General features: G+C 39.3%; 9 protein-coding genes and 1 long non-coding RNA gene across 50 annotated transcripts; 6 read left to right on the forward strand and 4 right to left on the reverse strand.

The window, feature by feature from the left end:
* Positions 1 to 17672: 17672 nt before the first annotated feature.
* Positions 17673 to 21723, forward strand: LOC101168570 (kelch-like protein 38). The gene is made up of 5 exons (XM_004078040.5): positions 17673 to 17825; positions 18358 to 19578; positions 19662 to 19803; positions 19893 to 19998; positions 20955 to 21723. Exons 2-5 carry the CDS (start codon positions 18359 to 18361, stop codon positions 21245 to 21247), a joined length of 1761 nt encoding a protein of 586 aa, XP_004078088.1. The 5' UTR covers positions 17673 to 17825; position 18358; the 3' UTR covers positions 21248 to 21723.
* A 3751-nt stretch (positions 21724 to 25474) lies between these two features.
* fbxo32 (F-box protein 32) lies at positions 25475 to 31461 on the forward strand. The gene is made up of 9 exons (XM_004077769.5): positions 25475 to 25781; positions 26256 to 26377; positions 26573 to 26622; positions 26744 to 26836; positions 28424 to 28517; positions 28956 to 29140; positions 29233 to 29415; positions 30122 to 30265; positions 30386 to 31461. The coding sequence occupies exons 1-9, from the start codon at positions 25672 to 25674 to the stop codon at positions 30467 to 30469; spliced, it is 1065 nt and encodes a 354-aa protein (XP_004077817.1). The 5' UTR covers positions 25475 to 25671; the 3' UTR covers positions 30470 to 31461.
* A 695-nt stretch (positions 31462 to 32156) lies between these two features.
* On the reverse strand, positions 32157 to 35679 carry prelid3a (PRELI domain containing 3A). Its single transcript, XM_004078041.5, has 7 exons — positions 35295 to 35679; positions 34870 to 35038; positions 34692 to 34781; positions 34511 to 34581; positions 34262 to 34364; positions 33395 to 33469; positions 32157 to 33255 (listed from the first exon to the last, which is right to left on the reverse strand). Exons 1-6 carry the CDS (start codon positions 35327 to 35329, stop codon positions 33410 to 33412), a joined length of 528 nt encoding a protein of 175 aa, XP_004078089.2. The 5' UTR covers positions 35330 to 35679; the 3' UTR covers positions 32157 to 33255; positions 33395 to 33409.
* A 779-nt stretch (positions 35680 to 36458) lies between these two features.
* Positions 36459 to 43268, forward strand: elovl4a (ELOVL fatty acid elongase 4a). Of its 3 annotated transcripts, none has more exons than XM_023964399.2 (7): positions 36459 to 36528; positions 37338 to 37420; positions 38514 to 38701; positions 38826 to 38906; positions 39443 to 39614; positions 41174 to 41301; positions 41422 to 43268. In XM_023964399.2, exons 2-7 carry the CDS (start codon positions 37354 to 37356, stop codon positions 41746 to 41748), a joined length of 963 nt encoding a protein of 320 aa, XP_023820167.1. In that variant the 5' UTR covers positions 36459 to 36528; positions 37338 to 37353; the 3' UTR covers positions 41749 to 43268. The 3 variants fall into 3 exon arrangements, with proteins under 3 accessions (XP_023820167.1, XP_023820166.1, XP_023820168.1); XM_023964398.2 differs by having other exon boundaries at positions 36478 to 36703; XM_023964400.2 differs by having other exon boundaries at positions 36513 to 36579.
* A 3272-nt stretch (positions 43269 to 46540) lies between these two features.
* On the reverse strand, positions 46541 to 54381 carry LOC110016634 (uncharacterized). 2 transcript variants are annotated; one of them, XR_002291949.3, is made up of 5 exons: positions 54202 to 54361; positions 51536 to 51936; positions 51337 to 51460; positions 46786 to 46865; positions 46541 to 46680 (listed from the first exon to the last, which is right to left on the reverse strand). It is a non-coding gene; the product is annotated as an uncharacterized LOC110016634 (long non-coding RNA). The 2 variants fall into 2 exon arrangements; XR_002874895.2 differs by lacking the exons at positions 46541 to 46680; positions 46786 to 46865 and having other exon boundaries at positions 51110 to 51460; positions 54202 to 54381.
* Positions 46605 to 66638, forward strand: LOC111948921 (uncharacterized protein KIAA0408). 36 transcript variants are annotated; one of them, XM_078933073.1, is made up of 18 exons: positions 46605 to 46717; positions 47578 to 48341; positions 48471 to 48695; positions 48780 to 48938; positions 49971 to 50042; positions 50210 to 50529; positions 50660 to 50819; positions 50943 to 51009; positions 51185 to 51731; positions 51812 to 51938; positions 52225 to 52369; positions 55167 to 55369; positions 55560 to 55727; positions 59981 to 60283; positions 61318 to 61878; positions 62050 to 62129; positions 62291 to 64064; positions 65500 to 66638. In XM_078933073.1, the coding sequence occupies exons 2-18, from the start codon at positions 47619 to 47621 to the stop codon at positions 65749 to 65751; spliced, it is 5886 nt and encodes a 1961-aa protein (XP_078789199.1). In that variant the 5' UTR covers positions 46605 to 46717; positions 47578 to 47618; the 3' UTR covers positions 65752 to 66638. The 36 variants fall into 36 exon arrangements, 24 of the variants coding, with proteins under 24 accessions (XP_078789199.1, XP_078789198.1, XP_078789200.1 ...); XM_078933072.1 differs by having other exon boundaries at positions 46607 to 46717; positions 47534 to 48341; XM_078933074.1 differs by having other exon boundaries at positions 46620 to 46717; positions 47574 to 48341.
* Positions 66639 to 69065: 2427 nt separating this feature from the next.
* echdc1 (enoyl CoA hydratase domain containing 1) lies at positions 69066 to 73714 on the forward strand. Of its 2 annotated transcripts, none has more exons than XM_004077772.5 (7): positions 69066 to 69149; positions 69935 to 70000; positions 70294 to 70469; positions 70532 to 70674; positions 71006 to 71058; positions 71133 to 71213; positions 71294 to 73714. In XM_004077772.5, exons 2-7 carry the CDS (start codon positions 69936 to 69938, stop codon positions 71709 to 71711), a joined length of 936 nt encoding a protein of 311 aa, XP_004077820.1. In that variant the 5' UTR covers positions 69066 to 69149; position 69935; the 3' UTR covers positions 71712 to 73714. The 2 variants fall into 2 exon arrangements, with proteins under 2 accessions (XP_004077820.1, XP_020565709.1); XM_020710050.3 differs by having other exon boundaries at positions 69108 to 69149; positions 70298 to 70469.
* LOC101165757 (E3 ubiquitin-protein ligase rnf146-like) lies at positions 72566 to 77132 on the reverse strand. Of its 2 annotated transcripts, none has more exons than XM_011485061.3 (3): positions 76992 to 77132; positions 76335 to 76394; positions 72566 to 74878 (listed from the first exon to the last, which is right to left on the reverse strand). In XM_011485061.3, the coding sequence occupies exon 3, from the start codon at positions 74864 to 74866 to the stop codon at positions 73739 to 73741; it is 1128 nt and encodes a 375-aa protein (XP_011483363.1). In that variant the 5' UTR covers positions 74867 to 74878; positions 76335 to 76394; positions 76992 to 77132; the 3' UTR covers positions 72566 to 73738. The 2 variants fall into 2 exon arrangements, with proteins under 2 accessions (XP_011483363.1, XP_004077822.1); XM_004077774.5 differs by having other exon boundaries at positions 76946 to 77112.
* Positions 77067 to 78667, forward strand: mdh2 (malate dehydrogenase 2, NAD (mitochondrial)). Its single transcript, XM_004077775.5, has one exon. It carries the CDS (start codon positions 77264 to 77266, stop codon positions 78275 to 78277), a length of 1014 nt encoding a protein of 337 aa, XP_004077823.1. The 5' UTR covers positions 77067 to 77263; the 3' UTR covers positions 78278 to 78667.
* Positions 78668 to 79727: 1060 nt separating this feature from the next.
* rspo3 (R-spondin 3) lies at positions 79728 to 90703 on the reverse strand. Its single transcript, NM_001252249.1, has 6 exons — positions 90604 to 90703; positions 86916 to 87110; positions 86338 to 86481; positions 86081 to 86227; positions 85764 to 85946; positions 79728 to 79945 (listed from the first exon to the last, which is right to left on the reverse strand). The coding sequence occupies exons 1-6, from the start codon at positions 90701 to 90703 to the stop codon at positions 79728 to 79730; spliced, it is 987 nt and encodes a 328-aa protein (NP_001239178.1).
* Between the last annotated feature and the right edge of the window lie 51396 nt (positions 90704 to 142099).

Genomic DNA, 142099 nt, shown 5'->3' on the forward strand with positions numbered 1-142099 from the left:
AGTTATGCTCTTGATCTGTTGCAGCAAACCAGTGATAAGTGTGATGTGATAAATACTCCTCAGGAGGCTCTGAAGAGGGGAAGGAGGAGGAAGTGGGGGAGATAATGACACACTGTTTCTAAACAACTGCAGGACACATCTCCTGGTGGTTTCCTGTACAGAACATTCCCTCTGATAAACAGTCACTCAGATACATTAGGTTGTACATCGGTATCGCCAAAATTTAATGTTAGTTGTTCTCTTTTACGTTTCCAAAGTCGTTCTAGCTCAGTGAGTTTGTTCAATCATTAGCATACATGAACCAGAGGAACCAAGGTTATCTGCATGTTGAATCTGTGGAGTGGGTTTGGAGACTCAAAGTTGTGGCGAACCGTCTGAGGGACCAGGGTTTTCATCAGAGAGACACTGACAGTAATTTCCTTTTGGCAAAAGCGAGATAGAGCGTTGTTGCCCCACAAACCATCTGAATGCAGAGTGCAATAGCTAACACACATCCCTACCCACACTTTCGATGCTATCACGCCTTCTCCAACACAGTTATTCAAGTGAACAAATATTCAAATTTGTGTTTGGCATTTTCACCACAACTTCCAGATAAATAATTCAGAGGGTGGCGTGAACTAAACACAGTGGATCAGACAAAAGCCAGCTTCGGTCTGCCTGTGTTGAATGAGCAACCTGTGAGTGGTTTTCCTCTTTGGATAAACTCTCATTGACTTTAACAAATGTAGGTGTGATGTCTGAGCAGTAAATTAGTAATGTTGGGAGCTGACCAGTCAAAACCATGACCCGCAGCCCTATCTCTCCCCCCCGCGTCATATTCTGCCCCCGGTCTCCATCCTGTCATTAGTAACTACAGGCTTTAAATCCTTGATGATTCTTGGTGGAGTGTGAGAGCGCTCTCCAATCCCCACATTTCTCTTTACTCTGCCAGTGACGCTCATCCCCTTGGTGTCACATCCTGAAGCCCTTGTTAATCCCCTGGTGGCATTGCGCGAGGGGCCCCAGCTGTCTGATCCCATGCCACGCTGCTTCTTTGCCCGTGGAGTTTGTCGCCCTGCTTGGGATGCTATCAACATCACCCAGTCCCTCGAAGTCCAGCAACTTCTTAAATTCTTGTCCTCTTTCTCACAGACCCCCTTTCTTTCTCTCTGTGTCTCACTCTTGTTTTTGAGCTGTTACTAAGTAAAGACTTTTGTTTTCTGTGTTTTTTTAAGAGGTGATGTACTTTTCCCTCAATCTTTCACATAAAACAAGAAAAAACTGCCGTCTCCCCTCCTGTTCTCCACTAAAAGCTGAATAGAAGTGCTGCAGAGGAGATTGAGACAAATGCAGCCCAGAGAAATTTGGACTGAGAAGCTGAGGGCAACAGATTAGACATCAGAATGATTGCACATAAAGAAAACTCTGTTTCAATTAAAGATGCTCGACAATGCATCAGTATGCAGGGTAGCTTTTGCAGTCTTGTTCTGGCATGAAGAAAGGAGGCTGGAGGGAACAAAAAGAAGGGGCGTTTAGGGCTGGTGGTGTGAGGGAATGACTTGTGCTCTTTTCTTATTTTCTAAGCTCTATGGTGCAGTTCAACAAAGCAGTGGGCTGCAAAACAATTTTGGACACCTTGGTGATGGCCACCCACACTGCAACCACTCATTTTTCTGCCAGGAATGTGGACACAAAAACAATAAATGCATTTTTATTCACCTATCTGCTCATTTTAACCCTTGTGCTATCCCATGGGGTCAAGATGATCATTCACATGTTATCCTTACCGTGACAAAGGTGGATAAAGGTGGAGAAGATCCATGGAAACCAGTGACGATCACAAATCATTGAAGAAAAAAGGTTCAGAGCACTGTCTAGTGGGTCTAGATGACCCAACTCCCAACGTTAAAGTGCCTAGGATAGCACAAGGGTTACATGATGAAAAACAAGTTTTTCATAGTAAAAACAAAAAACTGTTTAAGAATAGATACAAATTTACTTCCAACATTACTGCATTGCATTAAAATGTATTTTTTTAAATCATAAACATAAAATACTCAGCTCATATTTACAGAGACTTCATTATTAATATTATTATTAATTATAACTATTATTGTTATTAATAATCTTCACGGGAAAAAAAAACCTGATGTAGTTACAAAGTTACATTAAATAAAAAGAAAAAGATTTGAAACACCAAATTCCCAAAACATCTTTTGAAATAAAACTAAAACCAATGTTTTCTCTAAAATTTATATTCCCTTACAGACAAAATTAAGTCAGCATGCCAAGGGTTTAAACAAAATAACTGATGTCATAAAAATTCTTTGAAAATTTGCAACACATTTACATCAGCCACTGTTGAACAAAAACATGTTTTCAAAGAATAAATTTGTTGTTATTTTTTTACACTCTGTGAATTTGTAATGTTAGTCTTTTCAACCTCTGTTGTGTTACGGGTTAGCACATCACTTGTCGTAAAAAGTGTTTGCATTGCATTTAGGAAACAAAAAGGGATTTACAAAGAGTGACTAATCTAACAGCAACCCAGAGGAACCAAAGCCTAAAAAATATTCAATTGAATGAAAAACAAGCAATTTGGAGTGGAATAAAAAAATATTCACTTGTTGCATCAGAAAGTTACACATCAAGGTCCATGTGACCTTTTTATTGAGACTAGACAACAATGCAATGTAAACTGGGATCTGTTTTGCAATGTTGATGTTCTGGGATGAGAACAATAAAAAATAAATCTTGAAAGTATTTGTGATGAAAATAAGCCATATCATCGTTACTAAATGTTGATCGATTGTTTTGTCTATATAACGTAAATACATTTTCAAAATGGTTTTGCACTAAGTTTAGTCGTTGATCATAATAAGTACGTGATTTATAGTTTTATTAATAATAAATTGCTGCACTCCAAAAGCTATTGTGCAGCACAAAAAGGATTGAAAAGGAGCTGCTTTCTACCTTGAATTGACTGCCTGTAAAAGCTTCTGCAAATTAAAATGTTTTCAAAGAATTTTTGAGAGCTTTCTCTCAGTCTGAGTGAAACAGTCAGAAGGGAGAGAATAGTTTAGAAAGAAAAGAGAGAGGGGGGGGGGGGGGATACCAAACAATAGCAGTGAAAACCAAAAGAAAAAGCTCCCAGCTAAGACACCAGGAGACGACATGTGGAGCTGACCCCATTCCCAACTTCTCTTTGCGTGGCATCATCGATGTGACATGTATTTCCATTGCAGCTTCAGATTCTGGCCCTGCCATTACTTCCCTTTACCATGCTCTCTGTTCTGCCAGTCACGATCACAGGCTGGTGCTAACGTTCAGAGCCAACACGCCACACTGCTCAATCCGTATCATCCCTTTTTTTTTTTTACTGCCATGAAGATAAAAAAGAAAGGGAAGTCAATGACAATTTTTCATCAATCACTCTTTCTTTGTAGATTTCTCTTCTTCGCTTGTGTGTGAGGGTCCAGGATTATCTCGCGCAGTTTATTGGAGGTCAGAACGAGTATTTACGAGTCTGCCACAGAGTGATGGAGATGATTTGAGGAAAAGTATCGACAGGACTGACACAAATGCAGTTTTTGAACTAGGAAAAGTGGATTTGAGATTCCACTCTGTTGACATGGAGCCCTTTTGAGCTATTTATAGCTGAAAAACACGTTTAGAGAAACAACTGTGAGGTCTTGTTTGCTTTTGTTCACACTGCTTGGTTGTGTGGAAACTCAATTTATTTTAGAATACGTGGAATTTTAATCATACCTTTGATCGTTTTTTTGTTTTCCTTCTTGTCACTTTGTTGGAGTGAGGTGCACTCTAACTTCCCTTGAGTGGAAAATGGGGAGCAAACTCAGTGTTTGCTAACAAGCGTTTGTAATTGGTTCCCAGCGGAGTGCTTCTGTTTTCCTTTGACAACTGAAATCAGCCCCCAGTCCCATCACTGGACTGAAGACAGAGATACTGGTGGGGCGGATGAACAGACAGGCGGGGAGACGAGAGGCCAACGCTGAGAGAATGTGAGCAAATGACCAGCATAGAAATGAGTCAAAAGCCTTTATATTCTCTGATGGTTTTTGTTATTTTCAGGTGCATCAAAAAACATGGAACATTATGAAAAAGTCCTACATTTTCTATCAGTCGTTTCACAGAGAAAAAAAAACAACAGTTTTTTTATATGGAATAATTGCTCATAGAGGAAATTATTTCCAGCCTTTATTTCTTTTAATTTACCAAAGATACCAAAAAAATTAGATTTGGTGTCTCTGAAAATTTGAAAATCAAGTCTAAACAATTAAAACCAATGTTTTCAGCATAAACGTCTATGGATTCCACTTAATAATCCTCTATAAAAAAAAAAGTTATCCCTGATGCTGGAGCACTTTATCCCACTAAACCTTTTCTTTTCTTTTTTGGCCAATAAATACAACCTTTATTTAACCAGGTAAATTAATTCAGAATCAGTCCACCTGTCGTGGACACAGCACTCTTCTGTGGCCCCTTGTGAAGGGCGTCGATGAGAGCAGACATGCCTATGATTGCCCACTGTCCCAGAGTGAGAAACCTTTAAAGGCTTCAGAAAAACTTTGCAGGGGTTTTGAGTTAACTACCTGATTTGAGGTGTCACACTACCGGGGGGTCCAGGACGCAGAGGTGGGAAGGTCAGCCTCTTGATCAGAGGGTTCCCTGGTTTGGTTCCCGCCTTGCCTGCCTATGCGTTGAAGACAGTTTCCATGCGGGAACCTCCCAAATGGATAAATAAAGTTGTCTATCTACCCCACATTGCTGTTGGTGGTCTGGTTAGTGCTTAGCATGGCAACTTTGCGATCATCAGTGTGCAAATGAGTCTGTGATCAGGTACATTTTTTTCTAAGACATTACATTTTGGGTTTTATATTCTGTAAGCCATAATCCCTCAACTACAATAAACAAAGACTTGAAATGTTTAAATCTAAGTGATGAGTTTATGTAGTGATTTAATTTTTGAGAGGTGCCTGTCAATATTTTAACCCCACCATTTTCGTTTTCAGCATTAAAAACTACGTTTTTTTTTAAAAGGAGAAGTCGTGTGCAATATATATTTGGATTTTGTCCTGTTCAAAACAAACTTGTGATTCAAAGTCATGACCATAACTGAAATGTACACAGTTTTGCCCACAAATTCTTTTTACAATTTATTTTGCATCCTCAGATAAAAAGCAGCTTTGAATAACGCAGAAGTTCTCACTGTGCTGAATTCAAGATTTATATTTTAGATTAACTCACTGTTCTACACCCTGCTTGAATATTGCACTGCAGTAGCCATCATGCATGGCTACAACCTTCCCAAATATTCAAACACTTCATCCATGGGCCCTGCCTTGTGCCGATGGATGGTGGTATTATGTGCGCTGGAGTTCACATGAATTTTGCAGGAGAGATTATGGAGGAGCCCGGGAGCTGCAGCGATGGAGACTGAGAGCTAATACCTCAACGGCAGTGAGACTGACATTGATGTGGGGAGGAAACTGGACAACACATTATGTTGGGCTTGCATCCCAACAGCACTTGATTACAAAATCAGAATGAGGGTGCAGAATAGGCAGATATGCATGCATTGCAAAGATTTAGTCTATCACAAAAGCTTACCACTTTTACACAAGGTGACAACCTCTATATCCTGCATTTTCTAGACTTTAGCTCTTAGCTCCTAGTACACAACAATACTGGTCCAAATAATGTGATTAAATGAAAAAAGTGTTTAACATTAAGACGATAAATTATGGTGTTGGCCTTGAAACTAAAACTATTCAATGTTATTTAGCTTTATGCCACACTCCCTGATCAACAAACATCTATAAACTCAATTTGTCGGCAAAAGTAAAGTAAGTGTAAGAATCAGTATAAATTATTCATGTGAATGACAAAGATCTTTCACCCATTAACTGCTAATAACACACAGAGGTGCTACACCATGTGCGAGAAGCACCCCAGGGTTGCTTTAAGCCTGGGATTTCTATGGGAGTCTCTGATGGTGATTTGCATCACCCCCTCTAGGCACTTTCATCCTGACCTGGCAGCACTCTGCACGTGGCAGCACAGTAGCCAGTGCCGTTGCCCGGACAACAGATCACTGGAATCCAGTTTGTGAGAAAGGAAAGAAAAAGAAAGACGGAGGTGAAGGCACAGAGGGGAGTCTGGGGCGTTTGGATCATTGCTGAGGGTTTTGGCCAAATGGTGATACACCTGGAATGCAAGGGGAATGTAATTAGTGGGTTGGCTGGGAATAAAACCCAATGCTCTGTGGTCAGGTGGTGTGAACTCACATATTGTAAATGTGTGGCATTGAGGATGTCGGCATGCTGAGCTTATAAAGGCAATTTGTGAAACCCCTAATTCTGGGGATGCTCTATTATTGGGTTATGGAACTAGAGACTGTGATTTATGATTTTTCCAATTTGGGGCTTCGGGATATATTTTTCATTTTTTTTAGATCTGTTGTCGTTAATGCAATTAAAAGACATTTCAACGATGTCTTACTGCCATTAATGGATGTATGTGTTGTTTCTCTTTGTAGTTAATTCCAAACAAGCACACTATGAAGAAATAAATAAATAATGAGGTTTTAAGCTACTTTCAGTTTCTTCTATACCCAGAACATACTAACAGGGCCACCTTTTTAAAAATCAAACATTTTTTTGTTTCTTGGGGGACAAAGTGAATTTTTTTTTTCTTTTTTCTGGCACCTCTCTTAAAATTTTGATGAACTTCTGTTCCTTTTGTGATTTTGTTTCACTGCCCACAGTAAAACATCAAACTGATGTGACATCAAAATTGAATCTCAATGCGTGTTAAGTGACACCAATTTGTTGTTGTTTTTCTGGAATTTTATCCATGCCTTGGCATTTTACTTTAGCTATAAAGGTCCAGTGTTACATTTACTTTTATTTAATTTTTTACTTTTTTCTTCTCTGTTACTTAACTTCCTGTTTTGATAAAATATTTCTGAAGCTTTCTGTCCCTGCATCATTTTCACTTATAGCATGGAATCGTGTTTAAATTTCTGGATTACTTATTTAACATTCTTCTAATGTTATTTATAAAAAAGCAGGCTTCTTGGTCATCTGAGACATTCATTTGATTTTAGGCTCTTTATGACCATGTGTCCATCTGTCCATCCAGTTTATACATTTACTGCATGCTTTGGAGAGTTTTTTTTTTTTAATCTTTTGAAACTGCAAGACTCCTCCTCTCATTCTGCATAAACCAGCCCAATGCTTGAAACCTCTGGGGAGATGAAGAGTTTCTTCTCCTGCTACATATTAAATCTAAGCCATTTTCTGTGACTGTTGCATGTTTTTATATATATATATATATATATATATATATATATATATATATATATATATATATATATATATATATATATATATATATATATATATATATATCTCAGGGATTCCACAGAGACCCATACGGGTTTGGGCTGGCAGCTGCGTGATGAGAGTGGGAGCTGCGGTCTGACTGATAGTTTCTAATAATGCTGAGTCGCTATACTCACATTTAACCATGGAGCATGGAGATATTGTAACAGTGGCGCTCTGTTTTCCTATTATCATCAAGCAAGGACACAGGTCATAATTTATGACAACAATATACGGTCTTCATTGTGTCTTTCTAAATGTCCTTTCAGTGTAACATGACTGCCTTTCGTGCTCATTTTACACAGATTGAAGCGGGTTCTTGACTGGCTGCATTTGGTTTACTTACGCTGGATTATTAAATGAAAACAATTTATTTATGTTTGCTGATATGGCTGCTTTCTCTTGATTAGGATTTTGGTTTCTTCTTAGAGGGTATGCACCAAAAACCTTCTTGATCTGCTCTCCTTGAATTAATCTTGCACCTCTTTAGGCAGTGCAAACTTAAAAAGATGTTTCCAAAAGTACTTCATGTTATCAAACCATGATAACGTAAACATGAACTTAAATATATTCTCCATGACATCAACATGTATTTAGCATTCGCTGATTGTCCAATATCTATAATGCAGATCCATCTGATTCCTGGAAGTCATCTGAGAGCTTTACCTTGAAGTGCATCTCATTCTGTACACATCATGAGCCCCCCCCCATTGATTCATGGATTAACATGCATTGCTCATAAACAGTCTCGCCCTGTGGATGTTTTAAAAAAACAGCTTATTTCGAGGAATCCATGGCTTGAGCTCTGCTTGTGCAAACCAAAAGCTCCCCAGCCTTAGCCTCTTTATCTGAATAGTTTGGTGCACCAAGGTGGTGATCCATTCTAAGCAGGTAAAATGGCAGTTTTTTTGCAGCACTTTCCCAGTGCATTGAGTGAAATAAAAAACAAGCTGCAGGCAAAAACTACATCCGCCTGAAATTATAGTGCCGTCAATCGTTTTCAAACAAATTTCACGTTTTTTTTTAATTATTTTGTCATAAACTTTTTTAATTGATAACTTAAAAGGTTTTGTCCAACAAAAACTGCATAATTTTTTATTTGGTCATTTAAAAACTTCTATTAGAATATCATAAACAAAAAAATGAAAATTTATACCCTCACAGCTCAAAAACTGCCATCAGTGGTGATTAAAAAAACTCAAGTTCACTCCCAATTTTATTTTTTGTTCAATCAAGTGAAGTGAATGTTTAGCAATTTCTTTTACATAAATAAATTTTCTCCCAAAACCAATACAGTCACTTTTTTGTATCAAACATTGATGACAGTGTGTCTAACACTCAGGTCACAGGTCATGAGATCATGTGAGTGTCAAGCCCCAATAAATCCTGCAAACCCTCTGAAAACTCTTGAACTTGAGCAGCACTCTGTTAACATCACCTGAGATTTAGTCCTGTCAAGCAGGGCTTGACTTACTGTCTGACTCTGTTTTTATCATATCTGAAATCCCTTTAAGGAATTATGCAGTACATTTGAATAATAATTGAAAAAACATTTTTTTTTTTTGCTGTGGTAACAGCCCAACCCTCCAGCTGCTAACTAAAGGTTAGCTCATCTGTGTGCATATATCCTAAAATGGAAATGATGTCACACCAATCTTAAATAGGTGTCTTTATCTCTGTAAGATCACAAAATTATCAAATGACAGAACGTGATCTTCTGGCTGCAAATGAAACTTACTTTAAAATTGTGGTCTTTTCTACTTTTTTTTAAGTTAATTTTAAGGGTTTGATCTACTTTAAGTACATTTTTTTCAACTTCACTCTTTCAGTATACTCTTCATAAACTCTTTGCTTTCTATCCTTTACTGCCAAGTGCTCACAAGTTCTTTTTTTCCCTATTCTTTATTAAAAATGTTTACTTTTTTTCTTTGGATTTATAGTTTTGTTTTATTAGAACAAAGTGAATCAGCTTTCACTGATTTGTACAGGTGGTTTGACAGAGATTTTCTTCGCGCTGAATCCCCTTCTTCCTCGGGCTGGGGACCAGCACAGTGGGACCCAGACTTGGGCTCCCTTGTAGCTGCATAGGTTGGCACGATCTTGTTCAAGGACCCACAATGGATGAAGCCCCCCCCCCTGGGAAATTAACCCTCCAGCTGCCAAATATTCCAAAATGAATCCAGTTTTAAACAAGAGACACACTTTACATTACTTATAGGCAAAAACCAAAACAAAAAAAAAGATTAACATGAGAGTTACACATTTAAATTGGTAATCCTTTAATAGCATAGCAACACAAGGAAATCTCATAGGTCATTTTTAAGGTCAATGGACACTGGCTGAACAGCAGTGTAAACATGAAGTGCAGATCAAAAAATTCTACTATAGTGTGACCTTGAACATGTGAAAAAAAAACAAAACATACATCATCTAACATTTAGTCTCAGCGTTCTTTTCTTAAAATTTCGAGAGACCTCTCTGTATGGACTTTGCATGCTGTCCCCGTGTATGCTGCAGCTCCCCCCCACAGTCCAAACACATGCTTCATAGGTTAATTGGTGATGCTACAATGCCCCTGGGTGTGCATGTGAGAGTGTGACTGTGGAGCACTGCAACAGACTGGAAACCTGTTCACACCCTGCCTTTACCCAACAGTAGCTGGGATAGGCTCCAGCAGCCCTGTGACCATGGAAGGATGGATGAATGGAGTGTTCCACAAAATTACTACATTGCTTTGATGAGCAATGTATCTCATCCCTGACTTACTAATGCAAAGTTTACAACCATTAATATAATATTTAAAAGTTCCAGATTTAAAAAAATAACACAAATTAGTCTGATCTGTCCATGACCTGTTCAAGATAGTCTATTTATCACATCTAAAGATGTAGTTTAGATTTTTAAATTGACTAGATGGTACTTTTTCAGATGGAAGCCTTTAATCCAAATGAGACTCTAGCTTTTTCTATTGACTTTTTGTCTCAGAAAGTTTAGTTTTGGGAGGACTAACTGCATACCCAATCATCGAATCAGCCTGGCTGGACAAAACACTGCCAACAGTGGACGTGCTTTGACCACCTATTGTCATAGCCCAGCCAAGTTACACAAAAGGACATTCCATTCATTTGGACGTTGTTTGGAAAAGTGAAATAACACATTGGTGCCCCCGATAAGGGGGAGGAAAGAATGAGGAGCGTGAGAAGAATGAGGGAGGTGGGGGAGGTGGAACAGGTTTCCAGGAAGAAACTGGGATGATGCCAGGGTGCAAGAATGATAAGAAATGAAACCAAGGAAAAACTTGAGGGAAGTGATGGATGGTCAGCGGAGAACGTCAGGAGAATGAGAATCTCATCAGACTTGATCTAAGAGTTTAGCAATTTGAGAAATTTAACCCTTGTGCTATCCTAGGCCCTTTACCATTGGGAGTTGGGTCATCTAGACCCACTAGACAGTGTGCTAAACCTTTTTTTCTTCAATGATTTGTGAACCTCACTGGCATCTAAGATAGCACAAGGGTTAAATAAAACACTGCAAACGTTGCTTTGTGCTTAAATGAGGACACAAACCCCAAAACTTTTATTTCATAAATAAATCAATATTATTATTATTTTTTTTTCTCTGGTCAGTAGATTATAACAAAATAAAGATATAAAGAGATTTTTGATAAGGAAGATTAGTATATTTATTTATCTTTTGTTTATTAATGACATTTATCATTTTCATTCACTACAAACACGAGACAAGCCTGCACTTCATACTTCAATTTATAAATCCATAGCTTAAATTTTTCTCTCTTCTAACTTTTAGGACAAACACCATCCAAACTATTAACTTCCTATTTGTGGTTGTCAAAGTAATAACCCAAAAAACACAAGGCTTTTATTATTCATTCTTAAAACAATCCCATTCTTGGATTATTAATGTTGGGAAATGGGTTTGGGTTACATTTTGAAACAATTCAAATTGCTTGGGGTTATAGTTGTTTCATTTTAACCCAATTTATGTTGCTTTTTTTGACTTTTTAACTTTTTCCTGAGTCAAAATAACCCAGAAAAAAATGTTAGTCCCCTTCTAACCTAAGAGTTGGGTTAAAAACAACTTAACTAGGCTTCTTTTTAACTATGGCGTTTTAAGTGTGCACCTTTTTATTTAAAAAAACAAAAAATAAAAAGATTAGAAAAAACATTCTGTGAAAAATGAGCCAGATCGCAGACACGTGTTTTTTTAGTGATTGAAAACATAATTTTAGATTTTACAATTTATTTATTGAGGCTTACGAGCTGAGCAGAATCTGTTGCAAATTCAGCTCTGACGTTTGTATGATTTTCAAAGCAGTTATGATGTGAAGTCTTTCAGCAGAGAGCTGAAGTGGAACCAACGGAAGAGGTTGGGTGCTTTTCAGTCACAACAGTCCTCTGCGTCTCTGCTAGTCTTCCCGTTTAGAAGTAAGTCTTTGGCCAGTGTAAAAAAAATGCAAGACTCTATTTTCACCGGTGAGAGAATATCCAAATTATTTGTTATAGCTTCTGTTTCCCCCTTGTATTGAGAGCCAGCCTGAGCGGCAGGTCTGTGTTTGGCAGCTGTTCCTTTCTAAGCAAACCCTTCCTCATCACACACACTGCTACATCTCAAAAAAGACAATCTTCTTTTACTTTAGCCTTGATTTTACTTTTGCTGTTTGATTTGTGGACTTCTTTATATTTTGTTCTCAAATCTTCATCATCAGGTTCATTATACTTTTTCATCTTCTTACTGTGGCTTAATGTTAGTTTACTGTTGGGTATCAAACATGAGTTTCACTTTCTTTGCACGTAAACACTATTTCACTGGGTAGGCTTTTGTTGTGGCATCTAAACTGTTCCCTTCTCCTAAATTATGTAGATTTAGGTGTTTTTAAGGGGAAACATTTTAACTACTGAGGTGGCTTATTTTTCCATTTTGAAAGCATGGGATTTTATGACTTAAAAACAAGCGAAAAACAACAAAATCTAGCTCTGGTTCCCCCAAACACAAACCAGTGTGTGATATCACACAGCCTCTGTTCATCTAAAACAACTATCTTGTTCCTGTCACCTGCAAACTCAAAATCGAATGAATGCATGTCAGTGGATCTCTCATGATCCGGGAGCTGGAAATCCATCCATCCATCCCCTTGATGTGCTATAGCCATATTGGGGTCAAAGGGATGCTGGCAGGGTAAACCCCATGACAACAGTCTATCACAGGGCCTCACAATCATTCCAACACATACACATACATGCACAACTGTAGGACACTTTAGAACAGAGGTGTCATACTCCAGACCTCGAGGGCCGGCTTCCTGCTGGTTTTTCAGAAATCCTGCCTTATCTGCTGCTGATCATCTGAAGCAGGTGTGTTGGAGCTTCAGTGGCCGGTTGGTTGGAGAACATATTGAACCGTCGAGGCCTGGATTCTGACATCCCTGCTTTGGAGTAACCCATTTACCTTGGAAGCATGTTTTTGGAAGGATGGGAGCAAACCCAGGCATGCATGGGGAGAAAATGAAAAGTCCATAAAGGAAGGCCCCAGCTGGGACCCGAACCTTCTCGCTATGAGGTGGTAGTCCTAAGCAGGGCGCCACCTTGCAGTATAAATGCAGGTTGTTGGGACAGAAGTGTGAATATTTGATTTAAAAGTCTATATCAGGGAAGGCATTCAATGTTTTATTGTGTACCATGTTTGTGAGGCTTTAGTTTATGTTTTAAACAGTTAGAATTTAAAAAAAATTCTAAAGTCCCACTCAGTCCCGCTTTTTAAATCTGCATTTTTCATCTGCTCCCGATTCACAATGATTTGAATATAGAAATACTCAGAAACATAATGTTGAGCCTAAAATTCCACAAGAACATTTTAAATACACCAAAAACACAATTGTCATTGGAGTGGGTCTTTAATGATTTCAGGAACCTGTTTGGACCCCTGCAGACATGTGTGATATTCTCTTGTTGTCTTTTGTTTATATTTAAAAACAGCCCATTGGAGGAAGACCTGATTGGAAACAGAGTTGCTGTTTGAACCGTCTGCACACCTCAGGAGAACAAATAATGTACCATAGGAAATATAACAACACTTTGAAAATCAGAATAGTCCCGAAGAAAGCCATACAAAAAATGCTGACGTGCCAAACTGGCTTTAAAGGTAAGCAGTGCTTTTTTTTTTTGCGTGTTTGTGCATTTCTTTCCTGTACGTCTGTGAACTCACTGACCTTCTCAGCACCACACAAGTGCGCTTCTGCTTTGTTTTTGAAACCTGACAATTTCAGCGCATGTCCCTGCAGCTACCACTCCCTCTGCGACCGTCTGTTTCTCTGTTTGTCAGAATACAAAGGGAGAAGAGACACAGAGGTCTTCAAAGACATCTGAGTACTGTAATTTCACCTCCGGCAAACCTGCCAAAATGTCCCTTTCCTCCCTCCAGTCTCCATGTTTTTTCCTCTCTGTGTCTCCTCACCTCCTCTGTCTTTGTTTTTCTGCTTTCTCTCATGGCTTCACTCTTTCTCCCATCGACCCCCCCCCCCCCAAAAAAAAATAAAATAAATAAAAAACCATACCTCAGGTACACCTGGCTGGCTGCTTAGGGCTGACACTTTAAAGACACTGGCTTCAGCTTCTGCTGCAAGCGGAATATCAATATCTGCCTCGTGCACATACTTACATTCACTCCATGTTCCAGAGAAACATGAAGTCACCAAATCTGCCAGCCCCCTCACTTTATATCCCCTCCACCACAAACCCACCTGGCGCAGGAAACTCAGTCAGAGCAGACATTAATGAAGGCCACACCTGCCATTTTCCCAGCTGAGCCGATGGAGGGTCCTTCCAACATACGAGCAAAAAAAAAAAAAAAAACCTCTTTCCACGTTTCTTAGCGGTACAATGGATTCTTTTTTTTCCTTTCCAAATAATGTGTCTTGAGTGTGTTGGGTACATCAGAAGAATGTTAAGCAGCTAACTGTAAGCCCCTTAAGACCACAGTGCTGCTTGTGCAACAGTTTATATACAGAAACCCAAACACACTCGATTTTAAACAGCCCCCCCACACAGAAACACACACCCTCCTCATCCCCGGGCACCTCACCTGATCGCTGTTTTTTCTTCCATGTATCCCTGATTTTTATGTTTAGTTTGTTTGTTTTTCACTGAACACTCCTCTGTAGAAACCTTTTTCATTTTCTTGACGCAGTGCGCTAATAACTAAACTTTTCTGTTGTTTATAAAAGCCTCATGAGCAGGGTCCAAACAAAGCAGAAAGTGAAATACAGTGATGGTGGTTCATGTGGTTATTGCAATGATAACCGTGCGTTGCAGACAAAGTGGAGGAACAAAGTCGGTCTGCTACTTGGCAATTTGCATAACGTTGGCCTGACACCTAGTGGATGGAAAGATTTCATATGAAATCTGACGTGAAGATGAAATAAACCTTCATTTCAAGCTCTGTTCTCCTTTAATGAACCAAAGGAATCTCCATTTAGGAACATTGACCACTTTGCTACAATAACATCAGGGAAAGTGTAAAAGCTCCCCAAATATGTTATGATTATTATTACTTACCTCATGCTGCAAAAGTAATTCAGAAGTTTTGTTCAGTTTTATAACTGTCACTAACCAGTGGGGTCTTCAAATGGAAAAATCCACTTAGAAGGCTGGATTTTTCTCAATAAAACCTGCCCACGTCAAGTGTTGATGCTTCTGGTTTAAGTGGCTGTAAGGATTTCAGTGCAGCCTAAATACTACCGCATCTTTCAAAGCAATGACTCATTCAATGAAAAACTCAAGGACACAAATCAAAGTGCAGTGGCCACACTCGTGTGGAAGCAAAGCGAGCTGGGGCTGGAAACCTCAGCGAGCTCAGTCAAGCGCGGAATCGGCACCCAAGCAAAGCTATCTAAGCAGACATGACAGAGTGTCAGTGGCGTGCACTTCAGCCTGAAAATTTACAAATCAACAACAAGAGAGACATTTTTCTGAGAAGCTTCCAGTTGAAAGGAAAACAAGTCAAACCAAATCCATGGCAAGGCTGTTTGAAAAGGTGCTGGTGGCCAATAAGATCCCTAAGAAGCAGGATTTACAAGCAGGGTTCCTTTTTAGTTCACATTGATTTAATAAAAAAGGCCTTAACTAAGCACACAAAAGTAAAAAGTGATCATTATATCTGCTTAGATGGAAATAAGATTTCCAATCTCCAACTTTAGGCCAAACCAGCCTTTTTTTTTCATTTCAAAGCAATTCACCCTTAATAGCTGTATTATAAAACACAGCAGAAGGCATAACAAATGTTTGACAGAAATGTTATATTTGTCCTAAACTGAAGAGAAGCAGCAAATACAGTTTGGACTTGATGTCCACTTTGCTGTTAATTAGTATTTAAGTCTATTACATTTTGACAATGATAAAGATTAGCAGTTTCTGGTAATGCTGTGCTGCAAAGTTTGCAAAAAGGCTCCTGTTTGAAATAGAAATTATTAACTACAATTGACTTCTTCTTTATGAGGTGACTATAGCCTGTTTAAAAAATGGAGGGTTTTACGCCAATGATCTGTACGTAGTTTGATGTTAAAGGGTAAACTTGATTTAGTCAAGTCATTCTCAGTGTTAACACAATGACCCCCCCCCCCCACACACACACACAAATCATTGTTGATGATGTGTTTTTAACGATATTGTAACTTGTTTTTGTGACAACACACAAAAATGCCAAATTGCTATCTTGTTTGCTGGAGCAGTAGACTGAGGGTTGCAGACTCAAACAGACTGAATGAACTGATCTGAAAGGTGCTGTATGTGGTGGGAGTGAAGGACAGGACTCCTAAGAGACAGTGGAGCATCCTGGATAACTCCAACCATCTATTCCGTCTGCTCCTGGACCAATGCAGGACCACATTAACAGCTAGACTAAGCTTTACCTTGACAAGAACTTAGTGCCACAGAAGGTCTTTTCTTCTTGTGGCAAAACAATTGTGCAACCCTTTTAAATGTACAAACTTCTTTAACCCCCTGACAGCATAGTATGTATCATTTTATACACTGCTAATTTGCTCTGCACTGTTTTTTTTAAACCACTTTTTGTTTTTTTCACCCATGTTAAAATTTGATGATAGGTATTTTGCGTAAAAATCCAATTTCCTCCTACAATAAATATAGGATTCTGACTCAGATCAGTATCGCCACTAGATGGTGCTGTTCGGTTATTGCTGCCGTGTTAAAAAGTATAGCTATGGATGTACTTACTTCACAACAGCTGTGCAGCTGATTAGACACCCTCACATGTTTTTGTATCATTCATTACCCCATAAACTGAAGCAGCAAGAATTTAAACTGACGAATGGGTTGCGCAACATTTATTCAGCTGCACTCAAGCAGTCATGGCGACTGAATCCTCTGTTTGTGTCTGATTTGTAGAGCTCAGTAAACAAGCTTGAGTACAAGGAGAAACATGCCTCGTCGGTGACTGCGATAAGTGTTTTGCTTTTATTGTTTCTTTTTGCCCACATATGAGAAACACACTTTCATTTTGCTCCAGCTTTAAGGCCCAGGCAGTCAATAACATTGCCACCTTGTGGGATGTTCTCCACATAAGCTGCTGCAAATAAGAATGTTTGTGTCTATAGAAGCATGACACAAATAATATGTAAATGAGCAGGAATGCCGATATGCAAGCATCAGTTGTGGACACAGTTAAATTAGGATGAATCGTTGCTAAAACAAAATGGATACGTTTTCATTTTTTCCAAGGCCCGTGTTAAACTCTTCTCATCTATTTCCATTTACTTTCATTTGAATATTGCTACACTTGGTATGCTTGGAGGCCCAGCCAGAAACATTTTACTTGGTCTTGTTCCCTTCAATTGAACGCTGATCTCCTCAAACCTCTGTGTTTATGTTGCTGCTGCAGTAACACGATCCAGCTTTTCCATCTCTGCGTGTTCCAGCATCAAGCCAGCACCTGACAGATTTAGTGTCATCAAGTGTCACTGCTGTATTATCATCAAAAACATGTCCCAGATAGAGAAAAAGATGACTGGGGGATTGAAAAAAAGAAAGAAAGCTTGACTGTCTATGTGAGAAAGAATGAAAGGAAGATGGGTGGAAAAGTAAAAGTCAGAAAAACAACAGAAAAGAGAGTCATTAGGTTCTGAGATCAGACAGATACTGGGAAACCTTTCTGACATGTCACATGTGAGTCTGCAGTGGTCCTGCCAAGAGAGGCTCTATTTTTAGGGGAGGAATGTACACAGGCCTCGTGGAAAGAGACCACGACAACAAACAGCATGCAACCCGTGCCCTACAAAGAGGGAGGCACATAGAGTTGCAGAGCATCACCAACAGGAAAACATCAAGAAATTGAGATTTGTTCTGAGAATTTGCCCTAAAGAAAGCATAATCCAAGGAGTACTATCTGAGAAAAGAAAGGATACAGGTAAGAGCTACTTTGTAGTGAAGCATCTCAATATGCAAAGAGCAACTGCCTGTCTACTGAAGCTATGCGAAAATCACTGTATTATTTGGCGCCACAATACTTTTAAAACTCAACTTTTCTTTTTGAAGACTTCAAACTCAAATGTTGCATGAAATGGATTCAGAAAAGATTCAACCAACTCTTGAAGGGTGCTGATACCCAGATGCAGCAAAACGAATGCATGACGGCTGCACAGAAGAGAAAATGTGCATTTGTAAAATGTGCATTTGTTTTTGCAACAATTGTGTTGTCACATGTGCTCTGTTCATGAAGATATAACATGCAGAATAAAGCCCAAGTAACAGTTAATGTTCTAAAGCCATGCATTAAGGAACTAGCAGTTGAAAGTTGAGCTAACAAAACAGACTGATGCTTTGGTTTCAAGTTCTCCACATAGAATTTTGTTCCAGATAGGCTTTTAAAGAACATGAAAATCCAACACTGTTTCAATGTGATTGACACCTAAATGGTTTTACACTTTGTTGCCTTCCAGCATGGAGACACCTCAGACTGAGGTCCACCACTACAGAGACAAGGAGCAGTCTTCCAGTCTGCTTTTGCAGCTCAACAGACTGAGACAGGAGAACATCCTGACTGATGTGTTGCTGTGTTCGGGCACCACTCAAATCCCCTGCCACCGGGCTGTCCTGGTGTCCAGCAGTCCGTACTTCAGAGCCATGTTCTGCCACGACTTTGCGGAGAAACAGAAGACCAAGATTGACCTAAAGGGCATCTCACCAACCATTCTGAGCAGCATCGTCGACTATGTGTACACCGGCCTCGTTAGTCTCAGAATGGATGTTGTGCTCCCTCTGATGCAGGTGGCGTCCATGTTGCAGTACATCCGTCTTTTTGAGATCTGCTCAAGTTTCCTTCAGGAGCACCTAATTCCAGACAACTGTTTAAGCATGATAAGACTTTCTGAAATCATGAACTGTAGCAGTTTGAGAGTAAAAGCAAAAGAAATGGCCATGAAGAGCTTCTCTGAAGTGTCAGCATGTGAAGACCTGTGTGAGCTCTCCCTGTCAGAGCTGATGGGGTACCTGGATGATGACAATCTTTGCGCAGAGGAAGAGCAGGTCTTTGAGACGCTTGTTGCTTGGATCCACCATGACCCCATGTCCAGGCGTAGGACCATCAGTGACCTTTTCAAAAAGGTTCGCCTTCGACACATCCACCCAACCTACCTCTTCCAGTTTATAGCAAATGACCCTCTAATCCAGTCCTCCACCCTCTGCACTGAGCTCATAGACTCTGTGAGACGCCTCATGTTTTGCGTCGACTTAAAATGCATCCAAAACTTTGCTGTTGACTTTTCACCTCTCTGGCACGCCCCCCGCCGATGCACCTACCAAGAAATGTTGGTGGTGATTGGAGGGAGGAAGAATAGCGAGCAGACTTCAAGGGAGGCTTTAGCCTTCGATGAGAGTAGCCAGAGATGGAAATTGCTCGCTAAAGTGCCCGTTCGTCTTCACAAACCATCCTACGTCGCGCTTCACAGCGTCCTGTATGTAATCGGAGGCTTGACCACAAACACAAAGCACAGCCAAGTCAGCAAAAGCGTCTACACGCTGTCTCTCAAGAGCAACCAGTGGCGAACTGCAGAGTCAATGCTGGAGCCACGCTTTGCCCACCAAAGCGTATCATACCTGCACTTTATTTTTGTCCTGGGGGGTCTCGGACCAGACAGACGATTAACAAGCAGTGTTCAAAGGTACGATTTTCCTTCAGCACCTCTATAAGTATAAGAAAATGCACTATTGAAAGTTGACAACATTATTATAATGACCTTTAAAGGTACAACAGTATGTTCAATCAATGGGAGTGGATAGCGCCCATGCCGGAAGCCGTCCTACACCCTGCAGTTGCAGCAACAAACCAGAGGATCTACGTATTTGGAGGAGAGGATGTTTTGAAGAACCCTGTCAGATTGATACAGGTAGGGGTTGCTTGGACTGTCATGTTTCTTTTAGGGAAAAATGTATTATGCTTCTTTGCTTAACCTGTGCCTCCTGACCGCCACTGCAGGTGTATCACATAGGCCGGAACATGTGGTCTAAGATGGAAAACAGAACAGTGAAAAATGTGTCCGCTCCAGCTGTTGTTCTGAAGGAATTAATCTACATCGTTGGAGGTGGGTGGTGGAGCTGTGATTGATAACACATAAGGACATTATTTCTAAAAACATGAAAATCTAATGTGATAAATCATTAATAATCTAAATCGAGTCAAAGAAAAATTAAACTAAAATAGTTTCATACTACACGTTAATAAAAACAGAATAGCAAGGCCATAAGGCAGCGTCACACAGCCAACTCTTACATTTTACACAAATGAAATTTGGTCTTTCGTAAAACATTCGTGATATCGATAATTCATGAGTGTTCCTTATGTTCGTCATTCATTGATGTGTGCAGATATCCATATAGGGTTTTGGCCAACAGGGATTTACGTGAATTCGGTTTGAAGCTGTTCAAAAAAAAATTTTGAGGTGAGAATTATACAGTTTCTGCATATTTTACGTATAGTTGAATTATTATATTACGCAATTATGCATGATTTTTGTGAAATGCATAGCCAAATATGTGACTTTAATGACCCTTCCATGTATATCTAACAGACTTTTCACGCATGTACCACCGATGTATAAGTCCTATATCATCTATACAGCGCACATATCATGTTCAAATTATATCATTTATGCACAAATCTTTGGGCCAGATTTGGCTTTTACGTTGATTCATGTGTTCTTTGTGTGGATTATTTGTAATTCCTAGTTTTAATGTAGGTTTTTTTGTTATACATCTGTGAAAATTTCACATGAAGACCCCAACTTTTCTCATTTATTTCATGTATTTTCACGTCTGACCAATTTTCCTCCATGCAATATGCACAAAATGTACTTATGGCTGTGTGACATTGCCTTTAAAAACACAATTACAAAGCATACATTTCTAAAACACAACAATAGGGCAACAACTTTATTAAAAGCTGATCCTTTTATTAAGATTATGAAACAGGTTTTACATAATAAAGACTGCATCATTGCAAAAGCCTATCCCTCTAACATTAATTTCTCCACTGACGCAGGATACACTAGGAGAATGCTAGCATACGACGCCAAGACCAACCGCTTCACCGTGTGTGCCAACCTGAAAGAGAGGAAGATGCACCACTCAGCCATTGTTCTCAACAACAAACTCTATATCACGGGCGGACGCTACCTCACAGGACAAGATGATGTGGAGGACTCTAACTCCTTTGAGGTCTACGACTCACTGACAGACTCTTGGACGTCAGCAGGGAGCTTGCCACACAAACTGTTTGACCACGGCTCTGTGACTTTGACGTGTGTCTCAGAGACTCGAGCGAAACAGAACTAACAGAGGCCAATTGTGTAACAAGATGCTTGTTTTTTATTTATTTAAAAGGGACTTCACTTTCTGATTTTGAGACAATACATAACTAATGTCTATGTAAAACAATGTTGACTTCTGAAAAGGTGATTTTCTTATTTAAACTATTTTCTATGTTTTTATCCATATTTCTTTCACCTCAGGTTTAAACCTGCTTAACTTTGGAAAAGGTAAAAATGTAATTTTAATTTTTTGACAGTTTTCACTGGAAAAGTGTCAAGTTGTCAATCTCCCGGTTGAATGGTGTTTGGTTTGGTCCACGGTGTGAGGCCTGAAGTCTGATAACACAGTTTCTCCAGTGAATACTTACTGAACTGAATGTGATAAGTCTGCAGAACAATCTGTTGGAACATGTAGCCCATGTCCACTAATGCTTTTGTATTTTTGTTTTCGGGTTTATACGTTTGTTTTTGTACGTAATAAACACATTTCTTTCCAACATATAGACCTTCTCCGTTTCTCTAATTATAGTATGTAACAGCAGTGCTTAGTCAGCTGAGGGGATATTTGAGCAGCACACGTGTTGCTTATGTCTCACTTTATGACTGTTTGATCCCCCTCCTAGTGTGTCCATCAAGGACATAAATGTGTCCAGACAGGTTTCTGCACTAAACACAGGGGACACAAGAAAACACAGAAAGAACATTTGATCAAGAGATGGAAAACATCATTAGACAAATAGATGTTTCACGCATACAATGATCCTATGGATGCAATCAGATACTTGTCTCTCATTTGATGTGAATGAATGAGTTTATAAGAAGTACAAAGCAGTTGATCGGATGTTTTTGTTTCTGCCAGCGAATGGCATACAGGGGTGAGAGGGTGAGAGAGGTGATGGGAGGGGCTGGAAAAACTACAGGTGATCTGATGTTATTTCGAGTAACAAACAAGGGAACAAGCATTACATGTGGGGCGTAGGGCTCTGTTTGCCAGAGCGAGAACTGGCAGATCTGAGGGAAGACTAGAAACCTAAGTGCCCCATTTCACAACAGAGAACCTGCGAGAGTGATGAAAGTCATGCAGGAGGAGCAGCAACAGGTGGAGGAGGTGGTTGAGAGGGTGCAGGAACGTGTTTGTTTGTGCGTCTGCTTCCGTGTAGTTTGGAGAGTTCGAGCAGGACTGGCCAGCTGTCATCTCTCTTTACCACATCAGCTGTGGCGATGGAGAAATCTGTGGGAGGAGGACACAAGTATCGACATTCAAAACCTGTTCTAGTTAGATAACAAGTCTGTATTTCCCAGACATAAATAAATAGATGCATACTACTGACACAAAAAAAAGAATTTAGACAACAGCAATCTAATGCTGATCTGAACTAAACATGCCAAAACTTTCTGAATCTCTGTAGAATATACTGAGAAATCTTTCTCATTTTGTCTATTGTGTGACATTATTGTTCCTCCTATTGTTGTTAGGCCACATTGTTTACAATCATCAAGCAATTTTGGGGGTTTAAAGTCCCACTCCAATCATTCCTTTGATCTAAAAGCGGTCCCAGTGGTCTTTTAATTACGGTTATTCAGAATTACGATTAGGATTGCGATTATTTGTCATGTTTTCTAGGACATAGTTTCTGCGAAGTGGCAGTAGTTTATCAGAAATTTCCCTCTGACTTGTGGCAGGACTGTTGGCCCGGATTTAGTCCGACCCCACTTCCTTTCACCCATTTGTTTACATGCTCTCTCGCTAATGGCCCACTGACTGTAGCTTCTACATTACAACTAAAACTACAGCCTTTTTCCAAATCATTTTTTGTCTTATCCTGATTCACAGCAAATTGAATATAGAAAAAGTCACGATTTTCAGCTTCATTTTCTTTACATTTGTCCAGACAAAAATGAGAAAAACGCCACAAGAACTTGTTAAAAACACAATTTTCATCAAATTATGTCTTTAAAAAAATATTTAAAATTTAACCAGAACTTGTAAAAGTAACTTTTGAGCATGTTTGATAATTTTATTGGAATATTTGGTGTAAGACATAAAATATGGCATTATTATTCACTATAGAATAGTGCGTAAACACCTTGTTTGAAAAAAAAAAATACACACAAGATGAGGTACATACGTTTTACCATGTTTTTTTTATCTTTTAAATCAAATTCAGGAATTTTTATTTCAACTAATATGGTTTTCTAAATATGACCTATTTAAAATTTATGAACAGTGTTGACTTTTGCTTTCTGAGAATAAAAGGTGAACTAACAAAATGCATGACTCTATTTGTTTTTCATTCTGCAGAGTAGAAATTTCTACTAAAAATAAGGGGTGCATTTAAATGCAATATCTGATTTAACTGAAAGGTTGTAGACTTTTCTTGGTATGAAAGATTATGCTTTATATTTCTATTTAATAAAAAGAAGGATGCATTTTTCTTTAGATAGTGGGTTGGGCGGCACGAGATTTTCACACAAAGATTAGCCATCAAAAATCCTACCCAGTGAAAAAATACCTGAAAGGAATTTGTCATGTCCCTAAATCAAATCATTGAGTTTGTTTTAGTATCAAAACAAAATATCAGAACAGTGTAAGCTGGAAAAGGATGTTACTCATTTTTTAAAAAAACATCTAAAAAGGCAAACATCTATATGTACATTACTCCAGTGTTTAAGACTAAAATCTAACAGACATGAAAGGTCTTCATACAAAGGGTGTTGTTAGAGGAGCAGCATAAACTGCATTACCTTAATGGTGATTCATGTGACTCTGATTAAAGGCAACTATCTAATTCACTGATGCTCATCATTCACTGATTAAACAGAACTAAAAATATCTGTTTGTTAGGTCATTGCACAGTTGTCAACTGACCAGGCACTTGCTGGGACTTTCCATGTCATCCTGTGATTCAACCTGCCCTTTAAATAGTCTTTAAATAGTCTCTCGGGACTCAAAACGCCATCAACAATACCTCAGCAGTTCACACAGCATTAGCCATTTATTCTTAAAGTTCCACCATAGACTGTAAAAAGTCTTCCACTTTCTACCACATGCCTCAACTCTGCTACCCACTAGAGAAACAATTTCAGCTCTTCTGCGACACATATGATCAGTCAGAGCTCTGTCGGCTTATATATCCCTGTCATACACAGTTTTTTTTTTGTCAGATGTCAAATTCTGCACAGCTCATAAACAGATAGTATGACTCTTTGAAATAGAGTGCAATCAAACTCAAAACACAGCCTTGCTGTGCTGAAAGGGGACGGTTCTTGGAAAAAAGACCCCACTCGTTGTCCACAGCATACAGCCACCATGCTTTGTCCCACACACAAGACAGACATTTGTGCACAGCTTCTATAATGAAATTCACAGTAATAAGCCTTTCGAGGACTTTCAGGAAATGTTTTTTAATTATTTTATTATTTTATTGAATTTTATTGTGCTTGTCCTTTATATGACAGATGTGACATTTCTTATTGTCATCAGACTGTCGATGACCAGTCTCACTAACACATCCACTGCGGATGATCTGGAGCTAATATGATCAATGATATGCTGCAAAATCAGTGAGTTGAATAAATTAATATTTTAAAAAGTATTTTCCAATGTAAAAATATTTTTTCCAATACAACCAAAGGGTCTAACTGCTTGACAGAACTTTCATTGCACAAGTCAAAATCAAATCAACTTGGTCAAGGCTCTTTCTGTCTTGGTGGATCAATTACAAATTTAAATACAGTGGTAAACTTCCAGAGATTAGTTTTACAGTCCAAAGTGCATTTTCAAGAAGTTATAATCTATAGGTCAAGCTGTTAGTAAATCAGGGGGACTTTATTGCCATTTTCAAAGTTCAGAGGTCATGACAGAACTCCTCAATGCATGATGTAACGATGCTCATTCTGCAGACAGCTGTGGGAGATGCTAATCAGCCTCATTATTTAAAACACCCGTGATACATCCATACACAACCACAGGCTGGTAATGTTTGAAACTGGTTTGAATGGGAGGCTCATGTTAAACTCAAGCATACTTGAGTAATCCTGCTACAGAACCCTTACATAACAGCTTTCAAAGTTTGTTTTCCTTCAAGTCTATCTCCCCGTTTGATCATTTTTTAAATCCGACTTCCTTGTTGTCTTCTGTGTCCCATCCTCCGTGACATTAAAACGCTCAGATTCCCGATGCCATTTCTCCCCCCTTCCCAGAGGTTTTGCAATGCTTGAGATGGTAAACAAAGCCACGTGTTGCAGCTAAGTTTCCAAAGGGGGCGGGGCCAATGAGCTTCCGGGTTCAGACTCGGAGGATAAAAGCGGAGCTGCGCAGCGTCAACAGTAGGATACAAACCGAGGATAAAACTGCGCGGCCCCAGAACACTTTTACTCTCTGACGCTTTCTACATAAGTTTCAGAATTTTATTTTACTTTTTTTATTTTTATTTTTAAAGATTCGGGATGCCTTTTCTGGGACAGGACTGGAGGTCACCGGGTCAAAACTGGGTCAAAACCGAAGATGGTTGGAAGAAGACAACTTTAGAGGAGAACAATAAAGTCTCGATGGAGAGGTTTGTGCTGAAGCAATGCATTTAGCTGCAGAAGGAGATGTTTTAGCAGACAAAGATTGTGATGGAAGAACTGGCCTGAGTGACACGCTTGTTTTGCTCCTGGTTGCCAGGCTCCCTTTTTCCAAACTGAGCTATTAATAACTTCAAAATAAGAGAGGGGCTTAAAACTTTTGTGCCTGTCTCTTCCAAACCATGGCTCTTATTTTCTCACGCTACATTGCAAAAAACAGGAACCCTAAACAGCTCTTCAAATGTGTGTGTGTGTGTGGGGGATCTTATTAAAAAAAATTTGTGGATGTGGAAAAGTTTTTCTTAAACTATAAGGGTATTTTGGTATTTTTCTTGCAAGACATAAAATGAGACAATTTTTCCTGAAACAAGTCACTTTTTTCAGTGTAAAGGCTTAAATATAGACCTTAACTTTCTGTATCAAGCTACATATTTTCAATTAATCTGTTTGTTTTTCACCTTAAGCTTCTGTAAAGTCAAAGAGGAGGAGTGTTTCAACAAGGAGAACCTGCTGATCTCTCTTGGTTATGAAATGTCTGCAAAGAAGAGGAGAAAAGACTTGATGAACAATAACACCAAAGCACCTTGTGAGTCCCTGCAGTATCCAAAACATACACAAACATCATAATAAAATACAAGATTTCACCTCCAGAAGTATTTTAAGGGGTGTATTGATTATTTATGATCACTCTGCCCACACTTCATGAAGTTGGTCATGAGTCTGAAACTGTATCATGTGTGTGTGTCGGCCTTCTATTTAAACCCATTTTCCCTTCTCCCAGATTTCCACAGGGAAAAGTGGATTTATGTTCACAAGGGAAGCACCAAAGAGGTAAACCATCTCAATTAGTTTCATATTAGCTTTTTCCAATCTCATTTGCCAAACCTGCCAAAGAAAACTATACTCGTGCAGAGAATTGCAATCTAATGCCCCAATAATTAAATTCTCTAAGCGCCATGGATATTGTACGCTGGGAGAGGCCTTCAACCGCTTGGATTTCTGCAGCGCCATCAAGGACACCAGAAGATTTAATTACGTTGTCAGGGTGAGTTCTGGCCTCTTCTCCTGCTATTTTTTTTTCTTGTCTATGTGTTTCTTTCTATGGTTAATGTGTATAGTTGGAGTGGCTGGGAGCCTAAAGGGTGTGTGAGGCACTGCGAGACTTATCACGGCTGAGCAGATAGGCCTCTCAGTGTTGATGATAATGACCCACAGAGTCTGTGTGTGGGTTTTTAAAAAGCCAAAAACACTTTGGCATCTGTTTACTACACAATCCGTTCCAGGAGTCGTTTGTCTTTGTACAGACCTGTCTCTTTCTTTATTCATTTTTTGTGGGTAATTAAAAGTTTCAAATATGATAGTAAGGATTTTTTAATTTAAAATGTTCCTATTTCGACTTTCAGAACATAACTGTTATTTTTAGAGTTTTGTGACATGATCAAAAACAAAGATCCACTTTTCTCCAAGCAATTGTAACGACATGCTGCATTTGCTGCACACTGGAAATGGGGGAAAGATGTGTTTTGTGGTCTCCTATGTTGCTCAAGAGGCTTTTGCAACTCTGGAGGTTTAAAAACTCCCCCTGATGGTTACCTGGTGACTTCAGACTCATTTTCAACAAGCCTTTGGGAAGGATTTCACTAACCTTTGCAGTGTTGTGTGGCTAAGCCTAAGAGAACAATATGGCAGTGTAACTCTAGTGTCCGGCCTGGACACAGTGTGCTAGGTCACTGCTCTTCACTGCCGCACCATTTCCAGGTTCGTTTAACTTGGTCTCAGTTACACAGATCATGTTCTTTCAGATGGACACGTGGTTGTCTCTGATCTTGGGGAGCTTATGAATGAAGGGTATTTCAAGGAAAGTGATCAGCGAAGCACGTTTCTCTGTATAAAAGGGAAAAACTTTGAAATGCTGAGGTGCAGCTGCATCCAAAAGGACGGGAGATAAGGGTTTAAGGAATATTCATGAAAGTAGCAGACAGGAGGGAATGTGGAAGCTTGGCAAAGCTGGTTTAGGAGAAAAATTCATCACTATGAAGCTTTATTGGACTTTATAAAAGCCTCCACATTTATTTTGGTTCTACTTGGGATATTTCTTGATACTTATCTCCAGCAGGAAACTTTTAATGCTTCTCTTTTGGGGCTATAAGTAAGCTGTGTTTGAGCTGGAGTTTCTCCATACCACAGCATCTGTGACATGCTGAGATGTTGTCCTGGAAGTCTCCGTTTGTTCACTCCCCAGTGGCATCTACCAGACAAGTGCGCAGACGCGCATGCACATTCTGTCAGGTGATTTGACTAACCATGACAGGATGATCAGGAGGCCGCTGTGCAGGCTGTCTGGGCCGCCATCAAACACCTTTCCAGTAGCTTCGACTCCCCCTTGAAATGAGTCCAGCCGGAGCCAGGATTTGACTTTTGGGCTTTGTTGAATGCAGCTCCATCTCAAACTAACAACCACGTGGAGCATTCCCATATTTGTCCATGGCAGTGGTTATTGTCAGGAGTGCAAATGCCTTTGTAAGAATGCAGGCTAACGCACGCAGAGCATCCAGGCTGTGGAACAGGGAGTCTCTGCTCCAGACGGGCTGAAATTTATGTTGTTTTTCCCTCTTCTTCTTTTCTGCTGCAGCTTCTGGAGCTTATCGCCAAGTCCCAGCTCCCCTCGCTCAGTGGAGTGGCACAGAAAAACTACATGAATATTCTGGAGAGGGTTGTTCAAAAAGGTGAGCCCTGTCACTCTTTATTTGTTCTTTTAACAGCAGGCAGGTGCCTCAAAGTTTCAGGCTTTCAAACACATGTAAAGCTAATTTAATTGATGTTATAAACTGAAATAATGGGGTTAGAGAGAGGTATAAGACGTAGAATTGGGTTGTTTGCTTTAGCAGGTGAGCAAATGAGTCCAGGCGTCTCTGAAGAGAGATGTAGATTCATGCAGGAGAAAAAACAGACCCTCTTTGCACGCCACAGTGTAAACTGAATGTTCCCTCTGCTAAACACAGTTTTGTGTTTTGTTGGTTTTGGGAAAACCTGCCAAGGATTACAATGACAGACATATTTTTTTTTTAATTGACTCTGCAAATATTAGGTGTTTGCATTGGAACATGTAGAGTTTGAAACTTCTATAAATTTTCATAATAATTGATGTAGAAAACCCTCCACAGTCCTGGATGACCAGCAGAACGTCCGTCCCATCAAAGAGCTGCTGCAGACGCTCTATGTCTCGCTGTGTGGTCTGGTTCAGGACATGGGCAAGTCTGTCCTGGTGGGAAACATCAACATGTGGGTGTACCGCATGGAGAACATCCTGCAATGGCAGCAGCAGCTGGACAACATCCAGATAAACAGGGTTGGTGTCACTAGACTGTCCTACAGAAATGTTTTTTTGAATTTTTTTGGTGTGTGAATTTCCATGGTAACTGTTTCTAATGTCCTCCTCAGCCCACATGCACAGGCATGACTCTGACTGACCTGCCTGCCAGTCTGCAGCTCAGCATTATGGATCGTCTGTCAGATGGCAGAGACCTGGTGAGCCTGGGCCAAGTGTGTCCAGAACTGGGAGTCCTCACAGAAGACCGGCTGCTGTGGAAGAAACTCTGCCATTACCACTTCACAGATCGGCAGGCATGTCATCTTTTTACACATCTGAATAAATCATGAAAGGAGGCAAAGGAACATGCACACTGACGGAGCTCTTAAAGACCCACTCCGATGAAAATCAGGCTTTTAGTATGTTGTTGTGGCATTTTCTCATGACGGAGGACATTTAGAAGGAAAATAAAGCTTAAAATTGCATTTCTGCGTATTTCTTAGTTCTGATCTTTGTGAATCAGGAGCAGACAAAAAAATGCAGTTGGAAAAAGCTAGTAGGTTGCAGAAAAATGGATCCATGTACGTTTTTGTTCTCCACATCCGAGCTGGTGTCTAGCTTAAAACTATACAGCTGTATAGCTCCACTATTGTTTGCCAATTTTGTTGCACCAGTAATGTTAGGTTGGGTTATGAGGAGCTTTAAGATCACGAGAATGGATAAAACAGACGGATGATGGGAAGTGAATAGTCCCGCCACAGCTAAGAGGCAAATTTTTAATGAACCAGCCGCTCTGCATAATCTATGTCCTAGAAAATGACGCAAGCCTTTTGAAACGAGCATAAGACCACTGGAAATGCTTTTACAATAGATCAAAAGATGATTGGAGTGGGACTTTAATGAGAGATGGTTTAAGTCTACCACTTGGGTGTCAATGAATGTTTTTGAATCAATTTTAGGGTTTCTCCTTTGGTCAACTTTTAGCATTTCCTTAAAGTCTGCCTTGTTTTTTTTCTTTAGATTCGCAGACGTTTGATGGTGTCGGATAAAGGCCACCTGGAGTGGAAAAAAATGTACTTCAAGCTGAGCCGCTGCTATCCTCACAGAGAGCAGTACAGCGACACCCTGCACTTCTGCACACACTGCCACATCCTTTTCTGGAAGGTATTTGATTGCTTCTGTCACTTGACTCTACAGCAAAGGTTCAGAGTTTATACATTTGTGTTTTTTATTCATTAACTTTTAACTCGACAAATGATCAAATAAACGTCACCTTGTTTTCAGGATCATCCCTGCACAGCCAACAACCCAGAAAACTGCACCATGTCCCTCTCCCCTCAAGATTTCATCAATCTGTTCAACTTCTGATCCCATCAATCCCTTCTCAACCCAAACAAACCCCAAATGAACTGACACGTTGTACATAGTGTACAGGATTTGTTTTGTATCAGAATGGTATTTAATTGTGATGGGACACAGGCGGCAGGACAACGTTGCAATTTATTATTATTATTATAATTTTATTTGGGGGGAGAGAACAGAAGCTTCTGTGAAGGTTCATTGTTGAATGTGAGTGTGATGAAGAACCATATTATGTTTTTGGGAGAAAAAGGGAGAGCAGCAGAAAGTGAATTCTCAGTATTTGGAGTTCAGTCTTGAATTAATGTAGTTTCTGAAGTTGTTTGTTTAGATTCCCTATTAACAATTTTTTATTTTATTTCAAACCTTAGTTTTAAGTAGGAAAAAGGGGACATTTATTATCTTTTTCTTTTATTGAAATTAGTAGTTAATAGTTCTAATATGAGGCCTACAAATACAGGGCGGTGCAATTTATTTAATGTTTATATATTGTCAGCAGTTGGAATACAGAATAGAAGTTCAGAGTAGCAAATGAGAAATTAATAAGAGTATTTTGTCTGTTTTCACACATTTGTTTTTCACTTTTTTTAAAAAATGGAATTGATATTGCTTTTTGTGTTGTTTTTGTTTGGGTGTTACAGCAGCAGCACTGCAGTAAAACATTACCAAAGATTATTTGTCATAATGTATGGAACTATGCACACTTTTTCAGATCCTGATGCCTTTTTTAAAATTTTTTATTTTACTTGTGACAGGTTACCTTTGGAAGCCTTCCTCTCTCGTTTCGTGCAACCAGCCAGCTAAATGTTTTTACTTATTTATCGAGCCTTTGCACTCTAGGTTTTGAGGAAGTGCACTTTTATTTGTATTCTTTTTAAAGATCCAGTTTACAGCCAAACCTGCCTTAGACACTGCTCAGACACCCAGGAATGGTCTACATGCTATGCAGTACAGTTTCTTTCTGTTGAATAAATAAAATTAAACCTTGATGTTGTCTTTAAGCATCCTGTATTGTCATTTGTTGCGTAAACTTGCTTGAAGGCTTGTGTAACCCTTGTGCTATCTTAGATGACTCCACCCTTACATTGACGTGTTATTCCTACCATTATAAAGGTGGAAAGATTTCATGTAATCCATGGACACCAGTGAGGTTCACAAATCATTGAAGAAAAAAGGTTCAGAGCACTGTCTAGTAGTGGGTCTAGATGACCCAACCCCCAACGTTAAAGTGCCTAGGATAGCACAAGGGTTAAGGGGAAGCAAAACAAGTGGAAGCAGTCCTGCAGGCTTTTGTAGCAAGCTTGCCATCTACTTGTCATGTTGGGAAATGCAACCCAATTGGCATTAACTCATTACAAACTGAGAGGAAACAAAAACAATGTGTTGTAAATACTAAGATTTTTTTGGGGGGGGATTAAATACACATAATAAATTACGTTTAGCACCTTGACTGCTCCAGAGTATTCCATTATATTCAAGTTTTTTCTGTTTTGCTTTAACAATGTGTAAGACCTAAGCATTAAGTTTCAACATAAATTGCAATTTCAAAGAGAACCACTTTTTACTTAACAATTAAAATGCTATAACACTTTGTCTCATTAACTCTAAACTACTTAATTTTTCAAATAGCCTTTTTCAAAAATGTTCCTTCAAAGTTTTGACAACTTTAAAATACCAGCTAATTGAAAACATTACATCAGGTTCAAAACTTCATTTATTCTTTCATAGTGACAGAACAACAACCAAAAAAGTAAAAAAGTAAACTACAGTTTTGGACAGAACAAATGTTAAAAGCAATGTGTTAAGTAAAATGCAATGTTTAAATAAAAAAAGTAAACAATACAAATACTTAATTTTTAAATCTAGAAAATATTTTTAGCACATAAATCTTATGCACACAGCGGTGCAGCATTGCACTTAGTTACTTTTAGCATCTACATGTATTTTGTAAGAGTTAGCACTCGATTTAGAGGCATGATGTGTAGCACTGACAGAAGGCATGAGAGTGCTTTCAAAGCAATAATACACTGGTATTATTTCAAGGCCATAAGAAAGGGAAAGGTCGATTTTGTCCATCCAGTCATCCTGCCACTTTCAACAATATATGTCACAAACAAGCTGGTGGAAGGAAAAGCAATCCCTTCTTTTTTCTTTGAAAGAAATCAGTGTATTTGTACCTTGAAATGAAGAATTCCCCTTGAAATGAATATCTGCTGATGATTTAATCTAAAGTTCTTTGACAAAAACCTCAAAGAAATATCCTTTCCCCTAATACCTCACCGTGATCCTTTAGTTTTTTCTTCTTCTATCATGCAAACATTTTACAGTTCGTGCTCAGCTTATTACATCTATAAGTACATCTTGATGATTTGAACAGATTTCTAGTTTGAAGTATACTAAAAGATTTTATAAATGACAAATAAAACTATGATTTCTGTTGCATAATCAACATTGTACCATCCCTTTTTTTTCAAACGGCGTCTTCAGTGGCAGTTTATTTCCACTGAAGATAATGCAGACGGTAAATTAAACGTAAATGGAGGGAAGCGATTGCAAGCTTGACATATTTTCAGGAGTTCTGCTCAGTTTTTTTTCTTCTTAAATAGTAAATTAGTTGATGAATGCTTCATGAGCAGTTAATTACACACTTGTCCTGTTTGCTTGTTAATGTTCTGTAACCATTCAGCTTTGGCCAAAGATTTCCTTCCTTCCACCCGTAACAGGTCCAGGAGAATGCTGGGGGTGCCAGTCTTTTACACGCCGCAGCCTAGTAGTCTTCACGGTAAACCTTGACCCTTAAATATGCACATAAAGAAACACCAAGAGTCATATTAACTCATAAAACATGCAAATGTTATGCATGTTGGCAAAAAATATATATTTGTAATTTGTAACATTGTATTTAAAACAAAAACTGAGAAAATCCAAGCTTACCAGGGTTGGTAAACATCAAAGAGGTACATTTTCTCTTTCAGAGTTTTGAATAATCCATTCAATTGCATCCCAGCCCTGAAAGTATACACAGAGGGAAACTATTAAAGGGGACACTATGCATTTCCATAGGAAAAATCATGAAAATAATTGCAATAACAATAACTAACAATATGTGCATCCATTTGCCAGAGGAAAGCACGCAGCATAAACAGTGTTTCAACATGTGTGTCTGAGATTACTATTGGGCCACAGTTGCATGCAGAATATAGGAAAATAATCAAAAGAGGAAATGATTTCTTAGGTTGGAAAAAGGCTTAGGCTCAAGTAAAAAAAAATCTTTAACATGTGTTTCCATTATAGATAGAAACGACATAAAAACAGCACAAAGCAAACATTCGACCATTATTTTTGACAGATATTACACCATCTCTCAGTTTTTCAAATGTCTTATTCATGTTACCTGGAAAAGATGTTTTTAGGGTCATTTAAGACTATAATGTTGTTCTTGAGTTATTGTTTTATGTATCCTGGAAGAGTATTTTCACCTGCCAACACAAGCCCAAATCAGGATGGATCCTCTCCCATGCTTTTGAGTTGGAAAGGTTATGCATTATGCATCCTTTAATTGTCAAGTCTACTTTTTAAATAAGAATCAAATGCGCATTTTTAATTTTTTTTAATTGAAATTTTTCTTGAAAAAGGTACAACTTGAGGAATAACAATATAATTTCTAACATATATATTTTTTAAGCAGCATGCCTTATAGCAATATAGTATGTTTCCAGTTTTTAGACCTAAAAAGCATTCCTACATATGACATGTTTGACCACTGACAATAAAATAAACATGAAGTCATCTACTTATTACCTTTCGGGCGTTGGCAGACATACTCCTGACCATCATCCCCTCTAAATAGCTGCTTAGACTGACTCCTTTGACAGTGATGATTGCTTCCTGTGTCAGAACAGTACTAAGGAGAAGGCGAGGGACAAGCACAGGCAGATGGTATGCGATAAAAAGTGTTATCACTGTGACATTTTCCAGGTCTTTTTTCTTTGGATTCCCAAACAACAAAAAAGACAAGATCTAGAAAATGGGCAAAAGAGGAGGACTTACACCCCAGGGTTTTCTGGGTGTGGTCTGTAAAGAAGCCTCTCATCCACTGATATAAGGTTGGTAAGAGTAATCTGTAAAAAACGTCACAACATGAAAGCTATTGAGTCAGAATGCATTAGACTTTGTGGCATGAACTGGGAGAGGAGATGCGACCAAAGCAGTACATTCTGTGGGATCTCACGTTTGTCGAGCACAACTCCATCTTCTTCTCGTCTGGATCAACTATAGAGTGTTCCTTCACATAGGTCTGCGTCTGGTTTGTTCCAAGTATCTACAGACAGGCAAAGTCAAATGAGAGAATGTTTTCCAAAAGCGGTTTGGAAAACAGATTTTCTGTCTGGTTAGTGTGTGAGACTGACCGCACGCACAATACCCGGCAGCCCCCACTCAGTGCTGAGGAGCCTGTGGCTGTGAAGGCGTCCCTCCGCATCCAAAGTACGGTCCAGCACGTCAACCCCTACCACATTGGGGTTCATGGGGTTGGGGTATTTCCTCATGGCAGCCTTAATGACAGTCTCCCAGGGGTAACTAACACAAAAAAACAACAATAAAGACAAATATTTGGACTGGAATAAACAGCAAATTCGATTTTATTGTAACAAACTGACATTTTAGTGGCTGTGCTATTAAGTGTTTATAAAAGGAACTGCAGATATGACACAACAGGAAGAAGTTTACCATGAATCGGTTAGATCCTATTTATAGAAGCAAGCATGCAGTTAGTTGGTAAAGGTGTGAATGAGTCTCCGCCCACATTTATTGAAATAGCGCCTGTAAGACCAACCTGAAAACATGTTCCGTGCTCCAAATCTTCATCATTCAGAAAGCTCTTCTGTCCAAATCAATAAAAAATAAAACCAAACCAGGCTTAAAAACTCCCAAAACTACATTTTACCGGACCACTATCATATAAGGAAATGGGACCGGTAGCAGAACTGGGCCTGATGCGATGAGGCTCGCAATCGTCAGAGAGCCAAAATGCATTTCAACTCCTGTTCTCGTGTGACTGTCGAGTTATCGAGGTAAGGGCCCAAAAAGAAAACACCAGACGATAATTTACGCGTCACGACAACAACGCCCGGAAAACACGAACGGGATAAATAAAGGGGAGACCAGAGAGTAGCCGGTGCATCGGCGGAATGACAAGAATCAAGCACAGGGAATTAAGATACAGGAAGTTGGTCCTGACAGAAAAAATAAAACTCCTGCTGACTTCTCAAGGTTCACCCATACAATTAAATACTATTTGCGAAACGTTTAATGAACATTTTTAAGTTCAACACAGCACAAATCACGGATTTGAATAGTAACCAATTCCAAACAGGACCACTTTCCACACTTTTCCCACATAAACATGTTCACGATACTTTTATTTTGGTACGTAAACAGAGACCAGTCCTCGGGACCATCTTTTCCGGTCTAAGTGCTATCTCCGCGAGACTTCACTTCTGCTGCTGTCCGCTTTCCCATGTGCGCATGCGCAAAGCATCCTTCTATCATCCGCCCCGCGGACAAGTGGAATAAAAGACCAGACGTCAAGCCGCTCAATAACACATTGGAACAGACCGGAAATAATGTAATAATACTTTCCACCAAATGTTTGAAATGGGATAATGATTTTTGTGGCCTGCTTATATAATTTGGAACAAATAGGGACTTACTTTTTACTTACTTACTTTCATGGCACCTTTCTATTTCAGTTCTTTGATGTAAAGTAGTTGGTTTTTGATAAGGGATTCGAATTTTGAGAAGCATAAACATTTCATAAGAAATGTATTTCAGTTTTCAATTTTGCAAAAAGACTATATATATTTTAGGTAAAAGGAAAAAAATATATATTTGAAAATTTAGCTGTATGTTTAATACAAATTTAAGACAATTCTTTGTTTTGTCTGCTTGAACGTCTCTCTGGTCTATTATTTTGAAAGTATTACCGGATGCGGCATTTTTTCTCCGCCGTTTGGGCAGACGCTCGTGTTTCGGGGATCTGGGGTGCCATTCGCTGAAGCAAATCTGCGGTCAGTATGGTCCCTTAACGAGAAATTCGTGATTCCGTCGTTACTTAAACGGTGCGTTCTGTGGAGAAATTGATCTATTTCTTTTAAATAAATAATAATCATAATAATAATTAAAAAAACCGATAGATGCTAAAGTAACACAGCCTCGATGACCTTCTAATAACATACGGAAACGGTAAGGCGAAAAGCATCCTTATCTTCTCGATTCAGCAAAAAGGAAAAGCGATGGCGAGAGATGCTGTAATCTCTTTTCTAGATCCTGCAGCAGACACGATCTGGAAATCACGAGCCATCGGTTCAGTGTATGAAATGAACTAAAGATAATAACAGATTAGGATTTTCTCCTCTCTCCTTCTAAAGCTGATTATTATTAGGCCTAACTGTGGCGGATCGTCCCGTGGAAGGCCAGATTTCATGGTGCAGAAGGCAAATTCAAAAGCTGTCATTTATATTTTGGGGGAAAATAACTAAAAAGGGTTCTATGCAAGGGATGTGGGCTCAAGTGAATATTCAGGGATGGTTGTGTCTTTGTCAGGTACTGCAGGGGAGCGCGCAAAATGTGCCAAATCCTGCAGTGGCGCTCCATCCACGCTTAGCTGCATGAGGAGAAGGGGAGGGGTGGTGATGTTTGATCTGTAGGATTGGTGGTTTAAAAACGCAATAAAAATGTTGTTAATATTTTTTTTTCATGTGAATGTGTCTAAAATTGTATGTTCCCATTTATGTGCCGCACATGTGCTGTTTTAACCCGGGTCTGTTTGTGTAATGCTTTTCTAGCCCACTATTAAGAGTTGTCTGTTTGATTCCAGGTTGACCCTCACAGTCATGGAGATTGTTACACATTTAATCAATGACACCATTGAGCTCTACAAATGGTCCCTGACTATTGCAGGTAATGAAAAAAACTAGATAATGAAGCTTCACCTGTATCCACTCTACTTTTTTTGTAGTTGCATTCAAAAAATAAAACATTTGCAACTTAATTGTTTAGAGTTGATATTTTACTGTCTGTGAGAAAAAGTTACAAAGCCACAATGTCTTTATTAAAATTGCTATAATAGTCTATTTTACCTAAACAGTACTTTAATTATAATGTAAAATAAAGAATTTACAATTTAAATGATTTTTTTTTGTATTTACCGAGTTATTCATTATATAATTCTAAATTATCTTGTGTGTGTTTGCTTCATCTTAACTTAACAAGATCTGTTAATAAACCTTATTTTATCTAAAAAATTTTTTTATTGTGTAATAAGCTTGTTGTTCCACTTCGAAACACTTAAAGGGGACTTGGGTTTATATGACCCAGTAAAGTATTAAACATGATACTTTTGTTCTATTCTTTCTGCAAACAACAGTGTTAGACAATACTAGCATGCATCTTGCAGGTTCTAAAACCCTCTGTGGATTTTCTTCCTTACTGGAGATCTAAGTATTGCAGACAGTCCAGTACCCTCTATTATTGCTTTTATAAAAAGAATTTCATATTTATTGGTAAATCACATGGGCTGTACTGTCATGTTGTACTCTTGGACATTTTATTCTTTGGTTTTCCCTGTACAGTTCTTGTAACAAATGTTGGTATGCATTTCTAATAAATTAGGTTGTATTCTACCAAAACACTAAAGGTTTGTTTTGTTTTTACAGAAAATAAATATGATTTACATCTAATTTGATTCAACAAAATTGTAAAAAAAAAGTATATATATATTTTATTTTTATATATATATATAAAAAAAAATTTTTCCCTGTTTTTTTTTACCAGCTTTTCTAAATATCCAGTTTTGTCGCATTTTGAGGAAAAGTGTGGAATAAAATCAAATTTATTATTAAAAGCTTTCTAAAGACATAAATCTAGAACACAATAGCATTAAATCAAAGTGACAGCCCATCACAGGAAAATAGAACTTCTCCTTGACTTCACCTTCCAGTGATGTAACACTGAACCTACATTTTGTGTTAAAATATGTCAACGTATCTTGCAGACAAACGGGTGGAGAAATGGCCTCTGATGGACGGCCCTCTTCCCACTCTGGCCATCAGCACCTCTTACCTGCTTTTCCTCTGGCTCGGACCCAAATACATGAAGAACAGAGAACCTTTTCAGCTCCGCAAAACTCTGGTCATCTACAACTTCAGCATGGTTTTTCTTAACCTGTTCATCTTTAAGGAGGTACTTATTTGCCCCTCTGGTGTGTGAGTCTCCTCAATAATCCCATCGCATATAACTGTTCCTCGGAGCTTTGCTTTCGCCTCTCTCAGTGTTTCAGCAAAGACCTTTTTTTTTTATTTTTTAGCTGTTTATGGCGGCACGAGCAGCACAGTACAGCTACATTTGTCAGCCTGTGGACTATTCGGAGGACCCTAATGAAGTCAGGGTGAGTCTTTCGTCTCTCTGGGACACAGAAATTTAAAATTTAACACAGTGATGGGCTAATTTACAGGCCCTGGTATGTACCTTGATCCTTCTAGTTCTTTTGTACTTTCCAATGAGTTTTTCTAGAAGAAACTAAATACCTCGCAATACTTTTACTGACAAATTAGCATTGGAAGCTCCTCTGTTTATATATCATCAGGAAAATCCACACACTCTTTTTAGAAACCTGATCAGCTGGCATTCACCTGAACTGGGATCCAGTTTTCAGAAAGGTGGGAGCTGATGGGTGTTCAGTTTCACCTTCTTCTTTTGCTCCATGACGTATACCTGCCTAGAGAACAGGGAGTGTTTTGGTCTCAGGTGACTTTGGGGTGCAGAGTCACCAGATTTAAATACAAAACACACCTGTCCTTTCATTCAGTTCCTGTGTTAAAACCTCAAGTATGAATTGAAAAATTGCTTTCCTCATTTTTCTCACTTTCTGTCGCCATGGCCTCGTGCCCCGCCCACCCATTCAACGGCCGGTCTTGGAAACAGATGGCTGGAGCTTTGTGGTGGTATTTCATCTCAAAGGGCATCGAGTATTTGGACACAGTGTTTTTCATCCTGAGGAAAAAATTCAGCCAGGTTACCTTCCTGCACGTTTACCACCACTGCACCATGTTCACACTCTGGTGGATCGGCATCAAGTGGGTGGCAGGAGGACAGTGTAAGTTGCTCACATTACAGTAAATCCCTTTGCTACTCATCTTCACAATGCAATGGATCAGAATTACACAAAACATATACATAGACATTTTTTCAATGATTATACTACTTGTTTAAGTAATAAACATACAAACCAAGTAGGGCTGCACGATATGAGGAAAACTCGTGATTTGTGATATCAGTGATCAACTTTGCGATGACGATATAACTAGCGATACGTGAACAAAAAGCAAAACAACTAAATACATTTCACTGCAACGGTTAAATTTAAAGAAGAGTCAACATAACTCAAAAATACTCCAAATGACCCACATCTACAAAAGAGGCGAGCATCTAACATAAAAGGGCTCCATTCGATTGGTCAAATGCATGAAGGGATTTACTTGATTCAGTTAAATACTTCAAACTGCCATAAGATTGCTTTAGCACATTTAAGGTAACTATTTATCGCAATTTTCGACGACTATTGCGATATGTGTATTGCACAGCTTAATATGCACAGCTTAATATGGAGATATCAATAAATGTGTAATTCATTGTGCAGGCCTAAAACCAACAAACCAGTTTAATGTTTGAAAATGGACAAAGACTTTTACCTTTTCTCTTTTTGGATTTTCTCTTTGCGTTAAATGTTAATGCAGTTATCTTTCTGAGATATTCGAGCTTGAACCACAAGATATTTGTCTGCACTCACGTGCACAGCTTCCTGTAAAGTGTGCAGAGAAGACAAAAAATGTGCCAAACATACTGGTTTAATTTATTTAAACATTTTCATGTCATTCTGTAATTAAATTACTTATATGATTATATAAATGATTTATATAACACAACAATTTAAAAAAAAGAAAAAAAGTTTGCATGTGATGTCATATACTGTAGTACAACCAAAGGTCGACTTTATTTTTTAGCGTATTCTACCAACAAAATGTTTTTAAAGTGCTGCATAAATACATTTTGTATCAATAGGCAGAAGAAAGGAATATAAAAAGAACAAAGAAGACTGCATAAAAATAAAAATATCAAAAATAAATTACATTTAAAAAAAATAACAAAGGCAAAGATGAATTTTAAAAGTGAGCTTAAAGTCCCATTCTGATCATCTTTTTACCTATTGTAAAGGCTTTACCAGTGGAACAACCACACCCCCTCACCTCGTTGGTGAGAGCTTTTTATTTAAATGCTCCCCCACTAGCTTACTGCCTCTCAAACCCCCTACCTGGCATTACTGGTGCAACAACATTGGCGAGCAATATTAGAGCTGTACGGTTTTGAGTCAAATTCCAGCTCAGACGAGGAAAAATAAAAAAACATTTTATGCTTTTTTTTAATGCTTTTTTTGTATTATATTCGTTGATCTTCTTCTGATTTACACAGATCTAATTTAAGAAATATTCAGAAATGCAAATTTAAGTTTAATATTCTTAATATTTGTCCTCCATCATCAGAAAAATGCCACAAAAGCACGTTAAAATTTTTTTTTATTAGAGCGGATCTTTAAGATGAGATTCCAGATCGGGAGGCTCAGAGAAAATGATTTTGCTTTTATTTCCTTTTTTGCAGCTTTCTTTGGGGCTCACATGAACGCACTGATCCACGTCTTGATGTACCTGTACTATGGCTTGGCCTCCTGTGGACCCAAGATCCAAAAATATCTTTGGTGGAAAAAGTATTTGACCATCATTCAGATGGTAAGGAAGCATGACCCTGGTGAAATCCAGTTTCCATTTGAAAGTATATATGTCTGAACACAACTAGAACAAAATCTGAGCAGAAAACAGCTGAAATGTTTCTCCCTTTTTGTCTGTCAGGTTCAGTTCCACTTCACCATCGGGCACACGGCTTTGTCTCTCTACGTCAACTGCGACTTCCCCCACTGGATGCACTACTCCCTCATCTGCTATGCCATCACTTTCATCATCCTGTTTGGCAATTTCTACTACCAGACCTACCGCCGCCAGCAGCCCACGCGCCGTGAAACCGCCTCGTCCTCCAAAGCAGGCAGGGCTTTCTCTAATGGCACCCTGAACGGGCCCAGCAAAGCAGCCGGTGGACCGGCGCTGATGGGCAGCAAAGAGGAGAAGACCCAGGAGAACTCTGGGAGGAGAAAGAGGAAAGGACGTGCTAAAAGGGATTAGGAAAACAAAAAAGATATGAGGTAGGGCCATGCTTTTTGGTTGCTTTTTCTGAAACATGAAAGACTAAATGTAAAGATGTTTCTCATGAGTGTGAGGTACTTTTTAAAGCCATGATCTGAGTTTTAGAGGAAGAGCGAGCCAGGATTGCTCAGAGGAGAGGGTTGATCTGTCTATGAGAGGTGTCAATGGTCATGAATGAGGTGACCACCATTCTTAAAAAAACAAAACAAAAAAAACAGTGGGGTGTGGGAGAGCCTTTCTCCTCTTCATTGCGGTGCCAAGTTACATAGATCTGGTTCAAAGGGTGATGGACAGCAAACATTTGAAACAGAAATAACGCCTTACAGGCTTTTTGAACGCGCTTGGAAACTTACCTGTAAAAGCACCTGGTTGTATTTTTTAAAAACGTAGTTGTAAAAATGCTGCTGTATTAAGACAGGACTACAAATAAGAACATTCAAACAACAATTCCTGTTTGAATGCATCTGACTGCATTAAGATCCTTGGTATATATACATATATCTAAAAGTGATAATCATGTGCACTAACACCCTTCCATCTTGTTTAAGAGACTATTAAGTTTACACAATCTCATACATCAAAAGTTTTGAAATGTAGACACTTATTTTTAGAATTCTGTCCATTTTTGTGTAGATAAAATAGCATTACTGAGAGGTTAGATTAAGTTAAAAGCAGAAAAAGGAGGTTGACATTGTTTCAGCATCTATTTAAGATTCAAAACTTGTCAAAAGGTGTATCTCAGAATTTTACGGTTTATTTGTACAACCATCATCCATTCCACTTGTGTGTCTTGTGAACTGTAATGAGTAGTATCCAGATGGAACTGATGATATCCCGTGTTTTCTCCTGGACAAAAACACAGCGGGAGTTTTGTCCTTGGAGGTGTTTATCTGTCTTTTTGTATTCTATCCTCTCTGAACTTGTTGTTTGTCTTAGACGCGCCGGTCCAAACCAGGCCTCTGTGGTGTTTCGCGCTCTTTTGTAGTTTACATCCAGTCCTGACCATGTTCACTTCCTTTAGCACTGTTTTCTTAAAGTCTGTGTATATTTAAACCCTTTTTTGCAGCTCAGATCAGAGCTGGCTTGAATGTACATTTATCAAGGAATATATTTGTATGAAAATAGGTTTCTATACAGCAAGAGCTGTTGCCGCTCTGTATAGACGCTTTATGTAACACCACTATAATGAATACTTTTGCTCTTTCTTTAATGACCAGAGCAAAAATCTGCATTCAGCTTTTTTGCTTTATATTAAATTTTGATGTTATTTATTGTTTTTTTCATTGTTGTCTGCAGATTTCCATCTAGCTGAGATAGACTGCTTGTTTACTTCTGTTTTATGTGCATATCATGTGGTGAAATGTTGTATACGACACACTGACTGGACAACTATTTGTCCAAGATTCTTCTGCTTTGATTAAATTGTTTATAATTTTCCTTTTTTTTTGTATCACAACTTTGAATTTTCTTCAGTCAATATTAAACTGATTGCCTGTAAACATGTCTTTGCCTCTCCTTTTCGCATATATACTTTTTCATTTTTTGCCAATTTCTTATCAGATTTTTCAGTTTTTCTTGGACTGGTATTTTGTTTCTACCACTAGAGGACGCTGTGTTCTAATTAGATGGAAGATCGTCATAAGCCTTCAGGAGTTAACATTTCCTGTCACGTTTTGAAATGAAAAACACAAAATATATGATTTTCCTAATTACCCTACAGTTAAAATTTTTATATTATATTATATTATATTATATTATATTATATTATATTATATTATATTATATTATATTATATTATATTGTATTACAACACATTACATTATATTATATTATATTATATTATTTTACATTATATTTTATGATATTATATTATATTATATTATATTATATTATATTATATTATGTTACATTACATTACATTATATTATATTAAATTATATTATATCACATTATATTATATTATAGTATATTATATTACATTATATTATATTATATTATATTATATTATATTATATTATATTATATTATATTATATTATATTGTATTATATTGTATTATATTATATTATACTGAGTCACCTATTTCTACAGCAACTATACACTGAATTATGTTTAAAATGGGTTGACACAGGCTGATGGAAGTTTACAACACCTGACTGATTAAATATACTTTAACTTTTTATTGTCCAACATTATTGTTTTTGCTCTTCTGTAGGACTTTTCTTTTACCCCAAACAATAAATATATTAAATTGTATTTTACCACATACACATTTCTAATACCTCTAAAATAAAGCATGTTGAGAAAGGATAAACAAAAAATAAGTGTCTTATGGCATAATCGTTCACTTGGGATTTTATCATTTTAATGACCTTGGACAAAGGTTTCCATGGAAACGAGACACAGTAGCTGGTTGACCCCCATCCCTTGTCTCCTCCACCCCACACACTCCCTTCTCCAGGTAATTCTTGAATCAAATGAGGACTGTACAGGCAACATCATATCAAACTATTGCCTAGGGTTTAATTGAATGTGTGTGAGTGTGGTTTTTACATGTTTGTGTGTGATTGTGAATGCCTCCACTGTTTGGAAGTGGGAGACTGACAAGAGCAAACCTAACGCTTTTAGGTTTGTACAAAAAATATGTTTTCATCAGCAAACTCCTCTTTCTCCTCTTGTACTCATTTTAACAGAAAAGTAGTTTTTATTTTATTTTTAAACTTAGGTTTTCTTTAATTAATGTTATTTAATGGAAATACTTTAAACTTAAAACAATGCTACCAGCTTGAATAAAACCAACATTACGTTTTGCTCTGATTCAATCTGTATTGCATATTTATTTCAATGCCCAAATCCTTCAAACTGACAAAATGCAAGATTTTAAATCATTTTGGATCTTCTTTAGTTAAACAAAGCAACAAAACCGTGAGAGGAGAAGAAAGCCCCACATGATTTAGACATAGACCCTGTCTAATAGAAGTAAATGATTGAATAGTTGAGTGACAGAAGGAGGTTGGGGGAAGTGCTTATTATGTCCGCCTGACCCCGAACATCTGTCACTGTATTCATAGAAAATGGATCATCATGGACGCCTGATTGGTGCTAAAATGATTTTTCTGTCAATAAACCCATTAAAAAAGGAATTGTCTTTTAACAAAACAAGGTGTTATGAACAAATTGTGAGACAAAAACATTGGGAAAACTCTGATGAAAGCTAAATCTGTGCTGTGCATTTTTAGAGCAGAGCAACGCTCTGTTAATATCTGCTGCATAATCGTTTGTCTGAGCCACTAAGGTGTGATACAAACTACACCCATCCACTTCCTCTGTTGTAAATCTTTTAACAGCCTCCTATACAATGAAAAAAACTCTCTTCCTATGAGGCAAATAAAACAGTGTGGGAGTGGAATTATATTTGGAAAAGTGCAGTAAAAAGCTGTCAAACTTTCTAACGCTGGTCTGTTTCCACTGCTCACAGCGACAAAACCTTATGCACACTTTTTTCAATTTCTAATAGGAAGAACAGAACATTTTAGTGGATTAAACAACAATGTAAACATCCACTCGAATCAAAAGCTTGTTTTTGGTGTTTTGAACATGTTGTTGGTATTTTATCTGATGAAGGAGGACATATGTTAAGCGCATTAAGCTTAAAGTTGAAGTCTTTATTCAAATCCTAGTGAATCAGGTACAGACAAAAAAAGTTGTTGAAAAAGTTTGTAGTAGAAACTACAAGCGACAAGCCACAAGCTCCCTGCTCCGCTCCATTCTGATGCATCCACTTGCAGACAAATAGATCCATGTACGTCTTTGTTTTCCTCGTCTGAGCTGGCATCTGGATCAAAACTGTACGGCTGCATATAGGTCAGATATTGCTAACCTTTTTTTTTTGCACCGGTAATGTTAGGTGCTGTGAGGGACTGTGGGAGATGGTGTAAACAAAGGGATGATGGGAAATGAGGACAGGCTTACTCCACAACAAAAGTCCCGCCAACAACTTGGGGGGGAACTATTGCCGCTCTGCAGAAACTATGTCCTAGAAACAATTCAGAAAACAATTTTGATTATGATTTTGCCTAAAAACTACATAATCACAATTAAAAGACCAGTAGAAACAATTTTAAGTAAATAAATGATTGGAGTGGGACTTCAAAAATTAGTTTTTAAAATTACATATTTTAGAATATTTATGCAAAAGAAAAAAGCCTTGTCATGCTAAACTACAATGCAATAGTTAAAAAATAAATAAATAACAACCTTAAGAACAAAACACATACTTAACAACATATTGATAAACCTTGGAGTTAATTTGTGTGTCCTGAAGCTTTTTCACTTTACTCTTAAAAAAATAAAAATAAAATAATGTATCGGAATATATTGGTTGCCTAAATATTCAAGAACCCCTTGACCCTTAACCCTCTTAATTTCCTCTCCTCCATCTATGCTGGGAGACCACTCTAACTAAGGGAAACATTTTATTTTATTTTTCCAATTAATAACTTTTGTTGTATTAAAAGTCGTTTGTACTCACAATGTTTGAGATTAATGTGGGTGTATCAAATCTTGATTATACTCTCACACTGAAAGTGTGATGGGAAATCAACCATTTATTCATAAAACTTCCTGTTTGGGTCACATTGTCCGCATGTCAATCCCATATCAAGGTCAGTTCCCTCTGAAGAAAGTGAGTTTGTAACAGCAGGTGACTGTGTCCAATCACACCTCAGAGAGGGCAGACCAGGAGACAGCAGGAGCGCATGTTCACTGTGGTCCTCCAATGGGAGAAAAGCTCTCAGCTTCCATCCAGAGCTTCCCGGCCCAGTGGTGATGTAATGTCATGAATATTGCAGCAGGCTGCCTGCTGTCGGGGAGGCGCTCTACTCAGCATCTCCTCTTCTTCTCCATCACAACCCTTCAGCATTTGACAGAAGAAAAAAAACATAAAATAGGTAAGGAAATCATTTTTATCCTCATCTTTTCAATATTTGATGCAAATGTAACAAAAAGAGCAGATTACCGATAAGGTTTGGATGATCTACTTCAGGCCACCAGGGTAGGTTGATTTATTCCTGTTCTCAGTTCTTTATAGGTAGAAATCTGAGTGAAATACAGTTGTGGAGTTGAGCCAGTTTCTTTCTAATTTACAGTTTCTCCATCAGTCAAGGTGAATATGATATTGTCACAGATTATCAGGGGCTCAGTTGTTTGCACTTTTACAGCCATGGCAAAAACCCCAAAAAACCCTAACTTACACAGCTGTCCAACTGTGAAATAGCTCCGTTTGATCCTCAGCTTTTAGCAGTTGTGTGGGTCATCATATCTTTGACTCTCTGAGTCATCCTCCATGAGAAAGATAATGGCTGACAGGAAGCAGCAACATTCGCCATGTCTTTGTTGTGGTTCTTATTGTTTTTGGAGATTTTTTTAAATATAATTTCTGGTTGATATTTATAAATTGTAGTTTAAAATGTGTGACTAGGCAAGCTTGACTTGCTGCTGCTGCAGTTCACAGACGGCTTTGTCACCCACTCAATGCCATCTGCGCGCATTTTACGCAAACCTGAATGGTCTAATTAGTTGAGCAGCAGCTGATCTCACACAAAGCCACGTCGCCTGCTCAAAGAGGGTGGAGAGGATGGGAGAGGAGGGAGGGGGTACTTTGCTTAACCACCTGCTGTCAGCTTTGCACTTTGGAACCATTTTTGCATGCCTTGTTCCTGCAGGAAACTCTTTGATTTAGGCTTAATTTTACAACTGTTTTAGAGCTCCCGTGTTTAAATGGTGACTGATTGTTATTACTGCAAGACAGAATGGATGTTTTTGAGAAGGAGCTGAGTCTCTGACACCGTGATGAACCCGGCATCTTCCGACTCGCTCCGGCAGCCAGACAATAGCAGCCGGAAGCAACAGCGTTCTTCATCTCCAGCCGGTCTAAAGGAGAGTGGATGTAAAGGTGGACAGAAAGGCAACAATACAGCAAAGCCCATCACATTGAAGCAAGGGGGAGGTGGAGGAGGAACAAGAGGCAGTCGAGGTCATTCTCCCGTTTCTGCGGGCAGGGAGCGGCAGGCCGGGGGCGCTCCTGCCACTGCCAGCAGAGGCGCGGCCGCTGTCCACGCCGCTGGTGCTGAAAGCCCCACGCAAAGCAGGCCCGCCGCGGCCGCGCAGGAAACCGGGGAGACACCCCGCCCTGCTGCCGACGCCCCACTTACCCCGAGAGCAGATCCGAGCTGCGTTGTCTCAGACCAGCCCTGCGCGTCCAAATCCCCTAAACTGAAGAACAAAACCCCGAAAGGAGGAGAGGCCAGCGGGGCAAAGAAGAGCAGCAAGAGCGCAGTGGGCTGCGGACCCGGTTTCTGGAAGGAAGGATGCTTGCAAACCGAGCTGATACAGTTCCACTTGAATAAGAGCTTGGGGAAGAAGGGGACAAAGATGCAGGCGAAGTTTGCATCCCCACCGGCTTCAGAGCCGGAGCTGTCACCGGAACCAGACAGCCCGCAGCGGGCGCCTCAACCGGACCAGAACTTACAGGACGAGATCGAAAGGCTGGAGGATGAAAACGAAGACCTGAAGGTAAAAAATTAAAATTAACCTGAATATCTGTTTATAAAAGGGATGCACCTGATGTATTTCTGTAAATCTGACTGGTCTGAATCCAATGATGATAATAGAGGACACTTTCACATGTAATATTTTCGCCAGACTGAAATAGAGGAGATGCGGGCTGAGATGGATGAGATGAGGGACACTTTCTATGAGGAGGACGCCTGTCAGCTGCAAGACATGCGCAGAGAGCTTGAGAGAGCCAATAAGAACTGTCGGATCCTTCAATACCGGCTAAAGAAGGCCGAGAGAAAGAGGCTCCGGTTCACAGAAAGCGGCCAAGTGGATGGAGAACTTCTCAGAAGTTTTGAGCAGGACCTGAAGGTGATTCTAAGAGAACGTCCTGTCATACATTAAGATCACTCTTTTGACTTTTCTTCATAACTTGGCCTTATCTTGTGTTCCAAGGTGGCGAAGGATGTGTCCGTGCGCTTGCACCATGAGCTGGAGAATGTGGAGGAGAAAAGGACAAAGACAGAGGAGCAGAATGAGAAACTAAGGCAGCAGCTGATAGAGGTGGAAGTCACCAAGCAGGCTCTGCAAAATGAACTTGACAAGACCAAAGAGGTGAGAACGTCTGAACACATGAAGAGGCCTTCAAATAAAACTGAAAAAAACATTTTAGGAAAACAGATAACAAGAGTGTAACAAATCATTTTAAAGATTCAAATCATATCATAATTTGTGATTGAGGATTCCATTCACTTTCTGTGTTGATTCATTTTGAACGATTCGATTCACTGGCCTAAAATCAATCCACAACATCTTTAACCAAAACTTCAACTATTGTGACTGCAAAAATATATACCTGGGTACTGAACAGGGCTGCCGAATTTTTCCAGATTCTTTGTGTTTCTTGCAAGACAATCAAGAGTAAATTAAAAATATGTACAAACAAACAAGTAAAAAAGAATTAATGGCAAATCCAATTTATTTTTGTTTCATAAAGTTCAGCCCACTGTTGTTTTCCATAGCAAAATAATACAAAAGGGACATTATTAGAACATTCGACCACGTTGATGGTGAGATGTCTTTGCAAAATTCCAAGTTTCCACACACTGGACTGGAATGATAGCTTGATTAATTTTTTGCTGTCATCACATGTGTTTCCAGCTGTGATTCACTTGGTTATTTTTATGTTACAGTAAAATAAACCTACTGTACCTCAATCCAAATGGTATATTCCAATATTAGTTATGTTTGTTTGATTTTTAAACTATTTTATAATGGTTTAGGTCAATACAAATAACAACTTGCCTTAAATTGGGTTAAATTGAAACCACTCTAAACCCCCATAAATGAGTATTGCTCCAAAAAGTAACCCAAAAATATGTCCCATCATGAATAACCCAAGAAATGGGTTGAAAAAATAAATCGTTATACTCCTAATAACAAATATGATGTGAAACAATGATGCCCCTTTAAACATTTAACTATTTTTACTATTATTCACTGTATTTACACATTTAGAAAAAGGAAATAGCACTCAAGAGCAGACTCTTTTTTTCATGAATGAGCTTCATTGTTAGATGTCACTTCCTCAGTAAGAATCAGATAGCTTACAGTAATGGTGGTTTCATGACTTCTGTTGTCCTGTAGCTCTCACTAAAAAGGAAAGGAAGTAAGGATGGACAGAGAGCAGAAAGAAAGATGCCACAGACTCCTGTGGAGGTAAGTTACAACAATGGTACTATCAGAGATGAAAACACAACGTAGAAAACGCAGTATGAACCTCTGAGCTTAAAGTTACAATAAAAAATCATTACTCTTCCCTATTCTCTGAAAGCATGCAGACATTTGAATTCGCTATGCAAATAAACAATTACTTTCCTTTATAGGAGGAAAATGAGGATCTGAAATGCCAGCTAGCCTTCATCAAAGAGGAAGCCATTCTCATGAGGAAGAAAATGGCAAAGATCGACAAAGAGAAGGATCGGCTGGAGCAGGAGCTGCAGAAGTACAGGTCTTTCTATGGGGATGTGGACAGCCCTCTGCCTAAAGGGGAAGCTGGAGGGCCCCCCACCACCCGCGAATCTGAGCTAAAGCTTCGCTTACGCCTCGTTGAGGAGGAGGCAAACATCCTGGGGAGAAAAATTGTGGAGTTGGAGGTGGAGAACAGGGGACTGAAGGCTGAACTAGATGACATGAGAGAGGAAAGGTAATGCAAGACTCCATTTAAAAATGTAAAGCAGTCCAATTGTGGATAGTTCCACAACTTTTTACCAAATAATTGAATCATCAATTTTCCCATTTGGGTCACTGATAAGTCCCACTCTTGTTTCCTATAGTCTGGCAGCAGCAGGTGTGGATGGTTCCAGCAGCGGCGGTCATCAGAGTAGGGAGCAAAGTGAGGCCCTGTCTGAGCTGAGGCAACAGCTGCAGCTGGTGGAAGATGAGGCAGAACTTCTTCGCAGGAACTTAGCAGATATAGAGGAGGAAAACAAAAAGGTGGGGTGTGGGATTCATTGGAGAAGCTCTCTGTATGTCTGCTGCAGGAATTGTGAAACAAATCGAGACATCATTAAAAATACCTGAATGCAGCCTAGCAGTGACATCCAGTTTACTCTGTAGGTGACAAGTGAGCTCAATAAACTCAAGTACAAGGCTGGGTCCCACGAGGCCGGGTCAAGACACGGAGGTTTGCAATTTGCTTATTTTTTATCAATCAGGGAAATACACAAAAAGTAACTAGATGACAATCTATTTTTAGAATCTCATGTGCAAAATAATTTAAAGGGTTTTATGTGAAAACATTCAATGATTTAATGTGTAATTTTCTGTTCTGCTTTAATTGGTGTCTCTTGCAAACCCAGGAGGAGCCGATCCAGCTAAAGTGGAGGCCCTCCAGGAGGAGCTGAAGGCAGCACGTCTGCAGATCAATGAGCTGAGTGGAAAAGTCATGCAGCTCCAGTATGAGAACCGGGTGCTGCTCTCCAACATGCAGCGCTACGACTTAGCCTCCCACCTGGGGATCCGCGGCAGTCCTCGAGATAGTGACGCAGAGAGTGATGGGGGGCGGGAAGATGACACTCCCTTGGCCTCAGCATCCTCTCCTCGCCTCCTTCCCCCTCACCGAAAACGCGAGGGCCCTGTTGGGGGAGAGAGTGATTCGGATGAGGTGAGGAACATCCGCTGCCTCACCCCAACGCGTTCCCTTTACTCACCTGTAGACAGCCGTTTTTTATCCAGAAGCCTGAAGGACCGGCAAAACTTGATAGACATCCGAATTGAGGCAGAGAGGCTGGGCCGGACCATTGACAGGCTCATCGCTGACACCACCACCATTATCGCTGAAGCACGAGTGTATGTCACTAACGGGGAGCTCTTTGCCAGGCTGGATGAGGATGAAGAGGGTGGCAGGTATGACAGCAAATACAACCCTCATGGTTTTAGAACAATTGTGTCAAGAATTAGGTGAGATTTCTGCTTTGGCTCCACAGGATCAGGGAGCATGAGCTGCTGTATCGCATCAATGCTCAGATGAAAGCCTTCAGGAAGGAGCTGCAGAACTTTATAGACCGCTTGGATGTCCCTAAGCAGGAGGATAAACAAGAGGAGCCTCTATCTGTAAGACACATCAAAACCGTTTAACATCAGGGACATTCAAAATGATCTATTTTTGACTGCCTGTCAATCTGCTCTTCATCCCTGCCTCATTTAACTGTCAACCCTCCAGATGTTTCAGCCCATTATTTTACTGATCCTCATTTTGGTTCTGTTTTCCTCCCTGTCTTATGCAACCATTTTTAAATTAGTTTTTCTTTTCACCCTGTTCTTTGTTCTGTAAAGCACTCCCTCCATATTATAAAACATTGTTTCTTTTTCAAATCTTTTGTTTTTTCATTCATTTCAGTTCTGTTGTAGAAAACATATTTCGCATCAAGTCACTCAAGGAACTGGACATTTATATTCCATATATGACTCAAGTAACCCAGCTGCTTGGATGCTTTCAACAATTATTTTACTCGGCATCATCTGGGGCAACAGCGAAGTGTCAGGTGAGTTTGACGATCATTTATCATGTAATTTCTCCATAAAGCTTTTGTTTCTGTGAAACATAAACCTCACCAAGGCTTGCAAGCCTGGAAAAAGTCAGATACTATCTTCAGTTCTTCTAGTCCATTGGTCTAGCTTTAATCCTTGTGCTATCCTATGGGGTCCAGATGACCCTACCCTTACATCAACGTGTTCTCCCTACCATGACAAAAGGTGGATAAAGGTGAAGAGGATTTCATGTAATCCATAGATAGCAGTGAAGATCACAAATCGTTGAAGAAAAAAGGTTCAGCGCACTGTCTAGTGGGTCTGGATGACCCAACTCCCAATGTTAAAGTGCCTAGGATAGCACAAGGGTTAACACTATATGAGCAATTTGGTCCAGTTTCTTACTGACCAAAACCCAGCAAGTTATCATTTAGAAAAATAAACGCTATTAATGTTTATGTAGCCATTAAGACACTCATTTATAAAATGCTGCTTAAACAACATTGGTGTATGCAGTTTTAATAATAATCCCTGCATATAAATGCAATTAAAGGTCATTAAAGGCAGCAACTAGACACTGGACCAGCAGATGATAAGAACATGTGCTATATATTTATTTATATTTATTCTAATACCAGTAGAGTAAATCTTTTCAGTAACATGACGAAATTCAATGAACTAAAACTACAAACCCATTGTTTATTCAAATCTTCAGCATTTTTTAAAACCCAAACAGCCACAGTGGATGGATAGATAGAAGAAGTGCATGTGGCTCTCAAGCCCCAGGTTGTAGACTCCCCTGTTTTTTTTCCTCTTTGAGAGTCATGATGCTGCTTTTGAAAATTTCATTACCGGTATAATGCTCATTGTTTTTCCATCTGTTTGCAGTTTTCTAAATATCTTTGGTTTTGTTGCACAATAACCATGCAACCTTTGTTTAGTCTGACAGTTATGGAATCTTTCCCATGCTTGGAATGCCTGGCATGCTTGCATTTTTCAATAGACATGATGCATGAAAGTGGTCAAGTGCATCTCTTTGTTTGGGTAACCCTCTTTTTTTTTTAACAAGTAATTTTTTACCCTTTTTTTTCTTCAAAAAAAAAACATGTACAAAGATCCATCCTGGGCTGCACTGGCATTTCACCCACATTTTGTGTTTTTTCTTGTGTAACATTCACATGTCCTTAAGAAGAGTGTGTTAAATCAGGACCAAAATAAAATAATAATCTATGTACACATGGTTCTGTTTAACCAAAGGACCTGACCACCGCGAGGGAGGCGGAACCGGTCCATTTCTTTCATCCCACCGGTGGGATATTTCACGTCACGCCGTGTATGAAGGCCAGCTGTGGAGGAAAGAGGAGGAGGAGAGGCGGGGTATAGAAGAGGGGAAAAAGGGGAATTTTATCACAGTTAATGAAAGTATCAGCTCGGTTGTTGGTTGTCGCTGTGCGGTTGTTGATTTTAACAGTGTGGTTACATTCCTGTAGCTTAAGTTTCAGCTCGAGTGTTTGAGTGTGTGTTTTGGGGCTTTATTGTAGATTGTTTTGACTGCGGACCTTCGCTGTAACACGGTAAGAGTTGAGTCATGTGGCACGTGCTTCGTAGTTTAGTGTACTTGAACTTGAACGCATCATGAGCAGAAAACTGAACTAACATTTTACTCAGTCGTTTTACGTGATAAGGGACTCGCAAGTCAGAAGTCCATGCATTTATTTATAAAGAACGCTGCTGGTCTTATGGTGTCATTGCTTTGTAGATTAATGAAATCCCACCCTCTTTGCATTCCTCGTGATAGTCACCCCCTTAAAACCAAGGCAGGCAGAAGATGGGAAGTTGTACTTACTATAGTGACGTAGACAAACTTGTTTTGTCCGGTAAAACACATAAACATAATTAAACTATTCGCCTCTACTCCCGGACCGTAATAAACTGGTAGACTTGTTTTAACATAGGTGAAAGTTAGCAAGAAGCGCAGCACGTGAATAATTAGTTGCCATGGTGATGGCGGCTACGTAATGAGAGCGGTCAAGTGTTGATTAACGGTTCCTTTCTGCGCAGACTCCTCCTTAGCTATTCCGACTTTAGGAAAACAAACTCCTGGTAACAGGAGGTAAAAATACTCAGCTTCTCTTACATCAGTGCACTCCGCGATATTTTTGGGAACTTCTCCCTTTTGCCTCGGACACGTTACCCACTTCAGGCGTCTGTCTTCGACTTTTCGGACTAAAGCGGGAGAACAAATTTCCCAAAAAAAGGAAGGCGATACGGTGAAATTGAAGTGTTTTAAAGGACTAAAAAAAAAAAAAAAAAAAAAAAATTTGCACCAGAATGACGACTTGACCGTTTCTTTGTGTAGTCATGGAGGACAGCGGAGTGTCCGGTGCGCGTCCGTGCGCCGGCGCAGTCGGGGTGACGCTTCCCGTCAGTGCTGCTGTGTGGCCGACGGGGGATTTGGCTGAGTTTGGATAATTTCTCCTTTTTTGTGGCTGCAGAAGAAAAGCCTGCCGAACTGTACAGAGCAGAAATGGAGGCTAACCCGGAAAATTTTTGAACAAGTTATCATTTTATGGATTTTTAATATACATTTTTTTGCATATGAAACAATGTGGAGTGCGTTTATAAACGGCTCAGGACTCCAAGGTGGCAGCAGTGCAGGCGGGGGGTATGTGCCCTCCCAGGGATGGGAGTTTGTGCCCTGCCCCAGGCTCGACAGAGGCAGGGGCAAAAACCTCAACCCTCTGAGAAGGATCTCCTCTCCACCTACTGTCTTCAGTCAGACTAATGATGCCCAGTTTGGTGCCTCACCAGGTGGAGGAGAGGTTGGAGCAGGGAGCCCTGTAGAGATCCTCAGGGGACAAATGCGGCAGGGCCCGGAGCCCCAGCAGCAGCAGAAAGCACAACACTCCCGGCTTAAAAGGAAGTTTGAGGACTTGAAAAAGCAACATGTACTAGACAAGGAAGAATGGACGCGTGAGAAGGAGTCATTGTTGAGAGAAGTGGCTAACATTCAAGTAATGGGAATATTGAACAAATTCAATTTGTGAATTAAATTATTGAAATAGTTTAAAATGTTCATAATTTTCATCAAAATGTTAGCTTTTGTTTTTAGTTGAGCGACTGAAAACCGTTGTTCTATTGTGGCTGTAGCTGCAGAGCATTGCTACTGTTTAATCATTAGGCAGCTTCTGTGTCCCCATATAGGGAGGGGAAAACAGGAGAATCCTACTGGACCTAAAGACTGTGTTGGAGGAAGTGCAGGTAGAGGTGAAGAAAGAGGAGGAGAAGAGGAGTGAGCTCCAGCTGCAGTACACCCGAGACAGATGTGCCTGGGAGCTAGAGAAAGCGGAACTTAAATGCAGGATTGCACAGGTAGGATATGTGATGCTGAGGAGGACTCAGAGAAAACTGTCGGATTGCATTTTCATGTTGCTATCCTCTGGATATTTACAGTTAACTATCTAAAAACACTGCACATATAAAAGGATTCAGTTTCAGTCTGCAATGTTTTTTTCTGTGCATATTCTCATACATAATGGGTGCAAATTAGACTGTGAGAAAATGACTTTTGAAGGTAAGTGTAAGAATTGCCTCATCTAAAGACCAACTCTGATGAAAATTATGTTCTTGTTGCATTTGTCTAATGATGGAGGACATGTATGAAAAAAAATATTTCTGAGTAATCCTTTATTCAAATTGCTGTGACTACAAAAGATGAATGAATGAATGAATGAATGATCAGAGTCAATCTTGTAGACATTTGCACTAAATAAACACTTCATGGTTTACAGCTGTCTAAACACTGAAACCTATATTGACCTCTTGTCAGTTAATGAAGTGTGGGCTTGTTTTACCATAACAGCTACTTTAAAGAGTGAATATGGTTTAAAGAAAAAAAGACACGATTAAGTTTGCATGCCAGTGCTGTGCCAGACGGCTTTTTAAAGCGACATAGCCCTTCAGATTTAGCATTATTTCCTGTTGAATCTTTCAGCAAAGCAGAGATCAACACCTCACAAGACCTGTTTAATCTAGATTAAATGAAGGGGAAAAAAACACAATAAATCTTTTGATTTAGTGAAATTCTGATCATATTTTACTTCCCCATATTCAGAAAATCTTTTTCCAGAGGAACAACAGGTTCTTTATCTTCCAGTAAAGCCACATTTGATTCTTATGACAGATTTAAAATGGATTTAGCCTTCACACAGAGCTTCCCTTTGAATTATTGGGTTATTAAATTGCAGCATAAAATCTGTGAAAGTCTCTGAAGCACAGAGCTGGAAATTAACAATTCATTGTGCAGAGACTACAGATCCCAAAGATTTAGTACAGTAACAGTTTAAATATTTTACAGGATTAACTAGAGAAAACTACAGTTAGCCACTTGTTTTTTTCTATTCTTCTTGACCTATCCTCAGTATTTGAGGACACATGTGGACAGACATGGTTAGACTCAGCATATACTCCTCCTGGCTAATAGCACAAACAGAGCAGGGGAAATTTGTCTTGGAATGCGAGCATACTGGCCAGAGTTTGCTCTATTGTTAGAATTGTTTTGTCTGTATGCCACATCCTGCCATACCCCGTTGGGCAAATGTTTACCAAGTAATAATCTGAGGCTTCTCGTGTGGTTTAGAATGCAGCAAAATGTTTTAAAAGTCCTGTTCAGTTGCTGACCAATGAACTATTTTGACACATAGACTTTTCTGCAAGTATGTTTTAGTGCAGCAGCAGTAGGGTGGTAACCTGTTTTTGTTTTCCGTTCATGCGCTGATCACGTAAGTAGGGCACTGTAACGTGGGCTTATAAAGACCTAAAAATGCTTGGTGAGTCCAGATGATCTCGTCTGCACACTTTTTTTTTTTTTTAATGACCCTCTCTGTATCTGAGCCATCTCTGATTATTTTTGTTCACAGAAGAACAAAGGAGGAAGTGGTTAATGCTCAAAGACCTTTATGGTTCTGCAGCAAGAAGGAATTTTAATTCAGTTGTTTTTCTTTATCAGCAAGAACTGCAACAGCAATTGGAGGCTTTAGCCTGAGTCTGATAATGATCGTCTACTGTTCCTGTTAGATATGGTTCCTGCTAGACACTAAGTATAAAGACGGCCCAAGTTAATCTGAACTAATATGAATGCTTTTTAAGATCACAAAAATGAGAATACTTTGTCATGTTTGGCTCAAATGTTCTGGAGTACTTCTGTCGCCAAATACCAACAGTCTCTAAGGCCCCATTGGAGGTCGGGGCCTAGTGTTTTCAGGTATACAGTACTTCTAGGCATCAGGCTGATTTATGAATGCAGTTGGCAGCTTGAAGACATCTTACTCTTTCTCAGCAGCCACCTCCCCCTTCTTTCCCTTTACCTCGGATACCACCCTCCCCTTGGAATGCTGCATTGTACGAGGCTGCATATCCACTATTTATAGTGGGTCACCCGGGTGACACAGTTACCTTTATATATCCTAAGCTACAAAAGTGGCACTCTAGCTATCAGTATATTGCATTTTCTTTTAATTTAGGTATGGATGTTATCCTTTGCTGGGAAACTTTTTTTTTCTGCCATAGAAAACAGTTTTTGGCTCCTTAAATCCAAGTTTACTTCCCTCTTTTTACTGTGTGTTTATGTACTGTGGCGTTCCATGCATGGCTGACCTAGTACAAGTCCTAAGGAGACAGAGTGGCTTGTTTTTCTGCAGTGCAGCTTCTTGACCCCCAGGCCACATGCAGAAATAGCACCATGACCGAGGCTTGAATGAAGGCCTTGGTTGATGCCTGTGGTTGAACTATGAAATAAAACATTCCACAGCGCTGTTCTGCAAACAAAACAAAAACAGTCACAAAGGGAGGGCCAGGAAAATGCATTCATACGGAGGCGGTGTCTTGGAATTTTTGTACAACACCAAAGCCAACACCTCTCCCTTTTTTTTGTAACCAATTACAACACTTCAATTTTATCACAGGGTGTAAAGATTTAATTGTTTAAACTGTTTTTTTTCCTATCCAAATTTTAGAAGAGATGTAGCCTATCTTTACAATTTCCACGAGTAAACCTTTTATTTATTTTTTTTTTTCGTCATTTCCAGCATAAATGAAAGAATCTGTAGCTCTATTGTTTAGTTCTTCACCATTTGGCATATCCTTTTAGGAGTCACAACAGCAAATCAACTTTCAATGATTCACACAGGTGGTTTAGCAAAGATTTTTACACCAGATTCCCTTCCTGACACAACCCTGTATTTTATCCTGGCGGCACAGGGGAACCCAGTCTTGGGCCCCGTTGCAGCTACATAGTTGGGCAGCGCAAAGGGTCTCGCCCAAGGACCCACACTAGGTGAAGTTTATTGGGAATCAAACCCTGATTTCCCATGAGCCAGTCCTGCGATTAACAAACTGAGCTATCCAGCTGCTATCTGCAGCCCCATTTAATCTTTGATTTGACTTTAATTGTATTGTCTTCTTCCCAGAAAAATAAATTAACTTGATACAACAGATTCCATAAATTCACTGGAATTCAATACCAATGCATATTTAAGAAAGGGAGCTGTCTCATAAACACTACCTGTATATGAGGACTGGACCAAGTGAGTGTGATGTCATCCATAGAAAATGGCTTAATTCTTGCTCCAACAAAATTAAGTCAATTGAGTCTTTTTTCGGATGATGCCGTCATGTTGGAGCCTGATGACATCAGTAAGGAGTGATTGGTCTGGGTTAATCTGAACCATCGTTTCTATGGCATCCACTCTCGCCAATCAGTTGGGAGCTTGTTGGAAGTCCACACCCCATCACTATAAAACGGGCTTGGGAGAATCTGTCAAACGTTTTGAACGTTCAACGTGAGACTACATACATTTATTGAGGCACCCGATTGGTCAGTTTATAACTGGAATAACCTGGGATGAAAAGAATATAATGAAAAAATATTGAATTACCAAGAACATGTTAAAAGCAGGCAGTAAAACAAGAAGGCTTATTCTGTCATATATAATGTAATTGCTGTTTTGGGATTTGGGGTTCTTGGAGTCTGGTGCTTCCTATTTGGAGCGCGAGGGGGGAGGGGTTACTCTTTCCAGTTCCCTTAAACAGTCAATGCTCATAACTAAACCAAAAGTCAATTTAATCATGGCTAATAGATTCAAACATTTTATTTTTTACAGAAAGGGATGTCTGAGTTTTTCTGTGAAGTTGTATTACTGCAGTCTGAAAGGAGCCACATCTGCAGAGACAATTTGCTCTGCGAGAATCTGCTGCATCCTGCAGTGCATCCTGTGTTAGAGAAGTACCACGGAACAGATACTTGAACCCTGAACTTGTGATGCACCTCATGGTATTTGACAGGATATTTGTACTGCTGAATCTGCCTTACTCTTCCTTTATATGAACCCAATCACACACACATCCCTCTGGTGCATTATTCCCCCACTTCCTCCAGCTTCTCTTCCTGCCACTCCTTCATTTTTTGATTCCACATTTGACATTTTCTCCCACGTCTGCCTGTAAAATCATGTCATCTGTTTTTTTAAATGTCTCCTTAACTTCAGTCTAATGTTTATGTCATTGTTTTTCTCCACTTTGTTCTCCAAATCATCTTTTTCTCCGCCTCTGTCATCTGATTTTCTCAGTTGGAGGCAAGAGAAGCGTCGAGGTTGGTGAGTGGAGGCCACCAGTCGGCAGCAGGTCTCGAATCGGTGGTGTCACGGAGTCCTCGAGAATTGCACGGTGAAACCCCAACGCTCTGCAGAGAAAGGGAAGAACAGCGGAGGATCCTGGCAGACACCCAGTCGGCAGCCATGGACCTGCGCACTCGTCTGGAGCACAGCGAGAAGGACTGGATGAAGGAGAAGGCTGAGTTGCTGGAAAGATTTGATATGGAGAGGCAAGAGTGGGAGAGCCAGCTGAGAGACATGCAGAAGAAAATAGAAGACGTAAGGATGCTGCCATAGATTTAGAAGCATTGTTTTTATGCTAAGTTAAAACAAATTAATAATACTCCAGTTTCTGAAGGAAAATAGTTTAATACAAGAACACAACTCAAGTCCATTGAGGTGTTTTTCTTAATTTAGGTAAGTCTGTTAGTAAAATTTCTAAAACAAAAATTGGGTTTAGTGATTTAATTCTTAAAGAATTCTTGAAGAAAATTTGATAAATAAAAAAGAATAAAGAGAAAAAAATGTATCGACAAAATTTTTTGCTCTTTTTATTTTATATTCTAACAAATATGAAGCTCCCTTTTTTTTTATTTCTTGGCAGAATGTATGGTAAAAAAGTAATCTTTTCTGATATTTGTAAAAGTAAGTGTACTTTGAAACAGCCAAATATATTTTCCTGTTTAACAATGTATGGATTTAAACATTCATTTATATAGATGTCAAATGATAATAAGCAAATAACCCTTCAATACAGTTGAGTTTTAAAAAGGTGAAAAAAATTATAATTCTAAAATTACAAAACTAGTTTGGCCTAAAAAGATAATTCTGAGAAAATGTAAATCCCACTTGGCTTACTGCACTTGAGAAAAAGCTGATTAGTCCTTTAACATGTTGTTTTTTTCCTTTTTTTTAAATATAAAATAATCTATTTTTACATCTTTGAAAAGAATGCTAAGAAACTGAAGCAATTTGCCATGAAGCAGCCATGTGGTTTTCATTTATTCCTTTCAGACCAGAAAATCAGAAAGCAGCAGCTGTGGATGAAAGCACAGTAAAAGGCAGCAGTTCCAGCTAGATAATGGTTGATGAGAAAGACGCCCAGTCAAAATGAATTATGAGAATTCCACAGTTTGAGGTCAAAGTTTATTAGAAAGAATTCATTGAATCATCACTGTGCCAGAAACTTCCTGAATAGGTTTGGAATTTTTTTTACTGGTTTTGTTTAGATTACTTTTCCTTAACCATTATGATTTGTTCTTTTTATTATTTCTTGTTTTATATTAATAACATCTCTTTGTTTAAATTTATAGTTGTGTTCTGAGGTCAGAACCAAGCGAGGAGGAGCGGGACTGACTGGGAAGAAGCAGGATGAAGATATGCATCGACTCAGCATACGTTCAAGCAGCACTGGCTCCAGTTTACTCAGTGACAACTCCCGCTCTGATCTATTCAGCAGCAGCACTCAGTCCGAACCAACCAGAAATGCACCTTCACCCGGTTTTGGTCCTGACAGGATCGTTGCCGACAGCAATGTTTTTGGTAACGCAGAGGATCAGTCTCACTGCTTCCAGTCAGACAGGCTCTCTGGATTAAACCTCAGTGAGCTGAGAAATAACGACAACTTAAAACTGGAGCTTCAGGAGCAGCTGAGATGCAGAAGCCCATGGCAGCAAGATTCTGGGACTGGAAATAAGGGTGCTGTGGATACAACTGAGCGGGATGCTTTTTGTCATGGAGTTCCTGGCTGTAATGGACCACATGATCCTAAAAGCAGTGCAAAAGGTGTTGATGATGGTTTTCATGGAAATGCTGCTGGCGGAGGACTAATTTACCACAATGACAAGAAGCAGAACGCCACTGCACTCAATGCTGTGAGTGATTTGAGCAGTTTTCTGATGGCACTTTTTTCCCTTCTTGTTTTACTAATTAAATGATTACCTATTATTAACTATGCCCTCATCCTTTGGCTGCTTTAAGTGAATGCTGAACTACCTTACAGTTTAAGATCCAGCTTTTATTTGTGAAACTTATCTTTCTTTCAGGCTTTGAATGAAATAGCACGCGTTAGTGAGGAGCTTTGCAGCTACCAGGAGGAGATCAGAAAGAAGAGCGGTAATAGAAGGTACGTTTTCTTTTGCACCAATGGAAAGTTGTAAGAACTAGCATCATTTGACGATTATTATGCATTAAATATTTAATTATTGTTTTGGAGAAGAAAAAGACTTTGTGTATATTTTGAGAATGTATTTGAATCTTAACACTCCAATTCTTTACTGGTTACAGCAATCACTCTGAACCTGTCTGCACGTCTCATTTAATTGGCCCCAGCAATAGCTGTCTGCAGGAAGATGAAGCTCCATTTGACTTCAGTCAGATCTACAATGAACTCCGGGCCCTAGAGAAGGAAAACTGGCTCACTCTGTCACCAGAAAACACCTGGAAGTCCAGCAGAGGGTTAAGCAAATCCCAGGGGACCAACATTGCCGATCTAGACAGTTACAGGAAAATGCAAACGTGTCCTGTAGTCCACTCTGAGGTTGATATGGTAGCCCCACCAGTCCCACCCCGCTCTTCTTCCTGGAATCTGACCACTGTTGATGCAGATTTGGAACTCTATATCCCAGAATCCCCACAGGCCACATTACAGAAGTGCCACAGCCCTTGTGTTCTAATTGACAGAAAGTGTAGCAGCCCCTCTATTGTCAGGAAGTTTGAGGCTATGCTGCAAGAAAACGAAGGAAAGGTTTTCAAAGATGGCGTGGTGGTTTCCTGCCCCGTCCCTGGTAACTCCAACTGTAACGTTGGTTGTTGCCACAACCGCTGGTCCTGTGATCCAAGCAAGTTCACCCGCAGTAACTTATCTGCATATGATTCAGTCCAGAAGAGCTTCTCAGAAATCAACATACTGAGTGCCGGCAAAAGTTTTCATCTAGACTGTAGCTCCAGTGATACAAAGCTGCAGATGCCTCCAGCTGTCAGAGAGTTACCTGTAGATTTGCTTCTGACCTCTCTGCAAATGCCCCCTGTCCACCCCGACCTTCATGGCTCCAGAAGAAACATAATGTTGGAGAAAAAAACAGCTGAGTTCAACAGAACTTTGTTCCAGGCTGAGATGGGTCATGGAGCAGATGCTAGTGACAGCGTAGATATCACAGACACCAGCCCTTTGGCTCGCCAACCAGTCCCTACCACACCTGATGGTATTTTACATCCAAAGGAGACTCTGTTTGAGCCAAATTCTGCATATGGCAACTCAAGCGTAGCAGAAGTAAAAAAAGAGTCCTTACCTCCACCCAAACTGGAGTCCAGCATGGAAAACCCAGAATTCCAGTCAAGAAAGGAGATTTTTGCTGCTGAAGTTCAAGAGGCAAGCATAGATCAAGAAAGTGTCCTCTCAACTGAACAGGAAGCTGGATTGAGTGAAACTCCGACACCCCCAAAGAGCTCTGCACACCATTGTGAGATCGGGCACAAAGTTCAAAGGGCAAACAGTCCTTCCAGAAAGTCACAACACAGAGTAGGAAAGGAGGACTTTTCTTCCCCTGTAAATAAGAAGCCAGAATATCTGATGGAGGAGGGCAGGAACGAAGATCCTAACCAAGACAAGTCTCAGTCTATCAGAGCTGCTGACCCACACCAGCAGTCACCTGCTAAGAGCAAACAAAAACACAGGACACAACAAAGACACTTGTCTCGTCCTCCTTACCAGTCGGACTCCATCAGGTTGGTACCCAGAATGATGAGTGATCACCCCTGGAAGCCCCTGACTCTTGCTGCATACCCACGACCAGAAGGCTCCAGGTCAAACTATGGGGCTGTGGAAAGGATTCTGAAAAATTATGAGAGTGCAGCTCGGGCACAACAGAATGAGAGCCACCAAAGTGAAATGGGCCCGTGCCCTAGCTTCCTCTTTAGACAGGAGGAGATCATCTCAGAACAGGACCTGCAGGACCCTCCACCTTCGCCTCCTGCTGTGGGACAACTGCAGACATCCCATACACTGCAGACACAGCTCAGCATTCACAGCACCACAGGGGTGAGGGAGCTCACTGAGAGGGTGAGGAAAACTTGCTTTAACTTATGTTTTGACACCAGCTGAGCAAACTGTTCTCCCATGCAGACATGCAGCTTTCATTTGAAACAAAATGTGAGACAATTGTCATTTTGCTAAAATGATTTGGGTCCAGTTTTGTTTCAAGGTCTGTTCTTCCAGAGGACCTGGATGAACCTAATTTCCTTCGGCTCTTAAACATTAAGCAGCTGCTCTTGAGTTTGCACAGCTCTATTGGGAATGTTGTTTACTTCTGGTAGGAGCTAAGAGACAAAAGAAGGCCAAAGCTTCCATTACGATCTATGCATCTGGGCCATTCTGTTGCTTAAAGGCTCCTATAGACCTGACAGTGTGGTGGAAACTTGGCAGGGGGTGTATTGCCCTCACTGGCTGGTCTTTTATCTTTTGGGCTTCCATAATGTCTCACAGTGGAAGCTTTTCTGGCCTTCGTGTTGTAACTACAAAATTATCTACAAGAAAGCCAGCAGAATGACTGCTCTTGGCCCAAGTAATTACATCACTCTAAAGTTCCACTCCAATCATCTTTTGATCTGTTGTTAAAGCATTCCCAGTGGTCTTTGAATTCTGATTACCTATGTTGTTTTTAGCCAACATCCTGTATTGTTTCCTAGGACATAGTTTCTGCAGAGCGGCAGGAGGTCATCAGAAATTCACTTCTGAGTTGTGGTCCCCCCCCCCCTTCCTGTCACTCATAACTGAGCTCTCTGTTTACATGCTCTCCCGCTAGCATACAGCCCCTCACACCCCTGCACCAAATATAGTGCGCAGTAATGGAGCTATCCAGCTGGAAAGATCTGAACCAGACACCACTTTAGACGAGGAAAACGAAGGTGTACGTGGATCTGTCTGTCTACACGTGGATGCATCAGAATGGAGCCCAGCAGAGAGTTTGAGGCCCACTCATTGTATTTTCTATGTAACAAATAAATCTTTTTCAAACATCTACTTCATATTTACAATGACTTGAATAAAGAGACACTCAGAAATGCAATGTTGAGCTTAATTTTCTTCATAAATGTCCTCCATCAGGAAAGTGCCACAAGAACATGTTCAAAAACACCAATTTCTATTGTAGTGGGTCTTTAAAGTCATTGGAGTCTGCTGTAGTATATCTGGCCCCAGTTTAACTCAACTTCCTGAAACAAACGCTAAAGTAAAGTGCTGCATTAGCTGAATTGTCAGTTAAATTGTTGATGATTCTGGCAAAGTGAAAGACCTGTCGGAACTGTGTTTTTACCTTTTCACATGCACACACGGACACTTTCTGGGTAAAATCTGCCTGTTCTCCCTCGTAGGATCAGGAGGGTTAGCCGATATATCAGTCGGAGCCTGTGACAAAATTTCAAGTATGTGAGTGTGTGACTTATGTACGCAGAACGGTGAGATTGTTCTAAACATTAATTCCCTTCTTTCTTTCCAGGAAGATGATGAGACTTTGGTTGCTTCTCCCTTTTCCCAGAAGAACTTTTCAAGGCCTGCCTGCCCAGCTAATCGAAGGCTTCCTTCTCGATGGGCCATCCGCCTCCCTACTTCATCCTCCTCCAACACTTCCTCCCCATCTACCACCCCGGTCGCGCCACCAGCCTATCCCCTCCAGAAGAACCCTTCCTCTTTTACTTATACGCATGCCTTTCACATAGATACCGTCATCATTCGACCTCCATGTCACTGAAACTTACTTTGTTTCTCTTTTTTGCGGTGCATACTAAACACAGATCTTTACTGCTATGGACTCAAGAAGTGCTTTAGTTTCCAACTCACTCACAGTTTTTGTCATTTGGTGGAGCCTAACTGGGAAAATAAAGCAAGTTCAGTTAGTTCACTGTTGGAATGACGCTGATCTCTAATGCCATCCATCTTCATAAACATCCTGTACTCAGGTCTAGATTCTAGCTTTGAATATTTTAATCTTGCTAGCATACCAACTATATCCTGTTTTATAGACTGTATTTTCACATTTAATAGAACACTATCAGATGATAACACTCATCTTCTGCATTAACATTGGTAGGATTTCCTTTTTTAATCAACACATGTTTTGTTAATAGTACATGTAGCTGAATCATGTTAAACTCATTACAGTGAAGCATTTCCACCTAAACGACTTGATGTGCTGAATAAAGCTTTGTCTATTGCTTTTTTGCCTTGGCTTTGTGATACTTTGATTATGACTCATGTGTGACTTTAAAAATATTTGCTTTTATTTTAAAGAATCTCTTTTGTGTCAACAGAAATATTGAATGTGTTTTTTACTGCATTCTGCAAAAGACCTGTTCTCAAGATAAAATAACACCAAGGACTTTGTTTTTTTTGTTTATTTTCTTATTACATTTTCAGACATGCCTAATGTCACTTTTTTCCCAAATATGCATGCTTCTTAATTCACTTTACTTATTATTACTGTTTTGACATCATGAAGATGGACACCTGCTTTTATGTACAACAACTTCTATTGTCTGATTTATCACAATCTACTGCAGTTGAAATGTGTTTTTTATTTACTGAATTTGCTCAACAAATTACATTTTTGAGTAAATATTTGACCAATTTACTACTTCAGCTGCAATATTCTTTTTTTGTCTCTTTGGATCTTGCAGTAACTGAAAATCTGTCAAGCTTTTGACAGATTTATGTAACTGACTCAAGAGGACTGTTGCATGTCCAACCAGCACAGCAGCAAAACCAAATGACTGTGTGTCTGAGGTTTGTTTGTTGTCAGTGCTGCTTTGTTGAAGCTTTTCCACTGAGGCTCATGACATTTAAGAATAATCTGTGAATTCCTACAGATGTTTCCCAAAAAAAATGTGCATCTTACATTTTTATGTCCCTGAAAAAGTGGTAAAAAAAACATTTACCCTTTTTGCAACTGTACATCAGTGCTGCTTCCATTCACTCCCCTTCTGAACGTGACACCACCACACACATACATGCACCCACTCACACCCGTGACCCTGAGGGGTGGACACCCAGCCCCTCACCCTGAAACCTGGCACCCCTGGCTGACGGGATTAACAGGTGCAACAATGTTGTGGTGCCAGAAATCCTACCCCATGACTGATATATATACATACAAAAATATTTTCATTCTTTTCTGATTCCCAGCCAAGCTCTGTGTTGGCTGTCTCATCCTGCCTTCGGTTGTCAAGGTTGAGAAAGGAAGCAGATTCCCACCACTGTGCTGTTCGCTGCACCTCTGGAAGTGCACAGGGGCTGAAACCATTATGTGAGCTGTTTGAGACCCAGACTAGCTCAAATTCAAACATTTCTGCAGTGACCTGAGCTTCATCCTGTAGGCACAGATTGCAGTTTCCCAAAATAATCAGCTAAAGAGGAGACAGACATTTGTGTCAGCATGTTTGCTCTTGTTTGTGCTCAGTGTTTTCTTTTTGATTTCCGTTCTTCACAAGGTTCTGAACAAACCTCGGTTTGCATTAGTCTGGTTTCAGCATAGTGTTTGTGTGACAAAATATACAACCAAAAAAGGATTTAATGGATACACTTAGTTTTTGATTGAATGACTCTCCTCATCAATGCTTAGAGAAAATCTCAGGGACTGACTGCCTACTTGCCATTCTTATTGCTATAAAAATAAAATATGTTGATTTGATTTTTTATAAGGGTGCTTTTTTTTTTTTTTGCCAACCTGCTGTGTTGCTTTAAAGCTGTGCTGAATGCAGCACATTCCCTCACTTCCTGTGGAGCCCCAGACAGCTGCGTATTGATCGGTGCTCTGATGGATCCGTTTAAAGGCCATGTTTGGAACACACACACCTACACACAGTTGTTTGTGCAGCATTTGAGCATTCGAAAGAAATTTGCATCCCCCACTAGCCTAGAGTGTAATTTCAGACAGCTCTGCACAATAAGCTGCTTTTTCACTTTCAGTGCTGAATCTCTAAAATCCAGAGACACCGTCCGTTTTCTGGTTGATCACATTCTCAGTTGTGTGACAAACGCAGACTCTTCTCCAGGTGCTTGACTTCACAGACAGAAATGTAGGTTGTGGACTGGATGACCAGGCTTAATGTTCTGGGGCAATCAGAAAGGAGAGACAGCATGTCTGGGATGCCTGTCTGTAAAGAGAGCCACCAACCTTTCTGAATTCCTTCCTTACTTTTAAATAGACCAAAGAGTTAAGGACTTAAACAGAGTTGACTCAGCTGCACTCTTGGACACAGTGCAGAACATCTTTGCTTATGTCTGTCCTTAAGTTATCCAATAGTTCGATCGGGGAAAATCACACAAAGTTCTTTATTGATTACAATTCTCTGTAATACTTAAATTTATTAAAAAGGATAAAGCTAAGTAACCTAAAGAGCTTCAAGCAAGAGACAATTTTAGACTCAGAGTTGGGCAGTGAAAAGCTGCAGTTTACGTACAGGAGCAGGATTTAAGTTCACAGAAGACAGAAGTCGAGCCAAAACCCAGGAACTAATCAATTTTTGTAACACATTTCCCTTCCTTTCCTTCTTTTCTGCTGCTTTTTTATGAATCCTATGATTCGTGTCTTGTTCTTGTGGGTATTTCTGGCCTAGTTTTCACCTCTAAGAATCCTACTTCATTAATGGTTGCTTGTCTGCCTCTAATCAATTTTTTTCCTGCATTTTTCTTTGTCATTTAGCCCAAACTTTCAGCCTAAGTATAAATGGATTGTATGGGGTTGTATATTAATTGGTCTTGTGATGTTTTAGCATTTCACATTTTATATCTCTTTCAAAAAAGTTTTTTTTTTGTTTTGATATTTCATATTTTTGCAAGTTGTTTGAGGAAATGGACCCAAACAAGAAGATCAGGGATTTTACCTTAGATAATTAATTCTATAACTTTAGTTAATAAAAAAAAAAAACTCTAGATGGTATTATAAAAGTTTTATCTGTGTAACTATTGTCTCACTCTATCGTTTTGTGAAATTTAGATTAAATCAAATTTATAATGAATCTCACCACTCCGCTTAGCGCCTCCTTGTGGTGGAGTTTGCACATTTCTCCCGGAACCTAACAATTCCTCAGTGGTTCTTGTTTCTAGTAATGCAGATTTTAGTGTAACACCACACAAGTGTCACCAAACAAGGTTGGTGTTGATCATTTTTACGATTATTGTTTTGTATAAATTATTATGCCACAGACAAATGATGATTTTTTTAAACTATAAATGGCGTTGGCTCATATTTACATCCTAAATTGTTAAAGATGAGGGACGAAACTTTTGGATTTTATTGCTATCTAGGTTATTACAGACAAAAATATTCTGTTATAATTATAAGTTATAATGTATAAACATGTGTAGTGTCATTGTTTATATATGTCATGATATATTTATTGTATTGATATTTGTTAATAAAAGGTTATTGTTGTCAGAAACAATAACTGAACATTTTAAATGCCTCTAGTTTGTTCACATTGTAATTATAACGAATAAATGATATTACCGTCTCCCAATTTTTCGTTTTTTCATTGCCTAAAATTATGATTAATAATGCATACTACATTCAGTCAGTGCAACGTTTTTTAATCACAACAGGAACAGCCCAGCTCCATCAGATTTCCGAGGGGTACTTTAACGCCACATCTGTGAATTGCAACAGAAGTGGAAAAAATTTGATGCAAGAATAAAATTCAAACATCCAAATAACACTTTTTTAAAAATATTGACAGAGTCCAAGTTTGGTTTAATTAGCAAACAAAAACAATGCGTATTTTTTTTACTTATGCATTCACCTAAGTCATTTTTAACTAATGTTTGCACAACAAATGACATGATAATCTGAGTAACCTGTTGAATGAAGAAGACTTGTGACATCCAGAGGTGGGGAGGTCATGTTTTTGCTTTGCTAAGGAAAATAAAATGACTTGCAGGATGGTTCTCAGGGCACCAAGGCCACGTTTCCTGAGGAGTATCTGCTGCTTTGGGTCCTGGGCAAGGTAATGATAATAGTGTCCCATAACGTTTCTGGTGAAAAACAAGTCTTCTTATCATGAAATCTCACCAGGCAGAGAAAAAAACACATTTATGCTTCTGTTTCTACAAGCAGTCCCATCCTTTTCTGGTGCTTTCAAAGCCTCATTTACATTTTTTGCTCAAATTCTGTTAAAATCTTACGGTTTTTGCTTTTTTTTTTGTAAACTGCTCTATTATTTTGCTGCCTAAATTGTGTTTTGAAGCTTCATTGTCTGCAGTTAAGGATGTAAGTTATGTTTCACTGTTCTTTGTCAAGGCAGCTGCAGCGGCAGAGCAGTGGCTCTGTTTATTCCAGCATCCACGGCTTCAGCCAGGAGGAGATCAAAGAGAAGCTGCAGGCCTTTCCTGGGGGCTCCATTGATCTCCTGAAACAGGACTCTGGCATAGCTGTGCTGACCATCAACAATCCTCCTCGCATGAACGCCTTCTCCGGTAAAAAGACGGATTTGATCTCATACTGCAGTATGTGTAGCGTTTTAAATTTGTGTTTTCAGGTGCCATGATGGTGGATCTGGAGGAGAAGGTAACCCAGCTGGAGAACTGGACAGACGGGAAAGGTGTCATTGTTCAGGGTGCTGCTCAGACGTTCTGCTCTGGATCTGACTTAAATGCTGTCAGAGCGATGTCTAACTCACAGGTAGCAAAGGAAGTGTTTTCTCTTTGTTTTTTTGCCACACACTAAAAAATACAATCTCAGAGAGACACATATCTGTTCGATTGTTCTCACATCAGGAAGTGGAGCTTAAATGAATGAAAGCTTCAGCTGTCGCTCAGGTGACCTTAATGTGACTTTTTTGAGCTCATTTTCAAATGTGCTCCTCCATCACCATGCTTGACACTTGGTACTTGTTTGACATGTTTATATGATGTGTGTTTTATGGCGGTGTTGGTCTGCATCTTTGCTATTCTCTCTAGCAGCATCTTGTGGGCTTACTTGGTATGTCTGAACATTTTCTTTTCTCTTCAAGGATGGGATGAAAATGTGTATGTTCATGCAGAATACTCTCACAAGGCTGCTCAGGTAAGCGTTACTTTTGTTCTCTTTAGTAAAATGTTGCTGGGAAAAGGGAAAGACTGTAGTTTTTCTTTATGCAGGTTGCCTCTCATCTCTGTTGCCCTGGTGGAAGGTAACGCTCTTGGAGGAGGAGCAGAGCTTACAACCGCCTGCGATTTTAGGTCAACAGACATAAAGACTCCTGTATCCATTCAATCATTGATCTGATGTCTAATATGTGGCATGTTTCCTTATCTTTCAGGTTAATGGCCTCAGGAAGTGTGATCCAGTTCGTGCACAAACACATGGGTTTGGTCCCAGGCTGGGGTGGAGCTGCCCGACTTGTCACCCTGGTTGGAAGCCGAAACGCATTGAAGCTACTCGGAGGCGCTGTAAAGGTGGACTCTGACCTCGGCGTGCACATCGGCCTAGCCGATGGAGTTCTAAAGGTCGACCTGGACGCTGCACGCGCTGAGACTGGCCTGCAGCAGGCGGAGAGCTGGCTCAGCCAATACACCAAAGGACCTGCCCCAGTAATCAAGGCTGTGAAGAAAGTCGTCTTGTCTGGGAGAGAGCTCTCGCTCTCAGATGCTCTGAGGACAGAGAAGGATATATTTGGGACTGTCTGGGGAGGCCCAGCTAACTTGCAGGCACTGGCCAGCAAGTCCAAACACAAGTAACCCTATCTTAGTGCCTTTAGTCAACATTCTTATAAGCCCCATCCTGTCCAGAAGTGTAGGGAAATGTTTGATTTAATTTGAGTTGATAGAATTTTGGACTTTCAACACAGGACATTCCTGTGATGAAACAATATAATAAACATGTCTAAAGACTAGGCTTCTGTAAAGAGTAACATCACTAAGCAGAGGAACTTCTGCTCTGAAACAAACAAGCAGTCTTCTTTGTTTGTCCTCTGACTGCACCATTGTGACACTGATTAGATCAGTCCAGCTGAACTGAAGGAGCAGGAAGCACTCTGTCTTCAGGAGAATAATGCTGCTGCAGGCCTTTGTTATCTGGATTTGTGGATCATCAGCTGATCCGTCATATACCTTAGCAGCCATGCAGTTCCAGCCTCTGTGACCTTCCCCTTGCTCTCATTGCATTTCTCTGCTGGATTAATTTTCATTAACCAGGGTTTCAGATTTAAAAAAAGAGCTGAAATGGCATCAATATGAGGCTCAGCTTGTAGTATAAATGAATCTGCACAGCAGAAAAAACAGATGCTTTAAGGGACATGAAATGGCTCAGGGATGCAGACAGACCCTTATCTATTGTTTTCCCTTCCAGAGGGTCTGCTCCCAGACTGAACCTGCACCTGGAGTGGGACTGCTAGAGTCCAAAACCTCCAAGACGTGTTCAAAAATGAGTCAAAACTACCAACAAAAGAGAAAGAAAAAAAAAATCTAAATGACAAAAATGTTCTCCAACTACGAAACAGAAGAAATGTGAACAAAAAATCATTGTAAATAACATTTTAGAACAATGAAATGTTTAGATTTCTTCTTGAAAATGTAAGAAAAAGAGGAAGCTGAACCGTTACACAAACTTTATTCTTCAGAATGGAAAATCTAAAACTGAGCAGATGATTTCAAATTACAAAAATAACCACTTGATTTTTTTTTTGCAAAATGGCCGAGACCAATGGCATATCACTGTTGGTCACCTCCTTCAGACATCAGCCATGACAGGACGTAAAACCAATTTGCAAATGAAATACAAATATTTAGTCAAACTAAACCCGAAGGACATGAAAGCCGAAAGTCCTGCCAGCTAGCAGTTGTTAAATAACTCTCTCTTCAAACACGCACAAATCACAAAACTCCAAAAGCTCTTCCAAAGATTCACCGAAGCTACAGGCGATTCAGCGTTGAAAGGAAAAAACAAGAATGAATCACATTAAAAGGCAAATTTTAAAGGTTGGATTTTAAAGGTTGGATTAGTAGTACCAGTGTGAACAATTAAACATGATTCTCAACCTTTTCTAAATGTTTACTTAAATTCCAATTAAAGAGGGTCCACACAGTGTGTTTCCTTCTGAGTTCAATCTAAAAACACCCACATGTCATTTTTTCTCCATCTGTGCTAAACCACTTAAACATTTCCATCAAAACACAACCAGCTCCAAAATAAAACATGTTCAAAGATTGACAGTTTCAGATTTTTTTTAAAGAAAGGTTTGAAGTTTTCAAGGATGAAATCATTAGTAAGAGTGGTGAGATGACTTAAGCTGGGATGAGTCTGTTTCTGCGTGCTATGTTAGCTGAGAGAGTTAAATTGTACACGTTTACAATGCAGCCATTCATTCAAATGACTCTGTTCCATTTCCAGAAATAAACTTCCCATCATGCCTTCTGTTGTGTCAAGTCACAGATGTGACCAAGAGAACTAAAAGCTCTCAGTTTTGTTTTCTTTAAATAATAAATATCAATATAACAGCTTGCTGTGACACAAGAGAATGAATGTTTTAATATTTTAAATCACTTTCCTCAGCTTTACCTTCATTTCAGTGATGCTAAAATAGATTTAGAATGAAACTCACAGTCCAGAGGTTCACAGACTATGAAAAAAAACAAAACCCTTTATCTCAATTCTTCTGTACCAAACCATTCATCCCTGTTAGATTTGTAACCAAGGACAAGCGGCATGAAGTGGGAAATAAACTAATGGAACAGGAACATAACCATTTAGCATTGGGTGGTATTATTTACAATTTTGTACACTGGCCATCAGGCATTCTTGACCTTTCGCTGTTACTGGATGAAGAAGAGGCAGACTCTGATCGAGGAGCTTCTCCATCCTCTGGAGAAAGTCTTTGTCTCCAAGGCTGGTCGCCCCGGGGCCCCACACTCTCACCATATTCCTCTTCCTCTTCGTCATTACTCAAATCTCCGGAGCCAGACTGATCCACAAAGTTGGGAGGACCAGAAGACCTGGACGTTGTCGTTTCCTCCTCCTCTTCTTCTTCTCCTTCCCCGGCTTCAGATCGCTCATGAGAGGGGGTTGGCCTGGGACTGATGTGCAACTGGGAAAGTGTCTCTTCCAAAGCAGAGCTAATACTGGGGTCAGCCTGAGCCCCGAGGGAGGTGGGAGGCCGGGCAGGAGCTGAGGGGGCTGTGGCAATAAAAGGGATTCCTGTAATCGGCTGCTGTAAGCCTGTTATTGTGATGTCGGCTCCATCAGCAGAGTTCTCTCGATTTGCCACCCCCATGGCTCCACTTACCCCCTCTGTGTCCAATCGCAGCCCAGCCACTCCCTTTTTAGGGATATCTAAAACATCCCTCTTCATTTTGCGTCTCCGGCCGTGCTCATTGCGCCTGTATTGCACCATGTTCTCCAAGTCAGCTACATACAGAAAGCCGGCGATCAACATCTCTGCCGTCTTCTTGCCTTTAGAGAAAGCGTCCTCCAGCTCACGGCTGGTGCGCTCATCATATTGCCACCAACCATTACGGCCCTCATAATACCAAGCATGATCGCTCGATGCCCCACCCCGACCGCCAGCCGACGCTTTCAGCTCCTCTGGAGAGAGAAGTGTAGGCCTTTCCAGGAAGTCTTCTGGTACTTCCTGTCTGCAGAGAGCACAGCGTTTGCTCTGCCAAGATGCACCCTTTGCGCACAGGAAACAGAAGATGTGTTGGCATGGTAGCTGGACAGGGTGGACACAGCTCTGCAGACAAATGGCACACTCTGGGACGGAAAGCGCCGGGGACGGGTTGGTGGAGCCAGAACACGATGATTCTGCACTGCTGCCACTTCCACCACCACTGCTGCTGCCCTTCTTACTGGATGGAAGTGAGTTAACAGAGTGGTCAACCTCTCCACAACTAGCCATCCTTATGAAGTGCTGTAGGAAAGAGACAGGTGTATCAATGAACACATGAAGAATATGAGTTTTACCTCTGTAAAGGTAAGAACATCACTATTATGTACATTGTCTCAAAAAATTTGGAAGCAGCTAGCTTATTTGACAAAATGTAGTTAACAACTACATTTAGATTGGATTTACTAAGAAGCTTCATTTTTGTTTTAAATCCAACTAATGACCTTTACCAGATTTTTTAAGACCCACCGATGAAAACCATGTTTTAGTATCTTTTACTTCCTCTAGTAGCATTTTTATCATGATAGAGGACATACGTAAAGAAAATTAAGCTCAAAATTGTTGAGTATCGAGTATTTCTGTATTCAATCAAATGTGACAAAAAACAAAAAAAAGAGAGCACGTTTGTGACAGAAAATATGCCAGGTGGGCCACAAGCTCTCTGCTCCGCTCCATTTTGATCTACTTGCAGACAAATAGATCCATGTACGTCTTTGTTTTCCCTATCCGGCATCTGGATCAAAGTAGGGGTAGGATTATATAAACTCGCCTCTTCCCACTCCTTTTCAAGCAATAAATTAAGATCTATTTGACTTGATCAATGATCACTATATTTAATTAAGCAAATGTGATTGAAGTGTCTTTTTTTGTTGTATTTTCTGTTTTTTAAACAATGCATTTCAGCATTTCTGTAATGAGTTTGATCAATCTGTGTAAATTCTTTATTTCATTGACTACAATGCTTGAAATAAATCAATAAATCAAACAAATAAACACTGTACGACTGGATAGTTCAAATATTTCTTGCCACCGGTAATGATAGATTGGGGATGTGAGGGGCTGTAAGCTGGTGGGAGAGAGTGCAAACAGATGGGTGGCGGGAAATGTGGGCAGGCTTACTCCAACGGTCCCGCCCACAACTCGGGGGCAAATTTCTAATGAACTCCTGATGCTCTGCAGAAACTATGTCCTAGAAAATGACAGGTTTTTTGATTTGGCAAAAAAATAAAAAAGGCGTAATCCTAATTCAAATAACAACGGGAACACTTTTGGAATAGATCAAAAGATGATCAAAGTGAGTCTTTAAGTACTTTTATCCCACTTGCAGTTATACTAAAATATAAATGCAACAATAAAGCTGTTAATTAAACCAATAATGCCAATCTCAGTTTGCATTTATAAGGAATAATTGATGGTAAATAAAAAAAATAAGTGAGAAAAATAACAATATATAAATGTAACATTACAGAGTGAAAACTAAATTGACCAAAAATAAATAATATAAACCATGGCACACATGTTTTATTATTTATTTATGGAATAAAGCTATCAATGCTTTGGGGACATTTAACACAATCTAACTATAAAGAATGAAATCCACTTTTGCAGTTAATTAAACTTAAACGACTAATAGTGAATTTCAAACTGTAAAAGCTCATTGATATAATAAACCACTGATGATGTGCAGTTTGATACTCACTCAAAGATGCTTCAATATTGATGAATCATGAGTAGAGCTTTAAGATCGTCCAATTTTTCACTATTGAGACAAAAAAAAAAGTAAATTTAAAGGTCAGAACAGTTCAGCTGGTTGCAGGTTCAATGCAAGACATTTCTATGAGAGAGAGAAAAGACAAAGGCAATTCTATTAATCGACAACAATCAACGAGTTGTGTCGGTAAGTACGAACAGACAGCCCATTCTTATCCAGCACCGAGTCATATTCAAAGGTAATTTATTAAAAACACCAAAAAAATGTATCGTATTACTGACAGTCATAGGTTGTTTTTTTTAAGATGCAAAGAAGACAAACAAAAACTTGCTAGCAAAAATCACCAAATAAACCAAAGAAAAACCATAAGGCCTCGCAACGTATTTGCCGTTCTTTTATGGTAAACGATAATTGTGTGTACAAACAACAAAGTGAATACCAATAAAACTGAGCTATGAGGGCTAAGTGAAGTCCGCGAGCTCCAGTAAATAGACGGAGTTCATTTGACGGTGCTAGCTTCTTTTCTTAGCAGGAAAACAAAAACAGGAGAACTATGTTCTCTTGCGACACAGATCGAAACAACTACAAACTTACCGTACCTCTAAAAATGGCTTATCTTATGTCGTTTAATATTGTAAATCGTACCGTCGTAGAGATTTCCAATGCTAGTACATCGAATTCCAATGTTAACTGGCTTTGTTTTCTTCCGACAGAGGATCTGGGATAAACTGGGCGACGTAACTGTACGCGCTTACGTCAGTGGTACGTCAGTCGGTCCGTGCCTACGACCTTTTCTGTTTCGCGCATGCTCATCTCTTCCTGTTAGCTTGTGGCTAGAGGACGTTGGTGTCACAGAGGAAAGGGGCTCCCAAGTAACTTTTATTTCTCAACAAATTGCGTGAAGTGACAGAAGGAAGATGTTTTCCCGTGCCGTGAGACCAACCGTTAGCTTTGCGCGGTGCTTGTCCACCTCTTCACAGAACAACGCCAAAGTTGCGGTGCTCGGAGCTTCGGGCGGCATAGGCCAGCCTCTCTCCCTGCTGCTCAAGAATAGCCCCTTGGTGAGTCATCTCTCCCTGTATGATATTGCCCACACACCTGGGGTCGCCGCCGACCTTAGCCACATTGAGACAAGAGCCCAGGTGACCGGCTACATGGGGCCCGACCAGCTCGACGCGGCATTGCAGGGCTGCGAAGTCGTGGTGATTCCTGCCGGCGTGCCGAGGAAACCCGGCATGACCCGCGACGACCTGTTCAATACCAACGCAACCATTGTGGCCACCTTGGCTGACGCCTGCGCTCGCAACTGCCCAGAGGCTATGATCTGCATCATCGCAAACCCTGTGAACTCCACCATCCCCATTACATCAGAGGTCATGAAGAAGCATGGCGTGTACAACCCCAACAGAGTGTTTGGTGTCACAACCTTGGACATTGTCAGAGCCAACACCTTCGTGGCTGAGCTCAAAGGCTTGGATCCAGCTCGGGTCAATGTTCCAGTTATCGGTGGTCACGCAGGGAAGACCATCATCCCCCTTATTTCGCAGTGCACACCCAAAGTGGAGTTCCCTGCTGATCAGCTGTCTGCCTTGACCGGCAGAATCCAGGAAGCTGGTACAGAGGTGGTCAAGGCCAAGGCAGGAGCTGGCTCTGCTACCCTCTCCATGGCCTACGCCGGCGCCCGCTTCACCTTCTCCGTCCTGGATGCCATGAATGGAAAGGAAGGCGTGGTGGAGTGCGCATTTGTCAGGTCTGAGGAGACTGAGTGCAAGTACTTCTCCACACCTCTCCTCTTGGGGAAGAGCGGCATTGAGAAGAACCTGGGGCTGGGCAAGCTGTCTGCCTTTGAGGAGAAGCTGGTGGCTGATGCCATCGGCGAGCTGAAGGCCTCCATCAAGAAGGGCGAGGATTTTGCCGCTAATATGAAGTAAACCCTGGAGTCATTCAATATTTTCAAAACCCAGCCACAGTTTTGATGGATCATTTGTTCTGTCTTAAAATGCATCAGAGTAACTGAAGTTCTGTCAGTGTTTCCTCTTTATTAATTCTTGGCAGAGTTGTCATTTTAGTACATTTACCTTTTCCTTTCCAGACATGGCTTTTTCTTTGTGATTAGATTCTGAAATACTGTACTGTGAATGTTTAAAATGTTGTTTTGTTTTGTGAATGTCAGAAAAAAAAAAATCAAAAAATTAAATTTTTGTGTACCTGTTCCCTGCTGAATAATACAGGAGGAAATACTGTCATGTCTGCTGATGCACATACTGTAGTTGTTACTGATGCAAAATATTCACTCCAAAAATAAACAGCTGCGCTTTAAACAGGGTTTTTCCTCATCTTCTTTCCTGTCGGCTTGATAGAGCACCCGAAAAAAACAACAAAGAATTTCTCTACATTTTCTTATTGCACTCAACTTTAAATGTATCTGTAGTTTACCCATATGCATCTTACTGGTCTATTAATTTGAATACATTCATTTTCTTAGAACTTAATTAATGTGTAACTAATTTTATTAGAAAGTTTACATTTTGATAAGGAAAGCAAATGACAAAGGTCAATGTATTTCTAAAACACCAAACAAGTTAATAGACTCTATAAAACTTAATACACAGCAGTTCAGTAGGGTTTTTTGGGGGTTGACATGAAACAAGACAACAGACATGGGTACAATCTCAGTTTATTTGACAAACAGAAGATTTTGGGGTTTAGCCAATTAGCACAAAATCCACTTACACACTAAATAACTTGTAGATTTGATTTACTTCTCTGGGAAAACGTAGCTTTTCTGCAAAATTTACAATATACTTTTTGGACTTGTCAAAGTCACAGGATGCAAGCTGCCTCACATCTGTCATTTCAAAAAAATAAAGAGAGGGCAAAACCAAATGTTTATTTCTCTAGCAATCATGAACAAGATGGGAAGCTCTAAAGAACAGGTACAACAATAATAATAGTTCTACATAATGCTGTAAAATCTACATTCAAAAAAACCAAGATGTACAATTATGTACCAGAGTCCCTTTAAATAACTATATCAACAACAGCGCGTGTCTCTCAGTACATCCATCTGAAATTATTCTCAATGTTTCTCAGTCTCGTGGTTTTCAGAGGAGACGCTCTGGAAGAGGTGAAGGTCAGACTACTGGATAGGAAAATAGAAGACTTTACATAGTCTGTAGTGGCTAAAGCCTTGTGGCTGAACGTGCCCCATCACACTGGTGCATTAAATAGTCTGTTCAAATCATACAGGTAGCAGCATAACCCTGGAAATGGAGGGGTTAAAGAGGAGAATAGTGGGTGAGGATGGGGATGCTGTGGAGCTGGAAGGATGGGAAGCTAACAGGAGGGCTGGGAGCCTTTAAACGTGGTCAGTTCACGGCACTACTGCACAAGGCTGTGCTCGGGGGAGGCAGTCTCTGTGTTGTGGCCTCTGCGGTGTCTGTGCTCCGTTTTGTTCCTGTTCTCAGAGTTTTCCCGTTCGCCTGTGCCTCTGTCCCGCTCCCGTCCTCTTTTCTTCTCTCTTCTCCCCTCATCGCTTTCCTTGTCTTTGCGATTTTTGCGATTCCGTCGCTCTTTTCGCTCTGGATTTCTCCTCCCTCCTAAAAAAAAAAATGAAAAGAAACAAAAAAGGTTTTGATCAGTTGAGATACAAAAAAATTGGACTTTTAAATAAGACATTACTGAGCATAGCATCAGTAAATGGTTAAAACGGAAGTCAGTATGGACGTTTCCGTAGACAGGCCCATTTATGTTCAAATCTAAGATATGTCAACAGTTTGGACATTATTTAACAAATTAAACAGTATGTTGCTTCAATCTAACTTGTTTCTTTGGATTTCAGAGTCCAATACTTGTTTTTTATATCCAGTGTTTGAATTTATTCCAGGCTAGAATTCATTCATGCAGCAACATAAACATGGAAAAAATGAAAAACGAACTCAACGTCAGTGGTCATAGGGTGCAGTTCTCCATTTCTACCACTAGATATCAGTAGCTAATCGCAGATTCTGACAAACCCATACGTCCATCAGCTGCTGTCTCTCTCAGTGATGAGCAGACCTTTGTCCAAAATAGAAAGCCCCTTAAATAAACTCCCAATTTATCTGTTCTTGCTGCGCCATCGCATAAACAGAACCGACCATTTTGGAATGCTGGAGGTTTATCTCTGCTCGAGCCACGATTATTAATGATAATAACAAGATCTATCCTCAGGGAGGCTGGAGACAGGACCTGCGAGTGAAAGCAGTGGAGGCCCTTTCCTGTTGTTGTACCACTGCCGCTCATGTGTGAGTGGAACGGAGCTGGACAACCTGCTAGCTGTTGGCTGGCCGATGGGGGATTGTGAAACTGCTGAAGTAGGCAACAGGCACAGACACAGGCAGAGAGAAAAGAGACAGATATCTGTCTCTTTCTCCTGTCTGCTTTATGTTTCCTCCCCAATAACACTCATCGGTGTATTAATCAATGGAAGCTTCCGCAGGAACAAAATGAAGGTATGACTCATACATTTTGGGACACAAAGGTGTCCTCGCACTCTCTGTTTCATCTCTTGGATACCCCAAAACGAAAAGGAGTGGGAATGCTGAGGCGTTTTCTTAACTGTATTACAGGGAATCATTTGACAGTCCTATCAGTGACAGTAAGGGGAGATGGTTTTATGGATGGATGGTCCACTGACTCATTTATGCCCCCCGTCCTCTATAAACACAGGAAGTTCCCTTGGCTCTCATTGTTTTCTTTGTCCTAACACTGTAACTATTTACAAGTTCAGTGGATTAGTCATAGTGTAGCCCCAGTGCTTTTATTTTAGTTATTTTTTGTAGAACTAGAGGAGAAACCTAATCCATGCCAGCGTTGAGATAATTAGGAGACTGTTTATCAAACCAACCTGCATTTAGTTAGCTGGAACAGTTTCCGATGGGCTTGCTGTAAACTATGCATTGACGTGTGTATAACGGTCCCGATTTGAGACACCTTTGGAGGGTTTGGACCGAGTTCAAAATACATTTAGCACATACCCAAGTGTCAGCTTGTCATGAATAATTTCAAATTTGCAGGCTTTGCTGTGAGGATTGCCTATGGAACAAGATGAAAATGTTCCAGCGATGTTAGAAGGTGGAATGTCATGTTGCAATAGCTTTCTTGAGATGAAGTAAAAGAGCTTCTTCCATCTACTTCTATATCTGATCTGCACCGAATTGGCACTACTAGGCTTTTACTGTAGCTCAGAGTGAAAGCTGAAAGTCAGAGAAAACAGCTTATGATCTTCCGTTCTGATCTGTAACTAATTCTAAAATGTTTTTTCGCAGGGATTTACTTGAAAAAACTGGGCTCCTGCTTCCAAGTAAAAATAATAGCTGCAATGCTGAGATTTAGGATTCTGCTCTAAGAGATTTAGTGTCATCAGTAGGCTAATCCAAGAGTTTCACCAAGTTATTTAAACTGGTTTCAGTTTATTTCTCAATTTCTGTGATTGTTGTAAAGCTTCTTTGTTAACTGATGTGACTGAGTTCAATTCTCAGAGTAGCCAAGCTTTTTCTGAGGAGTTTGAAAATGGTTTTTGACAAACTTTTTATCTGTGACTTATTGATATCACCAGTGCTGTTTAAATAAGTCCAGCCTTATGGACTGTTTCACTTTATAATCAATCAGGATGGAGAGGCCATCACAGAGGCTTAAAGAGTAAAGAGATTACAAAAAGGGTTACCACAGCAATGCAAGGAAACAGGAATTAATTTGTCATAACTGAAGCAGCAAAAAATGATAAACCTCTGTATGAATTTTCACTTATAGATAATGTAGACTTTTTTTCATCCAGTTCCGCAGAGAAAGCATCAAGCTGTTTCTCAACGCTAAAAATGCAGTGAAATGACTGAAATAGAATAAACAGTTACCTAATTCCAGCTCCATTTTCTCTGGTTCTTAGAAGAAAACTTCCATGAAACAATCTCCCTTCACTGTGACAAAGTATAATGGCTCTTTGTGCTGTAAACCTGTGAGGTCCGACATCACCCCGGTACACGATGTGCACCAATTTGTTTTTATTGTTGCAGATTGTCGACCTCATTCTTCCGTTAAGAGTAGTTATAAAAATTATTGTGTCCTAAGTGGTGCAAATACTATCTACTGCTCAGTATTTGGGTGGTCACGTCCACCCGGAGACTTTGAGATTCTGGGTTCAAATCCACAGTCGGGCCATACCAAGGCTCTAAAAATGAGACTCTGTGCTTCCAATACCTGAAATTCTGCCCCATGGGTTTGATTGGGGATTAAAACACCTATTGGCTGTCAGGTGGGGTTGCACCGTGGCTAATAGCTCCTCCAAGAGATAGACACTCATGTGTGACGATCAATGGGACTTTGACTAAACTTAACTGTAAATGTCTCAAGTAACAAAGTTGTAAATGTAGTTGAAACCTTCCTATCTCTGCATGTACATTTATGTGCTGTTCAAACAAACCTGATGGACTGACAGTATCTTTGGTACAGATTCTTAAAATTAAGAACAAGATGGTAGCAAAAAACAGGACTCAACTGCACTGAAAACACAGACAAGTTGGACTAAAAGGGACGTCACACACTACTGACAAAATGAATCCAGTGAGGATGAACAAAAAATAGAGAGCCAGAGGACACAACAACGCAAAATAGGGTTTAAATCAACAAGGTGACAGCTGTTTGCAAATTAAAATCACAAGAGAGAGCAAAGGACCACTGGGGTTAAGGGGAAGTGAGTCTCCACATGAGTGCATGGTCAGAGGTCCAGTGTGTGTTTTATGATGGCACATCCTCTGCAGCAGGCGTTCTGTCGTCCGGGGAGCTTTTGGCGGGAGCCAGGCTTGGATTAAAGGCTTGGCCTATCCCACGAGTGGAATGCCTGCAGTATGGCTGCCAGGATGTCAAGACAGGGGCTGTGGGTGTGAGCCACATAAATGTGTTCCACTGTTGTGGGAGCTTGCTTAACTGGAGGCAACAGCGTTAAGCAGGTTAAGGGGTGCAGAGCTCGCCGTCTGTACATCCATAGATGAAGATAGATGGGTGAACAGTTCTAAAATCTGGAGGATGTGTGTGAACATTTTACATTTATGGACTAAGCTGGTGCAACTTAAACTTTCGATTAGTGTCAGATATTTATTACAATTATAGTTTTTTTTAAAAAAAAAAACAACTAAGAAATATGCAAAATAATTGTCTTCATACCAAAGCAAAATTGTAGGTTTTTATCTTTTAGACTTTTAATAGAATAGAATAAAACTTTATTGATCCTACAAAGGGAAAATGATTTTTGTAACCATAGCTCTATTACACAATAAGTAGATAATAAAACTTAATTTGCAAAGTTACATTTTTTATTTTTTGGTAAGATAAGCCAGGTGAACAGAAATAGTGTGAAAACGCCCATGACTTAAATTTTGAAGCTTAATGCTTGTGTACTGATTAAAAATGATTAATCTGCATACAGTTCCCATGTTTATTTCAATGACATTGGGCTGGTTCAGGCTTGCCAGGCTTGGACAGTTCTCACAATGAGGCCGCGTTTGATTGTTTTCAGACAATACTGAGCCAAAAACAACAATTAGGGAATGGGCGAACAAATACTCTTAATAAGTGTTTTTGAGAAACATTTTGTTTTTTTTCTGCCATGAAGGAAAGAAGGGCTGCTATGGGATTGAATTTAACAGTTTGAACAATAAAGCTGAAAATTGTTGCAGAATAAAATGGAAATTTTGGGGGGAATCCATGTATATACATACGTTGTTGACGTTCATAGTAAATTAAGTGGTAGAGAGATAAAAACGACGATTAGAAAAAAAAAGGACTATGATCTAAATTAAAACAATGTGCTTCAGAAATTAACTAAAAGAGTAGATGATATAAAAAAGAGGGAGTGGCTGTGAGGGGAAAGTCAAAAAAAGGAGGAAAGGAAGAGCTAGGATGTATCAGTGTCAAAGGGTGGATGGAGGATTACAAGAGACTCTCTGAGGCCAGGTCATTGACCTTCTAGCGTGTGCAAAACGTAAACAGAGAGGAGAAGATGCACCAAAGCAGATAATTAGCTTCCATTGAGTGAAGAGATTGGGCAATAGGGTAATCACATGTAAGTGTGTCTGCTCACTTCTTCCTTCCTTCCTCTGACCCCTCTACCCCTTCAGCCAGCTCTAACTAGATCAGCTGCTTTCCACCTTTTTTTTTTCTAAACCTTTTGCCTCGATGGGACTGACCACACCAAAGAAAACACGTGGGATGTGTGTTTTCTTTGGTGTGGTGTGTTTGTGTGTGTGTAATGGGTGATGGATCAGTGAACAGATGCAGACTGAAAGTGGGCAACGGGGTAACAGAGGGTACTTATCTTAGTCTGACTTACAAATCATGTTGGTCCATGTTAACTCTGCTTACTAATTATCAGCAGACCAACTGCTGCCTAGGTATTTCAGTGAGACAAAGTGTCTGCATCCACACATACAAAGGTTGGGAGTCTGGACATTGGCTTTCAAGCCATATGAAAAAAGTGTGTGAGTGTGTGTCGGAGCAAGGGAGAGGGAGAGATAGTTATTGTGTTTCTGTCTCTTTGTGTGTATTGGCAGCTGTGGGGATAAACCAATACTGATCCCCTGGTCGCCGCGTGCCTCCCAAGGGGAGGATGTTGATGTTGAGTGGACTGTTTCTGTTCCAGAGCCAACGGCTTTTTGCTGCATCACACACACTTTGACACACACTTGTGCACCCGTACACACTCACATTGTTTGTTCTGTAAGTGTGAGGCCCCAAGGGGCTGAATCCCAGCCTCCAACCCTGTCTGCAATCTGTCATTTAACACTACAGAGCCCCCAAAAAAAAACAACCAGTCGTATCCGCCAACTACCCGAGGAACAACGCACACAAGCTCGCACACAATGCCCGCGCAACACACAGTGTTTATAAATGCACGGTATCAGATTTTATACAAAGACTAGCCCATCTGAAAGCAGTTTTAACTCCGTTTATCAGAGATGATCGTACTATTCCCTGTTCACTAAAAGCAATGAAAGCGGTTTTACTGTTTAAAATCTGAAAAAGGTCTTGTGGGAAAGAGGCACAATAAACTTATTGCAACATCACACATGTTCACTACCCCCTACTGTCCTCACTTCAGCCACAGTGACATTTATCTGAATAAATGAACAAAGACTTGAGCTCAAGACCACCAGCTCCCTGTGATTGTGGAAGCTGAAGCAGCATGGCCTGGAATTCACAGAAAACTGAAGGACTGCCAAGTGTCACAAATCCAGAGGCAGCAGAGAGGGTTGTAGTGACGGGTCAATAGCAGTTACTGCTTGTGATACACACAGTCATTTTGTGTTCTGACTCATACAACTCAAAAGCAAGTGTCGGATCGTTTAAAGGGGGTCAGAGACACTTAAAAATAGTACGACCTACCTGAACATCTCTTCCTTTTAACCAGACAGTCTTTGACCTCTGTGGTCAAAGGGCAGGGTCTGCCAAACTGTGATGGTGTCTGAAGGATCTGTCTCATGCGGGCCTCCTGGCCCCGTCGATTGCAGGTTTTGCTGGATCTAATGCAGGGGCTCCATTCGCTCCACTCACCCACCTGGCAGTGCACTAACAATGGAAAGATATGATATGTCAGTATGAAAAACATTTTCTAGAAGGCCACATTTTGTTCTTTTTCTAAAACATGGTTTTTTAGTTGGTGACATGTACAAAGGGTCCTGAAACAGACACACTTGTCTCACCTTGTGGTGTACACTCCATAAGTCTGTCGTTAGGCTCATAGTCTTCTGGACAGATGTGGTAGCATTTTCCATTCAATTGGTAAAAGCCTTGCCTGCACCGCATACATGTCTCGCTGTTCACACACAGCTCACACTCTGCAGGGCAACCTGCAAACATAGTCAGAGTTGAACTTGTTTCCATGCACCAACTATGAAACGTAAACGTGGAAAGAGCAAGTGGACACATTCTGTCCTCTTCTCTGATCAACTGAACTCACTGAGAACACACTCCCTCTGTGTGTCGTTGTGAACCATGCTGTCAGGGCAGCTCTCCTGGCACTTGCCCAGATGAAGGTAAAATCCCGCTCGGCAGCGTGTGCAGAAGTTCTTGTCGAAGCAGGAGTCACACTCCGACCTGCACTCTGACAGAGAAAAACAGACCCGCAGCAAGAGTTTATTTAAGCAGGACAAGTTATTGTGTGTCCTGCACATTAAACATGCAGGGTGTCTGCATGTGTGCGTTTGTGCTCGTGGAGGTGTGTGTGTTAAAGAGTGCAGGTCTGGTTTAAAACCGGACAGCCAGCTGCAATCAGATTTATGTTTAGCTTGGTGCTATGCAAAAAGGAGAAAACCTGATGTTTTTGTGTCTAAAGAATACATTTTTAAAAGAACTCTCAGTGCTTATATGTTTGCTTTTAACCAGAATTCAGCTGACTTATAACAGCTGCAGTTAACACACAGGTGTGTAACTAAAACAACACCCAGCATCATGCCAACTGTCAAATGGGAATGTGCTCAGTTCACTTTCCATTTTTTGAAAAAAATTTTTTTTCCATGAATGCACATCTTGACTCACTTGTACAGGTGTTTCTCTCAGGGGAGCGAGTACCATAGAAGCCCGGTGGACAGGATGTCATGCACACTCCGATCTGCTTCATCCCGATCCTCTTCAAATGCATGAAGAAGCGTGGCTTGCAGGATAGACAACCGTTATAGTCAGAGCAGGTCAGGCAGCCACCCTGCTGGCACCCTGAGCTCACTCCAGAGATCGCTGTCGGCATAAATAAAAAGTTGCATTGTATAGAAGGCACTGTACGATGAATGACATATGTAAACCCTGGTATCTTATCAAGCACTGAGTTAGACTGTTGAGAAAAACCCAAAGTAATGTGATAAAATTAGGCTACATTTATTTTATTTTTTGTTTGGATGCCACAAAACAGGTTTAAAAGATACAAATACTAGAGTGGTAAAGATTGAAATACTTGACATTATTTGGTCTTTAAATACTATTTACCACTGCAGTAATCACTACTTAAATGCTTTCACCTCTACATCATGTATTTTTTGCTGTAAGGGCACTTATATCTTGTGAACAAGGCTTTTAAATTGTACATCATGAGAACATTTACAAGGTGCACGAGCAGAATCCCTTTTAGTCAACAACGGTGGTCAGAACATTCCAAAACTCCATCTTAAGGCACAGAGCCAAAGTGAGCTGCAAGTGAGTTTATAATTCAATGCACAAGTGTTGCATAACAAAATCACGGATGACAAATCACCTGCTGAGGGTAAAATTCCTCTTAGAATAGGAACAGAAGTGCTTTATTTTCCTACATGTCTCATCCAAGGGTTTACTGAAATGGATCAGAAGATGCACCAAACTTTGAATTCTAGGAACCATGGTTGTAGTGGATATGGAATTATTATTATTTTTTTTCTTAAGGCTAAAAATAATAAAATATGGGATGTGAGTAGGGGTTTCAACACACAGTATGTTGAATTCTTGGGGAAAACTTCTCTTGATTTGGATATAGAAAGTTGTGGTTCTAAACCACTAGACTTTGTGGGGAGTTGTGAGCTGTTTTAAAGGTAACCTGAAGACTCAGAGCATCACAAGACCCACTTTGATAATCTTCAAATCTATTTTCAAAGCATTCCCAGTGATCTATTCATTATGATTACGCCATTTTTAGCCACTGTTTTTTTAAATTGTTGTTTTCTAGGACATAGTTTCCACAGAATGGCAGTAGTTCATTAGACATTTGCCTCAGAATTGTTGAATTCTTGGGGCAGAGTAAGCCCAGTCACACATTTCATTATCCATCTGTTTACACTCTCCTCCACTAGCTTACAGCCCCTCACACCCCCAACCGCGTTGCAACAAAAATGACAAGCAGTATTGGAGCTATCTAGCTGTACAGTTTTGAGCCAAATGTCAGCACAGATGAGGAAAACAAAGACGTACATGGATCTAGTCGTCCACAAGTGGTAGTAGTTTCTACAACGACTTGCCATTGGCCATTATAGTTTCTAAGTCACAGTTAGAGGCTTTTTGGCATTTTTCGTCTGCTCCTGATTCACAACGATTTGAATAAAGAAATACTCATCAGAAAAAACCCACCCTTTTTTATTGGAGTGGGTTGTTAAAATATTTACTTAAAGATATTTCAGAAAAACATGTTTTCAAGAAAAATCCAAAGAGAATTGAATAAATATTTTGCAATGGTTTGCTCTAAAGGGCTTTGGTCACCTTGTGTATCACAGGAAGAATTTCCTTTCTTGGCTTTTTCTTCTTACCAGTGGCTTGTGCTTTTTATGTAGCTACTAGCTTATAATAGATCACTTTGTTTGAACTATTTTGACTCCCTTTACAAGTATTGTCCAATTGCCCACACTCTTCCTGTCAAGCCGCCCTCACAGAAACTTCACAGAAACTGTGAGATACTGGAATTTGGCCCTGCCCTTGCGCTCATGGAACCCCGGGTGGACAGTAGCATCTTGTGCAACACATCAACAAAGATGCATGTGAAAAAAGCACAGATGTTATAAAACATCTCCTAAACTATCCAATATCAAGATCTTTCTCATTACCCTTTTAAGTGTACACCACACCAAGGCATTGGTTTTTACGGATGCATCATCACAGACAGGAAACTTGGATGCTGTCTGGCCTGGTTAACTGAATGGTCATTGACTCCATGCTCGCTCTTTCTCCCTCAAAAGTCTGCACTCCTTCACCCCTTCCTTAACTAATCCCTCCATCCTCCCTGATATCTCTAGGGGTTTTAGATATGGGCATCCTCGGAGGAAGTCTGGGATTCTTTGAAGAACACATCAATTAAAAGTTACTGAGTCAGAGTGGACTGGACCCGATCCACTCCTGATGTTGTCCTTCTATTTGGACAACTGAAACATTGTTCATTGGCCCATGGTTAACTTTTTTTTGACTGAAGTTTTTCAGCAAAAAAGCTACGTACTGGTTTATCATTTTGCACAGCGGCAAAGTAACCCCAGACTAACAAGGAATCTGAATTCACAGAAGGCATCTTAGCTAAAGGGGAGTTTAGTTGAAGAAGACAAAGAAAAGCTTTCCAAACAAGGATTTCCTCTTCCTTTCTAATGAGGCTTTTTGGACACCAAACAAGAACAAATCTGTAGATCCTTGCACATAAAGTAGACTTTCCTAATTAAATATTTCTACATTTGTATAGCAAACACAGTCAGGATTAGCAGAATTAATGCTGGATGTAGCAATCACTGGTAATCTGATCTACGATGTGTGACCAAAGGCAAGAAGAACACAAAGAAGGTTCAATCCCAGGTGGCAGGGATAAAAACGTCTCTCTGAAGGTCAACCCTACTGCATCATAGACAGTTTTAGCACACGCTGGCAAGTGATACACGGAATATTCCAGTTATCATTGCTCTTCTGCAATGGAATTAATCACAGAGCACATCTGGAGACCCTCAATGATAAAGTCAATGTGGGCAGTACAAAAAATGCTTTATTGATTCCTATTTTTCATAGTCATGAAACAAAATGAAAAAGAAAAATCTGGTTAAAGATTAAGAGATTATACATTATGCTAAACCATTATGAAAGATGAAAGAAGTTGGACCCCTTACGTTCATTTTGCATTAATTTTTAGATCCTGATATGTCTAAGGATACAAGTGACTGGTGGCATAGAGAAGAAACCCCACTGTCCACATCACAAGAAAGGTTGAAACTGCCACAAAGTCTGAAAAGTGCGCTGAACATGGGAAGCAAAAGCTTGGATGTTCACATGAGCATTGAACAGACTTTATAGCCCTGACAGCAGCCTGGAAAATGCTTGAAGTCTGCTGCGCTGGCCGCTAGAGAGCGACGGGAGGCAGGAGAGTGCGCGTAAAGAGGCGCAGCGGGCCTCAGCTGCCACTGTTCAATTGAGCTATTAAATCACTTAAGTGCGCACAAATGAGAAAAATTCACACTACTGTGCAGTCTTTGAAATCCAAACTGTCCTAGGAAATTTGTTTTTGCTCTTAAAACTATTGTTTGATAACCCACAAGTCTAAAATTGCACACGGTAAGACAATGTACCCAAAACAATCATTAAGAAAGTTCAAATAATAATTGGGGTTTCTCTGTGGTTGCAGAATCCAACAGCTCCTCATAAGAAGTAGTTTTGACACAAATGTAACAAATTTGAAATAAAGAGCAAACATTAAAGAATAAAATCTCTCACTTGTATGACCTCACTCAGGCAGCGTGCTACTTACATTTATGCTGCGGGTGCCTGGAGCTGCTGTGCGGCTGACAACCAGTGAAATCCATGCAGTGCAAGATGATCAAAACAAAGGAGATGACTTGTAATTGCATAGTAGCCCAAAGGTGAGACTTGTAAAGCCAATGTCAATGTTCACCGAAACACTTTCTTTCACTTTTTCCTCGCCCCAGACAGAGGCAGAAGCTGGAGTGTGGATAATTCCTACACGAAACAGGACGCCCAACTATGTGGTGTTATGTGGTGGTGGTAGTGTACGGTGGCCCAATGATGCCTGGGCCGCTTAGACTGTAACATCCTGTATGGGGTCCACATATGGGCCAAAAAAGCCGGACTGCGTCAGGGATCCGTTATCCACGCAGTGATGAAGACTATTCCCTTGGAAAAACATCCACACGTCTCAAAAAGGAGGACTGTCATCTGTTGCGCGCCAGGGAGAGATAATTAAAGAAGAAAAGATGATATCAAAGCATGCCCGCAGGGGTTCTCAAGAACTCGGGGGTAATAAATCCATTTTTCAGAACTCCAGAACTCTTCCGCTCGTGTCTCAGCGGAGATGCGCCGTGCGTCCCGGTGCGCCTGGATGATACGCCGAGCGCGCAGAGGGTCTCGCCTTCACCTCAGCATCCACTGAAGCAACCATGCGCGCACACTCAGAAAGTGAAAGCCAACACAGGATCGAAAAGTTTCATTAAACTGTAAAATGTGTTTCCTTCTCTCACAGGCGCGCCTCCCTCTGCTCGCTGCAGCTGAACCGATGTGAATCTCCGCAGTTTCAGCGCCTTTCTGCTTTGCGTGCCGGACCCATTTACCCCCCCCCCCCCCCCCCCCCTGCCCCCCTCTCCCGTCCCGCTGATGACTTCAGCCCCTCCACTGCCCCCCTCCCCTATGAGCTATGAGCTTTAAAGTTTATTTAGAGGGCACCCCCACCCTATCCACCCCCCTCGTCAGAGACAGAGGGAGACATGCTGAAGTTATTTCAGCGAGGGCTCAGACGTGTACTGTGCTTCTCTATGATTCCCTTTTGGATTTTCAATAGAAAGCGCATCCTCTAACATGATGAGTCCAATGCAAAAATAAACAAATAAATAAAAAAATAAATAAATACATTGTAACCCTTGTGCTATCTTAGATGACCCCACCCTTACATTGACGTGTTCTTCCTACCATTACAAAGGTGGAAAGATTTCATGTAATCAAAGACACCAGTGAAGATCACAAATCATTGAATAAAACAGGTTCAGTGCACTGTCTAGTGGGTCTAGATGACCCAACTACCGACGTTAAAGTGACTAGGATAGCACAAGGGTTACAAAATGGATGGACGTGTAATTTTTTTCTTTTGTTTAAGATGGCAGGAGTTTAATGCTGAGGGGAATGAGTGCCCCCTTTGAAAAGGCTCCAGAAAACAGCCACATCAACCGAATCAAGGAAGAGGATTTTTCTTTAGTTTTAGTTCAAATAACAACAACAATAATAAACTTTTCTATTTTATGTCTAGACACTTGAGACTTTTAAGATCAATTTATTATCAGCAACTGGACCTATTTTTAAAAATTGTTTAGTTACATTTCCCTCTAAATCTTGCTTCCTGACCAAAATCTTTGACATAAACAGAGTGATCAAAGCCAAAATCCCCCAAATTTCCCCTTTTACATCGAAGAGAATAGGATGGCTTTGGTGGTAAAGGAGGAAATCTTTATTAAACTCAACGTTATCTCACGCTATCACCTCTAGAGGGAGTTATTTCCATAAAAGCATGGCAAAACGGTTGCGTTCTCAACATTTTAGCTGGGTACCAGTAAGATTAAAGACAGCCTCAGCACTTGACCTCTCTCTGATGAGTAAAAATGAAATGTTGTTATAAAAGAATAACATTTAGGATGCATTACCTCCCAGAGTATCTCACATCAAGGAAACATAAATACAGTGTCAGTCCTAGTTCGGATAACACAGTTGCAGACAATGTGGTGATAAATGTTCTCGTTAGAAAAGCTGCCCCCTGGTTTGGTGAACTGCAGCCTGGGGAGACCACAGCAGGTCGTGGAGAGCGGGGCTGAAGCCTCATTTGTCTAACTAGAGTGTTGATGTTTGAGGGGAACAGTATGCACGACTCCAGTGCTTTTCCTCACTGTGGCTTCTGGTTTTCCATCAGTCACTGCGCTGAGGAAAGCAATGCAAACACTCTGTGGTTTTTTTTTTCTTTATGGGAAGACTTCCCCGTTTGCCCTGTTCTAACTCAGAACCAGGACAGTGAGACATAACAGAGATTGATGCATTGTTTTAAACTCTTTTACCTTTGCAGACTTTTTTAATACAAACTTGCCAAATATATTAAGGGGAGCTTTATATGGTTTTAATACACACAGTTGAAAGGCTGAGTCACTTTAAATAGATATGTGGTAATCAGCTGAAAGGCCTCTACTAAACTGTTTCATACAAATGCACAATCACAGGTAATGAAAGTGTTTTGGTTTGGCGCATAAAAAGTTGAAATTTTTTCTAAACATATTGAAAAAAAATTAATATAAGAAATTTTGAAACCTCTTTCTCTATCTCCTTAGGGGTTAAGGAGAAATAATGCCTGCCTTTGTGTCAGAGCAAGCCCCAACAACCCCCGGGGGTAGGAGCACGTGCGTCTGGCTCTGTGTGGGTGTGTATGTAGCACTGGGGTGCAGAAGGTTAAGGTCACTTGGTCAGTCCCTGTGACCATCCAGTGAGAGAATCAGTCGACACCTGTAAATGAAGTCTGGCAGGTGCAGAAACCCCGCTGACCAGGGTTGGATGCACACAACAAGTTCTTTTTTTTAATAATCATACATTGTACTAATTAAGCAGTAGTTCTGAGAGAAAACATAAAGTTGGATAGTTTGAGTCTATACACAGCTCAGCAACCTAAACGGAGCAAAAGTGGTAACACACTTTCTCTTGTTTCTTCAAACAGATGGTCAATCTGACATATTTCACAGTGTACTCTGTAACAAAACTCTGTAAAACAAAATTTACCTTGAAAAACACACAAACACTTTTTAAAAGTCTTTACATTTATGGGGAACAAGATGGGAAGGTATAGCCAACTAAGTTAAGCCTTCTTTTTATGACTGTTTTGTTACTCCAAGCAGTCAGATCTGTGTGCGAGTACAATATCATTTAATAAAGACATCAGCAAATATATTCTACAGAAACAAATCTTGCCGCTCATCAGATTCCAAAATCCATTTTTAAATTACTGTATCTCCATTTTGCAGTAAAACAAATGTGTGCCAAACATTTAAGCTACTTGACAATTTTACCAGGAGTTCACAGCAAGGTCAAACCATGCAATGCTTCGTAAAACGTCAAAGAAGTCAGATTTTACAGGCTTTCACTTTCTAAAATGTGAAGGAGCTGAAGATCCAGCCACCAATCTTCCAAAATCCTGTCTTGCGCTAAAAAAAGTTTTGTTTTATTTAGTTGAAAGTGGGGCTATTTACGAAAGCTGTCTATCCTAAGGTGACATTAATAGCTTTTGTGTCTTCAAATATGTACACAGCCCAGTGTAGAGTTTCTGTTTCAGACTAGCTTTATTTTTCCTCTGTAAACTTAAAAAAATGAGAGAACATTTTTGAGAAACTTACATTTGCAGCCATTTGAGACTAAAATTAACATTTTTACATACCTCTCAGTTCAAAACTTTTTTCAGCTTCCCTTTTTGGTTTTAAACCTAAGCAGAAAAAAAACACAACTCTTGTTTCAAGAGGCCCTTTAGAGTCACTTTTGGTGCAGTATAAGCAGTTTTGTCATAACACTTTTATTAAAATATTATAAAGATATTTATCTTTTTGGTAAACTTGCTTTCAGTACCTTTTGAAACACAATTTTGTTTGATCGGCTGAAACCTTCAATGCAAACATCCAAATTATTCCCTCAGTGTCAGATATAAATAGATTTGTCATGTAACAAGGCAGATATCTGCATTGTTCTGTGCTTGTGACACTAAAACCTATTAACTTCTATCTTATTAGGAAAATCATGCTCTTAATCCTCAGCTACATCGGTACAGCGAACAAGGACACTTCAAAGCCCTCGCTGCGATCTGATCTGTGTGAGTTTTCATTCCCTAGCCCATGACTCATAAGATTCCCAGATGACAGTGACAATGTTGATCCATTGTGCTGTCATCAGCTTATGAATTAGACCGAGCTCAGCGCGGAAAGCACTTGACAGTGCGCGTCTCAGTGGGGTCTGTGAAAACATAGCAGTCTGTGGCATTATGAGCAGCTCTGTATGACAGAACATCAATTAAAGCTGCACAGATCCCAGTGACAATCCTACACATTCTCTCGGCATGAAGCAAAAACAGAGGACAATGACGTGGAAAATGGGCTTTTGTGGGTGGGGTCACTTCTGATATATTTCTATGGACCTTTAAAATTTTAGCAAGACAAAGGTAAGAAAAATTAGGTTAATATAAAGAAGGATTAGACAGGTGTGTGATTAGATGGAGGTGGGGGACATTTGCCTTGCTTGTGTGTGCGTGATTTAGGGGGATCACTTCTTCATAAGAGACATGTTAGTAAAGGACAGATAATCACTGTTGGCACGAGCTGTCAGCTGCATACACAGAGGGAATGAAGGTCACAGTTTGGTACAGAGAAGGTCAAAAGAGAAAGGTGGTGTGTGTGTGTTTGCGTCTGTTTGTGCATGTGCACCATTTTTCAAAATTTGTATGACAACTCTTGCCAAACCAACTGCATTTTAGTCCAAAATCAAACTGCTTCTTGTGTCAAGCATTGAGATATATTTTGAAGACCGAAAGAATCGTTGAACAGTTTAATTTCCAAGTAGGACAGAAGTATAGAAATGGATTCTCCATGGGTAAGAGGGTTCATGCAATGGGCTGGCAACCTGTCCAGGGTGTACTACATCTTCACCAGGACAGGCTGAAGCAACCCAGCAAGAAAATGGAAGGATGGATCTGAGAGTGATATTATTACACAGAAGATCCAAAGTGATGAAAATGAGAAATCCAGAAAATCCCATTGTCTGATTTTTAAAGAATTTATTTGTAAATTATGGTGGAAAATAAATATTTGGTGAATAACAAAAGTTCAACTCAAAACTTTGTTATATACACTTTGTTGGCTATGACAACAGTCAACTGTTTTCTGTAAGTCTTCACAAGGTTTTCACAAACTGTTGTTGGTATTTTGGCCTATTTCTCCATACAGATCCCCAAAATGTCAGATCAGTGATGTTTTGGGGCTGTTGCTGGGCAACCCAGACTATAAACTTCTTCAGAAGATTTTTTAAGGGGTTGAGAGCTGGAGCTAAGTCACTCCAGGACCTTGAAATGCTTCTTATGAAGCCACTTCGTTACCAGGGCAGTGTATTTAGGATCATTGTCTTGCTGAAAGATCCAGCCACATTTCATCTTCTATGCCCTTGTGAATGGAAAGAGGTTTTCACTCAAAATCTGACGATGCATGGCCCCTTTCATTCTTTCCTTTACACAAATCAATCTTCCATGATGTTTTCACCCCCATACTTTACAGTAGGTATGGCGTTCTTTGGATGCAACTTTGCATTCTGTCTCATTCCAACGCGACGACCAGATTTCTTACCAAAAAGTTTAGTTATGGTTTCATCTGACCATGGGACATTCTCCAAATGCCCTTCTGAATCAACCAAATGCTTTCTAGCAAACATTAGACAGGCCTGCACATGTCATGGCTTCAGCAGTGGGAGACGTCTGGCACTGCAGGATTTGAGTCTCTGATGGTGTAGTGTGTTTTGCTACAGCAAACCTTTCAACCACATCAGCACCAATAGACTTTTGGATACAACTCAAAAGTACTCAGACATGCACCATTGTTCCCTGTTTTGTGCTGTTTAAATGTTTCGTTTTGTTAATAAAATTGATTGCATTTTACTTTCATCGCTGTCTTGTGTTTTCATTTACATACCTTGGGCTCCCTGAGACGACTTATTCTGTGTATTTCAACTAGCGCCTAGCCCTCTAAACATCAAAGGGGTACATGATCATTTTGACCCACGGGGTGAGATCTTGCGGGGAGCCCCAGATTGAGGGAGATTATCAGTGGTCTTGTATGTCTTCAATTCCCTAGTAATTACTCCCACAGTTGATTTATTCACAGCGGCTAACCTATTGCAGATTAAGTCTTCTCAGCCTGGTTGACAGCCAGCAGGTTTCTGGTGTCCTTTGATAGCTCTTTGGTCTTTGCCATAGAGGAGATTGGAGTGTGACTTTTTGAGGTTGTGGACAGGTGCCTTTTATAAAGATAAGTTCAAACAGGTGTCATTCGTACAGGAAACGAGTGGAGGACAGAGGATCCGCTCACAGTAGACGTTACAGATCTGTGAGACCCGGAAATCTTACTTGTTTGTTATTGACCAGATAAAATTTATTCCAGACTCATAGTCCAATCAATAAAAAGGACTACACAGGCCCACTATATTAAAAAACCACAGTGTCAAGAATACACAAGTTAAGAAGGAGTAAATATTTATTTTCCACCATATTATGCAAATAAATTATTTAAAAATTAGACTCTTTGATTTTCTGGAATTATTTTTTCTCATTTTATCTCTCATAGTTGAGGTGTATCTATGAAGGAAATTATAGGCCTACCTCATCTTTTTAAGTTGGAGAACTTGCCCAATTGGTGGCTGATAAATTCCTTTTTGCCCCACTGTATATCTTTGTTTTCCTTGTCTGAGCTGGCATTTGGCTCAAAACTGTACCGCTGGATAGCTGCACTATTGCTCGCCACTTTTGTTGCACCACTAAAGTTAGTTTGGGGTTGTGAGGAGCTGTAAGCCAGCAGGAGAGAGTGTAAACAAAGGGTTGATGGGAAATCAGTGCAGGCCTACTCTATGCCAACAGTCCTGCCCACAACTCAGAGGCAAATTTCTGATGAACTCCTGCCACTCTGCAGAAACTATGTCCTAGTAAACAACACAGGTTTTGTTTATGGTATAATCATAATCAAAATACCACTGGGAACGCTTTTGCAATAGTTCAAAAGATGATCGGTTTGGGAGTTTAAAAATATTATAGGCCTTTAAATGGGTTTGTAGTATTTCCATCAATGTGATCTTTAACAGCATAAAAATTAGTTATTTGTCTTATTTCGGAAGGTTTGGACTAGAGCAAATGAATCAAAATGGGGAGTTTCGGTGTATGTGTGTGTGAAGAAGAAAAGTTTGTGAGCAAAGCAACCCTCTCAACATGAGTGAGAAAGTTTATATTTTCTTTTCCCTCCTGCCACGCCAGTGTTGGGTTTCTTATGAAGCTTAGATGAGACAATGACAGCATACTGGGGATCAAACACTTCTACCCAGGAAATTTTAATCAGTGGGGCACCACTGACTGATCCCACTCCCCCCATTGAGTTGTTGCTTGGCAACAAGAGGGGCAGTCCATGGGTCTTCTGCAGTTGTGTCTATGTGTGTTTGAGAAGATCAGTGTGTGCTTAAGGGAACGTCTGGGTTATTTTATGAATCGGCATGGGGAGTCTTTCCTTTTTCCTCTGATCAAATCCTTTATGCTCTTTAAAAAGCAGGTGGCCCTTTAGCCCTCCACTTTTGTCCTGTGATCACTCAGCTCTGCAGGAACCTGTGTCAGGCATCCCCCCTCAAAAAGAGCCTGTCTAAAAGTAGGTGTGGGGATGAATGAGGGACCCTGTAATCATTATGGGAAGCTTTACAAGCTGCATCTCTCCTGAAAATCTATTTCATCATTCAAACGCCACAAATCAGCTTGGTTGACTTTTTCCAGGAACAGCTCCTGAGAAATTTCAAGATTATTGACTGAAGAAAGTTAAAAGACGGCAGATGGCTTGAGCTTTATTTTTCCAGTGAACAATTTCCTCTCAATCTAAGGGTTTGTAATGGAGGGAGCCTGAAATAAAACATGTGTGAAAGCACAATTTACTCCTTTGTTTCTCACCCAGGCAGAACAACATGGGGAAGGAAACTTTCCCATTAAACAAATAAAACGAGTGTCAAAAAGTTTTACATCCAGTGAGAGGAAATTGCAACACTTTCAAAATTTCTTCTTTAACAATGGTTCTGTATTGATTTCAGTTCAGATTTCAATAATCTTTTGATCTATTATAAAGCGTCCCCAGCGATCTTTGAATTATGATTATGCCATTTTTAACCTAAATTTAAAACAAAAAACCTGTGTCATTTTATAGGACATAGTTTCTGCAGAGCAGCAGGAGTTCATTAGAAAATTGCCTCTGAGTTTGGGCGGGACCACTCTGTTTCACATGCTCTCCCTCTAGCTTATGGCCCCTCACCCCAACCTAACATTACCTATGCAAATAAATAGGGATCAATTGTTTGTATAATGAAAACAAAGACGCACATCTAGTCGACCACAAGTGGATGCATCAGAATGGAAGGGAGCAGGGATCTTGTTGCGCACCTAGTAAATTTTCGACATCACAAACACACTTTTTCCAATGGCAATTCTTTTATCTACACTTGATTCAGAATGATTTGAATAAAGAAAAACTCAAACATGCAATTTTAAGCTTAAACTGTATCAGAAAAAGGTGTAGAACATAGTAAAAATTCCCAAAAAAACTATTTTCATCTAAGTGGGTCTTTAAAGATCTCAAAAGACTGTCAACAAAAGTCCTCTCAAAAGTTCTAAACATCAAGTCACTGAAAAAAGTCTTCTTTCTTTTTATGCTACTGTATGTTTTATAGGAGTAACATTATCCAACATAATACAGGGAATGTTAACTATCTTCATGTCACTACCTATCCTAAACTATTTACAGTTAACTTTTACATTTTGAGTAAAAGTTAACAATGAGCAATACACATGAATGATTGGAGCTATCCGAAAGAAAACATTTGCTTGTGCTCCACTCAAGAAATTATTCCAGTTTTTACACATGAGATTTTTCCATCAACAGTTTGCATGGGACAGTGAAAGTTATCTAAACTGTCACAGAGCCACAGGCGGGACACACCCAGCCCTGTATGTCGGTGGTTTAAGGTTTTCAAGGTTTTCAACACTCAAAAAAAGGAAATTACCAGCCAATTAAGTTAACGAAAAAATAACTTGTCATTTCAACCAGAAAATTTTATGTTTGTAAATCTTACGTGAATGAATCATGTCGATTGTACATAAAAATAATCCATTTAAAAGTTACTAATTTCAATCATGTTGATCCAACATGATACCTTTAAATTGGATGCATTAGTAATTGCAAGGAATTGTGGGATACCATTTTCTTTGTCTATCTGGGCAGATTGGGGTCTAAGTGTGAGTTTTTGTCCATGGGTTTTATTGTCTAGCTGTTTTACTCTATTTTAACTAGTGATTTAAACTGTTGTGTTTTTTTTTTTTTTTGCACCATGAGTTAAAGTTTGGTAGAGGATGAAGACCAACCCCCTTGTGTGGCAAACTGTTAATGTTCCAATACTTAACACAGAGTTCGCGGTAATTGAGCTCCTGTCTTGTGATGTGGGACTTTGCTGGGTAATTCATGTCTTTGATGTGAAAATTAACAGACCCATTGGTTGTAACTTTGGAACAACATATCAATTACAGATGAATTAATAAAATTATTGAAATAAATTGAAATTCAAGTTAAATAAACTTAATTTACTTAGGTTTGACCAATTGAAGTGATTCAATTAAATTGAATCAACTTTTTTCTTTTTAGAGTGAGCAACAACATCAATTTAAAGTTGGGTGCAACTGCTCTATTTAAATTGAATCAACTTAAATTTATTAGTTTGAACCTAAATACATTAAGTTGACCCAACATAAATTCATTAAGTTGAGCCAACCTAAATAAATTAAGTAGGACCAACATGATTCATTTTTGTTCAAGTAACGCAATCTAATCATGTGGAAATCCTTTCCATAATTTTTTTATGTTCATTCAAAGTGAACGTTTTTTGAGTGAAGGTGGCGCTCCCCTGTTTGCAACATCGTGCCACTCTCAGAAACATGACAAAAAAGTGCAATATTTCAAAGGTTGAGACACTGCATTAACGTGTGGTTATGACTGCATCATGTCTCTGCAAGTCATTCATGTCTTTTACTCTTCTCTTTCATTAATTTTGTTCCTCATTTTTATTTATGATCCTTGTTAGTTTTTGTTGTCCTCCTGTAATTTACACTGACTTGAGGGCTGCCAAAGAAATATTCCAATGTACTTGTTTTACATGTACAAATGGCATTGAGCTCTTATCCTTATCCTGTCCTTACATAACAAGGTCAAACAAACAAAAATACCCTACAAAATGCTCACAAATAGGCAAAAAATGCACTAGCACGAAAGAAACAAAATCCAAAAAGACACTTTATGAAATGATAATGCCTTTTGTAATGGTGTAACACAAATACCTTTCATAAAAAAAAAGAAAAACGGTTGGGCATACCAGAGATTGCATAGCAGCCATTCCTTCCAGCCAATGTTTCTGGTCATTTTAGATACCACCACATTTCTGTGGTATCCCAGAAGCTGCATCCTTCATCTCTGAATAATGATGAACACTGAGTCTATTTTGCAGTGCTAAAATGGCTGAATTATGTCAACATACGTGAGCAAATATTAAGTCTTACACTAAGAGTAATTCTTATCATTTTCAGTTTGTGCTTCTCAACAAACAAACCACAAAGTTTTGTCCTTTAGTTTAATTAACTTTTTCTGTGATCTTGTGGATCCATTGAGTTGGCTTTCAGCTCAATTATTTGCTCAGCACTGTCACACATGCCCTTGTGCAGTATTAAACTTAACATTTCTTAGAGAAAAAATGTAAAAAAGTTGCGGTAACACAAAAAGCCATCACAAATCTGTTCAGATCTAATCTTAAGCAGGCGTGTTTCAGTCGTGGACCATATTTCAGTCAGTATTACCCATGATTTGTTTTCCATAAAGCCATCATTTTAATATGGATACATGTATTTTTTTTAAAATATTTTTTAAAACTTTGTCAAGTTTGGTTGATAATTATTATCATAACCAACAAAACAAAGATTATTCCTTTTGTTGAAGACCAGAAGCTCTAGAAAAATTAACGACTATTGATCGTGAGAACACATAGTAATTCATTTCTTATTTGAAAAACAGTCAAATAAAAATACACAGGACCCATTAAACAGCTGGATCCAAGGGTTGGTGCTTTTTATTATTAAAACCAAAGCCCATTCTTGCTAAAGACCAGGGAGTGTCCATCTGGGGACATTGCATGTGTGCTGCTTGCTCAGTAAATCCAAATGATCTGGAGCGGCTGCAAAACATAAAGTAAAAGATAAAAGGGAGTGTACCGTGTCACAGAACGCCTGCTGTTAAGCTGAGTCTTTAAATGCAGTGAAAATCATTACATTCTCTCTGTTGGAAGTGATTTCATAGCCGTGTCTATGAAATGCTACGCAGAACGCAGGACTGTATTCAAGCAATAGATCGTGTGATCAGAATTTGCCACAATTCCTTTTTAAATCATTTATTTTAAATAGTAATATTACCAGATAAAGCCAGCATTAAAGTATTATATAAAAGTAATGAAAAACATGGTGTTCTATATAAAATGAGAGTGGAACATTCCAAAATAAAAGCTGATGAAGTGTTGGCATCAGAAAATATGAACCACACAGAATAGTTTTGTTTGTAATGATTAGCAGTGGAGGGGCTATGTAAGGTGGTAGCACATGTGATCTCTGAGTGGATAAAATATACACGCTCTGTGTTTATCCAGAGTGAACTTGAGTGGACAGCACACGTGTTTGACGTATGTGGAGCACATGAGTCCTGTAAAACACAACTGATCCTGCATCTGAAAGACAGAGGAGGGTGACTGACTTCAATAGCTGTTTATAGTCAGTGATAATGACCCCCACATAAAAGCTGCTGTGGGCTAATTATGCCAGAGAGCTTGGGACATATCACAAGTATTTTATTAAACAAAGTGAAAAATGCATTTCACAAATTAGTATTTGCATCTCTGACTGTGACATTTAGAGACATTTTAGCTTTGACATTACTTCAAGTTTAAAAGCTTTTAGTTTGTACCAAATGTATTTTTGGCAAAAAAAAGGTTTCCAAATGAACAGAAACAAAGAAGAAGTGTAAAAATAAATTACAGTTCATCCCTCTTTCACATCATGACTGTTAAATTAAAGCACTAAGTGTAGTTTTATGATAGCCTAAGAACACTGTAACAGCTAAAATAAAGTAGCACATATCTGTACATCAACGCATAAATGCAAAAATAAATAGTCTGCATAACATATGGCTTACCTAGTATTTTTTGTCATTGACATCGTTTAGGAGGGTTCAGGAGTTCTTAAATAAACTGTTAAAGACCCACTCTGATGAAAATGGTGTTTTTAATATATTCCTGTCGCATTTTTCTGATGATGGAGGACATCCGTAGATGAAATTAAGATTTCTTAAAATACGTTTGGAAATTTGGAATGCTGTTGGAAAAAGGTTATAGTTGCGTTGTAGGCAAGCCACAACTTGTAGACGACTAGATCCATGTACTTCTTTATTTACCTCATCTTACCTGACATTGGACAGCTCCAATATTGCTCATTATTGCTATTGCACCAGCAATGTTAGGTTGGGGTTGTGATAGGCTGTAAGCTAGCTGGAGAAAGTGTAACTAAGGGGATGATGGGAAGTCAGGGCAAGCTTGATCCACCACATCGGTCACGCCCACAACTCAGTGGCTATGTAGACACAAACAGACATGCAACAGGAGATTGGCTCCTGGGAAGAACTAATGTGCTGTAGATTTGGGGGCACAGCGGGGCTACTGATAAATGTGGGTGATACAGAGAGGTTTGTTGTTCTTGGCTGATCTGCTCGGTAGTCATTATTTAAGACCTTGGTGAAGACTAAAATGTTTTAGCTTCAACTGTTCACACCAAGATAGATTTCTCACCTTAAATTATTGAAAGCGTATTGATATGTGGTTTATAGAAAAGTATGTTGGAGGTAACAGCCTCAGGATTTGATGGCCATTATATATCTCAAATTGAAATGACTAATTGTTATCTCAGATAATTTCCTGCAGTAACTAGATGATGATGAAAAATAGTTAAATGTGGATTTGTTTTCCCATAGAGCATCACACCCTAGATAATATTCAAGAAACACACACAAGCTGGGTTTTCATTACACTTAGGCACAAAACTTTATCAAAATTCCATAAATGTAAAAAAAATTAAACACATTTTCCCAATTACACTGTTTCCATTAAATCATTATTATGCTGATAAACACAAGCCAACTCGCACAATAAGTCATTCAAAAACATGGCGAAGGATGTGAACAATACTTTGTTTTACAGCAGACATATTCAAATTGCTGCCACAGCACTAGCTCTTATCATGATCTATCAAAGTAACTCAATTCAATTTAATTCAAGTCAAGTCAATTCAATCAAAAAGAAGCCCATTGAGATGACTGTTGTTGTGAATTTGGGCTATATAAATAAAATTGAATTGAACTGAATCTATCAAAGTAGATGTCAATGGCTACGTTCACACTGCAGGGCTTAATGCTCAATTCCGATTTTTAGAAAAAATCCGATTTTTTTGCAAGGCCGTTCACATTTTCAATTAAGTGCAAACTTTTGTAATCTCCTGTGTGACCGTGAAATGACCCAGAAGTGACCCGCATGCGCAGAAGGGTACTCAACTGTGAACGATGTCACTCGTTGTTTGTGGAAGTAGCTAACGTTAACAATGGATGTCAACGACAGTGCTGTCAACAGCGGAGCTCTTTTTGCATAATTAAATTCATTTTCACAAAGGAGCCAGCACAATCTCAATCTTCTCATTTTAAGAAGGCATTGGAGCCAGGATCGCCTTTACCCACTGTTGTGGAATGGGGATGTGAATGTGCTGGGGCCGTGCGCACGTGTGTGTTTAAGAGAGAGAAGAGAGCACGTGCAGCGAGGTAGGGAATGAGGGGGTCAGTGGGGGGCGCATTCATGTTGAGTGTTAAGGAGGAATTAGAACGGTAATAAAAGAAGGCTTCCCCCAGAATAAATGCTATAATTGACTCTTTATTAACCCGTTCTCGAGAATCTGAGGGTCAGAACGGGGAAGTGAACCCCGAAGGAGGATCCGCCTTCGGCCCTGGAGAAGGTCTCCACCGCGCTTCTGACCACGGTCGGAAAGGAAAAAAAAGTCATTGAGGGAAAGGTTCAACACCACGCTCGGCCATTTAGCTGGAAATGTTTTCAAAAACCGCCTGGTTGCGATGAGAGCCCTCGAGTTTGGCCTGAATATAGCTGTCAACCCTAATATTAATCAAGTCGGTGACCTCTCTTCCCTTCCACTGACTGGTCTCAGCAACATCGTGCACCATGGTTGATGTTTATGTCCTCGTCCTGCCTACTTCAACGCAGAATGATGACGTTTGCAGCGTATCAATGACGTACGGGTCGGATACATGTGGCCTGGCCGTTCAGATGGAGGTCGCATTTCAAAAGATCGGATACGTATCGGATTCAGGACCACATACCCAAATGGCCTGGGTCACATTTGAAAAGATCGGATCTGTGTCGTTCAGACTGTCATGAAAAGATCAGATACAGGGGCAAAAAACATTAAATTTGGGTCTTTTCAGCCTGCGGTGTGAACGTAGTCAATGTCTTAGTCAGGCCATGGAGCAGCAAGCTCCTTACACGTGGGAGACTGAAGCGATTTTGGGAAATCATGATTGGTGATTTTACCAAGAAGCTGTGGATCCAACAATCCCCCCCCCCCCCCCCCCCCCCCCCCCCTTTGATGAGCTGTGTGATGCCATGGGACCTGCTGTGGCGCACGCTGTGCAGTGCCCAAGGCAGTCAGTTCATACCAAGAACCATTGCCTTACCTACCTATCTACAAACTGGCTTCCTTGTTGTCATGTGATTATTTAATTTAAAAAAAATGCTTTCATTGCAGTTTTGCGACGTATGCCAGTTTTGAAATGCCTCAAAAAGCCCCTCCTCCAAGTACAAAAACTTTTTTTTGATAACTGTGAGTTTAAGGCGAACTTAGCGCAAATCTAATTTGCGCAATTTCACAATCATTGACACATCTACAGATGGGTCCTTCATCTTCATCTTCATTTTACTCGCTGAAGAAAAGGTGGTTACTGGCAGGATCTCCAGTTTCAGAGGAATTATAGGTTATTAGTCATAAGTTTTTGATTATGTGTTGAATAAATCACTGCTTTTTTGTCCAAAACCAGAGCACACCCTGTAACTTTTATCCAGACAGGCTTGGATTTTGTTGTTGGCTAATCAATCAGCAAAAACGAATTACTTGACAAAAAGCAACCAGAAGTTGGGTTTCATGGTGAATTTGTTGATCCATGTATTAAGGTGCTGAATCAAAGTTATGTGGCCATAATTTCCTTTTACAAGTCCACAGTGGCTCTGTTCCTGGCAGCTGTTGCATTGCTTTTGGTTGGTTTGAGAAGATAAAGCATTTTCTTTAGAGATGTGCAGAAATTGTTGTTTCCAGAGTTTTTTCTATTGTTTTAAAGCAGCTTTACAGCAAAGATTTTGAATCATTTTTTGTTAAAACAAACACTACATGTCAAGTGAACTAGACTGTCAAGTGAATCATTCATAATACAGGGCATTTTTGACTTGTGGATTTTTAAACTCTGAGCTTTTACGGTTACATAATGCATTTCACTGAGTCAATATATAAGCCATTTAAAGTACTCTACTCAACATAACCAGAGACTGATCATATGGAAAGAAGTCCTCATTCTATGCAAACAGAAAGTGAAAACAAAACATTTAGTGGTATCATACTAAGCTCCTTGACTTGTAAAACACCACAAACCTGGAAGCAAGCCAAGCAAAGAGCTTCAACCAGACCAGAAACATATTTCTGGAGAGGCAGGGGTTAAGATTTGTTTATTTATAACACAGCAAAGATTTAGAACTTGATAAGCTCCACTTTTAGAAAATAAAAAGATATGGAACCAAAACAAAGCAGGGAAAGCTGACAACCAAAATTCATAGACATGCACTTAAAATGCCACCCAAACAGCAGATTCATGGCTGCTCTTCTTCTCTTCTCGTTTTAGATTTAGAGGGTTGTATCCTGCTGGACAGCTCATTTAACTCAACCTTCTTTAATAAAACACTCTTAGAAATAAAACTATTTACAAGGTTTGGAGGTTTTATTATAAGAAAGATTTAACAACTACAAAGAATGAAAAATTAAATTTTATTTTCCATTTAAATGGATGTAAACATTCACGTATGAAAGACTGTTCCCCTCACTGCTAAGAAAAATGTAAAAGAACTTTAAGTCAGATTTTTAAATTTGCCATCACATTATGAGATACCATGTAGATACTATTACGAGATACTAGACTTTTTGAAATTACATTATGAGATAGTATTTACTAGTTAAGACTTTGAATCTCAACTTTTTGAGATGCTACCTTGTAATTTTGATTAAAAAATCTAATGAAATTGAATTAAAAGGCACGTTTTTTACAGTTATTGAAACTGGCTTCCATAGTAACAGTGATGTCTGCCATGTTTGCAATAATAAACATTTTTAAGGTATCAAGTCAAAATCATAAAATCACAAAATATATGTTTTGCCTTGAGCTTTTCAGGCCTGTCAAAAATGTTGTCACGTTCCTTTATTAACCTTTTTTCTAAGGTTTCTGCAGTTGCATTAGAGGGCCAAATTATCAGACCTTAAATATCTTGTCTATACAATTGACATATATTTAGAAAATTGTCAAGGTCTATATCCTGTGATGCCCCTATGCCAATCTCAGAATAAAGTTCTCCTAACATAACTGTGTTATAGTAAATCATCCTCACACTGTATTTTCCACAAGCCTTTGGACACAAATGTTGGAAAAAAAATCCTTTGGTTTACTCAGCTGTGGTCTGGCGCGTACACAGAAAAGTGTAGCGAGCACTTGCTGGTTCCCACTGCTTACTATGCAGCACAACCAGAGCAGTCCTGATAACCCAGAATTGTTGGTTTGATGTTAAGGAACATGTGGATGGATGACTGAACCAATAATTGTTTCCACCAAAACAAATAATTATCAGGAAAGGTGATGTAATATCTAGATTTGGAATTACGTCTTTATTGCAGCAAGTCAGATTAACAAAGTAGAACAGTTATTATGAAAGATTTTAAAAAAATGGAGAGGGGAGGAATTTTAGATCTTGGTACTGTAGCCCATTTATATAATTACCATTACACGATAAATCTGTCATTTTTAATTGTTCTATTTTGATGAGATAAACCTTTAAAATGAATTTCTGTCAGTTTAACAATGTTTCCACATACTTTTCTATCATCAAATAAATGTCTCCAAGACTTGTAAAGTCCGCGTTCATGGGTGTTCTTGTGTGTGGTGGTGGGGCTAGGAGTGGGGTGGAGGGTAAGTTTAATTGGTTTGGAAGAAGATTATCCTCAGGGTGCAGAGGGAATCTCCACTCTTAGGACTTATAAACACCTCAGCAAGGAGCTGTGTGTCTGTGTGTGTAGGCACACTGTGCTCTGTTTCTCTGTTTACACACCCACATGAGCACACTCCCTTTGGCCTGCACATGCCCTTAAAGAAGCCACGTTTGTTAGCACATAAAAACAGGTTAACACACACGGACAGACACACATGAACTATGAAGATACACAAATAGACAAACTCCAAAGTTTCACCAATGCATGCACTTCTTCACAGTTCATCGTTTAATGTCATCTCTTCTCTGGAACACAAATATGAAACCGTTTTTTTTAAAGTGGAGGAAAGGGTAAGTCAATAAAATATTGTATATGCTAAAATTAGGAACAACACTAAATAATTAAACTATTTACATTTTCCCCTCCCCCTACCTGGCCAATAAAGATGCTGTGGCCTCTGTTAATCTCCCTCCCTTCATCTTTTCTCACCCTCCTCTCCTCTCTCATCCCACTCTCTGCTCCTCTTTCTCTCAGAGTCACGGCTCATTGGAAGACAAACATCCTGACCCTTTGCACACCCCCCTCCAATCCCCCACACTCATCTATAAACTATCCCTCACTCCATTCCTCCCCCTTATACCTCTCCTACAGCTTAGCTTGTAACCATATCCTACCTGCAGCGTATCCTTTACGTATCATTCATCAACGTCAGCCATTCAGACCAGCTCTTGGAGAGCAGGGAAAAACACAACACAACATTAAATTAGTTCGAGAGAGGGAGAGAGTTGTTTGATGTGAAAAGGAGGTGTCCTGGAGAGAAGGCATGTGCGGAATTAGCAGTATGGCCCCCATGCTGAGTGGAGCTTGAGAGTCACTGATTCAGTACATCCCAGTATGAGCAGCAGTTTTGTTTTTCATAGACTGCTTGCAAAAGTTTAGGAATGAATAGTTTAAATCATTTACTTAAAGGTTTTATTTAGGAGCTGTGCATCAATGTTAAACAAGACTGCTTATATTTATTTATCCTACCATGCTGTTGTTACAGCACACAGTATATAAATTAATTGGAGCCATTGTAACATCAGACATAAAGGCAATGCTAAGGGTGACTTATGTTACTGTTGGCAGACACAATACCCATGGACTCAGAAGCCACCATAAGCCAGCCACCATATTTTTTTACTTCCTGAATTAGTTCCACATAACGGAAAAAAACCACCAACACCAGGAGCAAACGATGCTGGTTGAGGCGATGAGGACTCTATCTAGGGTTGTAAAAAAGAGTCAGGTAATCTGTGAAAGAAATAAAAAGTACCTATATGTTGTTTCCAGTTACCTGTTAAAAATCCTTAAATGCCAAGAGGAGGGTATCACAAAAAAGCCCTTGGGAAACCTTTGGCAAAGAATGTTTGATGTAAAATTTTTGTGAATATCCCATATTTCAATCGTTTCCAACACATGTTGGCTAATGTCAATATTTCAATGTTATTTTTGTTTTTTTATATGGCTGGATATAGATATGGCATGCGTCCAAAAGAAGTAAAAAATGAAGCTCAGAATTATATATTGGACTTATTAAAATACTATTTATGCAGAATAGTTTTTTTTTAAGTTAAAAAAATATAAAATGAAAAAAATACAAAATGCAATTTACGTATGCACAAATTAAGATTACAACAGCTTGAAACTACTTACACACACACATCTTTAAAAAAACACGCACGAATCCCTTGTTACGCACACACAAAGCCAAAGTTACGCACGGATCTACCGTGAGACTGTTTTCACGTCTCACAAATTCGTCCGTAAGTGCTGCGTTTAAATACCAGTGGAATGCTCGGTCATTAGAATTTTCCTATCAGCCTTCCCTTCTAAACGTATTTCCTTCAGTGGGTGTAGCAGGGCATAAAAAAACTGTAAAGGAAAATAAAAATTATTATCGGAGAATATGACGTTCACTTTTAAACGCTAATATATATATTAAAAGTATATTATTCTCCGAGACACCGAATTGATACAAAATGCGTAAAAGGAACGACCAGTAGGGGGCACTGTTTTTTTTCTTACGGAAAAATCAAAGGCAGTCAGACTGAGAGAGTCACGGCAAGAATGGCGGCCCATCTCGGTGGTCAGCGCCCCGAAGTAAGTAGCCTCTATGTTCAACACTAACATCTACTGTCTTCGTGTATTGATTGAGTCATTGTCTGGATACGTTTAGAAGGGAAGGCCAATAGGAAAAGTCAAATGACCGAGCATTCCACTGGTATTTAAACGCAGCACTCACAGACGAATTTGTGAGAAGTGAAAACAGTCTCACGGTAGATCCGTGCGTAACTTTGGCTTCGTGTGTGTGTAACAAGGGATTCGTGCGTGTTTTTTAAAGATGTGTGTGTGTAAGTAGTTTCAAGCTGTTGTAATCTTAATTTGTGCATACGTAAATTGCATTTTGTATTTTTTTCATTTTACATTTTTTTAATTTATACACAAAACGTATTATGTGAGTAACAAATCACGCACAAATCCAAATTTATACACAAATCCTAATTTACGCACGCACAAAGCAAGAATATGCATACACATATCCTAATTTACGCACAAATCAAGAATTACGCACGCACAAATCCGACTGAGTCTAATTTCTCTCCATAAGTTAGCATGTTCTCCCCGTGCATGCGTGGGTTCTCTCCGGGATCTACGGCTTCCTCCCACCATCCAAAAACATGCTTCATATGTTAATTGGCAACTCTAAATTATCCATAGGTGTGAGAGTGACAGTGAATGGGTGTGTGATTGAGGACATTCTACCCTGCGACAGACTGGCGACCTGTCCAGGGGATCCCCTGCCTTCGCCCACAAGTGGCCGGGACAGGCTCCGGCAGCTCCGTGACACCGAAAGGTACTAAACGGAATAGAAAATGAATGAATGAATGAATGAATGAATGAATGAATATTTATGCAGAAATAAAATATATAAGGTAGTTCAGATTGAAAAATGCAGTTTAATACCAAAGCTTAGAAGTTCACTTCAATTTAACAACGGCAATTGAAGAAAACAAAAGACTTTAATTTAAGTTTTAAGCTGATCTTTTAACTGTTCTGCAATCTGGTCCATCAAACGGGTAAATCCATGTTACAGCACATGTTACAGTTTTGCACTCTGTAACTGTTTTAAAGGGACAGATTTGGGACAAGAATTATAATTTGACATTTATAAATGTTTGCAGAGCTACAACTGGGGTTTTGTTTCTGTTGGTTTGCATAGGAAAGCTTAGTTCATCAGGTCTTGGCCTGTCTTCTTGCACAAAGAAAAAGAAGGTGGGCAGGGCATTTAAATCTCAGTTTAACTTGTAATAAAGTATATGTGTCTGTCAAAAAAGCCATGGAGAAGAAGATGACAAAAGTAAAGGGGTTAAGCCCCACATGTGGAGACAGCAGGAAAAAATGCAGGGTTTTCTCTTATCCAGTCTGAATAAAAATATTAATGTTGCTGTCTGTGTCTGCAAACCAGCATCTGATTGAATTTAAGGTCATGAAAACGAAAAGGTTTAGAGTCCGGTGGGGCAAAAATCTCAAAGACTGATCGTATTAGTGCAGCATGAAAATATACTGTATGTACAGTAGGTACAGGGAGATAGCAGACTATGAAAACCTGCTTGGCACTTTGTGGAAAAGCTGGAACAGGCAGTCTTTGTAGAAAACTCTTTGCAGAGGGGTTTTGAAACAACCATGAACTAAATACAGGATAAAGGGTCACTGAGTTGGGCAGCATTTTTCTGTGTTTCATTTTTCTATTTGGAATGAAGCATGCAAGATTAAAGGTATTTAGAAAAAGGAAACAAAATGATTTTCTTAAGGAAGCTTTGCGGCATATTTTTGCAGAGCTTTTGCAAGTCTTTGGTGAAGAATACAGTTTTTTATGGAGACAAGGTTTGGGGCAGCAGCATCAGACGCCAAAGCCAAAGCTAAGAAAAACTGGACAGTTTAATAAAGAAAGCTGATTCTCTGCTGGGATCAGGACTGCAGTATTTGAATTGATATTGGAAAGTAGACAGTAGGAATGAAACAGCACTCACTTGACTTGCACATTTGTAACACACATAAAATGCCCACGGACTTTTTCTTAAGATCAGATAAAAATGCTGCAGCAAAGTGTCCCTTGGGTTTTAATAATAAAGTATATTTGAATGTACACTTTTAATCCGCTTTAATAAATCATGCAGAATGCAGTGAATCTACTTAATATTTTCTATTCCACTGCAGTAAAGTACAACGGAGTTTTAGGGCCACCAAAAAAATAAAAATAAAATAAAAAGTAAAATTAAGAGATTTTATATCTTAAATTTAGGAGATAAAAACTCCTAAATTTACGAGATTTTAAGTCGTAAATTTAAGAAGAAAAAAACTCGTGAATTTACGTGATTAAAGTGGTAGTGAGCATACAGAGCAGCAGCAGGGGAAAGCCGCGCAGCAGCAGAGCAGACCGACTAAACTTAGTTGAACAGGTGAGCTGAATGTTTATTGATAACGTTCCAGATGTTTGGAAGCTCATTTGTTTGATTTACAATTTATTAAAGTTTTATTTATAGATGGTTGGTTTGCAGGATCTCTGCAGCCCGATGAAGCCGTCATCGGGTGTCCCTGCAGGCAGCTGTCCACTTGAATTCTTTCTTTCCTCCACCAAAGACCAGATCTCTACGTTTGTGTGATGCTTCCGTCCGAGGAGGAGCACTTTTTGGCATTTTCAACGTTCTAATGCTATGTTATAACAGACTATTTTCTTTCATCTTTATTGTTTTATGTTGAAACGGAACGCTTCATCTGCAGGAACACTGTAACACTGTTCACTTCCGCATTGGTGTTCGGATGACAGGTTCATGACGTAAGGTGTCAGATGAACTTCAGGGAATGTGAATGAAAAGGAAAATAAAGGCTGCAGTGGTCCTCTACACCCAAACGTGTCTCTGAGCTCCTTACTTTACATACGAAACTCTGCTTTACCAACAGCGACCCCCGGAAAGCCGGCTCCACTGACAATAATCTGATTTTGAGTCGCCAAAAGGTTCAGAATCTCTTTGTTTTTTAAACCTGTAATCCGGAAATAAAGCTTCACAAAAGGCTCCACATATTTTATCTTCAAGCTTGGCTCCGATAAACGGAAAACTTTTCTCGTTAATCTATGACTTTTTTCTCGTAAATTTACGAGATTTTAAGTCGTATATTTATGAGTTTTTATCTCCTAAATTTTTCCATAACTAACACCATGTTGGAGCACAAGGGTGTCCATCAAAGCATGATGCTTCAGGACACCCTAGGCAGGAGGTCAATGATCGACTTTGTAGTTGTTTCAGCTGACCTCCGGCCTTGTGTCTTGGACAGTCGGGTAAAGGGAGGAGCAGAGCTGTCCACCGATCACTACTTGGTGGTGAGTTGGATTCGTTGGCGGGGAAGGAGGCCAGAAAGACTTGGGAGACCCAACGCACTGGGAGGGTCGGCTGGGAACGTCTGGCTGAGCCCTCCATCAGGGAAGTCTTTAACACCCACATCTGCGAGAGCTTCAAACAGGTACCGAGGGAGGCTGGGGACGTTGCTGCTCGGAGCGGTGGTCCCAAGGTCTCTGGTACCTGTCGCGGCAGTCACCCCCGAACCTAAGGGGATGCCGTCAAGCTGAAGAAAGAGTCCTACCAGGCCTGGCTGGCTTGTGGGACTCCAGAGGCAGCCGACAGGTACTGGCAGTCTAAGCGAGCTGCGGCCCGGACTGTTGCTGGAGAGACTGTGTCTCTCGGCTGGCGTGGGAACGCCTCGGGGTCCCCCCAGAGAAGCTGGAGGAAGTAACTGGGCTGAAGGAAGTCTGGGCATCTTTGCCTAGACCGCTGCCCTCGTGACAGAGTCCCGGATAAGCGGAGGAAGATGTATGGAAGGATGGTTTTTCATGGTTAGATGTTTAATGCGAAAATTTGAAATTGCCCCTAAATTTTGCAAAGATGGATTACGCCCATTTAAAAAAAAACGTTTTTAATAAAAATCTGCATCAGGATGGCTTCCACCATCAAGATGAGGTGACGAATTTAATAGTCAAATTGAAAACGTCTAATTTAAGAAACTGTTTTTCAAAAAAATGCACAACAAATGTTGACCCAGCTGACAAAATCCTGCAACAACGGCAATCACTGCTCACGTCTGACTGATTACGTGGAAAACTCCGCTGTGACTGATGGAGAGTGAGCACGTAGGAGAAGAGGGAAAAGTGAAGAGATGAGATGAAGGAGGAGGCGATAAGAGACAAGCATGTGCTTTTTAGCTTGTTTGTTTCCGTTTAGTGTTGAAAGATCTCCTTTTATCTCGGCATATATACTGGTGTCTGTTGTCACACAAAGGGAAGCTAGATGTGTTTAATCTTGTAAAGACTTACAAAGAATGATGGGGATTTTCTGCTTTCGAACGTGTTCTGACTGATAAGACTTTCAGAGCTGTCTGTTTTTTTTTTTCAATATGTGGAGAGTTTTGTGGTACAACAACTCTTGTCAATTGTAGCAAGAAGTTCGCATTGTGCCACACTTTAAATTTTAGATAGTGTTGTGCATGGCAGTGATATCTGTAAACTTTCAGACCGGTGTACTTGTTGGCAAAAGATGAGCGCCCATTCTCAAAATGTGAGAGTGTAATTCACTATTGGAAAAAAAAAAATTATTTCTTTGTTTTTTTTGTGTAGCACCAAATATACATGACAGCTCTTCTTTGAGATATAACCCACCTTTAACACATAACAGTAGATGCAACAGCAATGAAAAACTGAAGGACCAAAACAAAGATGGAAAAATCCAACATTGCTGCCATCATTGTGCACGTACGACTGGTTTAACAAATAAAGCAACTTAGAACTTTATAAAGATTCTGCATTAAAGTAACTGGAGTATAACCTTGGAATGAATTGCACACAGAGATAAAGCAATGTCCAAACATTTGTCAATTTAAAAATAAACACAAAGAAATTATTTTCAATCTATACAATGTGGTCACTTTTGTTGTTGATGTCTGAGCCCCATGATGATTGTAAGGAATGCCTGGATATTTATTTATCATGATATGATAATGACATGCTGATGATTAATACATCTTTAGACAGATAATGATATTGATAATATTAATATATTATGTGGATTTTTTATTGTTTTGTATTTTTGTTGTTCAAACATAATTATTGTTTTATTAACTGTCAAAGAGACACTTAACTGACTATAGCTATCAGTGAGTGCATACAATGGGGCAAAAAAGTATTTAGTCTGTCACCAACTGTGGAAGTTCTCCCACTTAAAAAGATGAGAGAGGCCTGTAATTTCCATCATAGGTATACCTTAACTATGAGAGATAAAAATGAGAAATCCAGAAAATCACACTGTCTGATTTTTAAAGAGTTTATGGTGGAAAATAAGTAACGGTGCATGGCCCCATTCATTCTTTCCTTTACACGAATCAGTCGTCCTGATCTCTTTGCCTAAAATCAGCCCCAAACCATGATGTTTTCACCCCCATGCTTCACAGTAGGTCTGATGTTCTTTGGATGCAACTCAGCAAAAAAATTCAGGCCTCTCTCTTGTTTTTAAGTGGGAGAACTTGCACAATTTGTTGCTGACTAAATACTTTTTTTCTCCACTGTATATTTATTCGTTTTTTTTATGATACTGTCAAAATAACTAAAATAAACTAAGCAATGTGTTCATACTGAAGAACCTGGCTTTTAACATGTTTCCTCAGGGTCAGATCACACACACTAACATCTGTGGTTAATGTTCAACGATTAATTTTGGTTAGAGTACACTGAGATTTAACAAGATAACATTTCTTTTCTTTTCTTTTTTTTTTACTGTCAGCGCTGCGGTCAAGTTAGCAGATCCTTGACATCCAGGCAGCATGAGGTAGATGTTTGAACAAGATACTGGTGACATGGAGAAGTGGAGTTGTATGTTTGTTGTTGAAAAAACAAAAAGAACATGTATCAGCACTGAAAATTACCTCACTACAGTTTAGACAATGATTTATCTCTGCTGATTGTTTTCAAGTTAGTTTTTGTTCTTACTACAATGTCTGTGACAAGCTTTTTCCCAAAAGCAAAGCTAGGTCTATTGTATTGCATATATTCTTTTGTACATGATTTCGATTAATGATGATTGTATATTAGATTAGAAATGACCCACACGAGAAATTTGGTTGACCCCAACTGCTCCAAACGTACGCACAATAAATATAGTGAGGAAGCTTAGGAAATGTGTGCAAACCAAAAAACAAAAAGATGAGAGAGTTTTGGCAGTAAAAACTGTCTATAAAATTTTAAACCAAGTACTGTTTCTGAAGTGAATTCAATTCAAACAAAAAGCAAAAAACAAAGTACAGTTGTAGAAAAGGTGCTGCATGTTTTTTCATCTTTATTATTATTGTTCCTTTTTTTCATTATATGGGATTGTCTTACTGGGCTTGAAGATGTAAACACTGGATGCAATTTAGCTTCTTTATTTGCTTTGTTTTTTTCTGGTCAGAATGCAGTCATAAAGGTTTTTTTTTTGCTTCTGCTGCCTTTTGGGGAACTTCTTTCTGCTGTTGGTTTTAAAAATAAATTACACTCAGTTCTTGTATATGTGGGGAGTGTTGTTGTCACTGGATTTTGTTCTCCAGGGAGACAGAATCCCGTGACTGTGCAGGAATCCATTGAACAACCATTAAGTCTGTTGTGTAAATATATATAACAATCTTTTTTCATCTGCCTTTTCAAATGTCCATCACAAAGATTGACCTGGCTGCTGATTCAACACTTAGAATGCAGAGATGCATCTATGGCTAAAACATCAGAAGTATCATTATAAATTGTTTCATGCAGTCCCAAGGATATATTAGAGAGATACCCCACAAAGAATGTGTAAATGATTAAAATGTTTTTATAGTTCCTCATGGCCTGAGATGTGCACATCTGCACGACTCTCCAGGTCGCAGAGCCTCACAGTTGAATGCATTGTTTTGGAAGATCAGTCTTATCTGCTAAAGGTTGGACTTTTCTGATGAGCTCTTGCAGGTAGCAGCCCTGCTGCACACCGTGGTCCAGCTCCAGAGAAATGTAAACCAAGTGCAGTCACCATAAACACTTAGTACACAGTTTACCACGTGGATGGTGGAGGATCTGCTTCCAGGTGAAGATGAGATCTGTGAGTGGGTTTGTGCACTGCAGCTGATAAAGCCTTTATTGGTGCGTGCATTCATTTGTGAATTCATATGTTTGCCATGGACTTTTGAAATACCAGGCTGAGCGGATCGGTCAAAATAGGGTAAAGCGTCGAAATGTGCATCACAATGTGTCATGCTTACGTCAGTAAATTGAGATTCATTCAGGTTTTGCTTCAGTGTATGCGTGCGTTTTGGGGAAAAAAAAGGTTTAATCTTACAGAAATACAACAGGAATAATAGCTCAAATGTTCAGGTCAGCACTGTTAAAAGGAACTTGTAGGTTCTTCACATTCCTGTGTGTTTTTTTTTCCTTCTATGGTCAAAAGCTGGGCAATAACTAATAATTCTTATATGTCTAGTGTGGAGAAAAATAATCTTTTGTCAGAATACTTTTAAGCATTCTTAAGGCTTTTGCTAAAAGAAAAGTTTTTCTTTATTGCTATATATTTAGGATTAATTCTAGCAAACTTAGGTCAGTACAGCTTGAACACGGCTGTCTTTTCAACATATCCACTCATGACGAGACCCAAAGGTCATAACCCAGCTTCTGACAGAGAGATTGTTCAGATGCACACTGTAAGTCAGCATTACTGTGGTTTCTGCCTCCTCAAATTTTTAAACATACAGCAGGCTCTCGATGTTTGAATAAACAGATACATGCTCATACTCAGAGCAATAGACAAACAAATGCTTGTGAACACAAACTTTACTGTATCCACATACAAACAGAAACTCAACCACCAGAAGCTGAAAAATAGTTACAGCTCTCAGGATGAGTTATTGAATCAAAAAGTGGTTTTGCAGATTGCATCAGAAGGAATGCTGGTATTTAGAAGTCAGGAAGTATCACTGGCTTCATAGCCTCAGTGGTTAAACACACTCTGACCACAATCTTTAGATGTAATCAATACGTCTGATAGCTGCTCTATAAAAAAACAAGAAAAACTAAACAAACCGGCATGATTATAGGAAAACTCCATTTGAAGCAGGTATAATCTTCAACCTCATTTGTTGTGGGGACCCACTAAGAAACACTTCTAAATTAAATTCAAATTTGTTAGGAATGAAACAGTGGCAGAAGCAGCTGGTTTTAGGTATTTTATGACAGCGAGTTTTGCCTTTAAAGTAAAAACACACAAGTTTAATTTACAGTAATGAAACAGCTGGAAAATACTTTTATTGCATTCCTCTGCTTAAGGGGATCCATACCCATAAGGTTCACTGGCTGCATGTCAAAAATCTCCGCACTCAGTTCTGCTCTCCAGAGATGTTGGCGTTTATTTAGGCTTAACATCGGACTGATCTGAAAAATAATGCCTGCCTCTTTTGCCGGTCAGCCATCCAGGCCAGATTTAAGACTTTTAACTTTTTTCCTTAAAATTGCAAGCAGGTGTTCGTCCTTACTTTTCTCTCCTCCTGCTCACCACAGTAACCTCCCTCTTCCGGCTCCCCACCTCCTCTGTGTTAGCCTGTAACACAACTTCCCGACGTCCTGAACACTTCAAAGTTTTAACACATTCTCAAAGCCAAAAGTATCATTAAGATGTCAATTAAGATGTTGACACGATCATGCACAGCCAGGAAATCAGATTCCAATCTCTCCTCAGACCTCACAGCTCTCTCTCAGACATTTTTTTTTTTAACTGAGCAAAACAGAGAAAGGGGAACTATGAGCAGAGTAAAGTGGAATTTGAGGGTCAGCCAGACTTGGATGCAGTTCATTTATTCTGCAAACAATGGAAGCATTTCAAAATGCTTATTTTGAAAAATGAAGTGGGAAAGAGGGATAATGAGATTCCAGTTTTCTTGAATGCAAGAGCCCGCAAATATGTTTCCTTTTAACAAAGCCATTTATTGGTGTAGCTTCATTTCAAGCCAGTCCTGTTTTTCTTTACTCAAAAACCTACTAGGTGAGAAGTATTTCCGTTTAGATGTAAAATTTTTGTTAACTGATTAAATAAATAATTACAGCAGAGTAACTTGTTATCAGTTCTTGTTTTTGTATCTTATTGTATACCAGGCCACACAAGGCCATGTAAGGCTTAAATTACGATGCCTTTTTTTTCAAAAACACAAGTAAATAGTTTAAAAAAAATCGTAATGAAGGCTGTTTCTCTACATAGTAAATGTAAGTACATCTACTGTTCTTTACATTTGTAATTTCCTTTAGTTGTCTCCTTGAACTCAGGAAGTGTAAATAACTTAATTCAGTGAATTAAAAATTTCTTTAAATTCTCTGTTGCCTGCTTCATTCTACCAAGCTTTTGGCTTCATCTGCTCACATTTTTCATCACTCCTCAGTCCATCCTCTCTTGCTTCTTATTGTCATTCTTCATCCTTTATTTCCCAACAAATTCCTGAACCAAAAAGCACTCCTAAAGGTGCGTTTCTAACCCTCAGATAAAGACAAGTCTTATTTTTTACCCCTAGCAGTCTGAGATTGATGGGCCGTGTAAGTGGTCTTGTTCTCTCCAGCTATTAAACACATCCATCAACAGTATTCTCATTTATTAAGATGATTTAAACAGCAAATGGGAGTCTAAGTGCTGGATTGCATGGTCACTGCTGTTGCTTGAAGTGATTAAATAGCATTTAAGAGGTTTGGAATCTTCACTCATCTCCTCCCTCATATGTAGTTCTGACTGATACCAGGCTTCACAGGAGTGGCCATCAGTGTATTTGTGTGACTAAGCATTAAACCCAAATGTCATCCTTTGTTGAAAAACTGATGTTGAGCTGCAGAATCTTTTTATAAATCCCCGAGCGGAGTTGCCCTTCAAGAAAAATAATGTACTGCGGCGTTCGGCTCATTTCCTCCAAGCTAAATCATCCTGGTCAAGTGTTCTCCTGCACCTTTGAGACCCTGTATTTTGCATGAAAGGAGTCTTACACTTGGAGTCAAGATTTTAGTCATATATAAGCCAGAAATAAGACTTACAGAAATTCTTAAAGTAAAATGTTTATCCAGATTTAGTTTTAGAAAAATTGATGTTTCACATGAATCAATATAGAAAATAAAAACAATATTGGAAAGCTTAAATAAGCATTTCTTAATAACATTTTTCTTTCTTATTATTTTTAGGCCAAACTATAATCTTTTTCATTCTAGTTGCACTAAGGTGTCACAAAACACTGGTTTTATCAGTTAAAACAATCTGGCCAATTCTGGTTAGCCACTCTTTCTTTTTCAATTGATGAAATTGACAGGTTTTTCCAAATTTACACTTAAAATCATTATTATTACTGTAATAACAGCAGTTATTTTCTCTGAGTAAACATGTACAACATTTTTTCTACACAAAGGAGCTTGGACAAATCCAGAAAGTGACTTTTCATTTTCACTTAACTCTCCCGGTCTTGTGAATAACTGAAAATGTGCATACAGAGTATAAACATATCAGTCTTTCGGTTTTCATTTAATTCCTGCAGCCTGCTGCCTGCTACCCTTTGCTGGACTATAGCATTCCATCGGGACATTTCTTGTTTTCATCAGAAATCTCTGGATCTAGTCTATTTTAGATTTGCAGGAATGTTGTGGCAATGTTCAAGCTAGAATTTCTTAAATGTATCAATGCTTGCATACACACGCGCGCATGTTTATAAGTCCCATCTGCTCTTAAAAGCTATCAAGGCAAGCACCAGCTCAGTCTAATTGGAGCGTGGTTGTCTCAGCTTTCTGCAAGGTAACCAAATCTGCAAGTTCCACTGTTTCACCAGGAAATTCAAAGAGACAGGTTTCTTCCAAGCTCTGCCAGCAGGAATGTACGGTTATTAGCCACCTGCTCCAAAAATTTAAAACACACAGACATATGCACATACATATCTTAGGGTTTGGGGATAAGGATTACCTCATTTTGGGATCTCTTACTGAATAAAAGCTGTCTGTTCGTTCAAGGTCTTGTGTTTTGCAAGGCTTTGTTTCTGCTTGCATAGTTTTACAGGTTTAATTGCATGTTTGCATATGTACCTGTTATTTACATACATGTTAAAGTTGTGCACATGATTGTGCCCTTTTCTAACTGTGTCAGTCGTTTTAGTAACATGTAAGCCAAAAGTTGAATTCTACACCATTGGTGTAAAGAAACCCCACCCCTCTTTCCTGTCATCCATAACAGAGAATTTTGTTTATGCACACTACTGCTGGCTTAGAGCCCCTAACAACCCCGACCTAACATTACCAGGGGCCTGTTTCAGAAAGGAGGTTCAACCAACTCTGAGGTTAAACTTGAACTCTGAGTTGGTCAATCGGGAGATTAACAACTCTGAGTTTTCTGTTTCAGAGAAGCTGATCGGAGTTAGGTCAATCAACTCTGAGTGGACTGATTCGGAGTTTAGCGTGCGCACCGCGACTATAAGAAGCCATTATCAATGGAGCGCAGATATCACGAGTCACCATGGCAACCGTGAAAAAAAAGAGGTCTGCGTATTTTTCGCCAGCTGAACTTGACGTGCTGCTGCAGAGTTACAGTGAATATGAACACATATTCCGGAAGAAAAGCAACACCGCTGCATCTGCAAAACAGAGACAGTTAGCGTGGAAAACATAGCTGCTCAAGTTAATGCGCAAGTTTGCATTTAAATCATTGTTATAAAATATTGACTCTAATAACTTTTTAAATAGCGTAAGAAGTGAAATAAAAAATGGCGATATTTAGGTGTACTTTTGAAGTGTTATTCCTGGTGTAAATGCATGAAATGCTGCATAGTGTACAGAACCAATCTGGGGGAAAAATGCATTTAACGTTGATAATGTTTAGAGGACTTTCTTGTTAACCTTCCCCTCTTGCAAACGTTGATCAGTTTAATATTAATACATGCAATTGTGTTTTTAAAAGTGAACTTTTGTCTACTGTTGAACCTTTCGCTGCGCGAAGACTTCTCCTTTCTTTTCTCTCGTCTTTCAGACCGACCGTGGTCAGAAGCGCAGGGGAGATTTCCTTCAGGGCCGAAGGGAATTCTCCTTCGGGGTTCACTTCCCGTTCGAAACCCTCAACCTCCAGAGCGGATAAAGAATGACTCCAAAACAGTTATTCTGGGAATGACACCTTCTCTTTATTTAACTAAGTGCTCCGTCCTCCGAACACACAATATATACCACGCACACACCTCCGCTCCGTGCTCACACCCCCCCCCCCCCCATCTGCACCTGCACTCGCACCCCGCTCAGCAAACACACACTGCAACACTACCCTTGTATTGGTCAAGTGGTATAGGTTTATATGGGATTAAGAAAGTAAGCAGTACTAGCAAATTGTGTTTCCAAAAATTAACAGTTACATTAATCTAATTCAATGTCCCAGATTTCATTTTCATGTAGTTGCAATCCTGCAGGAATTAAAAGAACATGGCAGCAGCTAAAAATGAAGTATAAAAACATAATTCAATCAGGTCAAATATGAGCATGTCATGGATGTAGGCTTTGTTGACAATATTTGACATATGAAACATCTACATAGCAAGACCTAATGTTGTTTTCATTTTGTATATGTAATTGACTGCAACGAAAAACGGTAACGCTCAAACAAAAACGTATGGAGCAATGACAAAATATTGAGTCTTCTCAAAATCCTCGTACGAGGTAAATATAATTCTCTACGAAGTAATGCAGCCTCCTCGTCTATTGGGTCCTCCAAAAAAGAACAATCCATTCTTGTCACTTAGACCGTCTCTGTCTGTGTGACGGAAATTTGGACAATGAAGGTTAAAGCGAAAAATACCGCTTCGTCTTTAAAAAGGGGAGGGGACCGGCAGAAACCTTGAGTTTGGAGAATAAAACCTGCTCCCGACCAGGTTAGGTTCACAGCATAAGTAACCATGGACACTGACTCCGAGTATAAGTTACCTCTCTTTCAGAAACGGGTTTGACTTACTCTGCTTTCTCTGGTTTAACAAACCTCCCATTCTGAAACGGAAAACCCAGGGTTAACGCACTCAGAGTTTACACTTGACCTCCTTTCTGAAACAGGCCCCAGGTATACAGTTTTGAGCCATGTGCCAGCTCAGACGAAGAAAACAAAGACGTACATGAATCGTCTACTGGTGGATGCATCAGAATCTATGCCACATATGGCATTTTGTTCGCCTGTTCTATTTACACAATAATTTGAAATAAAGAAACATTCAGAAATACAATTTAATTATATATTTATACTGTATATATATAAATTCCAGAAAAATGCCACAATAACATGTAAAAACCCCCGACCAAAAACACATTTTTTTTTATAAGAGTGAGTCTTTAATTACCAAGTGTTAAAAATGATGTATTAGCTTTTTATTCAGTGTTTGTGTTGACACTACCACACGAGAACCATGACTTTACAATACATATATCGCCTTATTCTCTGACTGTCAAAATGGAAAGAAGATTTATTTTGCCCAAAAAAAATGAAAAAAGTTCTTTAAGATCACTCTTACCTCTCAGTTATTATATTGCAATTTATGTATTAGAATATTTCTTTTATTTCAGTGAATTCTATGCAGTATTACATTTTGTTTATAACACTGTTAATATGTTTCAATGTTTTTCAATGTTTCCAAACAACCACAGCTAAGAATCTTTGTCCTTTGACAGCACTATAGTTTTGTTTTCAGTATGTGATATTAGGTTTTGCAAATGCCTCGCAAGAAAAGCTGTTACATATTTTACACATAACTGCAGATAGAATCATGTGTATAGCAAGATAAAAAGAATCTAATTTGGAAGTTTTTCCTGTCTGGTCAGCTATCAAATATGAGGTGAAACCATAGCTAAAGCATTTCTGATTTTTCAGAGCCAATTGGGTTTTAACCACAATTACTGACACATGTAGAAATGTGAGGGCATTAGTATCAGTTTGTGGGCTGAAAAAAAACCCACTTCCTCTCTGGGAGTTTTGTTCCTCAGCTGTGATCATCCAGGATAGATCCCCCGAGGACTGCATATCTCAGATGTCTTGGAACACTGATATTCTGTAATTTTTTACAGTAAATGGTGCTGGTTACTCATCTATTCCGCTCCGCAAGTGAGCCCAATGTTTGATAAGTCACGAATCACAGTGAGATTGAACTATTACCAGGCACCATCATTGTACTGATAACAGCAGCAAAACACTGAAGAGATTAAGGATTTCTCGTCCCCGAGATGCAATGTTAAGATCACAGGAGCCCTCAGTGTGAGTAGCATATTGCTTGCAGACTGCAAAACTTCCTTAAATGATAACGTTCTGCGTTGAGATATTTTATCAGTTTGCCGTTGTTTGACAGAGCGATCGCAAAGAGTTATATACAACAGACAACAGGGGTGGAGTGGGTGGTTTCTTTTTATAATGGGGACTGTTTCACTGTATTTCCACATGCCCTCCAGGCAGATTCAGGGATTGGAGAGTGTTCAGGTTTACAAACCAAGATAGTTAGTCTAACAATGTTATCCTGAGAATCACACACAAAAAGAAACACACGATGAAACAAAACAAACAAGAGTTATACATAAAAAAAAAAGCTCCCAGTCATTGATAAATGCAGAGAGACTCTCTGCATTTTGCTTGACACTCTTATTTTTTACAAACTCTGGTGCAGACCAAACAAGCATTGTCTGCTTGACCATATGGGTGTCAGTTGTAAATGAACCCTAGAAACAATGTGAACAAAGACCACGTACAAAACCAAAAAGCAGACAGAAGAAGAAAAAGGAAAAGCATACAATAAAGATCTAAAGAAACGGAAAAAATGAAAAAGATTGATGCGACGTGTTGTTGTGGAATTGGCTACCGAGCCTGCAATGGTCTCGCTCTGTCACAGTGGAAGAAAGTGATAATTACACTAAGCATCATGATAAATAATACAAAGCATCATTTCAGAGGGAAAATTCACCTCTTACAGCTTGTTTTTGTCCGGATGATGAAGCTAAAGTTTGCGTCAAAGAAACTAAGTCCTCATGTAGTTTCCTAGATTGCTTTCTTTGCTAAAATATCTATAATTAACACTGATTATTAAACATGTATCAATAAATAAACAATGTCTTTCTTTAATTAATTAATTATAAAATCATTTATAAACATGCATTCAGCCCATATCAAGCAATACGACAAACTAGAGAGACAGACAACAAACTGTTTAAAATTAAAGATAACATTGTCCCTGATGATAATATCTGATATAGATACTGGCATGCCCATCTTAGTGCCATTTGAAGGACAGAGATCTTTTCTACTTTTTTGCTGTTGGTATCGATAATTATCGCTGTCCATTTGGTGTGATACATTTTCTTGTACTGTGCACATTTTCAGGTGGTTTGGTCTACTATGACTATTAAGAAACAAGTCTGGAGGACTATTAGGCTGAGATATAGCCACAGTTTTCCAGTTTTTTCTTCTCAGGGTTTGGTTGAGAACTTTAGGCTTTATTCTCTGATTTCATCTGGCAGGAGCAGTCCGCTGTGGTGGTGTGTTCCTGTAGCCCTGCTGCTTCATGGTTTGACATGTTGTTCCTTCACTGTCAGTGTTTGGCACATTGTACAGTGGTTATACAAAGTAGTTATTTACATGGTTGTTGCTTTTATGTCATCGGAAATATGTGTAGCTTTATGTTCTCTAATAAACCGCAGCATTAATAAATATATACATATAGGAAATACAAAGTCAGCCGTTACTACTTGCCAAAGGCACAACGTGTTAAAATGTGTTTTAGTTGAGTTTTATGTGAATTGACATCTTTTATGTAACTGATGCTAAAGACTGTAATGCTAAGAATAATCATCAAGGGTTGTGTTTTGTTCTGAAATACCTCAAAGATTGATATCGACAAGCAAAGAAAACAACAAATCTGCTTAGTTTTTGATGTTTACCTTCAACAAGGAATTTTTCTAGCACCTAATTTGGTGAATCTGGCTCCAATCAAGACTTATTCAAGTGAAAAACAAGTGGTTTGGTATCCTAACACTTCAGATAAACAGCTATTTGGTCTGGAAGGTCAGCCAAAATGTTCAGCTTTTGTTGACTGCTTCAGTGATATTGTGTACTGCCAGTGATTTATTTTCAAATTAGCGCAAAGAATTACGAGCGCTTGCATTCCTTTTAAAATAATTTTGGCTATAAAAAAATTTTTGCTTACCAGAGACACACATGCTGGCGCTGATGAACCTCTTGTCTGCAGCAGATGTTCCTCAAGGACTTTTAGTTTATTTTTTATTGTATTGAAAAATGTTGTTATTCCTACTTAAAAGAAATGCATGAGTGAGTTTTAAACGTTTTAAAATCCATTCCGTTCTTATAAAACAGCATGTGAAGCAGATCTAGTGTTAAAACCCCATAGCAGCATGGCAGGGTTTCACCATGTGTTTTTATTGTTCTCTGCTTACTGATGGGATTTTTTTGAAACAGTCCCACTCCAATTATCTTTTGATCTATTGCAAAATCATTCCCAGTAGTCTTAATCGTGATTATGCCATTTGTAGATAAAATCCCAGAATATTTTTCTGGGACAGTTTCTGCAGAGTGGCAGGAGTTCATCAGAAATTCATCCCCTTCTGCTAGATTACGGCCCCTTACAACCTCAACCTAACATTGGTGGTGCAACAAAAACGGCCAGCACCATCCAGATGCCAGCTCAGACAAGGGAAATGCTATTTCGGGCGACAGTGGCTCAGGTGGTTGAGCGGGTCGTCAAATGATCAAAGGGTTGGCGGTTCGATTCCCTGCTCCCACCATCCAAATGTCGTTGTGTCCTTGGGCAAGACACTTTACCCTCCTTGCCTCCAGTGTGGCTCCACTGGTGTGTGAATGTGCATGTATGATCCCGGTGATGGTCAGAGGGGCCGTAGGTGCGAAATGGCAGCCACGCCTCTGTCAGTCTGCCCCAGGGCAGCTGTGGCTACAACCGTAGCTTACCATCACCAAGTATGAATGAGGAGTGAATGAATAATGGCCACAATGTAAGTGCTTTGAGCGTCTGGAAAAGCGCTCATATATCTAATCCATTATTATTATTATTTTTATCTTAATTTTAACTTTACACACATCCTGCATTGTGAGAAAAATGCTACAAGAATGTATTAAAATCACCAACAACACCATTTTCATTGGAGTGGGTCTTTAAAAAGGAAGTTTTATAAAATATTGATATATTTTTTTACATGAAAGTATATTACATATAAACTAAAATGTTTTCAAAAATGTTACAGGAAATAAAATTTTTTAAATATGATATATATTTAAAAACATTTAAATATGAATCTGCTTTTAATGTGTCAAATCAAATGACTGGATACAGTTCTCTGTACCTGGTCTGTTTATTTGGGATGTCTTTTCTTTAAGGTAAAACACCAGAGCATCGAGTGTAGAGCAAAGGTCAACAGATGAACAGTTTCAAGGAAGAAAATAAACACAGAGACAAACCTAAATCCAGTCAGATAGACTTATCCATCCTTCAGCTGATAAGGAGGATGGGAGTAAATTTGCTTACCATCATCAGTCACAAATGAACTCCCCATCTGAGAAGAGAAATCGCGATGGGCTTTTGGATGCTGCTGATTTGATAAGGAACTCAGTAAGTTTTGCAACTGATGATGCAAGTGTGTAAGTGCAGGTCTCCGAGGCGGTGTCATAGGTTTCTAACTTAGCATCCGTTAGTTTTCTAATTTTACTGATTATTACTTTTACTTTTGCACGTTATTCTAAAATGTAACAAGACGATCATTTAAAAAGCAAAACGTCTTCAGTTTGTTTAAATAACTTACACTCATTGTAGCCTGCAGTTGAGGTTATCAGGTTGCTTTAAAAAATAAATAAAAACCACAAAACAGTGAGATGGGTGGCACGTTAATGCACACTGACTGACAGATGTTTGATTACAGCAGCTGTTAGACAGAATTTCAGCTATCACGGCCAAACAAGGATGAGCAAGCGGTTTATCAACATTTCAATCAGGTTAGCCATCCATGGATGCAGATAAATATCCTCTCTGCCTCATACCAGAGAAAATCTAAGGCATGTCTGGATTTGGGATAACCTGAAATTCACAGTACAACTAAAAAGTATTTTAGTCTCACTGAAATAAAAAGGTAAGTTGTCATTTATTATTATTATTTTTTTTAGACTTGTTAGTCTTTTAACTTAAAATTTGAGCTGTCAAACATTTTTTAAAGATGCATAAAATAAAGCAGGTTTTATGAGACACAAAAATGGTCAAATTTTTTTTTAGTATAGCATGACTATAGCAGAACATCATTTCTGTTTTACAATGTATTGAGAAGAAATTGATGCATTCTTGAAATTCCTCAGTGGTGTGTGCACATATTAATATTTGTGTGTGATTAAAAACAATTTGAACAGCTGGTGAGAGAGCAGAATTTAAAATGGAGCTGCCAAATCTGTGAAGTCAAACACACACACACACACAAACCCACACAATCCACGTGGAAGCCATATTTTGATACAGGTCAACATTTTGGCAGGTAATGATTTTCTCCCATGGGGGTTTCATGCTTTAGATGAACTTGCAGCTACAAGCCCTACATATGTATACAGTATGTCAGACTTGATCTTCAACACTCCCTCATCAAACCTTACATGTCATGTTAGGTTTCCTATTACACAGTTTGGTATTGTGTGTTGTCCCGAGTGTACGGAACCAAGTGGAAGTAGGAAGACATGATCTGCCCCCTTCACCTTTACTTACTTCAGAGGAATGTTCAGTACAACCTAAATTTAAGTCATTTTAAGGTGCAGCAACCTGCTGTAGAAGAATTATTGACTTCTGAGTTTCTTTAAAAGTTCTGCAAAGTTCATTAAATGAAAATTATGAAAATTTACCATATCCTAGAGAGCATATTCATTTTTTTCTAACCAAACACAACTTTATTTGACAGATCATTTCCTCTAAGAAAATGTGGATCAAAGAATAACAGCCCTTCAATTCACTTTTCCAGTTGAGTCTCACTTGCTGCCAGCCTGCATTAAGAGCCCCAATTTGATCAAGAATGAAAAGTAATTGCGTGGTTTTAACTGAAGGGTGTTATGATACTTGCTTCTGTTCTAAAACTATTAGCTGAGCAGTCCTTTAGTGTGTTCTGCTAGAACGTTCCTAGGAATGCTGGAATTCACAGGGATGTCTGTTCTTCTTCCTTAATGTTTGTCCCATTTCAGAATTACAGCTGTGTTCACACAGAAGAGTGGAAAGCTTTCATTACTATAACTTATTTAATTAATTTAAGTAAAAATACTGAGTTTACAATGATCACTTAAAGAACATTTTTACTATTAACTCTTTGTTGTTTTTTTAAAATAATAAGACTTTAACATTCACTTTCGAAATAATACTTAACATATATCTGCACTTACCACAATTTTTTTGCCATCTATTCAAATCTATATTGGTTAGTAAGACCTTTTTTGTTATTTTTCTCTGCAAGCAATCTCCCTTTTTATATTTTCGAGAACCTACTTTCTTTGCTACGGATTACTCTTTTTGTTTCAATTATAAATTAAGGAAGAATAAGCAGTGTAATACAGCGAGAATAGTGAGCAACACTAGGATGGGACAACTGTGGTGCAGTGGTAGAGCAGTCAGCCTCTTGTGGGTGAATGCCAGGGGTGGTTCTGCCTTACCTGCCCATGTGTTGAAGTGTCCTTGGGCAAGACACTGAACCCTGCTGTTCCTGGTGGTTGAGGTTGGTGCCATGTACGGTAGTGAAGCCGCCATCAATGTGTGAATGTGTGTGTGGGTGAATTGGACTGTGACTGTAAAACGCTTTGGGTCTTGATCGAGGCAGAAGACACTTCAGAAGTTAACGCCAATTGCTATTTAGGAGGACATTGGTAAGTTAATGCATACGTAATTGATAGAATTATGAAGGTTGTGATCACTTTACTCTTTGTTATTCTAGGGTGGATTTGAAGGAGGACAGAACCTTCAGCAGATGAGAGGCATGTCGCACAGCAGCTTCTTCAACAAACTTCAGACATCCCACAGGTTTAACAGCAAAAGCCTTTTAAATTCTTCCAAACTGTCAATTTGTTACCCTTTTTATGTTCCAACACTGAGTCTATTAAACAGAAAACTGACGTTTAAGGCTAGATTATCCTGGTGTCATTTGACTCTGTAAAGTATTTTTTTATTTTAGGATTTCAAGTCTTTAACACTGGAGTTTATGTCCTCTTTCCACTCTTCAACAGTTTACAGAATTAATGCAATTCAAGTGGATTTTGAAATGGAGAAAAGAAGCCTTGTCCTGATATGCAACACCTAACAGTAGTGAAGTGCTTATGGCATCAGCGTAAATCAGCTGATTCCATCGGTTTTCCACCATTATGCAACCATTTTCGTTCACATTGTGTTACATATCGGTGCAAAGCCAATATGAAAAATCACTTTTCTCTGTGTCAGAATTAGCGGAGTCATGCTGATTGAGTAAACGGAAGAGTTACAGCATGTCAAAGAGTGTTTGATCTTTAGGTTTTGCTGGCGACATGTCCGGTGTTGACCAAACATGGATGAAAAAGAAGAATGTACAGTTGCCCATCAGCTTTACAGTTTTTTCAAGTAAGACTACTTTCTGTGTTTACAGCAGTGGAAAAACTTTCATCCATATTATGTTTGAATCAATGAGAATTCTTTTTTTAAGGTGTACTGCCAAGACAAATAAAGAGCTAGTTTGATTTCTCTGCAGATAGGCTTTGCACAGAGAAAGATGAAAAGCAGGCAAACTCTTCACTGAAACTTTGTGCAGTTTTCTTTTCCTTAAAATGAAAACAACCACATTTTTTGGCAACTGCTAAGTTATTATAAAGTTATGATTTCTTAAGGAAAACAGATTTTATCCTTTTGTTTACCCGTCAGACTTCCAGAATAGTTTTCAAGGGCAGAATGTACTTTAAATGTTCGCACTTATCCGTTACAGAGGGAACATGTGTATTAGGGATGCAGAACCTAACAAGCAGCTGCTGCTGAAAGATTTCACCTCATTAAGTTTAATTTAAGGCTGATGTAAAGCCAGGGAATTTGGTGGACGTAACCCTTGTGCTATCCTAGGCACTTTAACATTGGGAGTTGGGTCATCTAGACCCACTAGAGAGTGCTCTGAACCTTTTTTCTTCAATGATTTGTGAACATCATTGGTGTCCATGGATTACATGAAATCTTTCCACCTTTATCCACCTTTGTCATGGTAGGGAGAACACGTCAACGTAAGGGGGGGGGGGGGGGGGGTCATAGGATAGCACAAGGGATGATGCAGTCTTTAAATACTCACGGGCAAATTATCTGACATTGCAAAATGCAAAACAAGTGTGAAAACAAATCCTTACCAGTTTTCCTTGACCTGAGCAAAAAATACATTATTCTACAAAAAAGCTTTCCTGCCTCAGCTTATACTTTTGAATTGATGACACTAAAGTACCCATACAACAGTCTATAGCACTTTCTCTGGTGAACGTCAAACAACAAAGTAGAAGGAACAAATAAAAGCTCTTGTCAAGTATGGTGGTGGAAGTTTATGATTGGGGCTAGCCACAATGCCTGGACATCTTGAACTTATTGTGTCAACATGAACTGTAAACTAGCCCGTGTTCCCAACCCTGGTCCTCAAATCCCCCTGTCCTGCGTGTTTAACTTTTCCCCTGTCACAATTCTGCCCATTAAATGTGATCACTGACTTCAGTTCATTTAAAACTGTGCTGAAGTTAGACCAATAACATCATTTACATAATGTTTAAACTTGTTGCCGCTCGATTGCTTAAACTTCTGCTTATGTGCAGATCATTTTGAGCCCCTGCTTTTCCTGTTTTTCAATCAATAAATTAAAATTGAAGCAAAAACAGATGTAGAGGTTTGTCTAAGCCAAGCCTAAGGAATGAGCGTGTCATGCCTTAATACTTTAGTGGCATTCTTTTGGTTTAGCTGTGGTGCTAACACATTTCTACAATGAAACTCCCTGAATTGCTTCTGTCTACGTTTTAAACAGATTGTCTCTTTTTTCCTTTCTTTTATGAAATAAACACGAAGAAGGCCATTGTGTGGTCTGTTTTATTACTAAGATTGGTGAAAATTACTAAAATAAATACAAGTTTATATGTGAACTCACAAACAGCAACTTGTCAAGAGGCTTTAGACATAACTTACAATGGGGACTGTTGAACTACGAGGCTTATATCTCCCTACACATTCCCCTACAAAAAACATTCTTAAATACTTACATTACAGCATTTTTTTTATATTGTTTTTACCTAAATGTATTTTGGCTATATAAAAATTGATTATTATAATAAAATCCTACAGCAGTTATCATTTGATGTACTGTAAAAGTTTTCCCTAGTAGTCTTTTAATTTTGGATTATTTTGTTTTTCCTTGCCAAAACCAGATAAAATGGGATTGTTTTCTGGGACATAGTTCCTGCAAATTGGCAGTAGTTCATTAGAAACTTGACTCTGGGTTCTGGTTAGTGACTATTGGCACGGAGTAAACAGTACCCTTTTGAGTAACCTTTATTAATTATGAAGAGGAAACCCATTTTGGTTTGGTTTTATGGTTTAGAGCAGGGTTGGCCAATGATTTGTATTCTAACATCTGCTTGCATCCTTTGACTGATTGAAAACACCCAATTCAGGTAATCAGACATGAGTAAGTCAATGACATCTGGAAACATGTAGGAATACTGGCCATCAAGGCTGACAAGAGCCCACCCCTGGTTTCAAAGTGTACCACTTACAACAGGATTACTAAAGTTTTATTTCTTCCTTTTGTCACTTAAGCCGCCCAGCAGTACACTCACTGCAGGGCGGCTCACTTTAGTGTAACCCCAGTTCACATAAACTTTCACCTTTCTATTTTTTGAAAATCAGTGGGAAGTTCTCTTTTATACATTGGGAGCAGCTGGCAAGAGCTTTAATCTGAGAGACAACTCAGCGCTGAACAAAGGTACCAACAATTGTCCTGCTTGGGAATATGTGGTGATTCCTCTAAGAAACAAATAAGAAAGAGGCTACGTTTTTATTTGTTTATTTATTTATAGTTTGTTTTTCACTGTCACTTCTATCCAGCACCTGTCGAAATCTAAACCGTGCTTCTATATTTATGAACATATATCACAAGTCATTTTCATAGACCTATCAATATGACAGCTACTATTGCAGCTTCTTGACTAATAAACAGACATAAATAGAAGTCAAAATGTGTGTTTTTGAAAATTGTAAACGTTTTTTTGTTGTTGTATTAGGTTTTCTAGTTTTGCCTATCTGAACAGAAAATTCTTGCTTTATGGTTTAGAATCTGTCCTGTATTGCTAAATTTTCTGAAAATGTTTAGTTTAAAAAAAAATTCATTTTAAAATCGTTGTGTAACTCTCCATCAAATAACCAAATATGTTGCATCAATTTTTTATTGTTAACATTTTTTTTTCCAATCTCAACTCAAACAAGACAAAGAGAAATCCTATAAAATCCTTTAAATGTAACAAATGATTTGTAACAAAGGTTAAAAAGCATTACAAACATTATTAATGTAATTTTATTGTAGAAAATCTGCTGAGAAGGCCAGAAGTTTGGTGTGACTGGAGGTGGAAGCTCACCACAATCCAGCAATACATCTTTGTGTTAAAGAAAATATCAGTCTGAAGATATCCAAAAGACATCTCTAAAGCTTATAAACTGAATTTGGCAAAAAGTATAATAAGACTAGACATTTTTGAAGACTAAGTTGGACTTTTTAAGAAGCAGCAAAGTTCTCTTTATGCATGGGTCTTCTGGCTAATCAGTAGCTTCTGGACAAAGTAAGGTCACCTGGATCCAATGACCTGCTTGGAGAATCCAGCTTGTTGAACTTGTTGAAGGGGCTCCCTGTCAGAATTACACCAACTCAAATCTCTTTCATATACCTCCTCCTGCCTCCTACATTTTAATCCTCACAGGCCTGCTGTTCTTGTGTTCTCTCATTCTCTCCAGTTTCTTGCTTCAATTGATTTTGCACTAAACTCAGAAAATCTGGTTCCAATCAGAGTCCTTTGCCAAGCCAAACTCTCTTGGCCAGACACCCTTGAAAAGACTTCTGATTTATTTTACATTTTACATATCAGTCTCTTTGTACTTGTACTCTGCAGTTATCTCTGAACGTCAGCTTTTTTTGTTTTTGTAACAAAGCAAAGTAATTGTAACGTTTTGTTTACCAAAGAAACCAGACATCACCAATGCCAAGGCAGAAGAGGAATTTGTCATCGCAAAAGCCCCAATGTGAGGAAGCTAAGGACCGAGCCCTCCCCGCCTAGGACGGGGTTTAGCCTTACAGCGTGTCTAGAGACCAAAGAGGTCTTACACTGCTAAAAAGGCAGAACACAGCCACAGAGTCTTGCAATACACCATTCGTAACATTGGACTGAGGACCTTACAATGCCTGACATTGCACCCCAGACCACTTTTTTATTTTTTGATTCAAATGAGTATTACAATAAATTATTACATAGAAAACTCACAGATAACTTGAAAAAACTGTGAATGATTGTAATATGTGGAGAATTGTACATATGCAGCTCTATATCCCATAAGTGTGTTTGTTAGTGTTTGTGTGGCTCAGTAATGGACCGGCAAACTGTTCAGGGTGTACCCATATCTTTGCATGGAAATTGATAGGATAGGCTCCAGCATCCCCCGGACCTCAATAGCGATTTAGCGGGTTTAGAAAATGGATGTACATGTACTGATAACCTTGGCTATTCTTCAAATGAAAACACCAGAGAAAAGAACAGAGTTTCAAAAGTGAAGTTAACCCTTGGATGTGACAAAATGGGATCTTCTACACACATTTTCACAATTGTATGCATTTTGCTATATATCATCTTATATGAAGTATTTATAGTGTTAATGAATGTCTTTGCTTTGGTTGTACAAGAGTTCATGCCATTTGGTAAAACTAAAGATGAACATGAAAAAAAGATATACAGAATAACAGTAATTATTAAAACACATCATTTGGCCTGATAATTACCTGATGTAGTAAATCTTGTCGGGTGACAACTGCTGTGTCAGATGCAGAAACGTTGCATTTTCATCTGCAAATTTCCCTGGACAAGGTGGACAAAAGTTCTGGAGTTAGTTGCACAAATGTAAACTCTGAAGGTTTCATGTTTTATTTTTGAGTTACTGTTTAGTTTCATCGTCAGTCATTGTGTGGTATTTGTAGATTTTTTTCCCCCTTCCATAAAAAAACACAAAAAAAAAAAAAATAACAGAATCCACTGGAAGCCAAACCTAAAGTTTAACATCTGACATTTCTGGTGCTGATGTTATGAGTAAAACCACTCATGATGAGACAAAGCCTGTTTTTAACTCCCAGAGTTGATTACTTTTGCAAATATGAAGAGATCATAACAGGCTCAACAGATGTTTTTTTTCAGTAAGTAAATGTGAATGTTTTTGTATCTCTGTGGGTTTGTGATTGGATTGAGACAATCGGGATTATCCGTATCATGGCCATATCAACTTCCCTAAACAATAAACACACTGTTTTAATCTTGTTTCCCAAGATTCTTAGGAAACGGGGGGTCTTTCTCCCACATAGTGTGCTCTGTCATCACCTCATCCACTACTGTGTTAACGTTGACTAAATTGGAAAAAAATTCCAACAAGGGAAGCAATTTCTCTTAAAAAAGTATATTTACTGACAAAACAATCCAGAGCACAAAGTGTTTATATTCTTTGATTAATAATTCCTGCAAAATCCTTCAGCACATTTTCTGATTAGCCGCCTGTTCTTTATTTTGGAGAGTGTGCATGCACATTCTCAAGGAAAGATCTTCAAATCAGGTTTGTGAACGGAAATGTTAAAATACATAGTTGAACTGTATTGCACAGAAGTGTGTGAGTGCGTGCACGTTTGTTCAAGTGTGTCTAAGACCCTAAAGGCTCGATAAAGAAACATTGCCACAGTGGGGAAAGGCGAAACTAATCTTTGCCTTGTCTGATCTAATGAGGATTCATCTCAAACAAGCTGTCATTAATGGCCATCGTCTTGAAAATGCCCTGTCTCTCTTTTTCCTCTGTCTGAATCCTTGACCATGGCTGTCTGGAGGGAACCATAATTGCTAGTTTTGCCTGTTTTTCCGTCTGTCTGCACAGTCTCCAGCACCCTTGTTTGGACCTAATCTGTCTGTCTGTCAGTGCCTGGTAATTGGAGCTGTTTAAAGGGTCATCCAGCCCAGGTGGGCGGGCTGGGGGAGTATGTCTTTCTGTGTGTCTGTGTATGTGTGTTCATTTGCGCACTCTGGGATAGGAATGTGTGAGACTTCTCCTTCCCACGGTTGAGCCACCCATGACAAGCAGAATAAGGAGCACACGTCATATTCAGGAATCCTACAGGTGTACTTAAAACATTGCTTAAGAAGATCCAGATTACTTTGGCAACAGGTGGATTCATGCCTGTTGCGATCTTTTATTTTAAATATATATATATATTTGTAAATTTTAAGTTAAAACAAAAATAACCAGTAGAATTTTAGGTGAAAACAATGTGGGGAAAGTGTACTTGTAATACTGCCCTTGAAGAATATCACTCAGTGCCAAAGCTTCACGTTAAGATCAGGTATTCTTACACTGAAAAGGGCACAAAGGTACACGTTGTAGGTTTGAGACCTTGGTTCTGTCTTAAACATCTATGCCATGTTGAAGTTACAAGACTTGCCTTTTTTATTGCGAGCATGTGTTTCAATAAAACAAATCCCTTTGCAGGGACTCCTTTAAATGCAAGCACACTGATAGGGTACAAGCGTAAAATATACCAGAAACTTCGGTGCCAATAAAGCAACACATATTTAAAACCATCTGCTGGAAATCTACAACAGACCAAAGGAGAAAGAAGGCATTCATCTTTTGGAACAAGATGCATGCAATACCATATAGTATTACTTAAAGCTGTAGTGTAAAGATGAAAAAATATATATTAAAACAGACACAACTGAATTATGTGTAAATCTGTAAAATAAATGTCAAAATAAACTCACATTTTACGATAGAATTTGATATCCTACGGATTTCTTACAAACAGGTGACAGAAACCTTTGTGATTATCATTTGTCAGCCAGGAGGAGTCTGATAAAGTTCAAGTGTTTCAACTTTGATTTGTGCTTCCCTGTTGCACACACATGGCTTCGTTGCAGTGTCTTGTGTGAAAGTTATTTTGGGTAGCGGGGATAGGAAGGCCGTGAGTTTACAGAGCCAGTTCATGACTGTTGCAGTTTGTTGTTTTAACGTTTCTTTGTCGGTTTATGCAGGAGAGGTTGAGCTGCACGGGTCAAGTGAAGCCAACCATACTGAGCTGGAAAGAAATGACCATTTATCACTTTGTGATTCAGAGGGATAAGATTACCAAAGCAAACAGAAACAACTTTGTGAAGATAGATTGGAAAGCGAGGAGAAAATATCCCAAAACCATAGTAAACGATTTTGAAAGCAAATACACTTTTTTTTTAATAGAAGTTTTAATTTGGTGATGAAATAAGAAACATCTGATTATACATCTTAAATCAACTGATAACAATGCCTTCACAACATTCTAGGTGATCTTACAAAGGTGAATTCAGACAAAAGTAACAGCACTGACAAGTTTCTTTATTCCAGTCAAGTATACAGAGTAGATTAAAAAAAATGTAGGTTACAGAGTCCTGAGCCTCATCAGTCTGGAACCTGGAACAGCAGTGCACATGTTGCATGTTTCAAGAATTCTTCTTCTCTACGTAGCTGCATGTTGGAGAATTACCTGTCAACGTTTGGGCATGTTGTAAGTCGCATCAGGTAACAACCACAACACACTGTTGTGGTTTGGAATGGCTCGACCAACAAACCAGCTCCCTTGAAAAAACAGCTACTTCAGTCGGGATGGAAATAATGTTTCATCTATTCCAGCGGCAGTGAGAGGAACTGTTAATTGAAAGCAGGTAACATCTGGGGAAATTAGGATCGAACCTCAAGCCTGTTTACTCATGTCTTCCCTGTGTCTCTCTGTGGGCCTCTGGAGCTGCAGCAGAGGAGAAGGCTGGAGTTACAGAAACTGCAGCAATGTGAGGAATTAAATTACCAATATTACTTCTGCGGCCCAATGGAAGAGTGTCTTCCCGCAGACTAGTAGAATAAAAGTTCAAATCCACAGCCCAAATAGACCAAAAACTCTAAAAATTACGACCCAGTGTCTTCCTGCTTGGCACACAGCAACAAGCGTTGGCATCAAGCATGTCTTTGACTACAGCTCATCATTCTCCTACTAGGTTTAAATACTGAGAACAAATTTCACACACCCAGGGGTGTGACAAATAATGATAATTTAAATCAAATTTTTGTTATAAGCCATTATTTGACAAAAGTTCTGGTTTTCCATATTTTTTAAGCATGCATCGTTTAATCTTCTGCTTTATTTTGGAATTGCTGTGGAAAAAGAATGAAAACAGTGCAGTGAATCTTGTAAATAGTGACTGGTGTGTACTTACATGGCGCTTTACTAGCTTCTTAGAAGGCCCAAAGCGCTTTACAGCCACAGTCCCATTCACCCATGCTCACGCACTGATTGCGGCTCTGCTGGCTCCCTCTACAGTGCCACTACAAGTTCAAGGCTTCAGAAGTGCTTCATGTAAAAATGAAAACCATGAAGAAATGTTCTAGAGGTCAGCAGATTACAGGCAGGTAACCTGCAGAGTATGACTGTAGTGTTTTCTTGAAACATTTAAGGAGATTCTCGCTTGGTTTTCCTGAAATAACTGCTGCCGGCTGGATCGTATTTATGGGAATTTGTGTTTATATTTTGCAACAAACCATACTCAAAATTAGGTTTCACATCTCTGCTGTGTCCAGACATAAAAAGAGACTCAAGGCTAAAAGATGCTTACAAATCTGGTGGCACAAAAATGATCTAACAAGCCTTTTTAACAACTTAATTAACCCAAACTATTTTTGTAATTTTATTCCTGTTAACAAATTAGTCCATTCCTGGTTAAAATACAAGTTAAAATTAATCAACAGTCATTCTCAGTGTGGGCTTTCATAATTGAAAGGAAGAAAAGAGGAGGCAAAGAGTGTGTGTGCCTCCATCCATTTTCATGTTCTGCTGTGTGTTCGTGCATGTGTGTGTGCTGGATTGTCCTCTGAAGTACCGTGCTGACAGTAACCAAATCCCTGTCAATGTGTCTAGCCAACAGACAGATCAATGAAGGTCTCTTGTCAGGAGCACTGACCCCGGCTCTTTAGCTGTGCATCCACCGTGGATATGGGAGGTCAGTGACATGGGGTGGGGGACACGGACTAGCAAAGTGAGGTTGAAAGTAAAGATGAAAGCATGTGTTTCAAGTTCCTCCCAGTATCTGTTTCTAGACCACAGCTCAGCACTCTCATTTAAGCTCTGGCAAAGTCTAATGATACCAAAAGTATATGGTTTTTTGTTATTCTGTCAGACTGACACATCAGCAAAGCATTTTTTGGTAATTACCCATAATAATGTATGTTCTTATAGACATCCATGTCAAACTGAATCCAAATGTGAATAATTCAAGAGTTTTCCCAAACTCATGTTAGATTTATCAATTGAGGAAACACGGTACATTATAAAACTCTGCATTAATTTAAAACAAACAATATTGTGCCTTTATGCAGGACCAACAGTAATTCTCTCATCTCAATGCACATCTCCACTAAAAAATGATATTTTGTATTGACACAAATATTTGTCCTAACTAACAAATCATCCAAATGCAAATGGCTTGTTCTGTCATGACGTCAAAGACGTGGCAGACCCAGATGCTGGAACCCGGAAGTACTCAGAGCCAGAAATACCAGGAAAAGGTTTTAATTCACCCAAGGGGGAGTACAGAGTAATATGGAGAGCTTGGAAGAAGATCCTCCGTAGAGTGTCGCTATCGTCTTGGAGGTTGAAGGTGATGAGTTCTGCGTGGGCCGCTGAGGACAGCGGAGCTTGAGGGGAAAGACGCGAGGACGCATCTGGGCGTGGAACCAGAGGAGACGAGGCGTGGGCGCTGAGGACAGCGGAACCAACTTGAGGCGAGGTGTGGACACCGAGGACGGCGGAACCAACTTGGGATGAGATGTGGAGCTCTGGATGAGGAGGAACCAGCTAGACCAGTGGAAATGAACCGGAGTGAGTTTAACGAACTGGCGCTGGATTCTGGTGAGACGCTCCATTATGAAGGCCTGGCAGGATGATGAGGTGATGATGGGCAGCTGGTTCCAATCAGCAGAGCAGGAGCTGTGAGGGGGGAGGTGAGCTGACAGAGGCACCGTGACACGTTCTCCCATACAAGCAAGTAGAAACTTTGTTCTTCAGTCAGGTCAGTATTGGCTTGCTGTTGAGTATCTTCAGTTAAGTTAGATTAAGTTGACACCTTTTAATGTAATTGATTTTTATAATTTTGGGAAAAAACACCCACATTCTTTATGATTTTTCATTCTGAAATGCTCAGTCCATAGCAGAAACAAATCCCTAAAATGAAATGTCTCTTTTAGATGGATAAGATAGATAGATAAATCTGTTATTGTCATTGTACAATCACACTAGGTACAACAGTACAGCAAAATTGCAAACTGTCCCACATTGGTGCAAAGAGAAAGAAGAAAAACAACAATTATCTTACACACACAAAAAAGTACAACAAAATATATACATATAAAAATACATATACGTATAGAACATCTATTTACCTTTTAACCCTTGTGCTATCTTAGATTACCCCACCCTTACATTGATGTGTTATTCCTACCATGACAAAGGTGGATAAAGGTGGAAAGATTTCATGTAATCCATGGACACCAGTGAAGATCACAAATCATTGAAGAAAAAAGGTTCAGAGCACTGTCTAGTGGGTGTAGATGAACCAATTCCCAATGTTACAGTGCCTAGGATAGCACAAGGGTTACGCTTTATTTTCTTCCATAGTTTAACTTTTTTTTTAAACCTGTAAAAAAATCCGGCACACAGATTCAAACAGATTACAGTGTATTTCAATATAACTAAAATTAGAGATGCCACAATACTCCCTTTAAAATCGAACCAAACCGAATTGTGGGAGGGTAAATTATTGCGTCTTTACTGCTTGCTAGTATGTTTACGTTGAAAGTGGCAAACACGTGTGAGAAGGATTTATTATTTATTGTTTTATTACTTTCAACTAGGCTTAAGAGCCAACTAGAAAGGTTTTTTTCTTCATTGTTACTAATTAGCAAATTAAAAAAAATATTTTTCTAAATTTTGATCTTAATAGTAGTTTTGTAATATATGTGACACATTAAAATGAAAGAAAATCATGACCCAAAAATCAAAGTTTGAACCAAATTGTGAATCGCTGCATTCCTGAACTTATGATGCTTTCTTTTAAATTGGGATATCTGTTGTGTACAGAATACTGCAAACAGTTTTTAGTTTCATAATAATATTGCTGCCAATTGTGGCCATTAGGACACGATTTTGAAATAGTATGCAATGTTCTGCCATTTAACTTTAGTGAATCATCTGAAAAAAATAAGTTGAATCTCAAAGGACAGATTTATTCACAAGATGTTATCCATGGGGCCAGGTTAGGATACGGCTATGGGGTTGCATAATACACACTCTTCTCCACAAGATTCAGCAAGTATTATAAATTATTTAGACATTTCCTAATCAAAACAATGTTATGAATGCTTAGATGCTATTTCAAAATCTTTGTCTAAAGGCCATTTTTGTGCTTATCCTTTTTTGTGTTTCTTTCATTCTCCGTTTCCCGAGTTCATCTGTTTTGAAATGGGATCCCTGCATCTGTATGAGTTATAGAAAACTGTTGTGCTGCCTTTCCATCTATGCAACTGTTTATCTTTTCTGTTCACAACAATGGGACCATGTAATTGGGATGAAAGACCA

The sequence above is a fragment of the Oryzias latipes genome, chromosome 16 (assembly GCF_053564925.1).
Source record: "Oryzias latipes strain Hd-rR chromosome 16, Olatipes_Hd-rR_3.1".
Classification (NCBI taxonomy): domain Eukaryota; kingdom Metazoa; phylum Chordata; class Actinopteri; order Beloniformes; family Adrianichthyidae; genus Oryzias; species Oryzias latipes.

What these genes read in the sequence shown, in the direction of transcription:
- LOC101168570 (XM_004078040.5), top strand. Translation starts at nt 18,359, where the DNA reads ATGGAGACACCTCAGACTGAGGTCCACCACTACAGAGACAAGGAGCAG. An exon ending in TTAACAAGCAGTGTTCAAAG is followed by an intron (nt 19,579 to 19,661) that starts GTACGATTTTCC and finishes TGACCTTTAAAG; the next exon opens with GTACAACAGTATGTTCAATC. An exon ending in ACCCTGTCAGATTGATACAG is followed by an intron (nt 19,804 to 19,892) that starts GTAGGGGTTGCT and finishes CCGCCACTGCAG; the next exon opens with GTGTATCACATAGGCCGGAA.
- fbxo32 (XM_004077769.5), top strand. Translation starts at nt 25,672, where the DNA reads ATGCCTTTTCTGGGACAGGACTGGAGGTCACCGGGTCAAAACTGGGTC. An exon ending in CAATAACACCAAAGCACCTT is followed by an intron (nt 26,378 to 26,572) that starts GTGAGTCCCTGC and finishes CCCTTCTCCCAG; the next exon opens with ATTTCCACAGGGAAAAGTGG. An exon ending in ACCACTTCACAGATCGGCAG is followed by an intron (nt 29,416 to 30,121) that starts GCATGTCATCTT and finishes TTTTTTCTTTAG; the next exon opens with ATTCGCAGACGTTTGATGGT.
- prelid3a (XM_004078041.5), bottom strand. Translation starts at nt 35,329, where the DNA reads ATGATGAAGATTTGGAGCACGGAACATGTTTTCAG. An exon ending in AGCACGGAACATGTTTTCAG is followed by an intron (nt 35,039 to 35,294) that starts GTTGGTCTTACA and finishes TTTTTGTGTTAG; the next exon opens with TTACCCCTGGGAGACTGTCA. An exon ending in CACCCAGAAAACCCTGGGGT is followed by an intron (nt 34,365 to 34,510) that starts GTAAGTCCTCCT and finishes CCTTCTCCTTAG; the next exon opens with TACTGTTCTGACACAGGAAG.
- elovl4a (XM_023964399.2), top strand. Translation starts at nt 37,354, where the DNA reads ATGGAGATTGTTACACATTTAATCAATGACACCATTGAGCTCTACAAA. An exon ending in ACCTGTTCATCTTTAAGGAG is followed by an intron (nt 38,702 to 38,825) that starts GTACTTATTTGC and finishes TTTATTTTTTAG; the next exon opens with CTGTTTATGGCGGCACGAGC. An exon ending in ATTTGACCATCATTCAGATG is followed by an intron (nt 41,302 to 41,421) that starts GTAAGGAAGCAT and finishes TTTGTCTGTCAG; the next exon opens with GTTCAGTTCCACTTCACCAT.
- LOC111948921 (XM_078933073.1), top strand. Translation starts at nt 47,619, where the DNA reads ATGAACCCGGCATCTTCCGACTCGCTCCGGCAGCCAGACAATAGCAGC. An exon ending in TAGAGGAGGAAAACAAAAAG is followed by an intron (nt 50,820 to 50,942) that starts GTGGGGTGTGGG and finishes TTTACTCTGTAG; the next exon opens with GTGACAAGTGAGCTCAATAA. An exon ending in GAGAAGTGGCTAACATTCAA is followed by an intron (nt 55,370 to 55,559) that starts GTAATGGGAATA and finishes GTCCCCATATAG; the next exon opens with GGAGGGGAAAACAGGAGAAT.
- echdc1 (XM_004077772.5), top strand. Translation starts at nt 69,936, where the DNA reads ATGGTTCTCAGGGCACCAAGGCCACGTTTCCTGAGGAGTATCTGCTGC. An exon ending in TGCTTTGGGTCCTGGGCAAG is followed by an intron (nt 70,001 to 70,293) that starts GTAATGATAATA and finishes TTCTTTGTCAAG; the next exon opens with GCAGCTGCAGCGGCAGAGCA. An exon ending in TCGCATGAACGCCTTCTCCG is followed by an intron (nt 70,470 to 70,531) that starts GTAAAAAGACGG and finishes TTGTGTTTTCAG; the next exon opens with GTGCCATGATGGTGGATCTG.
- LOC101165757 (XM_011485061.3), bottom strand. Translation starts at nt 74,866, where the DNA reads ATGGCTAGTTGTGGAGAGGTTGACCACTCTGTTAACTCACTTCCATCC.
- mdh2 (XM_004077775.5), top strand. Translation starts at nt 77,264, where the DNA reads ATGTTTTCCCGTGCCGTGAGACCAACCGTTAGCTTTGCGCGGTGCTTG.
- rspo3 (NM_001252249.1), bottom strand. Translation starts at nt 90,703, where the DNA reads ATGCAATTACAAGTCATCTCCTTTGTTTTGATCATCTTGCACTGCATG. An exon ending in ACAGAGGGAGTGTGTTCTCA is followed by an intron (nt 86,228 to 86,337) that starts GTGAGTTCAGTT and finishes CTATGTTTGCAG; the next exon opens with GTTGCCCTGCAGAGTGTGAG. An exon ending in TAAAAGGAAGAGATGTTCAG is followed by an intron (nt 79,946 to 85,763) that starts GTAGGTCGTACT and finishes TTTTTTTTTTAG; the next exon opens with GAGGGAGGAGAAATCCAGAG.